Source organism: Prionailurus bengalensis, chromosome A2 (genome assembly GCF_016509475.1).
Source record: "Prionailurus bengalensis isolate Pbe53 chromosome A2, Fcat_Pben_1.1_paternal_pri, whole genome shotgun sequence".
In the NCBI taxonomy this organism is placed as follows: Eukaryota; Metazoa; Chordata; class Mammalia; order Carnivora; family Felidae; genus Prionailurus; species Prionailurus bengalensis.
Genome location: NC_057348.1, coordinates 68986362 through 69111691, shown reverse-complemented (window position 1 = coordinate 69111691; position 125330 = coordinate 68986362). Strand labels below are relative to the sequence as shown.

At 39.7% G+C, this 125330-nt stretch overlaps 2 protein-coding genes across 3 annotated transcripts; one reads left to right on the top strand and one right to left on the bottom strand.

Moving 5' to 3' along the window:
* Positions 1-29795: 29795 nt before the first annotated feature.
* LANCL2 (LanC like 2) lies at positions 29796-90285 on the bottom strand. Its single transcript, XM_043588478.1, has 9 exons — positions 90082-90285; positions 64575-64692; positions 50277-50484; positions 49080-49227; positions 47915-48061; positions 44199-44381; positions 36104-36280; positions 35753-35825; positions 29796-32416 (listed from the first exon to the last, which is right to left on the bottom strand). Exons 1-9 carry the CDS (start codon positions 90283-90285, stop codon positions 32310-32312), a joined length of 1365 nt encoding a protein of 454 aa, XP_043444413.1. The 3' UTR covers positions 29796-32309.
* Positions 90272-120053, top strand: LOC122487680 (translation initiation factor IF-2-like). Of its 2 annotated transcripts, XR_006298437.1 has the most exons (5): positions 90837-90948; positions 93956-94043; positions 94901-95103; positions 116243-116277; positions 119595-120053. XR_006298437.1 is itself a non-coding variant. In XM_043588479.1 (3 exons), the coding sequence occupies exon 1, from the start codon at positions 90272-90274 to the stop codon at positions 90923-90925; it is 654 nt and encodes a 217-aa protein (XP_043444414.1). In that variant the 3' UTR covers positions 90926-90948; positions 93956-94043; positions 94901-96968. The 2 variants fall into 2 exon arrangements, 1 of the variants encoding a protein (XP_043444414.1); XM_043588479.1 differs by lacking the exons at positions 116243-116277; positions 119595-120053 and having other exon boundaries at positions 90272-90948; positions 94901-96968.
* Positions 120054-125330: the final 5277 nt, after the last annotated feature.

The following is a 125330-nucleotide window of genomic DNA, read 5'->3' as shown; positions in this document are numbered from 1 at the left end:
CCATGAATACAGCTACGTAACTATTAAATCATCCTAAATACCCAGAAATTTGCCTGAAGACTTGGCAGAACAAACTCCACAACTAACGGTAGAGAAGAGGCCACATTGAAGAAGGTAGGAAGTGTGAAGATACTGTTGGAGAGAGAAACACATCATGGCCTCTTTAGTGGGGATGGAGCTGTGCTCATGGAGAAGAGCAAGAAACAGAAGAAGAAACTCACAGGGAAAATGAACCTCCCACAGCAATTAGCTTGGAAAGTGAGAGGGGTTGAATTTCATTAGTTCTTGCAACAAACAGTAGGGTTTAAAACCTGGAGTTTTAAAGTCAGCATGCTTGGTTCTGGGAGAGCTCAGGGGCATTGGGGCTGCTCTTGGACAAAAGGCAGACAAACAGCTGGGAACATACAGCATTGAGACAACCATCTAAAGAGTACCTGGGACACAGTGTGGTGGTTATTCATTCATCGCAGAGCATGTCTGAAAGAGACAGCATTCATAGAGATAACCCTCTTGGAACAAAGAAACTGGCAGGTGCCATTTCCCTCCTCAGCCCCTCAGCATAAATACAGAGCCACCTGCCAGCACCAGCACAGCACAGACACTCATTACCTAACTTATTACACCAAGACTGCCTCCCCCCTACTCCTGTGGAACTACCCTTCCCAGTCATACCTGCCCCAGAAGACCACCCAAACCTATGCTCACACTGTGTCTTTCCACTCACAAGTTTTGCAGAGCCTCAGTTCTGGTGCCAGTGGTGACAAGACTAGTTTCATAAACACACCAGAGCATCCCACATTCAGACCAGGGACCAAACACTGCCCACAACAGGCAAAAAGAACCTCTTCAGATGACTAACCAGAGGATAAAGTGGCCAGGACATAACAGCAGAGCACATGCAGCAGACATTGGAGACACTCCTGGAAGTGCCAGGCCCTAGGGAGCAGGGGGCACTACACGGCAGGGCCCTCTTCATAAGGACATTAACCTCAAGAAAAGGAGATGTAGTTGACTTTCCTAACACACAGAAACAGCATGGAGACTTAGACAAAATGAGAAGACAGAGAAATTTATCCAAAATGAAAGAATAAGACGAGGCCACAGAGATCTTTAGTGAAAGAGATGTAAGTAACATGCCTGATAAAGAATTTTAAGTAATGATCATAAGGATACTCACTGGACTTGAGAAAAGAGGGGAAGACATGAGTGAGAACCTTAACACAGAGATAGGAATAACATAGCAGAAATAAAGGGCAAAATAAACGAAATGAGAAACATGCTTGATGGAATGAGTAGCAGGCTGGAAGAAACAGAGGAATAAATTAATGACCTAGAAGACAGAGTAATGAAAGTAATTGAGTTGAATAAAAGAGAGGAAAAAAATATGCAAAATGAGAATAAGAGAACTCAGCGATTCCATCAAATATAATAACACTTGTATTTTAGGAATCCCAGAAGAAGAGAATGAAAAGGGAGCAGAAAATTTATATGAAGAAACAATCATTGAAAACTTCCTGAATCTGGGGGAGAAAACAGACATCCAGATTCAGGAGGCACAGAGAACTCCCGTCAAGATCAACAAAAGCAGACACAAACCAAGACTTATTGTATTTAAATTGGCAAAATATAGTGATAAAAAATTACAGCAGCACAACAAAAGAAGATAGTAATTACAAGGGAAAACCCAAAAGACCAGGGGGCTTTTCAACAGAAACTTTGCAAACTTGAAGGGAGTGGCATCTTACATTCAATGGGCTGAATGGGAAAAATCTTCAGCCAAGAATACTCTATCCGGCAAGCTATCATTCAGAATAGAAAGAGAGATAAACAGTTTCCCAGACAAACAAAAACCAAAGGGTTCATGATCACTAAACCAGCCCTTCAAGAAATATTAATTAAAAGGGACTCTGAGTGGAAAGGAAAGACCAAAAGTGACACTGTGGAGGCAGGAAATACAAAAGCAGTAAAAATAAATGTTTCTATAAAAAATCAGTCAAGGAACTCACAAAATAAAAGGCTATAAAATGTAATAGCATAGGGGTGCCTTGGTGACTCAGTAGGTTAAGTGTCCGACTCTTGATTTCGGCTCAGGTAATGACCTCACGGTTCATGAGTTTGAGCTCTGCATCAGCCTCCGTGCTAGCAGTGCAAAGCCTGGTTGGTATTCTCTGTCTCTCCTTCTCTCTCTGCCCCTCCCTCACTCATTCTCTCTCTCCCTATTTCTCTCTCAAAAATAAATAAACATTAAGAAATTGTAAAATATAAAAAATAAAGTGTAATAGCATAAACCTAAAACATGGGGAAGAGAAAAGAATGGGTTCAGACTTAGACCCTAATTCTACCAAACATTTAAAGTAAATTTCACACCTATTCTTTTCAATTATTCCAAAAAATAGAAAATGTAGGAAAATTTCCAAATTCATTCTATGAGGCCAGCATTATAGTGATACCAAAACCAGGTAAAGACTCCACTGAAAAATAGAACTACAGGTCAATATTCCTATTGAACATAAATGCAAAAGTTCTCAATAAAATACTAGCAAACCAAATCAAACAATACATTAAAAAACAATTCACCACACAATCAAGTGGAATTTATTCCTGGTTCAATATTTTCAAATCAACCAGTGTGATACATCTCATCAATAAGAGAAAGGATAAGAACCATATGATCATTTCAATAGACACAGGAAAAAGATCTGACAAAGGACAACACACATTCATAATAAATACCCTCGACAAAGGTGTTTTAGAGGGAACATAGATCAACATAATAAAAGCCGTCTATGGAAATCCCACAGGTAAAATCATCGTTAATGGGGAAATACTGAGAGCTTTTCCCTTAAGGTCAGCAACAAGGCAAGGGTGTCCACTCTCACCACTCTCATCACTTCAACAGAGTAGTGAAAAGTCCTAGTCGCAGCAATAAGACAACAAAAAGAAATAAAAGGCATCCTAATTGGTAAGGAAGAAGGAAACTTTCACTATTGGCAAATTAATAGTGTACACACAAAAATAATGTACAGAAATCAGTTGCATATATATACACCAACAATGAAGCAGAAGAAAGAGAAATTAAGAAAACAATCCCGTTAAAAATTGCACCCAAAATAATAAAATACCTATGAATAAACCTAACCAAAGAGGTAAAAGAACACTCTAAAGACTATACAACACTGATGAAAGAAATTGAAAATGACACAAAGAAATGTAAAGACATCCCATACTTATAGATCAGAACAACAAATATTGTTCACATGTCTATACTACCCAAAGCAATCTACACATTTAATGCAATCTCTATCAAAATACAGATATCTCTATGTGTATTTTTCACAGAGCTAGAACAGACACTCCTAAAATTTGCATGGAACCACAAAATACTCCAAATAGCCAAAGAAACCTTGAAAAAGCAAAACAAAGCTGGACGCATCACAATTACAGACCTCAAGTTATATTACAAAGTTATACTAATCTAAACAGTATGGCAATGACATAAAAACAGACACACAGATCAATTGAGCAGAAGCAAAAACTCAGAAATAAACCCTTAACTACATGGCCAATTAATCTTTGAAAATCAGGAAAGAACATGCAATTAAAAAAAAACAACTCTGTTCAACAAATGGTGTTGGGAAAATTGGACAGCAACATGGAAAAGAATGAAACTGGAACTTTTGTACACCATACGCAAAAAGATAAATTCAAAATGGATTAAGACGTAAATGTGAAAACAGAAACCATAAAAATCCTAGAGGAGTACACAGGCAATAATCTCTTTGGCCTTGGCCATAGAAACTTCTTTTTAGATATGCCTCCTGAGAGAAAGGAAGCAAAAGCAAAAAATAACTACTGAGATTACATCAAAATAAAAAGCTTCTGGGGGAGGAGTTAAGGTGGCAGAGACCCTGGGCTTTCTTTGTCAAGAGCAAAACATAGCTGTAGTGAGGTCAGATTACTTGGAACACTCAGGCAATAGATCTGCAGAGTGGCAGAAGGATCTCCACAGTTGGAGAGAGACAGCTTGGCAGATGAGAGGTGTGTGGATGTCACTTGGGGGAAAGAAAATGGTGGAGTCATGGAGAGGAAGAAACATTTACTGTTGAGAAACAAAAGTTGATAAAGAGAGTGGTTGAGAAAGTGCAGCATCAAGTTAGCACAAGAGGATAACCTCTTGGGACCGCAGACTGGGGAGTGACAAGTACCAAGTGTCCCAGTTCTTTTTTGCAAACAGCTTTTGCAAAACCCAGCTCAAAGTCTGAGGTTTTGGAAGTGCATGACATTCTCCAGAGTGGAGCCATGGCATGCACTCCTGGGGAGGAGGGAGCTAGCCCCAGAGTGTGAAGCATGGTATAAACATCTCTGGGGTGCACTTGGAGAGAATAGTCCCCCTCCTGGAGGGGACTGGAGTACTTTTGGAAGATGGTTTATTGCCTTCCCAAGGACAAATGACCCTGAAGGTGCCAGCCAAAGGCCTTTCATCAATAGGGTGGAGAGGATCTACTCCAGAGGAAAGGGTGGATCCTTGCCGTGTCCTTGAACTTTGGATTTGGAAACCCAGCCTTGCACCAAGGAGAAGGCACAGGACTGCCATGGCGCAGAGCAAGCTGACTGTCCTCACTACTCTGTGCGGGCTGCCTGTATATCAGGGGTTCACATCCCTGGTCTGGGGATGAAATATTGGGGTGGCACGATTTCCGCCTCCCCACCCCAAAACCAACATGGTGGGACTTCAGAGAGCAATACAGCAGCCCTCAGTGGACGCAGAATCTGCTTACATCAAGTCTTGCCCTTCTGTGCCTAGCAATTGCTTATTTACTAGGGCAAGACTGACTCTGAGCCAACGCAGCCAGCCTCTCCTGCAGACCGGCGCAGCCACCCCCCACCCTTTTTTCCTTTTGGAATCAGGCTCATAGATTCTGATTTGTTTTGTGTCATTTCCTTTTATCGTTTTATTATTTTTTTAATCAGGCTTTTTTAATTCTTTTATTTTCTCTTCTTTTCTCTTTTCTTCTGATTTTTTTCTTTCTTATTTCTTGGAATCAGCCTTATAGTTTTTTGATTCTCTGTTTGCTTTTGTTGTTGTTGTTGTTCCCTTTCCTTTTCTCTCTTTATGGAATTGGCACCACCCTCCCCCCCACCCTGCCCCAGTTGTTTCTCCAGAGTTACATCAGCAAACAAATCAAAGCACACCTAGTTAAAGGTCCAAACACTCCACCACTGCAAGTAGGGAGTTCTGCAGAGGACTGATCAGTGGGAAAGAGCAGCCAAAATGCAACAGCAGAGTACATACAGCATATACGAGAAACAGTTCCTGGAGTGCCAGCCCCTGAAGACTGTATGATTCCTTTTTAATATAATAGTGCTTTCAGGTGCAGGACACATACCAAGTTTTCAATGCATGAAAAAGACAGAAACTTAGCAAAAATCACAAGATGGAGGAATTCTCCCCAAAAGAAAGATCAAGATGAAATCATAGCCAGGAATTTGCTCAAAACAGATATAAATGATATAGCTGAACAAGAATTTAAAACAGCAGTCATAAGACTACTAGCTGGGCTTGAAAAAAAGCATTGAAGACACCAGAGAAACCCTTACTGCAAAGATCAAAGACCTGAGAACTATTCAGGATGAATTTTAAAATGCTATAACTGATATGCAAAATAAATTAGATACAGTGACAGCGAGGATTGAAGAAGCAGAGGAGAGAATAGGTGAAATAGAAGATAAAACTATGGAAAATAATAAAGCTGAAAAAAGGGAAAGGAAATTATTAAATCATGAGGGGAGACTTAGAGAATTAAGTGATTCCATGAAACAAAATAATATCCATATCAAAGGAGTCCCAGAGGAAGAAGAGTGAAAAAAGGTGGTGGAAGTTTTATCAGGACAAATTATATCTGAGAACTTCCTAATCAATTATATCTGAGAACTTTGGAACGAAACAGGCTTTCAAGTCCATGAGGCAGAGAGAATTCTCTTAAAGATAAAGAAAAACAGGTCAACATCATGACGTATCTTAGTGAAATTGCAAAATACAAGGATAAAGAGAGCATTCTAAAAGCAGTGAGAAACAAAAGGCCTTAACCTTCAAGGGTAGACACATAAGGTTAGTAGCAGACCTGTCCACTGAAATGTGGCAGGCTGGAAGGAAGTGGCAGAAAATAGTCAATATGCTGAATTGGAAAATATGCAGCCAAGAATCCTTTAACCTTGCTGGTCGTTCAGAACAAAAGGAGAGATAAAGAACTTCCCCCCAAAAAAACTAAAGAAGTTCGTGACCACTATACCAGCCCTGCAAGAAATTTTAAGGGGGACTCTGAGTGGAGGAGAAAAAAAAAAGACCAAATCAGCAAAGACTACAAAGGACCAGAGAATATCATCAGAAACATCAAATCTAAAAATAACACAATGGCACTAAATTCATACCTTTCAATAACCACTCTGAATGTAAATGGACTAAATGTTCCAATCAAAAGATATTGAGTATCAAAATGGATAAAAGAACAAGATCCATCTATCTATTGCCAACAAGAGACTCATTTGACACCTAAGAGCACCTGCAGATTGAGAGTGAGGGGATGGAGAACCATCTGTCATGCTAATAGAGGTAAAAAGAAAGCTGGAATATCCATACTTATATCAGACAAACTAGATGTTTAAAACATATGTAACAAGACATGAAGAAGGGTATTACATAACTAAAGGGTGTATCCATCAAGAAGATTTGACAATCATAAATATTTATGCCACCAACTTGGGATACCAAAATACAAATCAACTAAACAGAAACATAAAGAAACTCATTGATAATAATACCATAGTTGTAGGAGTCTTTAATATCCCACTTACAATGGACAGATTACCTAAGCAGAAAATCAACAAGGAAACAATGTCTTTGAATGACACACTGAACCAGATGGACTTAACAGATATATTCAGAACTTTTCACCCTAAAGCAGCAGAATACACATTCTTCTTGAGTGCACATGGAACATTCTTCAGAATAGATCATGTACTGTGTCACAAATCAGCCCTTAACAGGTACTAAAAGATGGAGATCATACCATGTATCTTTTCATATCACAACTCTATAAAACTTGAAGTCAACCACAAGAAAAAAATGTAGAAATCCCTCAAATACATTGAGGTTCAAGGACACCCTACTAAAGAATGAATGGGTTAACCAGGAAATTAAAAAATACATGGCAGTAAATGAAAATGAAAACATGACAGCCCAAACCCTTTGGATGTAGCAAAGGCAGTCCTAAGAGGAAAGTACACTGCAATTCAAGAAGCAAGAAAATCCTAAATACATAACCTAAACTTACACCTAAAGAAACTAGAAAAGGAACAGCAAAGAAAGCCCAAAGCCACCAGAAGAAGGAAAACAATAAAGATTAGAGCAAAAATAAACAATATGAAAACCAAAAAAAAAAAAGAAAAAATGAGTAGAACAGATCAATGAAACTAAAAACTCTTGTTTTTTTGAAGGAATAAACAAGAAAAGAGAAAGGACTCCCAAAAATAAAATCATGAATGAAAGAGGCGAGATCACAGCCAACACCACAGAAATACAATTACAAGAGAATACAATAAAAAATTATGTGCCAATAAAGAGGACAATCAGGAAGAAATAGACAAATTGCTAGACACTCAAACACTACAAAAACTCAATCAGAAATAGAAAATTTGAACAAGCCCATAAAGAGCAAAGGAGTTGAGTCAGTTATCAAATATTTCCCAACAAATGAGAGTCCTGGGCCATATGCCTCCCCAGGGGAATTTTATCAGACATTTAAAGAAGAGTTAATACCTATTGTTCTCAAACTGTTCCAAAAAAAATAGTAATGGAAGAAAAGCTTCCAAACTCCTTCTCTGAAGGCCAAAATTATCTTGATTCCAGAACCAAAGATCCCACCACAAAGGAGAATACAGGCCAATATCCCTGATGGCAAAGAAAAAGTCAAACTTTCACTATTTGCAGGTGACAGTATACTCTATGTAGAAAACCTGAAAGACTCCACCAAAAAACTGCTAGACCTGATATGTGAATTCAGAAAGTCAAAGGATATTAAAAAAATGTATAGAAATCAGTTGCATTTCTTTTTTTTATTTTTTTAAACTTTTTTTTTTACTTTTTTTTTTTAATGTTTACTTATTTTTGAGACAGAGAGAGACAGAGCATGAACGGGGGAGGGTCAGAGAGAGGGGGACACAGAATCTGAAACAGGCTCCAGGCTCTGAGCCATCTGCACAGAGCCCGACGTGGGGCTCGAACTCACGGTCCGCGAGATCATGACCTGAGCCGAAGTCGGCCGCTCCACCGACTGAGCCACCCAGGCGCCCCTCAGTTGCATTTCTATACATCAATAATGAAGCTGCAGAAAGAGAAATCAGGAATTGATCCCATTTACAACTGCACCAAAACCCATAAGATACTTTAGGAATAAACCCAACCAAAGAGGTAAAAGATGTATACGCTGGAAACTACAGAAAGCTAATGAAAGAAATTGAAGACACAAAGAAATGGAAAAAACACTCCATGCTCATGGATAAAAAAAACAATTATTGGTAAAATGTCGATACTACCCAAAAGCAATCTACACATTCGATGCAATCCTTATCAAAATAATACCAGTAATCTTCACAGAGCTAGAACAAAGAATTCTAAGATTTGCATGGAATCATAAAAGACCCCAGATGTCCAGAGAAATGTTGAAAAAGAAAAGCAGAGCTGGAGGCATCAGAATTCCTGGCTTTAAGATTTATTACAAAGGTATAATCATTAAGACAGTATGGTACTGACACAAAAACAGACACACAGATCAATGGAACAGGATAGAGAACCCAGAAATGGACCCACAAATGTATGGTCCACTAATCTTTGACAAAACAGAAAAGAGTATCTAATGGAAAAAGTCTCTTCAGCAAATAGTGCTGGGAAAACTGGACAGCAACATGCAGAAAAAGGAAACTGGATCACTTTCTATTTGATCATGTCAAAATAAAATTAAAGTGGATGAAAGACCTAAATTTGAGACAGGAAACCATCAAAATGCTAGAGGAGAAAACAGGCAACCTCTTCTACCTTGGCCTCAGCAACTTCTTTCTAGACATGTCTCAGATGGAAAGGGAAATAAAAGTAAAAATAAACTATTGGGACCTCATCAAGATAAAAAACTTCTGCACAGTGAAGGAAACAATCAACAAAACTAAAAAGCAACTGATGGAATGGGAGAACATTTTTGAAAATGACAGATAAAGGGTTAGTATCTAAAATCTATGGAGAATGTTTCAAATTCAACACCCAACAAATAATCCTGTGAAGAAATGGGCAGAAGACATGAATAGGCATTTTCCCACAGGAGACATCCAGATGGCCAACAGACACATGAAAAGATGCTCAACATCACTCATCATCTGGGAAATACAAATCAAAACCACAATGAGATACCACCTCACACCTGTCAGAATGGCTAAAATTAACAACTCAGCAAACAACAGATATTGGCGAGGATGCAGAGAAAGAACACTTTTGCACTGTTGGTTGGAATGCAAACTGGTGCAGCCACTCTGGAGAAGAGTATGGAGGTTCCTCAGAAAATTAAAAATAGAACTACCCTGGGGCACGTAGGTGGTTCCGTTGGTTAAATGTCAGACTTTTGATTTCATCTCAGGTCATGCACAGTTCATGAAATCTAGCCTCGCATTGGGCTCTATGCTCACAGTGTGGAGCCAGCTTGAGATTCTCTTTCTCCTTCTCTCTCTTCTCTTCCCCACATGCACTCTGTCTGTCTCTAAAAATAAATAAGTAAACATTTTCAATTAAAGAAAAAAATTTTTTTAAATAGGGCACCTGGGTGGCTCAGTCAGTTGGGTGTCCGAACTTAGCTCCGTTCATAACCTCACAGTTTGTGAGTTCAAGCTGACAGCTCAGAGCCTGGAGCCTGCTTCAGATTCTGTGTCTCTTTCTCTCTGTCTTTTCCCCGTTTGACTCTGTCTATTTCTCCCTCTCGAAAATAAACATTAAAAAATTTTTTAATTAAATAAATAGAACTACACTAAACCCCAGCAATTTTGCCACTAAATATTTATTCAAAGGATACAAAAATAATGATTTGAAGGGGCACATGCACCCCAATGTTTATAGCAGCACTATCAACAATAGCTAAATTATGGAAAGGGCCCAAATGTCCATCAACTGATGAATGGATAAAGAAGATGTGTGTGTGTGTGTGTGTGTGTGTGTATATATATATATATATATATATATATATGATGGAATACTACTCAGTGATTGAAAAGAATGAAATCTTGCCACTTGCAACAATGTTCATGAAACTAGAGTGTATTATGCTAAGTCTGTCAGAGAAAGACAAATATGATTTCACTCATGTGGATTTTAGAAACACAACAGATGACATAGGAGCAGGGAAGAAAAAAAAGATAAAGACAGAGAGGGAGGCAAACCCTAAGAGACTCTTAAATACAGAGAACAAACTGAGGATTGATGGATGGGTGTTGCATGGAGGGATGGGTAAATGGATAATAGGCATTAAGGAGGGCACTTGTTGGAATGAGCACTGGATTTTATATGTAAGTGATGAATCACTAAATTCTACTCCAGAAACCATGATTATACTATATGTTAACTAACGTGGATTTAAATAAATATTTTTAAAAATTAAAAAAAAAAGAAACACAACAGGTGAACATAGAGGAAGGAAAGAAAAAATAAGATAAAAACAGAAAGGGAGACAAAACACGAGGGACTCTTAAATACAGAGAACAAACTAGGGGTAGCTGTAGGGAGGAGATGTAAGGAGGGATGGGATAAATGGGTGATGGGCATTAAGGAAGGCACTTGTTGGGATGAGCACGGGGTGTTACATGTAAGTGATCAATCACTGGTTCCTACTCCTGAAGCCAATTCTACATTGTATGATAACTAACTTGAATTTAAATAAATAAATTTTTTAAAATAAAAATAAATACAAGAGTTTCTGCACAGTGAAGGATACATTCAACAAACCCTTATATAAGGAAACTTATATAATGCGAGAAGGTATTTGCAAATGACCTATCTGATAAAGGGTTAGTATCTTAAATACATCAAAAACTTATAAAACTCAACACCTCAAATTGAATAATCCAAATAAAAAAATGGGCAGAAGATATGAGTAGACATTTCTACAAAGAAGACATTCCTTTGGCTAACAGACACATGAAAAGATGCTCAACATCACTCACCATCAGGGAAATGCAAATCAAAACTACAATGAACTATCACCTCATACCTGTCAGAATGGCTGAAATCAAAAACATAAGAAACAAGTGTTGGTGAGGATGTGGATAAAAAGGAACCCTCTTGTACCTTGGTGGGAATGCAAACTGGTACATCCACTATGGAAAAAAGTATGGACTTTTCTTAAACGGTTAAAAATAGATCTATTCTATGATCCAGCAATTGCATTAACTGGGCATTTGTCCAAAGAATACAAGAACACGAATTCAAAGGGAGACATGCACCCCTATGTTTATATCAGCATTATTTACAATTGCAAAGACATAGAAGCAGCCTAAGTGTCCATAAATTGATGAATAAAGAAGATTTCATACGAAATCTTGCCATTTGAAATGACGTGGATGAATGGAGCTAGAGAGTATAATGTTAAATGAAATAAGTCAGTCAGAAAAAGACAAATACCACATGATCTCACTCATGTGGAATTTAAGAAACAAAACAAATGAGAAAAGGGGAAAAAAGAGAGACTGAGACATACTGAGAAATAGACTTGGGGTGCCTGGGTGGGTCAGCCAGTTAAGCATCTGACTTCGGCTCAGGTCATGATCTCACAGCTTGTGAGTTCAAGTGCTGAGGGCTTAGAGCCTGGAGCCTGCTTCGGATTCTGTGTCTCCCTCTCTCTCTGCCCCTCCCCTGCTCACACTCTGTGTCTATCTCCTTCCAAAATAAATAAACACTTAAAAAATTTTTTTTTAAATTAAGAAACAGACTTAACTATAGAGAGCAAACTGATGGTTACCAGAGAGGAAGGGGGATGGTGGAGGGGTTAAATAGTGACGAGGATTAAGGAGTGCACTTACCATGACGAGCCTAGGGTGATGTATGGAATTGTTGAATTACTATATTATACACCTGAACCTAGTATTACACTGTATGTTAACTAACCGGAATCAATAAAAACTTAAAGGAGTAGTCATGCCAAAAAATGTTTATGCTGGATATATAACTGAATCTAGTGCAGTGTTGTTCAATTGAACATTCTAGGACTATGGAAGTGTTCTATATTTGCACTGTGCAATACAGTAAGCACTAGCTACATGTGGCTACTGGATGCTTGAAATGAAGCCAGTGAGATGGAGGAACTGGATTTTTAAGTTAATCTTCAGAAGGTAATTTAAATTCACATATTTATATGTGGCTACTGGCTACTATATTGGAAATGTAGCTCTAGAGTCTACACCTAACCTCCAAGTTACTCAAAATGGGAGATGGGACAAGTTAAGTGACACCTAGGGGAAAGAATCAGACACATCAGTAAGACAATAATCCTGGAGTCATCAGAAAGTCAATGTCATTAAAAACAAAATTTAAAAAACAGGTGACAGTTGATGGGAGGATTATTCTCGGTGAGAAGAGATGAACAAAATGTAAAGCATTCACCTAGATTGGATCCTGACTGGAAAAAAAAAAAAAACAATACAAATTTAAAAGATAGATATAGTGTGGTATTATAACATTATTAGTTTTTCAGGTATGATGTTGGTATTGGAATTATGTGGCAGGTTATTATTTTTAGAAGATGCATAATGAAGTATTTATGAGTAAAGGGTCATAATATCTACAACAACTCGCTTTCAAATGATGTAAAAGATGTATGTGTGTGAAGAGAGAGAAAACTAAAGCGGACACAACAATTTTTTTTAATAGTCTCGTCATGCATGATATCTCTTCTAAGAGAGTAGACAATGTAACTACTGAATTGAGTGACTTACAGGATTTCCAGGCAGAATCTTAAGGAGGATGTCTGGCTTCTTCTTAGTCTTTAGAATACAGGCACACCTCCTTTTATTGTACCTTGCTTTATTGTGCTTTGCAGATATTGCAGTTTTTACAAATTGAAGGTCTGGGGGCGTCTGAGTGGTTCAGGTTCAGTCAGTTAAGTGTCCAACTCTTAACTCAGGTTACGAGTTAAGTTCAGCTCAGGTCATGATCTCATGGTTCGTGGGTTCGAGTCCCACATCAGGCTCTGTGCTGATGGCACAGAGCCTGCTTGGGATTCTTTCTTTTTTCTCTGTTCCTACCCCACTTTCACTTGCTCTCTCTCTCTCAAAGTAAATAAATAAACTTTAAAAGAAAAAGAAGAAAAACCAAATTGGAGATCTGTGGCAGTCTCACGTCAAGCAAGTCTATCAGCACAATTTTTTCCAGCAGTATTTGCTCAATTCATGTCTCTGTGTCGTATTTTGGTAATGCTCAGAATGTTTCAAACTTTCTCATTATTATTATATTTGTTATGGTGACTTTTGATCAGTGATTATGACTTAACGTAAGCTGACATGATGGTTAACATTTTTGGGGAGAAATGAAGTATTTTTAATTAAGATATGTACAATATCTTTTCTTATACATAAAGCTATTGCACACTTAATAGACTTCAGTATAGCGTAATCAATAATTTTTATATGCATGGGGATATCGAAACACTCATTTGACTCACTTTAGTGGGACATCTACTTTATTATAGGGGCCTGGAACTGAATCTGCACTATCTCCATGGTATGCCTGCAAAATGTATGCCTGCAAAATGTAGGAGATGAGAAAGAAGCTTAAAAGAGAATTATTGAACTTAAGAGTCAGGACTTGCTGGTTTTGAAAATTCTCAGACCTTCAGATGGCAAATAATATTAAACTTAAGAAATGGCTTCCAAGCAAAGATAAAACTCAGGATACTGTCACAAACATATGATATAGGGGCGCCTGGGTGGCTCAGCTGGTTAAATATCCAACTTCAGCTCAGGTCATGATCTCATGGTCCATGAGTTCAAGCCCCATGTCTGGCTCTGTGCTGACAGCTCAGAGCCTGGAGCCTGCTTCAGATTCTGTGTCTCCCTCTCTCCCTGCCCCTCCCCCACTCATGCTCTGTCTCTCAAAAAATGAATAAACATTAAAAAAATATGATATAAAATGGAAGGCAAGAGTGTAGCTGCAAAATCTTTTAAGATTTGTTTTAAAAGAAGCTTCTAGTGCCAAACTTCAGACAATTGTTCAGCTCAACAAAAGAGCTCCTAAGAACCTGAAGGTCATTGTGTTGAGCAACCAAACAGAAGCTGATGTAATGGGATGAGCATTTGGGAGGCCTGGGGAGAGGATGAGTGTATTTGTCAAGCGGAGAAATGTGTATCATGTGTCCAGCCTCCAAGATGGCCCTCAGTGATCCCAGTCTCCTGATATTTGTGCCCTAGTCTAATCCCTTCACTGAATACAACACAGTAGAGGTGATGGTCTGTGACTTCTGATGTGTGGCCATAAACGAATGGCATTGGCTCTTTTACGTAGAACCTTGTCTGAGAGATCCAATTGCCATTCATTTGGAGTCTCAAGCAGCTCTGTGAGGGCTGACATGGACAGTGCACTGTGTTAGATAGTGTCCCCCCCTTCCCCCACAAATTTATGTCCTTTCTAGACCCAGATGTGACCTTATTTGGAAATAGGATCATTGCAAATGTCATTAGTTAAGATAATGTCATACTGGAGCAGGACAGGCCCATGATCCAATATGACTGGTATCCTTATAGGAGTAAAACAGGGGAACAGACACACAGGGTAGAACACATGGAAGACAGAGGCAGAGATTGGAGTGATGTATCTGCCAGGCCAAGAGTGCAAAGGATGGCTGGGAAGAGCAGAAGCCAGGAGAAAGACAGCGACCAGATCCTCTAGACCCTTCGGAGGGAGGATGGCCCTACAGACATCCTGACTTCAGATTTCTAGCCTCAGAACTGTGAGAGAACAAATCTATTATTTCAAGCCACCTAGATTGTGGCATATCCAGGAAATGAATACAGACGTAACTGAGGCTGAGGCCGTCTGCCATCAACAGCACCAAATTGCCAGCCAAGTGGGTGAGCCATCTTGGAAATGTTCCTCCAGCTCCAGGCAACATCTAACTGCAACCTCATGAGAGGCCCTGAGCCAGAATTGCTCAGCTAAGTTGATCTTGAATTTCTGTCCCATGGATACAGATATGTTTATAGTTATTTTAACCCATAAACTTTGAGGTAACTAATTACACAGCAATAGATCAGTGATACTGCAAGGATCTTGGGGGAAGACCATTCCTTTGAATGGATAAATGAATAATTCACTTATACATTTGATAAATTATGTACTCTGGTCCAGAGCTTTGATGATGGTTTGGACACTTGTCCTGAGTAATCAACTGAAATTAGAGATTATCAGACTGAAACAGTGGTTTGGGAAAATGGCATAGCCTTAAGAGTGGTTTAAAGACAAGTGGTACCTGGGTGGCTCAGTTGGTTAAGCGTCCAAGTCCTGATTTTGGCTCAGGTGATGATCTCACAGTTCATGAGATGGAGCCCTACATTGGGCTCTGTGCTGGCAGTATGGAGCCTGCTTGGGATTTTCTCTCTTTCTCTCTCTCTCAAAATAAATAAACATTAAAAAAAAAAGAGTGGTTGAAAGACCATAATTCCATTCCACAGGGCAGTGAATCCTGTTCACTTCATACCTCTTCATTTTCCTCTGAACACTGCTTTTTCTTCCAGTTCTTTCCAAGAGACATGGCTCTTCCTTTCTTCCCTATCTTATCCCTTCTTGATCAACCACTAGTCTTCTGTCTCAGAGTCCTGGTTTCCCACCACCTTTTTCCAAATTATTGTATCCCCATTGTTCCAATCTCAATTAGACCCCAATTAGAGGAAGTTTTTAAAAATACATCAAAAGAAATATTAGGATAATGAACTTTTATGTACCCGTCATTAAGCATAAACAATTATAAGTTCATGACCATCTGTTTCATCCATCTATATTACTTGTGGCCCTTCCCTAGATTATTTTGAAGCAAATACCAGACATTTCATCTGTAATTGATTTAAGCATGTAGCATTATCACACTTAAAATCAACAATAATTCTTTAATATCTTTAAAGATCCAATCAATATTTACATTTTTCTTGACTGTCTTGCAAGTTTTACAAATAATTTATTTGTATCAAGATCCAAATAAAGTCATACCATGAATCTGATTTCTACATCTCTTTATATATATAGGTTTCCCTTCCCTCTCTTCTCTCTTTTTTATCTGTCTTTTCTTTTTGTAAAAGAAACCAGATTGTTTATCTTGCAGGTATATCCACAGTCTGGAATTTGTTCATTGCATTTCCATGTATTTGTATTTCTTAAACTGATAGTTAAATAGAGAAGCTTGATCAGATTCAGATTTTTGTTTTGTTGTAAAAATCTACTTGAGAGGTGGTGGTGTATATTTCTAGCAGAAGGTACACAACTTGTCTCCAGATAGCCACTGAGGATAATTGCCCAGACTTTAATTAATTAAGAAGCAAAGCAGTAACATTTACATTCTATTTTTCCTTCAAATGTCTAATAGGGTGAAGCAGTGAAAACCATGCTTGTTTGAAGAGAGTATAAAACAAGAATATGAAGCTCATGTGCCTGATTTTTTTTTTAACGTCTAATTTTGAGAGAGAACGAGGGAGGTAGGGGCAGTGAGAGAGGGAGGGCACAGTGAGAGAGGGAGGGCAGTGAGAGAGAAGTGGGCTCTGCGCTGACAGCAAAGAGCCCGATGCGGGGCTCAAACTCACGAACCGTGAGATCATGACTTGAGCCGAAGTCAGATGCTTAAACTGCTGAGCCACCCAGGTGCCTGTCATGCACCCAGGTGCTGATTTTAATGCTTATACTTTGAGCACATTTTTTGGCTGCCTCTGTCCACTAAGCTTTAGATGTTAAGCTGTCACTGTACCGCTCATACTAATGGTTTATCTTCCTTCACTATGCTCACTCCTTCAACAAGAATGGAAATTAGTTCCATTTTTATCCTTGACCTTGAAATGTCTGATGCTACCCCCATAAATTTGGGTCTGGTTGAATCTCTGCCCCACAACTCAGTAGCTGTATTATATTGGGCAGCTCTCCTGATCCTGAGTTGCCTCGAGCTAGTAAAGTGTGGCTGAGAAGCCTCTTCAGAGACTTTTGTAAGGCCTGAATGGGATAAGCGAATGCAATGATGCTTATCAAATGCTTCACACAGTGCCCGGCTCCATAAATGGTCAATATTATCACTGTGCATTAGAAATGAAATGCACTCAAGCGATTAAACCCATTAAATGTACGAGGGCCCAGAATAAAGAATCCCTATTGCTTTACCCTTGAGTGGGCCACTGGGAACATTACCAATGATTCAGAATGTGCTAGTTTTAAATTAAATACCACATCTCTGCAAGAGCTCGCCATATGTGGGGTGTGTGTGTGCTGAAGCTGCCGCATCTAAGTGGGAGGAGCAAGCAGCTCCCTGAAGGAAGGCCATGGAATAACCAGAAGAAGCAGAAGCAGCTGGAATGGGAAAAGGCTGATAAAAGCTGCCTTACCTGGCTTACCTCTGAGAGAGGGCCAGCTCAGAAGCCACAAAGTTCTATTAGTACAAAGTCCGTTCCCTAGAGAATCATCCCTAATTTAACTGTAAAGGTGACATTGATTTTGTGAACATTCGTACTGTGGTAGGTGCTTTGCTGAGATTGTTTTATTTAATCCCCCGCTAACAACCCCATAAGGAAGTACTGAATGTGGTAGAGCCCAGACTGGAACCCAGAGAGTCTGATGTCAGAGACCATTCTTGTCTCAGTGTCTATAAATGTTGATGAGCTACCATATAAAATGTACCTTCATCTCCCCAAAGCACTTTAATTTTACAACTCTCTGGATGTGGAATGCAGGGATTTCAGGTGTCAGCATATGCTGAATGCTTTTTGAGGCAGGGGAGGTTAAGTGGGACAGGAGAGTGGCTTGCTTTGCAGCTGCCCTGCAGGCCCACTGTGGCTCCCAATTCCCTTCCCTTTCCCCCTGCCCCAGCCAACAACAGAGAAACTATGGTGTTTTGCAAACTCTTGACATATTTCATTTACAAATTTTCCCATTTGACAAAAATAGCAGGGTTTCCATATGGGATAAAATCAGAAAATTAAGATGTTAGCAAGACAATTCAATGTAGGAAAACTTCAGAAAACCGGAGTGTTTTGGGGTGTTCAGTGTGGCAAACAGCGCCCACCCTTCACTAGTCCCTGTTTGAACACATACCAGTGATGATGACAATTGAGTAAAGGGATGTTTGAACTCTTTTCAGTCTGTGGTGATTATGGTGGCTGGTGGCTTAGTACAGTTTAGGAAGAGTCCCAGGAATATTGTGGAGATAAAAACCTTCATGGGCTCTAAAATATTGGGAGCCTCAGGAGAGTGAAACTGCAGGGTTGGGGAGCACACTCTCAAGGTCTGCTGGAGTGCAGCCTTGCCACCCCCCTCCCAGGTATATTCCCACAAAGAGCATGACCTCCAAAGGGTAGGAAATACACACACTTCTGGGGAAGCCAAAACACGGGTGTATAGGTGATTAAGGACTGAACAGAAGAAGGCAGCACCCCAGCAGGAGGAACGTAGAGCAAAGTGAGCCCAGAGTCCCCAGCAAGGAGAGCAAGAGCCACCCGGCCGGTTACTCAGACCCCACCCAAAATTGTGGGACTGACAGCTCCAGAGCCTCTGGGAGGCAGAAAGGAGCTTGAGTCTGTTTGATTTATATACCAGTCAGTTCTCCAGATGTCCCCTTACCTATCTAATAGCATCATGGCCATCTCCCCAACCCCAGCAAAACACTGGAAGCTTCTTTTCTGAAAAGAGTTCTAGTCTTTGGCCCAGAAGACACTAGATCTAATTGAAGGTTGAAGTGCCATCTGGTGAAGGTAGCCACCCAGCTCACTGCCCCCACTTCCTTCTGCCACCTGCAGGCAGAAGGCTGGGGGTCAGCCTAGTAGGGACTGAGGGGCCCCAGAAACTGACTCCACCAGTGCACCAACAGAGGGATCAAATGAGATCATACCACATGGACCAGAATTTCTATCAGCTTCAGTCCCTCAACATAATTCTGGGCAGTTCTTGAGTAGTAGTAGGGAGACCCTCTGCCTGCCTTGTCCCTTGAACACAGCTAGATAAGTTTCAAATCATTATGAACACCCAAGAAGTCAATCTGAATGCTGAGAGGACAAATTGCACAACTAGAGGGAGAAAAAAAAAGGCCACATTGTGGAAGGTAGGAGGTGCAGAGAAAAGATTTGGGGAGAAAAGAATCATGGATGTTGTGGAGGGGAGGGAGACCTCATTAGAGACAGAGGAGAGAGAGGAGAGACAGAGAGAGAGAGAGAGGAAAGGAGAGAGGGAGGGAGAGTGAAAGAGCAATGTGCAGGGGATTGTACAAGAAAAAGATTTCCTGAAAACCATTGGCTAGGAAGGAGAGGGGCTGATTATCATGAGTTTTTAATAACCAGTGGAGCTTGAAGACTAAAGTTTTAGAAGTGGAGCCAGAATGGAGCCCAGTGTGTGTAGCAGGGCTCCTATGGAGAAGGAGGGCAGAGGCCTGGGAGTAGAGAGGGTGGGCTGAGGAGCCCTTGGGTCATACTGCGAAAGACAGTTTCCATTCTTGGAGTGCATTGGGGAAAGGTAACGCTGCCTCTCCAGGGACAAAAGAGCTGGTGGACACAATTACATTCATTAACATAGGAACTGAGACACCTGCTGAGGGCAGTTAACCTGGACACTGGCTTTTTGCTGCACCTTAAATTCCAAGCCCCTGCACATCGGTGCAACTGCCCTTCTGAGACAAACTGGCACCAGCACCAGCATGGTGAGATCCTACCCAGAGGATCAGTGTGGGTTGGTACCATTCCAGGTCCCTAAAATTTGGAGTTTTGAAACTCAGCTGGTGTACCTGAGATAAAACACAGGTGAACTGTGCTGCCAGGCAGGCAGACACAGACATGGTGAAGGCAAGGCTCTGAGGGATGCCTGGGATACATGACGGGAGATTGTTTGCTCTTCTGTGAGGGCTTCCTGGAAAGTGGTGGACATGAACTCCCCTCTCCAGGGATGAGGGAGCTGAATGATGCCATAGTTACCTCTACCCACCAGCACAGACCAACTTTAGTGAGCAGCACAGCACCCACAGTGGAGGCTTGAGCCTCTTATAACAAGCCCTCCTCCCCTGCCCTGCACTCTGCAGGTGCTTCTTTACTAGGGAAAGTATGCCTGAAAACCAGAGCAGTGGGCCCCTTCCCAAGAAGACCAGCACAACCCCCAACCCCCACACAAGTCTACTGATCATAGAGTGCACTATGTTCTCATATGTGCTCATAGTTCTGCTCAAGTGGAAGTAGGATCTGGCCTCTTTTAATAAGCAGATCAAAGCACGACTAGTGAAAAATTCACCACACATGGGATAAGGCCCAAAAAATCCCCATTGCAGGCAAGAAGAAATTCTACAGAGGACTGACCTGTGGGAAAGAGCAGCCAAAATGCGACACCAAAGTGCACACAGTATATACCAGAACACTTCCTGAAGCAACAGGAAGTTGCTTGGTCATATACTGCCTTGGACAGTATATGACCTCTTCTTCATAAAGCCATTACTCTGAGAAGTAAGAAACACAACAGGCTTTCCTAACACATGGAAGAATACAGAAACCTAGACAAAATGCCAAGATGGAGGAATTCATCCCAAAAGAACAAGTAAAGGTCATAGCCAGGGATCTAATCAAAACAGATATAAGTAATATGCCTGATCCAGAATTTAAAACAACAATCATAAGGATACTATCTGGGCTTGAGAAAAGCACAGAAGATGCCAGAGTCCCTTACCACAGGGATAAAAGGACTAAAAACTAGTCGGGCCAAAATAAAAATAAATGGTCAACTGAGGCACAAACCTGATGGATGTAATGACCACAAGGAGGGAAGAAGCAGAGGAGCAAATAAGTGATATAGAAGATAAAATTATGGAAAACAGTGAACTTGAAAAGAAGAGGGAAAGAAAAATCTTGGGTCACGAATTCAGACTTGGGGAACTCAATGACTTCATAAAGTGTAATAACATTCATATCATAAGAGTGCCAGAAGAAGAAGAGAGGGGAAAAGGGGCAGAAGGCTTATTTGAGCAAATTATAGCTGAAAACTTCCCTAATCTGTGGAAGGAAATAGACATCCAAATCCAGGAGGTACAGAGAACTTCCATCAAAATAAACAAAAACAGGCCAACACCAAGACATGTTGTAGTAAAATTTGCAAAATATAGAGATAAGAGAAAAATCCTAAAAGCAGCAAGGGAAAAGAAATCGCTAATTTACAAGAAAAGACAACTAAGGTTAGCAGTAGAAATCTCCACAAAAACTTGGCAGGCCAGAAAGGAGTGGCATGATATATTCAATGTGCTGAATGAGAAAAATATGCAGCCAAGATTACTCTATCCAGCAAGGCTGTCATTCAGAATAGAAGGAGAGATAGAGTTTCCCAGGCAAACAAAAACTAAAGGAGTTTGTGAACACTAAAACAGCCCTACAAAAAATATTAAAGGGGGCTCTTTGAGTAGGAAAGATAGACCCAAAGTGACAAAGACTAGAAAGAAACAGAGAAAATCTCCAGCAACATGACTTTACAGGTAATACAATGACACTAAATTCATATCTATCAATAATCATTCTGAACATAAATGGACTAAATGCTAATCAAGAGATATAGAGTATCATAATGAATAAAAAAAACAATACCCGGGGTATCTGGGTGGCTTAGTTAGTTAAGCTTCAGACTTCAGCTCAGGTCATGATCTCATGGTTCATGATTTTGAGCCCCACAGTGGGCTCTGTGCTGACAGCTTGGAGCCTGGAGCTTGCTTTGGATACTGTGTCTCCCTCTCTCTCTGCCCCTCACCCACTCTCTCTCTCTCTTTCTCTCACTCTCTCTTTATCTCTCTCTCTCTCTCTCTGTCTCTCTCTCTCTCTCTCAAAAATAAACATTATAATTTTTTTAATGTTATAAAAACAATACCCATCTATATACTGCCTTCATGAGACTCATTTCAGACCTAAAGATACCTGAACCATTTATCATGCTAATGGACATCAAAAGACAGCTGGAGTAGCCACACTTAATATTAAACAAACTAGACTTTAAAACAGAGACTGTAACAAGAGTTGAAGAAGGGCACTGTGCCATAATAAGGGGTCTACTCAACAAGATCTAATAATTGTAAATATTTATGCCTCAACTTGGGAATAGCCAAATATATAAACTAATAACAAGCTTAAAGAAACTCATTGATGATAATACAATAATAATAGGGGACTTTAACACCCCACATACATGAATGGACAGATCACCTAAGCAGAAAATCAACAAGTAAACAATGGCTTTGAATGACACACTGGACTAGAATGAACTTAACAGATATATTCAGAACATTTCATCCTAAAGCAGCAGAATACACATTCTTGAGTGCACATTGAACATTCTCCAGAATAGATCACATACTGGGTCACAAATCAGGCCTCAGCAAAAAGACTGGGATCATACTATGCATATTTTAAGACCACAGTGCTATAATACAGGAAGTAAACCACAAGAAAAAATTTGGAAAGACCACAAATACATGGGAGTTAAAGAACATCCTACTAAAGAATGAATGGGTTAACCAGGAAAGTAAGGAAGAAATAAAAAAAAAAATACAAGGAAGGAAAGAAAAACAAAAACGTGACAGTCCAAACCCTTTGGGATGCAGAAAATGCAGTCATGAGAGAGAAGTATATTGCGATATAGGTCTACTTCAAGGGGCAAGAAAAATCTCAAAAATGGGACCTAACCATACACCTAAAGGAGCTAGAAAAAGAACAACAAATGAAGCCTAAAGCCAGAAGAAGGGAAATGATAAAAATTAAGGCAGAAGTAAATGATACAGAAACAAATAAACAAAACCCCAGTAGAACAAGTCAATGAAACTAGGAGTTGGTTCTTTGAAAGAATTAATAAAATTGATAAACCCTTGGTCAGACTTATAAAAAATAGAAAGGGCCCAAATAAATAAAATCATAATGAGAATGAATCAATCAATCATTCAACCAACACCAAAGAAATACAAACAGAATATTATGAAAAAATTCTACGGCAAAACATTGGGCAATCTGGAAGAAATGGATAAATTCCTTGAAACATATAAACCATCAAAACTGAAACAGGAAGAAATAGAAAATTTCAACAGACCGGTAACCAGCAAAGAAACTGAATCAGTAATCAAAAATCTCCCGACAACTGGGCAGTTTTTTTGCAGCACACACCAGGGAACCCTAAAATAGGAAAGGTAAAAACCAAAGCCAACAAATAGGAAAAAGCAATTCAGACAGACTAAACTAAAAAGCCAGCTGAACAGGGCTAGAGAAAAATTCCCAGCCCACTGAACGGACTCACCTATGTTCATGAGCCTGTGGACTGGTGATGCCATCAGGGCATATTTGCACATGGTGAGTCAGGACCTGAGGAACCAGCAGAAGGAGCCAGAGGATGTGTCTTGAAGTGTGGGGTCCCCAGGGCAGTAGCATCGGTGTTGCCCTGGGACTTGTCAGAAAACAAACTCTCAGGCCCCTCCCCAGACCTAGTGAATCAGACACTAGCCCAGCAGTCTGTGTCTGAACCGGTCCTCCAAGCGTTTTCTGAGCATGTCGAAGTTTGGGAACCACTTATTCCTTCTGCCACCCTCCGGGGAAATAATTCCTTTTCTTTTCTCTCCTCAAATCCCAACACTGCCGCCTCCTCCATATTCACTAAGCAGATGTTGCCTGGCTTCCTACTTCACCGAGAAAACTGAAGAAATCAGAAGAGAATTTGCACAGCTGCCACCACCCCCCATTCGCCCACCAGCGTCTGTGCTGTCTGTTGACCACAGCGCGGGGTCTGAGCCATTGTCCACAGCTGACCCACACTCAGGCACTGCCTCCCACCTCCTCTGCCTCTTAAGGACATCACTCTAGTGCTGCCTCTTGTCTGTTGTATGTCTCTTTTTAGTGTGTGTGTGTGTGTGTGTGTGTGTGTGTGTGTGTTTTACCTGTCCACAGGTTCACACCCATCAATTTACAAACATGCTATTATTTTTTTGAACTTAAAAAAAAAGTTTTAGGGACACCTCAGTGGCTCAGTTGGTTGAGCGTCTGACTCCTATTTTTGGCTCAGGTCATGATCTCAGGATCATGGGAGTGAGCCCTGCATCAGGTTCCATGCTGAGCATGGAGCCTGCTTAAGATTCTCTTTCTCTCCTTCCGCCCCACTCCCCTGCTTGTGTGGACTTTCTCTCAAAAACATAAAAAAATAAATAAAAAGTTTTTTCTTGATCTTCTCTCTCTCATCAACTATGGCTCCATTTCTTTCCTCTCTTTTGCAACAAAACTGCTTTAAAGGATTGCTTATATTCTTGACATATTCACCAATGACCTCTCAGCTACTGAATCTAATGGTCAATTCTTGGTCTTTCTCTTACTTATCAGAAGTATCTGGGTCAGCTATTCACATCCTTCTGCATACATATCTGTTCTCCCCAGCTTCCTGGAAAACATGCTCCCTACCCCAGTGACTGCTTCTTCTCACCCTCTTTGGTTGGTTCTTTCTCCTCTCCCAACTTCTTAGTGCTGGTGTGGCTCAAAGCTCTGTCTTTGGCTGCTTCTCTCTTCTCTTTATCCTCACTTCTTGGGTGAGCTCATCCAGCCCCATGGCTTTCAGTAACATTGATATGTCTCAAAGTGACAGTTCCACCCTAGATTTCTCTCTCAACTCCAGATGTTCCATGTTTGTCATCTCAAACTCAATAGGACTGAGCCCTCATCTTCCTGCCTGACATCCTCCACATTTCAGCTTCTAGCAACTCCCCCCTTCCGGTTGCTTGGGACAAACACTTTGGAGCTATCTTTGTCTAGTCTTTTCTACTCTTCACCTGATTATGGGAATTTTTTTTTTTTAATTTTTTTTCAACGTTTATTTATTTTTGGGACAGAGAGAGACAGAGCATGAACGGGGGAGGGGCAGAGAGAGAGGGAGACACAGAATCGGAAACAGGCTCCAGGCTCTGAGCCATCAGCCCAGAGCCTGACGCGGGGCTCGAACTCACGGACCGCGAGATCGTGACCTGGCTGAAGTCGGACGCTTAACCGACTGCGCCACCCAGGCGCCCCTGGGAATTTTTTTTAATGTTTATTTTTGAAAGAGGGAGAGAGAGTGTGAGTAGGAAAGGAGCACAGAAAGAGGGAGACAGAGGACCCAAAGTGGGCTCTGCACTGACAGCAGGGAGCCCAATGAGGGGCTCGAACTCATGAACCGTGAGATCCTGACCTGAGCTGAAGTCGGACGCTCAACCGACTGAGCCACCCAGGCGCTCCTGATGATAGGGAATTCTATTGACCCTTCAAGGTACATTTAGATTCTGACCACTTCTCACCAACCCCACTGCTCTTAACTGTACCAGGGTGAGCTACCTGGTACATCATTTCTTTCCTGGGCTAGTCTTCTGGTTTCCGTGCTATGCTGCATTCTCCCAGAATGATCCCTTTAAAACACAAACCAGATAATGTCCTTCTTTTGCTCAAAACTCTCCAATGGCTCTCTACATCAACCAGAATGAGAGCTGAACTCCTAAGAATGCCCTCCCAGGCCTAGCCTTCCTCTGTCCTCTCATTCACTCCATTCCAACCAGGCTTTTCTGCCTCTCCATGAATGTGAGTGGCATGCACCCATGTGAGGGCCTTTGCACCAGTAGGATTTCTGTCTGGGTGCTCTCCCACAGTTATCTGGCCAACTTCCTTACTTTCTTCATGTATTGGCTTAAATGTCACTGTCTCCAGTCTTACTCTGATCATCCTGTTTAAAACAGTAATCTGTCTTCTCTCAGCCACCGTCAGTCCCTCTTATTGTTTTCTTTTTTCTGTATTATTACCTTCATATGTGAGATGATTTGCCTATTTATGTTCATTGCTTATCTCTCTCTGCTGAACTGCAAACCCTAGAAGGTAAGCATCTTTGTTCACTGTTGGATTCCAGGTGCCTAGAATAGTGTGTGTGGTGTTGAAGAAGCTCTTAATGACTATTTGTGGAATAAATTAACATCCTCAGAGAGATAAGATATTGTGGCCAAGAAATAAGAAGACAATATATATATAAGATACCGTAAGAATGAGACAAACTCATGGACATAAAGAAATGAAAGACTCAATAGAAGAATTAGAAAACAGAGTTGAAATCTCTTGGGAAGTAAGACAATAATACAAAGGGGTATGAAATAGAAAAAAAGTTAGGGATCATCATCGGAGGTTTAATACCCAAATAACAGGTATTCAAGAAAAAGACAAGTACATGAGAGGGGGAAAAACATTAAGAAATAACTCAAGAAAAGTTCCTAGAATTGAAAGACATGAGTTTCCAGACTGGAAGGGCCCATCAAGAACCCAGGACTGGCTCATCATGCCAGAGAGGAAAAAAAAAACACAAAAAACAAAAAAACCTGTAACTTGAAAAATTATTACATACAAAACACAAAATTAAGTATAAAGGAACACGGATCACAATGGCTACAAAATTCTCAGACACAACACTGGAAGCTAGAAGACAGTGCAGCCATGCCTTGAAATTTCAGCAGGAAAGTGATTTTTAGTCCAGAATTCTATAAGAATCTGTAATTTTTTTTAACTTTTTAACGTTTATTTATTTTTGAGACAGAGAGACACAGAGCATGAATGGGGGAGGGTCAGAGAGAGAGGGAAACACAGAATCTGAAACAGGCTCCAGGCTCTGAGCTGTCAGCACAGAGCCGGATGCGGGGCTTGAACTCACAAACTGTGAGATCATGACCTGAGCCGAAGTCGGAAGCTTACCTGACTGAGCCACCCAGGGGCCCCGTAAGAATCTGTAATTTAAGTGTCAGTGCAGAACAAAGGCAACTTTCAGGCACGTGAGGTCCCAGAACATTTAGCCCAATTGCCAAGAGGGAATGTGGCCCTCCTTCCTGCTACTGGAGAGACTCAGGGCTCCTTGGGCCCTTATCCCCCTGTTAGTTCCCAATAGCTGATAGGGCATTGACAACTTCTCTTATGGCCTCTGTAAAGAAATGGTTTGCAAAGCTGGCCTCATCAGTTCTTGGAACTGTTGGGAGTATTTACATGATTATGGGAGGAAGTGTGATTATGTTACTTGGTACATGTTTTATTCCTGGGCAATACTTGAAAGAGTGGGGTGAGGTCCCTACTGACATGTGACTGGCACTGCTTCTGGTAGATGATCCTAGGAAGGCCACAAGAGTCTACCTAGTATAGATCCGGAAGATCTCTGTGGGTCACTAGGTCGCTAAATAAAGAATAGACCAGAGACATGGAGAACACAACCTCTCTAAACGTTCAGATTTTTCATAAGTCTGAAATTGTGGCTTCATTCCTTCTTGCTCCTATGGTTCTTCCTCCCCTTGATAGACCTTGGGCAGTGAGGTTTGTGCACGTGCGTGCACACACACACACACACACACACACGCACACACATACAGCTGGCTGGAAGCTCCAGATTGCCAGGCACAGCAGTGACACTGAGCTGTCATGAGGCATGGAATTTTGGAACTGGACAGATCTGGGTTTTCATTCTGTTACTTAGGAGGTGAGCCTATGTCCTCACATAAGAGCACTGCACCAATACCTTCACTTTCCCCAACAGAGCACATACATGAGCTAGACACTTTCTCCACTTGTTATTTCATTTTAATCCTCCCACCAACAAAATGAGGCTGTCCTGATTATTGTCCTGGATTTCTGGGAAAACAAAACAAAACAAACAAAAAACCCTTGAGCCTCAGGCAAGTTCTCGTTCAAGTTCACAAGTGGTTGAGCTCAGAGCTAAACACAGGCATTCAGATTCTTAATCTCCACTACATATGCCCCTTGATGGCAGAGATCAGCCTCATCTTCATGCCAGAGGGTGTCACATTGCAAGGCTGGGTTGCTCATCTACCTGTGGTCCCCTCCTGCTATTTCCTGGAAAATGCACACGGGATTCTTCAACCAGGCTTATTGCCCCCACCCCCCACTGCAGAGGAACTGTCTGACATCTGTTAAGGGAGGGCCTCCCGAGTCTGAGCTCAAGGCTACTCCCTCCCAATAGGTGTTCATCAAGCAGGACTGTGAACCTCATGAGGACAGGACCCATGACTGTTTGTCAGTTCACGCTCAGCACTTAGCACAATGCCTGGCACACTGTGGGTGTATAATAAACACGTGCTGAAAGAAGGACTCAAGCCTCCCGTCTCCCAAGTGGATAAGGAAATGGGTGTGGTAATATTTGTGAAGCAGACTGGCCCTCATTATAGCCCAAGCCATCTGGGATCACTGGTGCTTCTAGCGATCTAACTCTAGGAAGCCAGTCTTGGTAAAATGGGTCCTTGAAGGAGGCTGTAACTTCACGCTGATCAGGAGGCAATGATTCAACACAGCCTTCCAGGGCCATGGTCCAGTTCAACAGCAGGCTGACAGGCATCAGGAGGTGACAGCCATTTCGAAAATTGACATCCGGCTCTCCTTATGACATATGGAAAAATTGAGACTGGAGGTGGCATCACCCGCTGCGACAGGGGTCTTCCTAACTGGATGGGGTGGCTCCTGATTCCAGACACCCCTGCCACGCCAGTCTTCCACAGCATCCCTGCTCCCTACTTGAAGCCCAGCTTGCTAGCACGCATTCTTTAATCCAGAACCTGACACCATTACCTTTTGGGGTCAAAGACCACCTTGAAAGCCTGGTGAAAACTAGCAGCTGCCTCTCCAGATATTCATAGGCGTATGCACAGGAAATTCTGCACACAATTTAATGGGCCCTTAGATACCTCAAAACCACCACGGTCCCATCCCCACAACAAGCCTGGCCTCATGCCTGACTTGAGGCCCTTGGAAGGAAGGGCCTCTCCAAGCTGCAGCAAAGAGCCTGGGAGGGCCTAAGGACAGTCCGTAAAAATGTTTAGGGAACCTGGGCTTTAAACCTGGATCACTGCTTTTATGAATTCGGCAAATGAAGTAACAGACGTCAAAAGCAGTACGCAGGAGGCAGGGTCAGAGTCCCCCACGTGGCCCAGAAGGCGGTGAGGGAGGAGCAGATGATGAGGACGGAGGAGGCCTGGCTGCTCCATTTCCCAGTCACGTGATCCTGACCAAGGTCTCTCCCCCCAGGTGTCAATTTCCTCCTTTCTGCCTGGGGCACTTAGGGGAAGGGACGTTGAGTGCAAGTCAGAGTGTGACCACTGGTGACAACCATCTGCGCGTCCTCCATTCTGACTGTTACCCTGGGCAAGGCTGTCGGCTTTCTCACCTGTGAAACAGTCATAGTAATAGTGCCCCCCACCTGCAGTGTTGTCGCCATTAAGGACGTGAGTGCAAAGGCCTGTCACACTATGCCAGCCACATAGATGCTGCTCTTACCATCACTGCCCAGGTTTCAGAGGGCCTTGGGATAGGAAAAGAATGCATGTGTAGAGACCTTCAGCAATCATCCCAGTGAATTATTCAGCACATCGTAAGGTGGGCACCCGCCACATTTTTAAGTCAACAGTGAAATCTTCAGACTGGTGACCAATGCTCGTAACCGTCACCCTTAAATGCAGAGAAGAGGTGAAAACAAATGAAGATCCCACCAGTCATCATCACAAAACTGTCTTTACTAACAAAACCAAAGAACCCCACACACTTTTTCCAACATCAACTATTTTTTCTTCCAAATTTTAAAATGGTATTGTGCATACACATAGTTGTTTCAACTCAGACACATTTTGAAGGACACAAAGAAATCAAGAAATCATTGTGAGATGTTTTGAGATCTAAATTCAGACCTACATCTATTAAACTGACTTCTGTGAGTCCTCTGCTCCTTGGCGTGGATGCCATCACTCTTCCGCCTTCAGGGACCAAGAGCTGGAACTGTCCTCAGGCAGCAGCTACGTGCCAGATGCCAGGAAGCGGGCTGATGTGGAGTCACAGAGCTGCACATCTGTGAACATCTAGTGGGTAAGTAGGAAGGTGTCAACCCAGCTGGGTTAAAAAAGAAAAAACCGTAAATAAAATCTCCGTTTATTCCACAAGTATTTTATCTTTCCCTCAGTACATTAGTCAGAAAGAAGCCTCGTGCTTATTTTTCAGACCTGGTGGGATGCCCAGGTGAGTCACCCTTGCTGTTTCTGGTCTGGAGACACGTGGCCAGAACCAGGACTTCCATGCGCTCCCTCTGGCTGAGACAGGCACAGCCCCTGTGCGGTCCCGCTGGCTTCCCCTGACAGAGCTTACAGCTGAAGCCCTGAGTGCCGCCATGAACGAGGCAGGCCAGACCTCGTAAGCTCTGTGTGTGCGGTTTGGGTGAGGTGGGTGGGAGGGAGGGTTGTTTGGCTGGGCTGTGATACCTGGTGGTGAGCTCTCCTACCAGATAGTCCCCCTCAACTCATTCAGGACAGCATACTGTGCCTGAGAAGTTCCTGAGCAGGCCCAGGGAGTTGGTAAAAATAGAACCATGAGGGTTTATACTCATGGAAGCCATCCACCTAGTTTGAGAGAAAACAGTCATGGGTTAGAAACAAGTATCTGCAATGAAGGGACCCATGAGGCATCATCTAGAAACTGAAGGTCATGTTAGGGTGCCGGCCCCACAAACAAGGCTCAGCAACATTCCGAGAATTGCATATGCATGAAGGAGATTTGTCTTCTACGTGGATATTCATGCTCCTTTATGAAAGGAGTGGACATGAGGGCTGATAAATGATTACGGTCCCTTACAGACTGGGACCAGATGACCAGAGAAACCTGCTTTTAGTCTTTTACAATCCATGCCTCAGCTCACAAGACGAGAAGTATGTAGAAGTCCTAGGCTACTCGTATTGTGATGACAAAAGTCTTCTAAAAACTGAAATCCACATGACAGAATTATTTAGGGTACAGTAATCGAAATGAATGCCCTTTTTTTTTTTTTTTAGATAAAACATGTCAGACAAACACCGTCATTTTCTTGGTTAGAACACTATGTTTCCCATATGCATAAATGCAGACTAGGCCTTTTATGGTTAATATATTTCATCAAATGTGAGATTTCAATCACCCAAAAGTGTGCAAAAAATGACTACTCCTCCCAAATTTACACTGTGATAAGTTACCGAATTTTGAAATAAGTTTAATTGCAGGGACATGGGAACAGCTGAGTATCTTTCCACTTATCACCATCTGGAATTGTATCCACGGAACTTATAATAAGTTATAATGCTGATAAAATTGAGGTACAGTCTGTTTTAATATAAACCAAATCTAGAATTGCCAATGCTTAGTCATTGCTGTTTGATTTACAACATGGTCACGAAAAGGCTTCCCTTGAATGTTCTCTGATTATCATGAAGTCCACTCCCCAGGCATCCACTGCTTGGGATTGTAAGGAGCCTCTGGAACTTCACGTGGGAGCCGGAAACCCCTGCTGGGAATAGGGAGCCCCAGCTGGCCAGCAATGCATGCCCTCTGGCCTCTTAAAAGCACAAAGGGTGAACACAAAACACAAAGAGGGAGCGTTCAAGCACCTTGCGCAAAGGCTCAACCCCTGTCCCCAACCATTCCAGCAAAACCCCTTTTATTTGGTTGCTTTTCAATTTTTGGAGTGGTCTTTCCTTCATGCTTGTCTGAAAGGTTCTCATGGAAAATGCTGAAGAAGTAGCACTAGGATGTCACCTTAGAGATTCTTTCTGATAGATGAGAGACATACTACCTGACTATTCCCTGTCAGTACACAAGACACCTCACTTTAAATATTATATACAGAGAAGTGGCCGCTGCCGTACCCTCGTGTGCGGTCAGCTCCGGGCTCACGGAAAGAGAAGGGCTTTCTGTTTAGAACAACTTACATTTGCAGACAACAAACACCAGAAACATGCAAATGCTACACAAGGCTGGACGCGAAGAATTCATATTTGACACCAGTGAGGGGAACACTGTTACAAAACGCCAAAGGGATGGTTTCTGTCGTTCATGCTCTAACTTGAGGGTCTCTGCAACGAAGGGGGTGCCTGTGAAGGTGTTTGCTTCTCTTTTTTTTTGTTTTGCCTTCTTCAGGATTCACAGTTGGCTCTGTGTCAGGCACTAAGCAATCTGGCTTTTGGTCCAAACAGGTAGGTGTCTTAGCGGTCTCACTGCATCTTTTTATCCCTCTGCGAAGGGGCAAGTTCAAATGCTGGAAACCGTGATGTCTCTGGTACCAGGATGTCGGAGAGAAAGTGAATCGCCCCAGCCATGCCTGCAATGTAAAATGTAGATCCTTTTAGGAAAGGGCATGAGGGTAGAGTCTGAAAGAAAGTGGCCCTTAATCATTTCCTTTACCAGGGGCTGGAGGGATGTCGGAAAAGGCGCTGAGGATTTTACAGATGACTTCATAAAAAAACCAGAAAACAGTTTACCTCAAAAATCCTTATATCAGCACCCAGCAGGCAATGATACCAGTTTTCTTCCCTGCCTTACCTTTCCTAAAAATTGGGTTCTGGGTTTTAATCCTGTATCTTGAAACTTTACGATGAGCACACAGAACAAATCAAAAAAGTTATGGGTGCTGCCAGTGTGCTATTTTAACCATAAAACTCCCTCTCTCACAGCTTTATTCTTATTTCAAACAAAAGGCTGCATTTCATATCTTCTTTAAGTTTTAAGAATGTTAATTTTTTTAAGTTTTTAATTTTAATTCCAGTGTAGTTAACATAGTGTTATATTAGTTTTAGGTGTACAATACAGTGATTCAACAACTCTACACATTTCTGGGTTCATCAAAGTAAAGTGTATTCTTAACCCTTTCACCTACTTCACCCCCCTGCCACGGACTCAGCTCCGCTCTGGTAACCATCTGTTTATTCTCTATAGTTGAAGATTTGTTTCTTGGTTTCTCTCTTTTTCTTTTTGTTCTGTTTCTTAAATTCCACATATGAAATCATACAGTATTTGCCTTTCTCAGACTTATTTTGCTTAGCATAATACTCTCTAGCTCCATCCATGTCATTGAAAAGATTTCATTCTTTTTGATGGCTGAGTAATATCTGTGTGTGTGTGTGTGTGTGTGTGTGTGTACTACTTTAAAATGTATGCTACTTGAAAATGAACTTTATTTTCATCAAAATCCACACTCCAAATCATCACTGCAGTCTGCACCAGCACTGGGCTTTCAACTGACCTATGGAGGGTGGGTGAGGAAGCCTGCTAGCTGGCTCCAGTCTCCAGACCCCTCAAGTCCCTTTTCAACAGAAAAATTCCTCCCTTAATTGGATTATTGTTTGCTTATAGTTCTTCTTTTGATGTAAAATGTACATGCAACGAAACACACAAGTCTTCAGTGGACTCACTCTGAATTTTGACAAATGTGCATACACTCGTGTAAACTAAACTCCTATCAAGAGATGTGGAAATTTCCATTACCACCCTCAGAAGTGCCTGTCCCTGCCATCAACCCTGATGTGGACTGGTTTGGCCTGTTTCAGAACATCCTGTGAATGGAGTCACATAGTACATAGCCTGTTGTGTCTGGCTTCTTGCCTCAATGATTTTGCAATTCATTCATGCTTTGTGTGTGTCATTGGCTGTTTTCCTACATTTCGGTTGTTCCCAGACTTCCCTGTAAGTTTTTGTTTGAAGGAAGGGTTCTAGAGTGGCCAGGCTGAGATGACCTTTGTTCTCTTGTTTTGGTGAGGGGGAGCAGCAGATTCACCTAGATGGAGCACTTGGGACGGAGAAAGTTCCAGAAGGGGTCATGGATGTCAGCATCCCTTTCAGCCTAGTAGTCTCCACACACGTATTCACTGTTACTACTTACCACCCATCCAACAAGAATCTATGCAGAGCCTACAGCCAGGCACTTGTGAGACACAGGGGAACAGATGAATCGGAGACCTTCCCAGCCTTTACGGAATTGTACACTCAGACTTCGACCTCCTGGGGCTTTAGCTGCCATTAATAAACTTGAATGAACTCCATTTAGAGTTCAGGTATCAACTCTATTGTATCTGATGCAAATACACTGCCGTTTTATGATGTAAAAGACTAAAATTCTTTTCTGAGAATTATTTTTTTATTATGATTTCTTTGAATATTAAAAGGATATTATCCTGTGAAAGATAAGAGCAAATGCTCTACTTTCTGCTCATATTTCTAATATGTGATTAAAAAATACTACCAATAGCAGAAATAGAACAGGGCATTTCACTACAGACAATTCAGACGTAAGAGGATAATAAAGAAGTACTATCACAGCTTTACACACATAAACTTAATGTCCTAGGTAAAGTGGAGCACAAACTCAAAAGCACAAACTGCTGAAACTTACCAAATATGAAATTGATAACTTGAACAGCCCTATAAACTACTGAATAAACTGGACTTAGAGTTTAAAAACTCCCCAAACAAAAAAATCTTTACGCCATAATTTAAGTTAGAATTAACACCAATTCTTCCATGAATTAATACACTGTCTTTTCCAGAAAACAGAAAAGGATATTTCTCAAACCAGTTTATTAGGAATTAACTCTGATACCAAAACCAGACAAAGATGGTGCAAAAAAGGAAAAGTCTAAGCCAATATCTCTCACGAATATAGATGTGAAAATCCTCAACAAAATATTAGCAAATGCAATTCCGCAATATATAAAAAGACCAAGTGAGGTTTATCCCAGAGATGCAAAGCTAGCTTAATATTTAATAATCCATGATGTTAATAAGCTAAAGAAGGAAAAAAAAATCACATAATCGTATCAACTGATGCAGAAAAAGCATTTGACAAAATTCAACACCAATTATTTGATTTAAAAAAATATTCAATCATTTATACCTTCTGAAGTTTACTTTGGAATTAATATAAGATGTACCTTTTAGAGCAACAAGTTATTAAAAGTTATCATCAATTTATCCTTTGCCCTTTGATATCTGTGGCTTAAATGATAAATTATCCAATTCACTCACACACACACACACACACACACACACACACACACACAATAAATGTAAAAAATGTAGGAGTCCTCTTCGTAGGATTTCTATTTTGTTTTCCTGAATTATATTCTCTAGCTTGTAGCAGAATTATTGTATTTGATTTCCTGTCATTGCTCATTCTTCAGAACTTTCTTCTGTACGCTATTATTTTTACCAACTACAACTACTTCTAACTGCTAATACTGTCGAGTTACTAATATCAATTATTCATACTTATTTATATATCTAAAATAGTTAAATGTATTTAAATAACTAAACATGTTTCCTGTGAATAGATCAATATTATATGTACACAATATAACAGATGAAATGCAGAGGAGCAAACTTATTATTTCTTCTATTACTGACTAGCAAACATCCCATGTTCTGTCTGCATGTAGTCTTGACAAAAGATCAAGAAATACTTGAAGGACATTTGCAGGTACACAAAATAAGTAAGGCAAAGAGACTCATAATTTTCAGCAACAAACTACTTGGTTCAGGTTATTTTATGGTTGTGGAGGTATTATTCAAGTAAGAATAAATGGACTAGAACCAGTGCACAGGGACAGGGGGACCAAATTCACCCACCCACATATTTAAACCTAGCTTTTTTGCTCGCTCTTACCTTCAAAGAGAGAATAAGGTCTGTCAGGAATGCGGCACCCATGTGCTCCGTATTCTAGACACCACTCTGCAAACTAAGAGGAAGCATATTTAAGAGCGGAGATTTCACTTGGTGAAAAGGCAACAAACAAGACATTGCAATGAATTCACCAGGAATCTAATAAAGAAGATTCCCAGGCAACCAGAGAGGGGTCAACAGGGCACAGACAGGCTAGGGCATGGCTATGCCAGGAGAAGCAGGGGAGACCGTGGAGTTGGGAGAAACAGGTTAAGAAAGGAGAGGAACTGTATTTTTGGATTTTGCGTACGCTTTCCCGAGTGTTCAAATGTTGTTTACATAAAGGCTCCTTACTTTGCAAGCTCGGTAGAGATACTTTTTGTCCTGTGTGAGATGGTACAGGGACAGGAAAGAATAGCCGTTCCCAGCCGTCCCATGGCAGATACCATAGCCCTTGCGAAGCAAACCTCGCTGCCAAATCACATCACTACACTCCATGGCTTCTTTCAGGTATTTCTCCTCCTTAAAGACCTGGGCAATGAAAAGTAAAGCAGTGTTAAAAAAGATGTTTTGAGGGGCGCCTGGGTGGCTCAGTGGGTTAAGCGTTTGATTTTGGCTCAGGTCATGATCTCGCAGTCTGTGGGTTTGAGCCCCGTGTTGGGCTCTGTGCTGATAGCTCCAAGCCTGGAGCCTGCTCCGGATTCTGTGTCTCCCTCCCTCTCTGCCCCTCCCCCGCTTGTGTTCTCTTTCTCTCTCTCAAAAATAAACAAACATTAAAAAAATTTAAAAAAAAAGATGTTTTGAATGGTAAGTTAGTAAAATAGTTTCCTTTCTGGTTAGTAAATTACACAACATTAGGAAACCTGAAGTGGCTCCTGGGGTAAAATGAGCACCCCCAGCAACACCATGGTGCAGCACCTCACAATCTACCCATCTCTTCCCCTTGTCCTCCTAGTTCAGGCTTCTGCAAAAGTAATTCTAAAATTTAGTTTAAAATATCAGAATAAAAGATGTCAGAAAAAAAAATGGGGCACCTGGGTGTCTCAGTTGGTTAAGCGCCTGGCTCTTGATCTCAGCTCAGGTCACGGTCTTGTGGTTTGTGGGTTTGAGCCCCATATCGGGCTCTGTGCGGACCATGTGGAGTTTGCTTAGGATTCTCTCTCTCCCTCTCTCTGCCCCTTCCCCACTCTCTCTGTCTCTCTCTCAAAATAAATAAACTTAAAAAAAAAAAAAGCTACCAGAAACTCTTTGGTAAGATGTTTTGACGAATACTCAACATCCTGGGGCAGCCACATTATCAGTAAGACCCTGATGGCTTGGCACTATCTGGGAGGGCGAGATCTGTCATGATCCATCACAGGGAAACCCGCACACAGCTTCCTGCTGGAGCAGACATGCCTGGGTTGCAGAACTTAATGGCACTGATTCCACTTAGCGGTTTATATGGACAGACACAAACGAGCTCAGCAAAGACAAATGCCTGGTAGGAGGAAGCTGTTTTTTTTGCCTCCTCATATTCCCTTTTAAACTGTCTTCTCTTTCTCCTCACATTTCATTAATTTTGTTTCTATAGTCCTTCCCTCTGAATCTGCTGTCTGTAATCTCCACTTGCTTATCACCTCATTCCATTCTACTGCAAATGAGTTTTGGGCAATGAATTAGAGGCAAGGAGGTCATTAGAGCTGATCTTTTTAGGGGTAGCAAATAGGATTCATCTACTTGTCAGTGATTAGTAGTGACCTCAAAAAAAAAAAAAGGGTGAACTGTGTGAATCAGGGTCTGTAGAGGGTAGGAGGAGGGAAAAGAGAGGGTCATTTGCATGTTACTCACTATTCCTGATCAAGAGTCTGTTCACCAGAGTCAGATGCAAGACTAACCCATGAAAGCCATTTGAGATGTGGGCTCTGGGGTCAGACTGCCTGAGTTGGAATCTCAGCTCTGTGTGGCCTTGGACAAATCTCTGAACTTCTTAGGTCTGTTTTCTCAACTATAAAAGGATACGATTTCCTCACCTCAGTGGCTTCTTATACGTATTAATGACACCAAGTCAATCAGATGGGGGGGAAAAAGTCTTTTCAATAAACAGTGTAGAAAGAATCAGATTTCCTGATGCTTAACAAACAAAGAACCTCTCTTGGGCTGCCTGGGTGGGTCAGTCACTTAAGCATCTGCATTCGGCTCATTCGGCTCAGGTCATGATCTTGGGTTCGTGAGTTCAAGCCCTGCATCGGGGCTCTGTGCTGACAGTTCGGAGCCTGAAGCCTGCTTCAGACTCTGTGTCTCCCTCTCTCTCTGCCTTTCCCTCGCTCACACTGTCTCTGTCTCTCTCTCAAAAATAAACATTAAAAAAATTAAAAGCAAAAGCAAAGACCCACTCTTCTTACCTCATATGCACAATCCTAATATACAAAATATACATGTTAACATACAAAAGTTAACTGGAGACAGTTCATAGTTCTAAATGTAAAATATAAATCTGTGCAGTTTGTAGGAGAATATTCTCTGTATAATCTGGGGGTAAGTAAAATTTTGTGACAACTGATAAAGGGAAATCTCACTAAAGTGGAGTTGAGAGGTTAGAAGGGAAAAAGCCTCAGCACTAGAGTCCCTTCCAGGAAGGCTTGTCAATTCCAGACCCCAGCAGAAGAGGAAACAGAAAAGAATCATCAATTACAGGCCCCAACAGGGAATAAGGTTCATTACATCTTCTATAAGAAATCGACTACCCCTGCAACGCAGCCAATGAGAAACTGTCATCACTTTGAACTCTTGCTTTTTCCTAATGGACTTACATTCAAAACAAGTCCTCCCCCTTCCTCCTTCTCCATAACACGGTTCTCTCCTTTGTTGGACTTGCCTGTGGTTTTGCCATAGCCTGCACATGCCAGGATGTAATTCTCTGCTGTTCTTGAATAAGCCCATTTTGCTGGTAAAATAACTGGCTGTTTTATTTTTTAGCTTAACAATTTCTTAGACAAGACACAAAAAGAAATTACCATTAAAAACACTTGATAAAACACAGACTTTATCAGAATCGAAAACTCTCTTCATCAAGAGATACCATAAAGATGATGATTAGGTCAACTATAAAATTATTTCCAAACCATATAACCTGACAAAGACTTGTAACAGAAGATATGGAGAATTCTTACAGCCCAATAATAAAAAGATAAAAGAATAAAACAACATGGGAAAAAGAAATGAAGACATAATTTAACAAAGGAAGACATACAAATGACCCACGAACAGGCAAATCTGCTCATCATTAATCTTTAGGAAGATGCAAATTACAACTACAATGAAATAGCCACCAGAATAAAATCAAAATGACTTAGAATACCAACTGTTGCCAAAGATGAGGAGAACCCTCTTCCACTGCTGATGGGACTATAAAAGGTGCAACTATTACTCTGTGCAAAGCTTTGGCAGTTTCTTACAAAACTGCAGCTACTTTCTGATCAGCAATTCTACTCCCAGGTATTGGCCCCAAAGACCTGTACAAGTGTTCATCGCAGCTTATTCATTAAAATAAGTGAAACTGGAAAACAAATTAATAAACTGTGCTATGTTTATGGAAGTGACTTTTAAACTTAGGAAGGTATCATGATCTTGAGGAAGGAGGTAGAGTTTGAAAGAATCTCTCCAGGTCAGTCTGATATGCACCCCTAAGTATTCCATATTTCAAATAATCGACTTACAAAGGAGCCTCTGGAACACAGTTTATATGAAAACATTTTCTGATGCATGGTCAATAGCTGACCATCAGGGAGCATTTCTGCTAGAATTCTATTCTGGGGTTTTCGGTGCCAGCACGTAGGTGCAGGAGCAGGGAAGGCATAGTGGTTTCACACTTGAGCGTGAAATCGAAACATTACGTTGATACCACTTTGGTATGATTTACATGGTTTTTGTTGGCATCATATTTGTAAATACCTTTCCAAATACAATTTTCATCTGACCAATGTTGGCATTTGTTTATAGTGGCTGAATCCATACAAACTGCTAATACCAGAGGGTCCATATGTGTAGTTAGAAGAAGGTAGAATTTGTTATCATTACCTGTAATTTACTGTCAGATAATCAAGAACTGATTATAACTATTCAGCAAAATAGCTTCCACTATAGGGTCTACAAACATAATTTGTTAGAAAGTCATTTGCAATTAATAAAATTCCTAACACAGCATATTGTTAAGACCCTGACATTTTTTTCAAGGATCATCTAAACTACTATAGAATTTTAAATTAACAAATAATACATGTTCATACAAAGTGGAGTACACTCAACTACCCACTGCAACTTGATTAGCATCTATAGGAAGGGAAAACAATTAAGTGAGCCTCCACTCAATTTATAGTTTTTTTTAAGTTTATTTATTTATTTTGAGGGGTGGGTAGGGAGGGGGGGACAGAGAGAGAGAGAGAGAGAGAGAGAGAGAGAGAGAGAGAAGGTGAGCAGGGCAGGGACAGAGAGAGAGAGGGAAAGAGAGAGAATCTCACTGTCAGCGCTGACACTGATGCTGGGCTTGAACTCAGAAACTATGAGATCATGACCTGAACCGAAATCAAGAGTTGGACATAGAACCAACTGAGCCACCCAGGTGCTCCTATAGTTTCATGTGTGAAGGATATTAATAAATTTTCAAATACATGAAAGCCTTATGCTTTCATAAGCATTCTTGAAGAACTTATGAGTTGACATGCCAGCATGAGAAACTGTTGAAAACTTATTACACAAAATGTAAGCACTTCCTAATTCTGAGACCCCTTCAATGAATGCAGACCCTCTTGAGTTAACAAAAACCTGAGAGAAAATGGTGCCTAGAGCTGTGTTTCTCTAGCTTTGCACTTCCAACCCCGCTCCTGCTCACACCACCCTCTGCCTCGGCCAAACAAAAATCTCACCCTCTACTCTCTGACTCTGAAAATATATTTTTACCCCTAATTGTAAAACTATGTTCTAGAAGCCTTTTCAAATTGTCATTGATGCCCTCTTCCCCAAAAGATTCTGGTGTTTCTCGCCCTCCTCATGTTTGACTGGTGATGTAAATGGACAAAATTAAGTTTTAGTGATGAAGAATGGGATCTTAATGGGTTTTGCTCCACACTTTCTAGAAGACAGGAATTTCTGTGTTGGAATAAGCAGGGCAAGGACAGGCATTCAAATGATATTCTGAGTGAAAGCCGCACAGGCAGCAGGGGGTCTGTGCCACCTGTGGCACAACCAGGAGCAGAGCTCTGCTACGTGTGACCAGCACAGGTGCAAACGGATGGTAGTGACGGTCAGCAGGGCTAATAGACATGGACCTCCCCAGGATGACGGCCCCGCTGGAAGCCCTGACGCCTCATTACTGCTTCCCACTGGCTCGGGTGGGGGTGGGGGAGACCCTCAGAAGCCAAGACTATGGGCCACCAGGAGTGCCCCCCTCTACAGTTTATCCCCTTTAATGTGAAAGAGAAAAGGGAGTCTGGCAAACAAAAGCTTTCATATTTTAACAAAGTCCTACATCTGTTTTGAATATCAGAGTGTCCTTGTTTGTCAACAATATACTTAGATATTATGGTTGGATATTTATAATATTATAAACTTAGCTCTATGTCACTGAAGTTCCAATGATTGCTCTAGAGCTCCAATATAGGGAGGCAGTGACTTGAACAAAATTCTGTTTTAATTTAAAGGCTGAGGTATTAATAGTTAAGAAGACGAATCATTAAATTCGTCTGATTTCCAAAGTGTATTTCATTGTGCCTTGCTCTTAACCAAATATCCTTTCTATTTTCTTGAATGCTCATACCTGAATTTTATATTATTTGAATATTTTAGCTATTACTATTGTAGGGAGACTAAAAGATTCTGAAAAATTGCCTAAATTATGAGAGATACATAGTTAGTCACAAGGGGAAAATAAAACTGATTCAGAGACCAGTTCTCTTGTTATTTTCAGGTAGAAATGTGAATTCTGTTTCATTAATTCCATCTACTTCCTCAAAACTAAGGGACTTTGCCAAAACACTAATCAATCTTTGTGATTATTGTCATATACTTTGATATATGAGCAACAACCTCCAACATCAAATATTATAAATAAAAATGTATTTAAAAAATAAAATTATGAAAAAAGCATTGGTTACAATCCAATTAAAAAACGCACAGAGGGTGTAACTGGGTGGCTCAGTCAGTTATGATCTCATGGTTTGTAAGATTGAGTCCTGTGTTGGGCTCTGCTGCTGACAGTACAGAGTCTGCTTGGGATTCTTTCTCTCCCTCTGTCTCTGCCTCTTCCTTGCTTGTGCTCTCTCTCTCAAAATCAACAAATAAACTTATAAAAAAAAAAGGGCAGAGGATTTGAATAGACATTCTTCCAAAGAAGACATACAGATTGCCAACACACAAATGAAAAGATGCTCAACATCACAAATCATCAGGGAAACAGAAATCAAAACCACAACGAGATATCACCTCACACCAGTGAGAATGGCTAAAATCAAAAAGACAAGAAATAACAAATGTTGGAGAGGATGTAGAGAAGAAAAAACCTTGTACACTACTGATGGGAATGTAAATTGGTTTAGCCACTATGGAAAACAGTATGGTGGTTCCTCAAAAATTTTAAAATAGAGATACCATATGATCCAATAATTCTACTATTAAATATTTACCCAAAGAAAACAAAAACACTAATTCAAAAAGGTATGTGTACTCTATGTCTATTGCAGCGTTATTTATAATAGCTAAGAGGGTGTGCACGGAGCCTACTTCAAACAAACAAAATCAAACATGAATCTAAGACAAAAGATAAATCCATCTGAAACTTAAAGTTACACAGAAAAAAGAATTAAAAAAAAAAGTGATTAGGGGTGCCTGGTTAAGTCGGTTAAGCGTCCGACTCCGGCCCAGGTCATGATCTTGCGGTCCGTGAGTTCGAGCCTTGCATCGGGCTCTGTGCTGACAGCTCAGAGCCTGGAGCCTGTTTCAGATTCTGTGTGTGTATGTGTCTCTCTCTCTGCTCCTGCTCATGCTCTGTCTCTGTCTCAAAAATAAATAAAAACATTTAAAAAAATTTATAATAGCTAAGATATGGAAGCAACCTAAGTGCCCAGTGATACGCAAATGGATAAGAAAGATGTGGTATGTTTGTGTTTATATATATATATATATATATATATATATATATATATATATATAAAATATATATAATGGAATATTACTCAGCCATATAAAAGGATGAAATCATGCCATCTGGGACAACATGGATGGACCAACAAGGTATTGTGCTAAGTGAAATAAGTCAGACTGAGAAAGGCAAATACCATATGATTTCACTTGTATGTGGACTCCAAACAGAAAAATGAATAAAATAAAGAGCAGAATCAGACCTGCAAATACAGAGAACTGATGGTTGCCCAGGGGGGGGAGGTGGGGCGACGGGCAACATGGGTGAAAGTAGAAGATACGGGCTTCCAGCTGGGGGGTAAGTCACAGGAATAAAAGGCACAGCCTAAGGAATAGAGTCCAAGATACTATAAAAATGTTGTATGGTGACAGATGGTAGCCGCACTTGTGGTGAGCCTGGGAGAACATATAGACTTGTGGAATCACTATGTTGTACACCTGAAACGAATACAACATTGTGTGTTGACTATGTTCAAATAAAAAATTAAAAAAGTAATAAAATGTGTTAAGTCTTCTAAAAAACGTGCTTGGAAACATTTTTTCTCTGAGAATATCCATTATTTTTTCCAAGAAAGGACAAAACACTTAAGGGTTATAGAATATAGTAAGCTGTTTGTAATTTCAACTTCTATGTAATAAAATATTAAGAAAACACATTTAAAAAACACCGGAAAACAAGGAAGCAGCACTGTTTGCTTTCAACTTAGAAGATAATTCTTAGTCCAGGAGAGAAATCAAATGTATTCTTAATATTGTGCCCAAATGCATCTGGACAGTACCAGAAGAAATCAGTAAAGGTACTGCCTATTTTCAGATAATATTCCAAATGTGTAAAACTTTGAACATCACACCCATCCCTTATGAATAATTTTATAACAATTTTAAACTCAAATTTAAAAGCCCCTGAATAAGCATCATCATCCAGCAATAAAGGCTTATTCAAGCAAGAAAATAAAATGATGGGAAGTCAAACAAAAAAGCATTTGGTTATAATAGTGCCTATTGCCTTACTGGATATTCACACTCAGGATAAAAATCATTACTCTGCCGTTGGCTAGATTTTCTTTTACAAGTGAATATAATCGCTGTCAACACACACACACTTATAGCTCCGACCATAGAAGTGACCAAGTGAAACAGGGAGACTTCATTTTGTAAAAACATTAATTCTAAAAAGCTTTTAGTCTGCAATCAAATGTGCTGGCCAAAATGTAACCTGGTGGAAAAACCGAAGCTCTGAACAGTAAATGCTTGTGGTACACATGGGAGTACTGACCTTGTAAGCCTGCGTAAGCATGTGGATGACGCCCGGGGCACCGTGGCACCAGTGGACCAAGCGATCGGTCTCATTGCTTAACGACGAAGGGTAATTCCCAGATCGGAATCTCTTGTGGCGCACGTAATCAATACTAGGTTTCACCATTTCTGTCAAGGTCTCTTGGTCCACTTTTGCTGCTGGCTTTAAACAAATAAAAACAAAACATTTAATTTCTTTTTCCTTATGTGTTTTTTAAGCCTTTGTACTGTAGCTAGTATAATAAAGCATCGATTACCTGGAATACTGAGGAGCATCTAAAATTAAAATTAATTCAATTATCTGGTTATTTAAGACTTGGATAGACCTTTTGTTTCAAATTTTTTTGATGTTGAAGACAGTCCGAAGGCCGTCTGCTGGAGAATTCCCTCTCGCTCAGGGTAGGCCTTTACCTGACTGAATGAGGCCCACCCACACTGCGGAGGGCAAACTTCTTTACTAGAAGAAGTCCATGCATTCGTAAGAGTGCCAACAACACCGACTCCATCTTGTTCACGTTTGCTCAGGGACCTCTCTTGTGGCCGTGTATTCTGGGCCACTTGGAGATTAATATACATGCCTTAGAAATAACTGCTGCGGCAAGGATGGGGGAAGCCTGTTTTGGCCTCCCAGGAGTCTGTCAGAGATAACACAGTCTTTCCCCTTCCTGATGCACAGGTGTGGCCCTGAGATCTCACTAAAGGGTAGATGCACATTAGGTGTGTGCAAGCCTTTTGAGGCGTGTGCAAACCCTCTGATCTCACTGCAACACTCTTCTGCATGTCCCCTCCCTCCACAAAATCTACGGACTAAGGTCTGGACTTTGCAGAAAATAATTATGCAGGTGCCATGGATCATCCCCTACTAACACTCCCCCCCACCCACCCTGACCCTCGTCAGTAATGTACCCTGAAGAAAAGTCTGTGTAAACTCCATGGAGTGGCCTACTTTGTTTTCTGCCTTCTCAGTTGGGGGGTACTTTACCATCCCTCCCCTTACGTTCTAACACCATTCAATTTTTTTTTAATGTTTATTTTTGAGAGACAGAGAGAGAGAGAGAGTGAGTGAGTGAGTGAGTGGGAGAGGGGCAGAGAGAGGGTGAGACACAGAATTTGAGCCAGATGTGGGGCTCGAACTCATAAATGGTGAGATCATGACCCGAAACGAAGTCGATGCTTAACCAACTGAGCCACCCAGGCGCCCCTACACCATTTAAATGTAAATCTCACCCCAAATACCCTCATAGAAACATCCAGAAGAATGTCTGACCACATACCTGGACACTTTGGCCCAGCCAAACTGAAACACAGTATTAACCATCAGAGACAGTTAGCTAACATTTTTAGTGGGAACTTTGAAACACCTGTATCTGTAGACCTTTACCTGAGCGGTTTCTCCAAAAACAACCAAAACATCCCACTTCAACCCCCCTCATGAGGTGAAGGCAGTGATGCCAACGGGTAAGAGAGGCGGTAGTGCGTGATGCTGGCCGTGGGGACAGGGAGGTCTCCCCTCACACCCTGAAGACATCCAGCCAAGCCCCCTGTGTTCAGTTCTACGCTTCACTTCAACTGTCCTCTACACCGGCTTTCTTGAATTGAAAGATCTGGTTCGGTTTCTCCAGGCCATTTCCTTTTGTCTCCAGTAGGAGTTAGGGGAGGGCCAGTCACTGTGCAGGGTGATCTTATCGGCAGAAGTCCAACTGCTCTGTATAAAGTTTTCAAAGAAGCCCCCTCGCTGCCCAAACACCATGCCCCACACACATGCGTCTCTCGGTCTTTGGTAGTAACGGCACATTAAGTTCCTGAGTGCTGGGTTTTACAGGACAAACCAGCTTGCTTCTTGCTGGCATCCTCTTCTTCAGACACCTATGTGTGATCTTGCTCTGTCCTGCCTGGTCACCTGCCATTCTTTCATCTACTCTCAGTCTACACATTTGTAGTCTGGGGCTCCAGATGTGTCCTAGTCTCATCAAGGAAGTTAGGTTTCTGGTTTATTGTTGTCCTTGCTGTTTTGGGATGATTTTCAAGAGGAGAAATGTGTTTATTCTGCCATCTTGAAAGTGGAGTTTCAGTCATGTTTTAAAAGTTTTTGTGTGTACTGTTGTGACAGCCTTCCAAATGAAACTGCATGGGAGAACCTTCCACCGCCACACTGACCCATGGCTGCATGGTAGACTGACACTAAACGCAGGGGTGGTGGGGGAAGAGCCGCGTGTACCTGGCCTTTGTGAGCGAGCTTTGGCACACAGCTGCTTAGGAGATTGCTACAAGAAAACCGACGCTAATTTCCATACAGAATTCTGGGTAAATAATGGTGCCATGTTCTTCACTTTAAAAGCAGACAAGGGGACAATTTTGTGACCTGTGTTTCTCTCAAGGAAACCCTTATTATCTAACAAAATTAACCTAGACACCTCAATCTAAACTAAGTGATGTCTTATTGGTGTGGTTTTCATATGGTTATGATTCCCATAAGGGTGTCACTTAAGAAGAAAAGTTTCAAAAGCTAGTGTCAAAACATTTTTCTGGGGAAACAGAAAACACACACAAATCACCAACTTCCCAGAATAGCAGTGCTATTTTTAAATGAAATGCAATTTTAGTGACTTTGGAAACACGTGTCTGCACTATAAAGAAAATTCACGAATTGGAGTATATGTTTTATTTTTCTAGAATAAACAACGACAACTAGTTACCAGAAAATGGGGGTTTAGCCCTGTTTAAATATGAATTTCCTTTAGTGATAAAGTTTTTGAAAAAAAATTTTTTAATTTTTGAGAAAGAGAATAGTGTCAGCAGGGGAGGGGCAAAGGGAGAAGGAAACATAGAATCCGAAGCAGGGCTCCAGGTTCCAAGCTGTCAGCATAGAGCCCGACATGGGGCTCGAACTCACAAACTGTGTGATCATGACCTAAGCCAAAGTTGGATGCTTAACCGACTGAGCCACCAGGTGCCCCATGATGGAGTAGGCTTTCAAAAAGGATGTAAAGTAAAATTTTTAAAAAGAAGTATAAAGATTTTTAGTTAAAAAGATCTAAATTCTAATAATCCATGCTCCTTGACTTACCAGCTTCACGATTTTCAGCATTAATTAACTACTCTTTTATGGGTGTGGTAGATAAAGAAAGGTTTAATTAAAGAAAAAAAAGTAGGCTGTGTCTACAGTGGGGAAGGGAGGTCCAGGCCATGGGGCTGGAAGCAGGTTGAAGCAATATTTGGGGTGGGGTCTCTGCCTGCCTGATGGAAGTGAGTATTTAATTCAGCAGATGTCACGGATGATTGAGAGACCAGATCATTGTGACAACAGTAAACTAGTTGAAAATTTAGAACACAACTGACAGCAAGTTGGGGGTATCTGAACATGAGAAAGTCTCTGCCCAGTCTGGATGCTGGAGGCTCTTTCTGCTTCCCTCCATTCAAAGAGTTCCTACTACAATGAGCAGAAAGACATAGAAGAAAAATGCAGGCAGCAGGCACCTCACTAACCCAGTACAAAAGTGCATGCAGGACGCACACTCTTGGACTTCACTGCTTGGGGTTCATGAAGCAGAGCATAAATATCCATGATTCAGTGTAGGATCCTTATTTAATTTCAGTCTGCTGGATTTACACTAACATTTCAGGCCCCATTTCCCATCTGATCAAATATTTTATACTGTAGTCACTGTACTGGTATTCCAGAGTATTCCTATTTACCTGCATTAACATGTAGTAGATTCCAGCCATGCCGTGGGCTGCTCCAACATACTGCTTCCTGTGCCACTGATACAACAGTGGACAGCGCTCAGCCTTCCTTTCTTCTCTTGACAGGGTCTTACCTGATTCAATAATGGCACTGACTACCTATGGAGATTACGAAGACAGCGTTAAGTATCTTGTTTTTGTCTAATTAACAACATGTCTTTACGCAGATTACTTAATCCAAAAATCTGTAAGCAGTGAATAGCACCACTGTTATCTTTACTTTATAAATTAATAAATAGAGGCAGAGAGAAATCAGAAGACAATCTCAGAGTAGAAAAAGACATCAGGGAGTCAAACCAAGAAATTAAAAGTTCTTTGCGTGAACAGTTCACTGGAATCTAGAAAAACTTCCTAAAAGAACTTTCCCAGACTGCTTAGTTGCCTTGTAACTGCAATGTTTTCTCCAAAAGACCGGCCCTACATCTTCCAGGAAAGGCTGGAGGAACTGGCCTTATTTATGAACGGCTAATGAAATGCCCGCAGCATGCAGGGTTTTAGTTAAATCCAAAGAATACCATACCTGTAATGACTACATGGCAAAGACGCAAACTGTTTCCTCATATCCTCTCTCCCCTCATACTTTTGGTAACGGTGCTCCAAGTTTTCGCTGGGCACCTGGGCTCTGAGCTACAGACAGACACGGTCCTCTGAACAAGTTCTGGCAGTGAAGTGTGAGCAGGAGTGAAGCAGACAACCTCTAGATTGTGGCCTTAAAAAACAAGCTGCTTTGCTGCTCAAGTAGCTTGGGTCTTGCAGATAAGGGCCTGCCCCTAGGACATGGCAGAACAGGACAGAAGAACCTGGATCCTTAGCCATATTCCCAGGACTGCCTAACCAGTTCAGATACCTCATCACCAGAAAAAAACATCCTATCTTTTGAGAGATGCTGTTGTTTGGTTCTAGTAAAAACAGGTGAATTAATAGTGGCCTAAGAGGACAGATTTTTACAAAACGTACCTAGAAAGGAAAAAGAGGAACTATTCAGTGATTTTATGACACCCCTTAAGATATTACTGCTACCCAGAAGCAGAGTCCAGCCACTAATGCTGCTCTGTGCTGACAGGCTGGGATGGTAGACAGGAGCGCGCACCCACCGTTGCCGGCAACCCCACTGTACCTCTTTAATAGCTGACTCACACACGGTGCCCGGGCCGATCTCCGTGTTCAGGTAGAGTAAGGCGTACAGATAACCTGCCCGTCCATAGAGCAGCTCATCGGGAAGGTCCGAATCTCGGCACACAATCGTCTTCTGGAGCTGCAGAAGTCTACCCAACAAGAAAAATTCTGTTTTCCCGGATAGTGTCTGAGATACCTCTTCCTGAAACTGTCAATAATCCCATCACTTTAGGAATTACCTGTTACTTTAAATTTAAAACCGATTTTACAACATACTGAAAAAAAAAAAAACAAACCCACCCCACCCAAACAACCAAAACTTTTCCACTACACTAATTTCTCTCTCAGATATCAAATTAATAACAAAACACCCTTCGGTTCAAAATATCTACCTTTAGGGACGCCTGGGGGGGGCTCAGTCAGTTAAGCACCCGACTTTGGCCCAGGTCACGGTATCACAGTTCCTGAGTTCAAGCCCCGCATCAGGCTCTGTGCTAACCCTGCAGACCATGCTTGGGACTCTCTCTCCCCCTCTCTCTCTGCCCCTCTCCTGCTCTGTCTCAGAATAAATAAAATAAAAAAAAAGTCTACCTTTACATCTAGTCTAAATGATGTAAGGGATGATATTCAATTTTAAAATCCAGAATAATTTAAAACTTAAAAGAAAAGAGTACTAAAATGTAGTCAATGCTTGGGAACTAGCTTGAGTCATTCTGTCTTTCAGAAAACATCAACCAACTAGCATGTGCCACACACTCCACCAGACCACGGGCGTAGGCCCTGATTTCTCCCTCTTCAAAAGAGAATATAAACCAATTATTTTAGGTGCAATAAAAGTTTTACACTAATTGTTCCAAAACAATTGAACCTAAAAATAACTTAGTTATGATAGTGAACCTAAGGCATAGACGCTAATTTTCATGCAATGAAGGCAACCAAGATTACTTAAGAAAAGATTAAAGTAACATGAAGTAACATGTTTATTGCTCCCCAAATGAAGGCAGACACAGGCTTGGATAGAAAGGAGACATGTGATCTTATCGTTATGTTCCAATTAATATATAACCTCTTCACTTCTTGGAAAGGCCTGTTTGCAACAAGAGATGAATTAAAAAATAATTTCCTTTTTGAATATCTTTCTACAGCAACACCTTGAATTGAGAATTTAGAGAAAATACTTCCAGTTTTAAAAACTCACTTTGTGATGCATTCCTGGGACTCACAATCACTTTTGAGTTTATGATACACCACAGCTCCTACTGCAAGGGGTCCAGCATCTCCACACAGGAAAGTGACCCTGCGGCCATTTAGATTCCGAAGTGTTCTCTTTACATAATCCAGGGATCGGAGCAGGTAGGTCTGGTCACATGTGACCCGGTACAGCTGCAGGTATAAAAGGGCTATGCCTAGAATAATGCCCCACCCCCAAAGAAAAGCATTATTACCTTTCTTTTTCACCTTCAGGATATTATTTTATGATTACACGAAAAACTACATAAAACCTGTTTCTGAAGGAGCCTCGTCCAACAAATTACACGATACATCTTTTAAAAACAGAAAGATGGGGTGCTGGGTGGCTCAGTCAGTTGTGTGTCTGACGCAGGATTTCAGCTCAGGCCATCATCTCATGGTTCGTGGGATCGAGCCCCACATTGGGCTCTACGTTGACAGAGTGGAGCCTGCTTGGGAGTCTCTCTCTCTCTCTTTCTCTCTCTACCTGCCCCTCCTCCACTCGTGCTTTCTCTATTGTTCTGTCTCTCAAGTTAAAAAAAAAAAAAGGAAAATAAAAACAGGGTAGAAAAGGCTAAACCAAGTTTAAATCCATTATCCTACTAATTGCTCTGATAGTGATTCAATACCTCCTAGACAAGGTAAAATGTATGACTTCCCACGCATTCCCATTTTCTGTACATTCATTTTAAGATCTTATCCCTTCTCCTCTGTATTTTAAACTAACTTGGATTCTTTTTACTTCTCATATAATCGTTTCCTCCTATCTCATCCTAAATTAAATTATCACTTTCTAAATTTTACACCCTCTTCTTTCCAATTTTCCTATTTCTCACAATTTTTCAATTTCTTTAGTGACCAACATATCCAAATGACCAACCAACCAGTGATCAACTCACTGTTTACAGACTAGCTATCTGATGCAGAATAAGGTAATGAACACAGAAGACAGAGTTTATCACGTATATAACCTTCCTATTTAAAAAAATATTTTTTAATGTTTTTATTTTTGAGAGAGACAGAGGTGAGCGGGGGGAGGGGCAGAGAGAGAAGGGAACACAGAATCCAAAGAAGGCTCCAGGCTCTGCGCTGTCAGCACAGAGCCCCACGCGGGGCTTGAACCCATGAACCATGAGATCATGATTTGTGCTGAGGTCAGACGTTCAACCAACTGAGCCACCCAGGTGCCCCAACAACCTTCCTATTTTAGATTAAGTAACAAATCCAGGCACTCAAGTGAACCAGAGAGGAGCCTTTTTCTGGAAACCTATAGAGGATGACCTGTTCGGCTTCTGAAAGCCTGCTATTATTCCTGGACCCCAGTCACTATGACAGCTAAGTAAAAGAAATGAATCTGTATAAATATATACTTATTGAAATATATTACAGAAAAAGTATTGATGGAAATGATATGATGGTGAAAAGGACACACAAAATATTTATTCATGTTTCAACTGGGATTCTCTAATATTATGTTCTTTGTCTAATGTCCACTCTCATTTCTATTATTTTTTATTTTGCTTTAATTTTTTCACTTGAGTATAGCTGGCACACAATGTCACAGCAGTTTCACGTGCACGACACACCATGGTCATTCAACATCTCTGTATGGTACACTATGCATTTTGCTTTTTACATTTCTCTAAATAGGTAGTTTCTTTTTTCTTTAACTTTCCATTTCAGGGTATCCTACTTCCCTTTCAAATTCTTAACATCTCTCTCTCTACATATGTTTGAAAAGACCTTTTCTTATTACTCATTTCTTTAAAGCTTTTAAGTCGAACAGCTATAAAAGTACCATATTTGTAAGCCTAGAAAAAATAGCCTTCCATATGAATTGCTTATAAACTCCTAGAGTTAAGGTTTTTTTGTATTCAAAAAATTGACATTATAAACATAGAAAGCAAGTTAAAAGTTACAAATTTCAAACATAATCACTATAGAAGGTTTACAAATAAGTACTTCATGATTGACTGAGAAATCCGTAAAAATAGAAGGATGATGTGGTCAGCTTGTGACCCTAAAAACCTATAGTTATGTGTATTCAATGCTTAAATATTTTATTTATTTATTTAGTTAGTTAGTTATGAGCAAGAACAAGTAAGCAGGGGAACGTGGCAGATGGAGAGAGGGAGAGAGTGAGAGAGGGAGGGAGGGAGGGAGAAGGAGAGGGAGAATCTTAAGCAGGCCCCATGCTCAGCACAGAGCCCGACACAGGGCTCAATCTCACAACCCTGAGATCATGACCTGAGCCAAAATCAAGAGTTGGCCACTCAGTTGACTGAGACACCCAGGCACTCCACTGCTTAAACATTTTAAAGTAAATGACAGGCAAACTATTTTTTTTTTTAAAAGACATCCTAACTTTCTGCCCTTGAAAACTTCAGTATAAACATCTAAAATATATAAACCTATTTTATAAGCCAAAGTAGCATTATAACTATCAAATTAATAATTAGTAAGGGAGACTGAGCTGTGGTTATTTTTTTTGGTAAATATTTATGTCAGTTTTGGTACCAGTATTATCCTTGCTTCATAAAATAACAGGAAGTATTCCTTATTTTCCTATCTTTTGAAACATTTAAAAGGAGCAAAGGAAAAAAAAAGGAACACTGAGACTTCCTGTTCTTTTTTTTATTATTTTATTTTTAATTCCAGTACAGTTAAGGTACAGTGTTATATTAGTTTCAGGTGTACAATATAGTGATTCAACAATTCCATACATTATTCACTGCTCATCACAAATGCACTCCTTAATCTCCATTACCTATTTCACGCCCCTCCCCCCCACCTCCCCTCTGGTAACCATCTCCATCTCTGTAGTTAAGAGTCTGGTTCTTTTTCTTCTTCTTCTTTTTTTTTTTTTTTTTTTTTTTGGTTTGTCTTGATTTCCTTTGTTTAGTTTCTTAAATTGCACATATGAATGAAATCATATGGTATTTGTCTTTCTCTGATTTATTTCACTTAGCATTATACCTTCTAGATCTATCCATGTTGTTGCAAATGGCAAGATCTCATTCTGTTTTATGGCTAATATTCCATTGTACATATGTGTACATATATATATATATACACACATATATATATGTGTGTGTATATACACACATATATATACAAATATATATGTGTGTGTATATATACATATATACATATATATATATGTATATACCACATCTTCTTTATCCACTCATCTATTGATGGACACTTGGGCTGCTTCATAATTTGGCTATTGTAAATGGTGCTGCAATAAACATAGGCATGCATGTTATCTTTTGAAATTAGTGTTTTGTTTTCTTTGGATAAATACTCAAGTAGTGAAATTATTGCATCATATGGTAATTCTATTTTTAATTTTTTGAGGAAACTTCATACCATTTTCCAGAGTGGCTGCACCAGTTTGTACTATCAACAGTGCAAGAGGGTTCCTTTTTCTCCACATCTTTGCCAACACTAGTTTCTTGTGTTTTTGATTTTAGCCATTCTGACAGGTGTCAGGTGATGTCTCCTTGCTGTTAAGATTTGCATTTCCCTGATAATTAGTGATGTTGAGCATTTTTTCATGTGTCTGTTGATCATCTGACCATCTGGATGTCTTCTTTGGAGAAATGTCTGTTCATGTCTTCTGCCCATTTTTAATTGGATTATTTATTTGGTGTTGAGCTGTTTAAGTTCTTGATATACTTCTGATAGTAACCCTTTATCAGATATGTCATTTGCAAATATCTCCTCCCATACAATAGGCTGTCTTTTAGTTTTGTTGACTGTTTCCTTTGCTATGCAAAAGCTTTTTGTTTTGATGTAGTGCCACAAAAAAAGTAGCACTGGGATTTCCTGTTCTTTTAAGGAAATTGTCTTTTTTTGTTTGTTGTTTGTTTTCCCCTAGTTTTACTGAGATAAAACTGACAAAATTGTGTATATGTAAGTGTACAACAGAGTGATTTGATATACTTATGCATTGTGAAAATATTACCCCAGCCAGGTTAGCACATCTACCACCTTGCATACCATTTATTTAAAGTGTGTGATGAGAACACTTATGATCTACTCTTAGCAAATTACAATTATATAATACGGTATTATGAACTATAGTTACAATGCTGTACATTACATCTAAAGAACGGACATGTCTTATAACTGAAGGTTTGTAGTCTTTGACCACCACCTCTCCCATTTTCCCCACCCCAGCCCTGGTAATCACCACTGAACTCTGTCTCTATGAGCTCAATTCCTTTTTTTTTATAATTTACATATATGTGAGATCACTGAATTTTTTCCTTTCTGTCTCGTTTATTTCACTTCATATAATGTCCTCTAGGACCACCCATGTTGCCACAAATGACAGGATTTCGTTCTTTCTCATGACTTAATAATGTTCCATTATATCCATGCAGATGTAGGTATAGATGTAGATGTAGATTTAGATATCGGTAGGTATCACAACTTCTTTACCCATTTAACCATCGATATGTACTAAGGTTGTTTCCATCTCGTGGCTATTGTGAATAATGCTCCAATGACTATAGGGGTACATACATCTTTTTGAGTTAAGTTTTTCCTTTGGAAAATACCCAGAAGTGGAATTGCTGGATCATCTGGTAGTTCTATTTTTAATTTTTTGAGGAACCTCCATCCTGCGTTTTTCATAATGGTGGCACTGATTTACATTCTCACCAACAGTGTACTGGGGTTCCCCTTACACCATGTCCTTGGCAACATTTGTCATCTCTTCTATTTTTGATAAAAGCCATCTTAATAGGTGCGAGGTGATATCTTATTATGGTCTTGATTTGCATTTCCTGATAATTAGTGAAGTTGAATACTTTTTTGTGTATGTGTCAGCCAGTTGTATAAGCCTTCTTTGAGAAACTATCCACCCACGTCCTTGGCCCATTTTAATTAAATCATTACTATTATCATCATCATCACCATCATTATTATTGTTATTATTTATTACCATTATAATTTTTGCTATTAAGTTGTGTAAGTTTCTTATATATTCTGGATACTGACACCTTAGCATAAACATAGTTTGCAAATATTTTCTCCCTATCTGTGAGTTACGTTTTTGTTGATTGCTTCCCTTGCTGTGCAGAAGCCTTTTAGTTTGATGTAGTACCACCTGTTTATTTTTTCTTTTGTTGCCTATGCTTTTGGTGTCATATACAAATAATCATTGTTAAGGTCCATGTCAAGGAGCTTTTCCCCTACATATTTTTCTAGGAGTTTTCAGGCATTATATTTAAAGCCTTTAATCCATTGTGAGCTAATTTTTGAGAGTGGTGAAAGATAGGGGTCCAGTTTCATTCTGTTGCATGTGGCTCTCCAGTTTTCCCAATACAACTTATTGAAGAGATGATTTTCTTGTTGCCTTTGTCAAGGATTATTAGCCATTTATGCATAGGTTTATTTCTGTCTTCTCGATTCTGTCCCATTCAGCTATTGTGTCTGTTTTCATGCCAGTATTATATTGCTTTGATTACTATAACGTTGCAATATATTATGAAATCAGAATGATACCTCTGGCTTCATTCCTTGCTGCTAATTCCTTGCTGTAATGCATACACTGTTTCACCTGATGATATCCCATAATTCATAGAGGCTTTCTCACTCTTTTTTCATTCTTTTTACTTTTTTCTCCTCTGACTGGATAAGTATAAATGATCCTGCCTTTAAGTTCACAGATTCTTTTGTTCCACTTGCCTCATTCTGCTGTTGGTGCTTTCAACTGCATTTTTCCATTTCATTCATCGTATTCTTCAGCTCCCCAATTCCTCTTTGATTTTTTTTTTTTTATGGTTTCTATCTCTCTGTTAAACTTTTTATGTATTGTTTACCTGATTTCATTCTGTGTTTTCTGGTAGCTTATTGAGCACCTTCAAAACAATTAATTTGAATTCCTTATCAAGCAAGCAATGTGTCTCAAATTTTTGTTTGGAAGTTGTCTTTTTAGATGTTCTACCTCTTCTAGGCTGAGATTTAGTAGATTATATATTCACGAGAATTATCCATTTCACACATATTGTGAAATAAATTTATACACAGTGAAAAGAAACGTGGTTTCTAAAATTTCCTTGGTTTCAATTGTTTCCCCATTTCATTTATCATGTTTCTGTGTCTTCTTTCCCTATCTGCAACTTGTTTGAATCTTAAGTCTATGATTATAAGTAATCAACGTTACTATAAGCTTATGCCTGTGTTTCCTCAATATTTTAGCTAGTTCTCCACTATAGGATTGGGACCTATTTTTTTTTTTTTTTGTAAATGGCCAGATAGCAACTTTATGTTAGGCTTAGAGTTGCTTATTCAGTCTCTGATGCATATTCTTCTGTTTATTTCAAAATTCTTTTTTTTTCTTTTCTTTTTTTTTTTAATTTAAATTCAAATTAGTTAACATAAAGTGTAGTCTTGGCTTTAGGAGTAGAACCCGGCGATTCATCTCTTATACATGACACCCAGTGCTCATCCCAAAGAGTGCCCTCCTTAATGCCTATCACCTGTTTTACCCATTCCCCCACCAACCATCCCTCCAGCAACCCTCAGTTTGTTCTTTCTCTGACTGACTTATTTCGCTTAGCATAATACTTTCTAGTTCCACTCATGTTGTTGCAAATGGCAAGATTTCGTTCTTTTTCATCACCAAGTAGTATTCCATTGTATATATATATACACACATCTTCTTTATCCATTCATCAGTCGATGGACACTTGGGCTCTTTCCATAATTTGGCTATTGTTGATAGTGCTACTATAAACATTGGGGTGCATATGCCCCTTCAAATCAGCATTTTGTATCCTTTGGGTAAATACGTAGTAGTGTAATTGCTGGGTAATAGGGTAGTTCTATTTTTAATTTTCTGAGGAACCTCCATACTGTTTTCCAGGGTGGCCGCACCAGTTTGCATTCCCACCAAGCTGCAGCAACTTCTTACTTGGCATGTCTCCGGAGGCAAGAAAAATAAAAGCAAAAATGAACTATTGGGACCTCATCAAGGTAAAAAGCTTCTGCACACTGAAGGAAACAATCAACAAAACTAAAAGGCAACTGACAGAATGCGAGAAGATATGTGCAAACAACATATCAGATAAAGGGTTAGTATCCAAAATCTATGAAGAATTTATCAAACTCAACACTCAACAAACAAATAACCCAGTGAAGAAATGCGCAGAAGACATGAACAAACATTTTTCCAAAGAAGACATCCAGATGGCCAACAGACACATGAAGAGATGCTCAACATCACTCATCATCAGGGAAATACAAATCAAAACCACAATGAGATACCACCTCATACCTGTCAGAATGGCTATGATTAACAACTCAGGAAACAACAGATGTTGGTGAGGATGTGGAGAAAGGGGAACTAAATATATACTAGCAATAAGAGTTCTGTTCCACATTATGACCAGGAATTGGTATCGTCAGCGTTTTGGATTTTGACAATCACTTAATAACATAAGATGTGAAACATCTTTTCATATACTTATTTCCCATCTGTATTATCTTCTTTGGTGAGGTCCTTTCAGGTTTTTTGCACATTTTGTAATAGGGTTGTTTCTTTGTTTGTTTCTTATTGAGTAGTAAGAGCTCTTTGTACATATTCCATAAAAATCCAAAAATGTCTTTTGCAAATACTTTCTCCTTGTCTGTGGCTTGTCTTCCCATTCTCTTGACATTATCTTTCTCAGAGCAGTTTTTAATTCTAACAAAGGCCAGTTTATCATTTATTTCTTTCATGAATCATGCCTTTGGTGTCATATATAAAAAGGCCATCTAGGTGTTCATCTATGTTATCATGTAGCTTTATCATTTTCCATTTTCCATCTAGGCTTATGATCCATTTTGAGTGAATTCTGTTTTTTGAAAGGTGTCTAAGGTAATTTGTTGCATGTGCATGCCCAGTTGTGCCAGCATCACTGGTTAAAATGACTATCTTTGCTCCACTGTATTACTTTTACCTCTGTCAAAGACCAGTGGACTATATTTGCTAAACTACATTTAAGCAAGTCCATTTCTAGGCTCTCTATTCTACTCTATCCATCTATTTGTCTATTGTTCTTAAAAAAAAAAAAGTTTACTTTATGAAAGAGCATGAGCAGAGTACAGGGACAGAGGGAGAGAGAGAGAAAAAAATCCCAAGCAGGCTCCACACTCAGCATGGAGCCTGTTACATGTGGGGCTCAATTTCACGACCCTGAGGTCAAAATCGAGAGTCAGATGCTTAACTGACTGAGCCACCCAGACACCCCTGTTTGTCTGTTCTTGCACCAGTCCCACACTGTTTTGATCATTGTAGCTTTATAGCAAGTCCTACTTTCAGGTAGTAACACTCCTCCAACTTTGTTCTTTTAATACTGAGTTGGCTATTCTGGATATTTTGCCTTTCCATATAAACATTAGAATCAGCTTGTCAATATCCACAAAATAACTTGCTCCAATTTTAACTGCCATTGCATTGAATCTATATATCAAGGTGAAAAAAAAAAAAGACAATATTGAGTCTTCCTATCCATGAACATGGACTATCTTTCTATTTATTTAGTTCTCCTTTGATATCATTCATAGGACACTTGTAGTTTACCTCATGTAGGCTTTGTACATACTTTGTTAAATTTATACCTATTTCATTTGGGGGGGTGTTAATATATATGATATTGGGTTTGAATTTCAAATTCCACTTATTCATTGTTTTTATATAGTGAAGTGAACTCGTTTTTGTATATTAACCTCATATCCTGGAACTTTACAATAAGTACTTATTGATTTTTTATTTATTTTATTATTTTATTATTATTTTTTTAGAGAGAGCAAGAGAGTGAAAGCAGGTGAGGGAAAGACAGAGAGGGAGAGAGAGTAGCAACTCAAGCAGGCTCCATGCCCAGCACAGAGCCTGATGTGGGGCTTGATCTCATGACCCTGGGCCTGGGATCATAACATGAGCCAAAATCAAGAGTTGACCAACTGAGCCACCCAGGAGCCCCTGGGTTATTTCTGATTTTCTACATAGAATGATAATGCCATCTGCAGGGGCAGATTTATTTCTTCCTTCCCAATCTGTATACTTTTTTATTTCCTTTTATTGTTTCATTGCATTAGTTAGGACTTCTGGTAACAGGAATTTACATAAGAACTTAAAAAAAAAGAATTTCCATCTCTCTACTTACATTATTATTCTTGCATGTTTACTTTTTTCACTAAAATTCTTAACGTATTAATCATAGTATTTGAAAATTCCTGGTTTGATAATGCTAACATTCCTGCTATATCTGATTTTAGGTCTGATGTTTATTTACTCATTTCAAAATGTTTTATTTTATTTTTTTGCCTTTTAGTATTCCTGGTAATTTTTTTTAAGTTTATTCTTCTATTTTGATAGAGAGAGAGAGTGTACAAGTGGGGAAGGAGCAGTGAGGGGGGGGGAGAGAGAATCCCAAGCAGGTTCCACACTGTCAGCATGGAACCTGATGTTGGGCTTTAACTCACAAACCATGAGATCACGACCTGAGCCAAATTCAAGAGTCTGATGCTTAACCACTGAGCCACCCAAGTGCCCCATTCCTTGCATTTTTTATGCAAGGTAGATATAATGTACTGGGTAAAAGAAACTGCAGTATCTAGTCCTTTAGTGATGTGGTAGTAAGGAAGAGGGGAGTGGGAGCTTTCTATGGTTCTATGATTAGGTCTTAGTCTTTTTGTGAGTCTATGCCCCTGGACTATGAACTTCACTAGAGCTTCTCAGTGTTTTCCTCTCTGTAGGCTGGACAGGATAGTTATAAGGGGGGTGGAGTTGGGTATTTCCCTTCCCCCAGGGAAGTCTGGGTTCAATAAAACTCCAGTGGGTAAGGCTCTGGTAAAAACTTTTCTCCTGAGGGCTGGTCTTGTTATGAAAAAGATTGTTCTGGCATATTTCAGAATGGTTCCTTTTCCCTCCCCTTTCCAGAAGCACAAAGGGATTGTTCTCCAGTATCCACAGTGAGGACCTGAGAGATCTCCCGGAGTTGACCTCACAAAAAAGTGTGGAAGCCTCCTCATAACTGGGTCCACCTAGAGGCTTTTGTACTCTCGTATTCGTTCAGACTCAACCTCTAGAAATTCATCAGTTAAAGTTTAAATTTCTTTTCCCCACACAGCCTCCCATGGAGGTTTCTTCTTGTGGATCTGTTCTCTGGTAAACTGTGATTTTTCTATCTCTCCCTGTTTATCTCTTCTATTTTTGGTGTAGCCATTTGTTCTATGACCTCACCATACTGACGGCTGTAACAACTGCTTCTCTCAGTTTGTTCAGATTTTTACTTGTTAGGGTGCAGTGGCAACTTCTAAAGTCATTGCATCCCAGACCAGAAACTAGAACTCTCTCTTCATTTTATGGTTTTTTTCCCCCCATTTTTATGGTATTGCTGTGCTTTCTGTAGTATCACTATTCAGCCTCACATTATTTTATTGTCTTTCCATCTCTTTTTTGAGTTCCCTTGGTTCTGCTTTGTGACCCAATTGCTTAAGCAGGTTCCAAAATCACTGTTGAAAATGCTGCAAATTTTCTCCACATTGTAATGGTATCTTCCCGATGTTTTTTCTTCTATTAACAACATGTGATATTCCTGCTTTTTCTAATATTATGTATACAATTGAATTTTTTCCTTAAGTTTGAATTAGATGAATTTTTCTCAATCAACTATTATTAACAGGAAGATTCTCTAAAAGAGGGAAAGGATGAGGATATCTTTCCCAGCTAAAAAAGCTTTCATCTCAAGGGCATCCTCTTCTTATTAAGTGACAAACTTTATTCGTATATGGTGACTTGGGGTGACCAGATTTCCTTTGATTCGCATACCCATTCTGGTTTCATAAGGGCTCCTATCACTGATGTTTCCTTCCTTACCTACACAATTAGCAGTGCCACCAGGGATGCAGTTCCTGCCTTATACAACAATCCCTCTTTTTGGAATGGTTTTTAAAAAATTCTGTAACCTCGGGACACCTGGGTGACTCAGTTGGTTAAGTGTCCAACTTCAGCTCAGGTCACGATCTTGTGGTTCATGGGTTTGAGCCCTGCGTCGGGCTCTGTGCTGATAGCTCAGGGCCTGGAGCCTGCTTTAGATTCTGTGTCTCCTTCTCTCTCTGCCCCCCCCCCCCCCACAATCTGTCTCTCTCTTACAAATAAATAAACATTAAAAATTATTTTAAATTCTATAACCTCTGTTCCCTATATACTCTCCATACTTTTTTTTTTTTTTTTTTGCCTCTCTTCCTTGCCCACTTCATACTCAGATATGCCTGCAAAAACTCCCTCTCTGGGTGTCTCATCCTTCTGAGAATAATTATTTCTTGATTTGGGAGACGGGGAATTGCAGAATACACCTTGCCACCCATGGGTCCTTTGGCTTTCTTCACCCGGACACCATTGTGGTTTTCCACAGTCATTTTGGGTTCGATTTATTTTTCATCCATTATTATTTGGTGTATTCTCTATCTCACAATTTTGCCTAAAAATTAAATTGTGGGTACTTCATTCATTCTTCTTGATTATACAGTTTTAGGAGACAAGATAGGAGAAGCATGGGTGTAAATACATTCCATAGTGCTACCTGAATCCCAGAGTCCTAAATATTACTTTTAATCATTCACACCAAATACCTCTATCATAGCTCTATCAGTGATTCTAAAAGATGACAATAAATGAGGATTTTTAAGAAATATTGATTCTTGGACTCCTCCACCTAAGATCCTCATTTTGTCATTTTGGGATGAAGGCTCATAATATTTTGTTTATTATAAAGCCCTCTGAGTGTTTCTGATGCATAGCATTTAGGACCTAATAAAATTAGGACCTAAAATTGGATGTTAAAATTAGCACTTAGGACCTATAAAATTAAAACTCCTATTTCAACAAGAGGAAATATTTTAAGTAAAAGACTTATTACATATATGTGGAATTTAAGAAACAAAACAGATGAACATAGGGAAAAGAGAAAATTAAAAGGGAGAGGGAAACAAACCATAAGGGACTCTTAACTATAAAGAACAAACTGAGGGTTTGCTGGAGGGGAGGTGGGTGGGGAAATGGGTTAAATGGGTGATGGGTATTAAGGAAGGCATCTCATGTTGGGATGAGCACTGGGTGTTATATGTAAGTGATGAACCACTAAATTCTACTCTTAAAACCAATATTATACTATATGTTAACTAACTAGAATTTAACTAAAATTTTGAACTAAACAACAAAAACTACTTCAAAACATATGTTTAAAACAAAAAAAAAAAAGATGTGATACACACACACACACACACACACACACACACACACACACATATACACACACTATGGGACATTAGCCTAAAAAGAATGAAATCTTGACATTTGCAATGAGATGGATGGAGCTAGAATGTATTATGCTAAGCAAAATAAGTCAGTCAGAGAAAGATTAAATACTGTATGATTTCCCTCATATGTGGGATTTAAGAAATAATACAGATGAACATAGGGGAAAGGGAAAAAAAAGAGAGAGTGAAGGAAACCATGAGAGACTCTTAACTATAGAGAATAAACTGAGGGTTGATGGGCGGGGGAGTGGGGGGGGTGGGGGGGGTTAGGGTAAATTGGTGATGGGCATTAAGGAGAGCATTTGTGATAAGCACTGGGTGTTATATGTAAGTGATGAATCACTAAATTATACTTCTGAAACCATTATTACACTATATGTTAACTAAGTAAAATTTAAATAAAACTTTGAAATAAAAGAAAAGAAAAAAGAAAAAGGTGTTTTAGGGAAAATCTGTGCTAAGAGTAACTATGTTGTTTTTCCTTTCAAAATATCCTTCTTTGAATTTACTTCAAGTTAGCCAAAATTATCTAAATTTATTTATTTATTTATTTTTTTCAACATTTATTTATTTTTGGGACAGAGAGAGACAGAGCATGAATGGGGGAGGGGCAGAGAGAGAGGGAGACACAGAATCGGAAACAGGCTCCAGGCTCTCAGCCATCAGCCCAGAGCCCGACGCGGGGCTCGAACTCACAGACCGCGAGATCATGACCTGGTTGAAGTCGGACGCTTAACCGACTGCGCCACCCAGGTGCCCCAAAATTATCTAAATTTATATTAAGATAAATTTCTTTGGCTGTATAAGTTGAACTAACTCCATGTCTTCCTGGGTTTAAAAGTTTGAAAAATTTAATTGTAATGTCATTTATGTAAATGTTGTATTCATAATAGGCAAACATAAATAAAGCACCACAGAAATAAATATAAAAATAAACACAAATAAAAAAAGATTAGGAACTTGTTCGGTTGTGTATTGCAAAAGCAGGTATTGTATCGGTTCTCAGTATTCTAACATGTATACTTATGTCTATGCTGTTCATTGACTAAACTATAAAAGTTTAGCAAAGGCTATAAATCAATATGAAAATTATTATTGGCACTAATCATACTGTATAGTCTAATCCCTCAGAAGAAGGTCTTTATTTCCTTATACTCCCTAAGTAGTTATCATAATGTTCTGGCTACACAGTAAAATAAGAATATAAAGATTAGTTAAAGCAAGCTAATTTTGAAATTAAGTTTTTGGGGGCGCCTGGGTGGCGCAGTCGGTTAAGCGTCTGACTTCAGCCAGGTCACGATCTCGCGGTCTGTGAGTTCGAGCCCCGCGTCAGGCTCTGGGCTGATGGCTCAGAGCCTGGAGCCTGTTTCCGATTCTGTGTCTCCCTCTCTCTCTGCCCCTCCCCCGTTCATGCTCTGTCTCTCTGTCCCCAAAATAAATAAACGTTGAAAAAAAAAAAAAAAAGAAATTAAGTTTTTGGATGTAAAGTGTATTACTGGTTGCTTATTCAATTATTATCACTAAATTCAAAAGCAAAATCTTTATGTGTCCAAATGAATCAAATGGGTACAAGCAATAGGTTAAATAGTTTAGGTACAATGGAGAAATCACATACCACAACTTGTCACAAAGATCAACGTGTAAAGGCAAATAAAAAACTGAACCTACAGCAAGTTATCTCTTATTACACATTTTCATACATACCCATATATTAGTTCAAATAAATAATGCTATAAAAATGTGACATACTACATATCAAAGTTCAAATTTCAGGCAGAAAAGATTTCTTTAGAAATAAAATTATAAAGTATCTCATCACTGAAGAAGTTCAAGATTTTGTTTAAAGGGTATAAAACTTTACCACTTTAAAAGAAGCAAATTTTAAATTCAAATGTTACAATTGTAATCCCCAAACAGAACATCAATTAACTATACCCTATATTCTCACCTGTCCAACCAGTATAAGCAGAGCAATCATGTGGATCAGCTGTCTTGAGCCCCTCTTCCATTTGCTGTAGAAGATCTTTGATTTTGGTCTGGATTCGCCTTGTGAAATTATGAATGATCTGAGAACCAAAAAGAAGACATAAATTTAAATTGCATAAGAGTAGGGTAATATTGTAATAAATACTTTAGTAGTCTAACTTGTCAGAACATGAGACAGTAATCATATTACTTGGCCCATTTCAATGCTTCATTGGTTATAGGGTCTCTACTTTGATTTTATAAGGAAAATTGTTAAATGAGATAATGCCCTAGATGGACTATAAGTCATTGGTAAAATTATAAAAAACAAGTTGTAGAAACCAAAGGAAAAACTATTTCTTTTTTTTAAAAAATTTTTTTTTCAACGTTTATTTATTTTTTTTGGGACAGAGAGAGACAGAGCATGAACGGGGGAGGGGCAGAGAGAGAGGGAGACACAGAATCGGAAACAGGCTCCAGGCTCCGAGCCATCAGCCCAGAGCCTGATGCGGGGCTCGAACTCACGGACCGCGAGATCGTGACCTGGCTGAAGTCGGATGCTTAACCGACTGCGCCACCCAGGCGCCCCAGGAAAAACTATTTCTTAAAAAAAGATGGATTTGGGACATCTGGGGGACTCAGTTGGTTGAGCATTCAACTCTTGATTTTGGCTCAGGTCATGATCCCGGAGTCGTGGGATTAAGTCCCGCATCCAGTCCATACTGAACATGGAGCCTATTTAAGATTCTTTCTCTTTCTCTCTCTCTCTCTCTCTCTCTCTCTCTCCCCCTCTCCCCTGCTTGCGCTGTCTCTCTAAAATAAAAATTTTTAAAAAGATGGATTAGACTAAACAAAAAAAGATGGATTCAACTAAATGTTACCTTCTACAAGTTAAAAAAAATTTTTTTTTCAACATTTATTTATTTTTGGGACAGAGAGAGACAGAGCATGAACGGGGGAGGGGCAGAGAGAGAGGTAGACACAGAATCGGAAACAGGCTCCAGGCTCTGAGCCATCAGCCCAGAGCCCGACGCGGGGCTCGAACTCACGGACCGCGAGATCGTGACCTGGCTGAAGTCAGACGCTTAACCGACTGCGCCACCTAGGCGCCCCTACAAGTTAAAGAATATAAGAAAAAGATGATTCAAAAATTAATGACCAGGGGGAAATAACTGTAATAGAAAACAATATAACAAAAAAAGACTACAATAATACAGAAATAGATATAAAATTACTGATGCACTTTTTAAAAAGGAAAAATCAAAAATATTCAATCACTTAGAAATTATCGAAAAGAAAATAAATACAAGTACCATGGTTTGCCTTATCAGATTAACAAATAATAACATTGAAAAATATGAAGTCCCCATGCTGCTAGGAGCTACAGAAACAAGTATCCTTTTTCACTGCTGGTAGTCTTTCTCAAGAGAAACAGCAATATTCTTCTTTTTTTCAAATTTTTTTAACATTTATTTTTGAGAGAGCAAGCACGAGTGGGGGAGGAGAGAGAGAGAGAGGGAGACACAGAATCTGAAGCAGGCTGCAGGCTCCGAGCTGTTCACACAGAGCCCAACATGGGGCCTGAACCCACGGACTGAGAGATCATGACTGAGAGATCATGACCGGAGCCGAAGTCTGATGCCCAACGGGCTAAGCCACCCGGGAGTCCCAGCAATATTCTTAAATAGGTAGCTGATAGTGTTCAGATTTTTATGTCTCTGATGATTTTTGAAAAATCTACTGCTACACAAATTGCTGAGGTATATTAAGATACGTGATTATGGTCATCGGGTTTTCTATTTATTCTTTTAATTATTTATTGGTTTCATGCATTTTGTAGTTCTGTTGTTAGACATAGACAAATTTATGACTGCATGTCCTCCTGACAGAGTGACTTGTTATCCTAGTGAAATGTCCCTCTCTGGGACTATAGAGAAAATGTTTTTGTGTTATTGCACAGTTAGGGCTTTCAGGGCAAATTTTACTGAAATTTGGGGTTCTGAACTAAAAGTAAACTTTAGGAATTAAGTTACAATTGAATACGTTGTGAGGACTCCAGAGAGGTTTACTTAATCCCGGAGGTATGTGTTTACATTTCCGGGGGCTGTATGTATTTCTGAGTAGTAAAACTGAAGACCAATGGGCTTATCTTTTCATTGAGAGATTTATTTACACCCCCCCCCTCCCAAAGACTTAGATATTTGCAATGAAACTCTCTCAGAAGAAGGGAAGAAGTTTCCTCTATTCCATTTGTAAAAAGCAGAGAAAAAATATTTCTTTTTTTTATATTTGCCTACAATACATAGACTCTGTGTGTGGAGGACATCTGACCTGGCTTCATTGTGTTGTTCCATAGGCAAGACCTGAGACATGTGGAACCACTCACTGGCTATAGTCTGTCTGATAAATAATAAATCTCTAATCCAGAAACCTCTTATGTACATTGAGGAAAAAATTAATTGATAAATAGTAAAAATCTAAATGAGGGTGAGATTGGCATCACTGCAGCATTGGGCACACCTTATTTTTGTCCTGCAATGATAAAAATAAATCCACAAACATAAGCGCTTCTGTGTGAGTTGTGGAACCCAGCGCCTTGCACCACGGGACCCACGGTGGGTTTAGCTCACCGGTCTACCAGATATCAGTACTTGCTGTAGAACCTACATGAGACTGTGAATTGGTTCCCGCCCCTCTCAGATGTGATCTGGGAGTGCATGCAGAACAGTGAGTTAAGCAATCACTTTCAGATCATAAAGCCTTTGGGGGGAAGTCCTGATTTCCAGAGGAAAATTTCCAACATCCACTAGAGGAAAAAAAAACGAGTTTGTAGGCACTAGATTGGGTAAGACCTCGTCTTTATCAACATCACCGCTTCCCGAAGGTGGTATAGCACAGGGCTAAATAGATGGCCTGTATTTTCTCCCACAGGGAAAAGGGAGAGCCTGGGCATGAATGAATGCCCAGTTTTCAAATTTGTGCAGGACTCTGCTGAAGAGACTCATTTTTCTCTCACAGTATCCAGAGCATCACTTAGAGAGCTCCATGAATGGGGAGAAGAGGCAAATCAGGGCTGTAGTATATAAGCTTCTCAGAGGGCATAAAAGGGATATAGTTCCTGCTGATGTATGTGTTCCAGACTCCATCAGGTTCATGAAAAATCAAGGAAAGAGGACATACCCAAAAGATCACAATCATCTTCCAAAAACCAAACCGAAACAAAGACATGAAAATGTATGATTTACCCAATAAAGAATTCAAAAAAGCTGTTTTAAGGAAACTCAATGAGTACAAGAAAACACAGAAAGAAAATTTAAGGAAATCAGGAAAAGAACACATGACCAAAACGAGAAATTTAACAAAGAGATAGAAATCATAGAAAAGAATCAATGATAAACTCTGGAGTTGAAGAATTTAATGGAATAGAATCACAACAGAGGGAATCAAAAGCAGAGTAGACCAAACAGAAGATAGAATGAGTTAGAGGACAGGCACTTTGAAACACCCAGTCTGAAGACAAAAAAGAAAAACAAATTAGAGAGTGAAGAAAGCCTATGTGATCTATAGGACACTTATAAAACAAAACAAAACAAAAACAAATTTCTGAATCAGTTCCACAAAGAGAAGAGATGAGGGAACAGAAAGCTTAAAGAAATAATGCAGAGAACTTCCAGATTCTGGGAAAAGATTTAGACATAATAAATAGATCGCCCCATTATTTTCATTCAAAATGTCCTTGTCTAAGACACATCATAATAGAAACATCAAAAATCAAACTGTAGAGTGCTGACAACACTGACTCCATCTTTGGCCCTCCATCTTGTTCATGTTCACTTGATGACCTCTCTTGGGCTACATATCTAGACCCCTTGAAGATTAATATGCATACCATAGAAAAGACCACCAAGGCCAGGATGAGGAGAGGCTTGCTTTGGCCTCCCATGAATCTGTTAGAGAACATAGTCTTGCCCCTTCCTGGTGGCACAGGGGGTGCCATAATATCTAATTAAAGATTATCTGCAAATTAGATACATGCAAACCCCTTTGAGATGCATGTAAACCCTTTTATCTCACTACAATGCCCTCCTGTGTGTCCTATCATTCTATAAAATCTGTGGATTAATGTTTTGACTTTGCACAGAATAACTACAAAGCAACTGGATCATCTACTGCCTGATCCCCTCATCAGTAAGTTCCCCTGAATAAAACACTGTGTAAACCAAAAGAAGTTGCCTTCTTTGTTTCTCAGTCTCAGAGTGCCTTCTCCATTTGGAGGGTACTTTATTGTCCCTCTCCCACCTTCTAACACAACAACAAAAAAAAGAGAGAAACCTAAAGGTAGCAAGAGTAGAGATTATACATAACCTACAAAGGAACTTCAATGGGGGTATCAGTGAATTTCTCAGCAGAAATTGTACAGACTAAGACTAGGATGATATATTCAAAGTGCCAAAAGAAAAAATAACTGCAAACCAAAACCAACCAACCAACCAAACAAACAAACAAAAAACCCCAAAAACAACAACAACAAAAAACTTTCTGGCAAAATTATCCTTCAAGAATGAAGGAAAATAAAGACTTTCCCAAACAAACAAAAGCTGAGGGAATTCATCACCACTAGACCTGCCTAATGAGAAGGGCTGAAAGGAGTTCTTCCAGCTGGAATGAAGGGAAGCTAACTAGTAACATGAAAATATAGGGCTTCCTGGGTGGCTCAGTCGGTTAAGTGTCCAATTCTTGATTTTGGCTCAGGTCATGATCTCAGTTTGTGATTCGGGCACCACGTTAGACTCTGCACTGACCTCACAGAGCCTGCTTTGGATTCTCTGTCTCCCTCTCTCTCTGTTCCTCCCCCACTTGCTCTCTCTCAGAATTAAATATTTAAAAACCAAAAATAAAAAAAATACGAAAACATAAAACACACTGATAAAGGCAGACATGCAGTCAAATTCAGAAAACTCTAATACTATAATATGATAGTGTGTTACCCATTTTACTATAAAGGTCAGAACAAGAGTAGCAAAAATAAGTATTACTATTATAATTTGCTAATGAATATACAATATAAAAAGAGACAAATCATCACTAAAATGCATAAAAGGAGGAGAGTAAAAGGGTGGCGATTTCATGTGAGATTGAGGTTAAGCTGTTATCAGTGTAAAAGAGACTATTAGATCTATAAGATGTTTTAGGTAAGTCTCATAGTAACCACAAAACAAAAAATTATAGTGGATTCACAAAAGTTAAAGACATAGGAATCAGAGCATACAACAGTGACAAATCACAAACCGACAAAGGAATGCAGCAAGAGAGGCAAAAAGGAAAAAGGCAACTACAAAACAGGCAGAAAACTATTAAAAAGATGGTGCCGGTAAGTCCTTATGTGTCAATAATTACTGTACATGTAAGTGGACTGAACTTTTTAAACCAAAAGGCAAAGAGTATCTTGATGGGTAAAAAACAAAAAACAAAAAACAAGAAGACCAAACCTGAAAGAGACTCACTTCAGCATTAAGGACACACATAGGCTCAAAGTGAAGGGATGGAAAAAGATATTCCATGCAAGTGGAAACCAAAGGACAAGGGTGGCTATATCAGAAAAAAATAAGAAAGAACAGACTAAGTAAAAAACAGTAACATGAAACAAAGGTCATTGTATAAAGATAAAGGGACCAATTCTTCAAGGAGACATAATAATTGAAAATATATACACACTCAACATGAGAGCACCTAATACATTAAGCAAATATAATCAGATCCGCAGGGAGAAGTAAACAATACAAGAAAAAAGTGGAGTTTAATATACACTTTTTAAGAATGAATAGATCATCCCAACAGAAAATCAACAAGTAAACATTGGATTTAGACAATATGTTAAACCAAATGGACCTGACATATAGAAGACATTCCATTAGACAATAACCAAATACACATTCTTCTCAAGTGCACACATATCATTCTTCAAGGATAGATCATATCTTCATACAATCACAAACTAGTGTTACCAAATCTAGAAGACTGAAATCATACCAATTATCTTTACTGGCAAAGTTATAAAAGTGGAAATCAGTAAGAAGAAACTGGAAAATCTACATATATGTGAAAATTAAACAACGCACCCCTCAATAATCAAAGGGTCGAAGAAGAAATCGAAAGGACATTGAAAAAATATCTTGAAACAAATGAAAATGGAAACACACATACTTAAATTATGAGATGCTGCAAAAGCAATTCTAAAATGGAGGTTTATATGGATAATATTTATATAGATAATTTCTATATTAAGAAAAAAATGATTTTTTAGAAAGTTTATTTATGTTGAGAAAGAGCATGAGCAGGGTAGGGGAAGAGAGAGAGAGGATCCAAGTAGACTCCGTGATGTCAGTGTGGAGCCCAGTGGGGTGTTTGAACTCACCAACTGTGAGAGCCATGACCTGAGCCTAAATCAAGAGTCAAGTACTTTACTGACTGAGCCACCCAGGCATCCCAGGAAAAATTAAGATCTTAAATAAATAACCTAACTCTACATCTCAAGAACCAGAAAAAGAATAAACCAAGCCCAACATTAGCAGAAGGAGAAAAATAATAAATATCAAAGCAAAAGTACATGAAATAGAGACCAGAGGAAAAGTAGAAAAAAATTAACAAAACTAAGACCTCGTATTGCAGAAAGAAGAAAAAATTGACAAACCTTTAGCCAGTCTGGAAAAAAAAGGAAGACTCAAATAAATAAAAACAAAATGAGGGGCACCTGGGTGGTTCAGTCGGTTAAGCATCCAACTCTTGATTTTGGCTCAGGTCATGATCTCACAGTTCCTGGGTTCAAGCTATGCATTGGTATCTGTGCCGAGAGTGCAGAGCCTGCTTGGGATTCTCTCTCTCTCTCTGCCCCTCTCTCACACACGTGTGTGCTCCCTCTCTCTCTCTCTCTCTCAAAATAAGTAAACTTAAAAGAAATAAAATAAAAACAGGAATGAAAGATGAGACATTACAAGTGATACCAAAGAATGTAAAGAATCATGGGAGACTTCTATGAACAGTTATATGCCAACAGAATGGATAACCTAGAAGCAATGGGTAAATTCCTAGAAACATACAGGTAAGGCCAAATCAGAAAGATTTGGAAAATATGAACAGAGCAATACAGGGGCAAGGAGATTCAATGTGAAATCAAAAGCCTTCCCAAAAGCCTTCCCAAAAGAATCCCTCAAATGAGATGATGAATTCTACCAAACACTTCCAGCAAAATTAGCCATTCTTTTTTTTTCAAAATCTTCTAAAATTAAAGAGGAGGGAATACTCCAAATGCATTGTACAAGACCAACACTGCCAAAGCCAGATAAGGAACACTGTAAGAAAACTACACATCAATATCCCTGATGAACGTGGATGCAAAATTTTCAGTAAAATATTAGCAAACTGAATTCAAAAACACATTAAAAGGACACTATACCAGGATCAGGTGAGCTTTATTCCTGGGATGCAAGGATGATTCATCAATAAATGCGATACACCACATTAATAGAACAAAAGATAAAAAATTATATGATTCCCTCAACAGATTTAAAAAAATACAATTGACCCTTTCTTGATTTCATGATTAAACTCTCAACAAATTGGAAATAGAAGGAACACACCTTAACATAATAAAGGTGTATACAACAAGGCTATAGCTAACATCACACTTAAAGATGAAAGGTTGAAAGCTTTTCCTCTAAGATCAGGACCAAGACAAGGGTGCACACTCTAACCACTCTTAATCAGGATAGTACTGGAAGTCCTAGCTAGGGCAGTTAGGGCAAGATAAAGAATTAAAAGGCATCCAAATCAGAAAGGAGAAAGTAAAACTGTCTACATTTCCAGATGACATCATCTTATATACAGAAAATCCTAAAAACACAGCCAAAAAATTGAGGGAAGTAATCGACAAATTCGGTAAAGTTGCAGGATATAAAACCAACATACAGAAATCAACTGTGCTTATATATACTAACAAAATAGCTTAAAAGAAGCAAAGAAAACAATTCTATCACAATAGCACCAAATACAATAAAATACTTAGGAATAAATTTTGCCAAGGAGGTGGACTATAAGACTATGAGACTATATAACTCTGAAATCAAAGAAACTGAAGACAAACAAATGCAAAGAAATCTGTGTTCATGAACCAGAAGAATTAATATGTTACTGCTGTTAATGAATATGCCAACAACAATGGCTGATTCTCCATCTAACTGTCTGAAGACCTTTTGACTACAAGTTATTAGCTTGAACTTCCTGAGACTTGTGCTTTGGCTTTTACTGTGAATCAAAGGGATACAGAATAATTTGCATGACAAGAAAAAGACTGGAGAAGCACCAGTTTGATACCTGGTACGGCACTACCCATAAGATGGTACCCAGTCCATGTCTATTTCCCATACTCTTCTTCCCTACCATCAGAATTCTGATTATATTCAGGGCAGCAATGCATCCAGCCCCAGAAGAGCTACTTGCTTTTCTAGGCTGCCTTAGGACCAGGGGCAGACATATGACATAGTTCTGACCAATGAGGCATAAGCACAAGTCTTCTAGGACCTCTTAGAAGGTTCTTCTCTTTCCTGATGAAAGAGAAGGATACAGCTGGCACTCCCTTCTTTTTTTTCCCTTTTCCCTGCTATAAAATTAGACATGCAGTCTGGAGCTGTAGCAGCCATCTTCTACTAAACACAAAGAAGATGAGAGAAACACCAAAATGATCTCATAAATCCAGGCCCTGATCTTGTCGAAATAAGTCAACACCAATAGTTGTGTACTTCCAGACCTGCTATATGGGAAAAATAAGCTGATTAAGATACTTCCAAAATTGAGACTTCTGTTTATTGTAGCTGAATGCAGGCCGAACTCATATTTACATACAGTCTTGGCTCTGCTATAATAACCTTATCCCAAAGTATATGCTTTATTCCTCATAAATGCCACTGGAATGTAGCTCTAAGACTTATTATTATTTAATCCCTACTAATACTTGCCAAAATTTCACTGTAAAAATTTGTCTGCCTCTGCTTTGAGGTGGCTTTTCTAGTTCTTTATTTTCTCTCCCTAATAAAAGAAACTTCTAATTTGTTTATATGAGAACCACACTCTTATAAACAAAGAAGAAAATTTATTATGCCAGAATTCTGTTTGCATGTGATAAAGATTACCATACCAGGAGAATTTTTAACTGGCTCATCTCAGTTAATAGCAGTATTATATAAAGATAATTAACAATTACTGAGCACTTATAACATGACTGGCACTAAGTGCTTTACATGATATTTCAATTACTCTTCACATCACCAAATGCTTTTCTGTTTTTAGGTGAGAAAACTGAGGCTTACCCAAAGTCACAAGACTCTTGGGGCTCTGACTCTACGGTCTAATTTCAAAGTTCCTGGGCTTCCCCATGCTGTGTAATTATTGTGAAATCTTTGATTCTATATTTACAGTTTACCATTAGATTTTCAAAAGACTTAACAGCCTTCCCTCAAACACACCATATAAATACAATACATATCAGCCACATAATATAGAAAAAGCAGGAGTAATTAAAGAATTTTGGAGGTTTTACCTCTGATCAGAGACTGCTTTTAGTAATTACATTGCAATCAGAAGAAAATGTTCTTTTCCTACATAATAGGCAATGTTACCCAACAAGGATGCTCCAAAATGTTATAAAGCAAAACTATATTGGAAGAGGTATTAATCACTGGCTATAACAGAACTTGTCAGGTGTCACTGCACCTGTGTGCAATGCATGTTATAATGAGATTTATTTTTCTTCTTCACAATGTTTTTCATGGTAATAAATCTTGGAATTAGGATAAGACAGCTCTATTCAGAGAAAGAAAAGAATAAGACAGGTAAAACATAAAGACACTGTGTGGTATTTCAGCATGCAAATTACCCCAGATACAGGCTTGATAAAAGTTTAAGGAAATTAAACTCCTTTTTAGGCATGATATTTTCTACATTACCTCACAAGAATTAAGGGGAATAATTTCTGTTCTATTATGTCATTCCCTAAAACATGAACATATGCACATATTCTGCACCTGTCTCTACTCTAGATTTTACACAACCTGTGGGTTCAGTTCAGAAAGTTCATAAGCTATGTTCTGTGTTGCATTTGGGGAAAAAAAAAGTAGATATAAATTTTACAAATATTATAGGTGATTAGAATGGATTAACATTAAAAAAAAACAACCTCTTACTGAAGATAAAGGCCCAGATTTTCTTGAATCATGGTATAAAGCATAATTGATGTGTTAACTAAACATATGATAAAATACCCAACATTGTGTCTCTTTCTGTAACCGTCAGATACCTATAAAACATTTGAGGGAGCAGTTAAAATGGAGTAGTAAGGGTCCCTGGGTTTGTCTGGTCCCTTGAACACAGCTAGATCAATATCAAACCATTTTGAACACCTAGGAATTCAATCTGAGGATTAACAGACCAATCTGCATAATTTGAGGGAGAGCACATGGCAGGTACATGATGTGGAGAGGTAAACTGGGGGACAGAAGAGCCAAGATGCCACAGAAGGGAGGGAGCCGCTGTCATAAAGAAGAGAAAGACAGAGGGGGAGAGAGAGCAGCAAATTGGGTTGGTGCAAGAAAGCACACCCCCTGAAAGCAGCTAGAAAGAGTGAAAACACACGGGACTGCACAAGAAAACTGTTCCCCAAAACTATGGATAGGGGAAAAAGGAGAGAGTTTCAGTCCTGCCAGCATTTTATACACAGCGGAGAGCAGAGTCTGAAGTTTCTGAGGTCAGCCCCTGGTGGTGCTCCATTGAGGAATGAGGGCAGAGCCCCTGGGGCGAACAGCGTGGTCTAAGGATTCCCAGGGTCGCCAGGAAGAAGTGATTCACCTATTCGGAGTGCAGTTGGTACAGGTGACCCAGCCTTTCCATGGGCAAAAGACCTGGTGGGCACCATCAAGCCACCACACTCAACTCGATATGAATAGAGAGATGCCAGCTGAAGGCAACAAACACTGGCACCAATTGTGTGTTGTGATTTCCCATAAACTCTTGAGCTGCTGCCACTGCGTGGTGGCGCAACCCTTTCTTGAGAACAATCTGGCCCTGGCCAGGGCAAGATGCTCCCCCCAGAAGATCAGTGTGCATTACTACCTCGGGGGGTCTCTGAAGTGTGGGGTTTTGAAACACAGCTGTGCCTGATATAAAACTCTGGAGAGAGGCGCCACATGGTAGGCTGATAGCTCACAGAGAGGGAGAGGCAGGGAGCTGATGGAAGTAAGGGACACAGGGGAGTAATTGGTCACGTGCCTGTGACAGCAAGAACTTCCCACTCTGGAGACTACACAGTGGGTTGAAACCATTTTCACCATTGGCCCACCGACACTGATCAACCCCAGGGAGCTAAACAGCACCATCAAGTGGGGAATGGAACCATTCCACCAAGCCCTGCCCCCTGTGCCTTCAAAACACACCTCCACTAGGGCAAGTTGGTCTGAGAATCAGAGCAGCAGATTCTCCCAGAGAATCTCTCCTCTCCCAGAGATCAGCACAAATCCCTTCCATGTGCTTAGTCTACCGATAATAGACTGCTGCAAAGTTTCAGCTCTAGGAGAAACTGGACCTAGCTTCATTTGGATCTTTTCCTTTGTTCGTTTTATTTTGTGGTTGTTGCCTCTGTTTTTGTTTTTGTTGTTTTTCTTTTGTTTCTTGGATTCAGAAAGAGCAAGATTTTTCACTTAATTTTGTTTTTATATTATTTTATTGCTTTTTATTTTTATATCGTAATTGTTAAATTTTTCTCTCTATTTTCTATCAAGCTTCTCTTAATTAACAAGCAGACAAAAACACACCTAGGATCTAGCTTCCTTTATTTGATTTTTTTCAACATTTTAATTTTTATTTCATTCTATTATTAATACTATTATTCTTGTTTTTTCTTCTTCTAAAATGACAAGACAGAGGAATTTGCCTCGAAAGAACAGGAAGAAATGGTGGTGAGGGATTTCATAAATAAGACATCTGAACTAGAATTTAAAACAACAATTTTAAGGATACTAGCTGGGCATGAAAAAAAGCATAGAAGACACCAGGGAATCCCTTTCTGCACAGATAAAAGAACTAAAATCTAGTCAGGGCAGAATTAACAATGCTATAAATGAGATATAAACCCAAATGGAGTCCATAAAAATAAGAATGCACAAGGCAGAGGAGCAAATTAGCGACAGAGAAGATAAAATGATGGAAAGCAATGAAGCTGAAGAGAAGAGAGAAACAAAGGTCAGGAATCATGAAGACAGACTTAGGGAACTCGGCAATTATTAAAATGTATTAATATTCATATCATTAAAGCCCCAAAGTATGAAGAACGAGAAAAAAAGGGAAGAATGTTTATGTGAGCAAATTATAGCTGAAAATGGGGAAAGACACAGACATTAAAATCCCAGAAGCACAGAGAACTCCCATTAAATTATACAAAAATTGGCCATAACGAAGACATATCATAGTTAAATTCACAAAATTCAAAAATAATCATGAAAGCAGCAAAGGGAACCCAAAAGTTCCCCATTGCAAGAACCCATTGTTAACCCATAAGGGAAAACAATCAGGTTCCCAGCAGGTCTGTCCACAGAAACTTGGCAGGCCAGAAAGGAGTGGCAACATATATTCAAAGTGCTGAATGGGAAAAATATGCAGCAAAGAATACTCTATCCAGCAATGTTGTCATTCAAAACAGAAGGAGACGTAAAGAGTTCCCCCCGCCTCCCCCCACACACATACACAAAAACTAAAAAAGTTTCTGACCACTAAGCCAATGCTGCAAGAAATTTTAAGTGGGACTCTTAAGTAGAGGAAAAAACAAAAGCAAAAACAAAAAAACAAAACCAGAAGTAACAAAAGCGAGAAAGGACCAGAGAGCAACACCACCAGAGACACCAACTCTACAGGTAACAAAATACAATGGCACTAAACTTCTATCTTTCAATAATCACCCTGAAGGTAAATGGACTAAATGCTCCAATCAAAAGACATTGGGTATCAGAAAGGATAAAAAAAAAAAAAAAGATCCATCTATATATTGCCTACAAGAGACTCATTTTAGACCAAAATATACCTACAGATGGAAAATGAAGGGATGAAGACCATCTATCATGCTAATGGAAACCAAAAGAAAGCTGGGGTGGCAATACTTACATCAGACAAACTAGATTTTATTTTATTTTTAATTTTTTTTAACATTTATTCATTTTTGAGAGACAGACTGTGAGTGGGCGAGGGGCAGAGAGAGAGGCAGACACAGAATCCAAAGCAGGCTACAGGCAGGCTCTGAGCTGTCAGCACAGAGACCGACATGGGGCTTGAACCCACGAACCATGAGATTATGACCTGAGCCAAAGTTGGACGCTTAAGCTACTGAGCCACCCAGGCGCCCCCAGACAAACTAGATTTTAAAACAAACACTGAAATAAGAGATGAAGAAGGGCATTATATCATAATTAAGGGGTCTATTCAAAGGGAAGAACTAAAAATTGAAGCATTTATGACCCAACTTGGAAGCACCCAAATATATATATCAATTAATCCCAAACATAAAGAAATTCATTGATAACAATACCATAATAGTAGGACACTTCAATACCCCACTTACAGCGATGGAAAGGTCATCTGAGCAGAAGAACAACAAGGAAACAATGGCTTTAAATGACACAGTAGACCAGATGGACTTAACAGATATATTCAGAACATTTCATCTTAAAGCAGAATACACATCATCTTGACTGCACATGGAACATTCTCCACAACTGATCACATACTGGGTCACAAATCAGCCATCAACAAGTACAAAAAGATTCAGATCATAATATGCATACTTTCAGACCACAATGCTATGAAACTTGAAGTCAACCACAGGAAAAATTTTGGAAATCCTCAAATACATGGAGGTTAAAGTGCTACCTACTAAAGAATGAATGGGCTATGCAGGATATTAAAGAAGAAATTAAAAAATACATGAAGGAAAGGAAATGAAAACACGACAGTCCAAAACCTTTGGGATGCAGCAAAGGCAGTCTTAAGAGGAAAGTACATTGCAATTCGGGCCTATCTCAAGAAGAAAGATACATCCCAAATAAGCAACCTATCCTTAAAGCTAAAGGATCTAGAAAAGGAGCAGCAAATAAAGACTAAAGCCAGCAGAAGTGGGGAAATAATAAAGAATACAGAATTAAATGATAAAGAAACAACAACAACAAAATGCTAGAACAGACCATAGAATCTAGACCTGGTTCTTTGAAAGAATTAAAAAAATCTATAAACCCCCAGCCAGACTTATAAAAAAAAAAAAAAAGAGAGAGAGAGAGAGAGCGAGAGAAAGGACCCAAATAGATAAAATTACAAATGAAAGAAGAGAGATCACAACTAATACCAGAGAAATGCAAACACTTAGAGAATACTATGAAAAGTATATGTCAAAAAACTGGGAAATCTGGAAGAAATGGACAAATTCCTAGAAACTCCTTAACTCCCAAAACTCAAACAGGAAGAAAAACAAAATTTGAACAGACCCATAACCAGTATAGAAATTAAATGAATAACCAAAAATCTCCCAAAAAACAAGACTCTTGGGCCAGATGGCTTCCCAGGGGGGGATTCCACCAGGCATTTTATTTATTTATTTATTTATTTATTATTTTTTAAAAAGTCGCATAACACGAAATGAACCATTTTATTTATTTATTTTTATTTATTTATTTATTCTTTTTTTGGGGGACAGAGAGAGACAGAGCATGAACGGGGGAGGGGCAGAGAGAGAGGGAGACACAGAATCGGAAATAGGCTCCAGGCTCTGAGCCATCAGCCCAGAGCCTGACGCAGGGCTCAAACTCACGGACCGCGAGATCGTGACCTGGCTGAAGTCGGACGCTTAACCGACTGCGCCACCCAGGCGCCCCTCCACCAGGCATTTAAAGAAGAGTTAATGCCTATACTTCTCAAACTGTTCCAAAGAATAGAAATGGAAGGAAAACTTCTAAACTCATTCTACGAAGCCAGCATTATTACCTTGATTCCAAAACCAGACAAAGACCCCACTAAAATGGAGAAATACAGGCCAATATCCATGATCAACCTATATGCAAAAATTCTCAACAAGATACTAGAAAACAAAATTCAACAGTACTTTAAAGGAATTCTTCACCATAATCAAGTGAGATTTATTCCTGGGCTGCAGGGCTGGTTCAGTATTCACAAATCAATCAAGGTGATACAACACTTTAATAAAAGAAATGGTAAGAACCATATGAACCTCTCAATAGATGCAGATAAAGCATTTGACAAAATACAGCATCCTTTCTTGATTAAAAACCCTCAAGAAAGTAGGGACAGAAGTAACGTACCTCAACATCATAAAAGCCATATATGAAAGGCCCACAGCTAATGTCATCTTCAATGGGGAATAAGTGAGAGCTTTCCCCTAAGGTGAGGAACACAATAGAGATGTCCACTCTCAGCACTGTGATTCAACACACTACTGGAAATCCTAGCCTCAGCAATGAGACAATAAAAAAGAAATAAAAGGCATACAAATCAGCAAGGAAAAGTCAAACTGTCACCATTCACAGACGACATGGAAAACCCCAAAGACCCCACCAAGGACTTCAGCAAAGTCGCAGGATATAAAATCAACGTACAAAATTTGGTTGCATTTCTACACACCAATAATGAAGCAGCAGAAAGAGTAATCAAGGAATCAATCCCATTCACAATTGCACCAAAAACATAAGATACCTAGGAATAAAAGTAACCAAAGAGGTAAACGATCTACACACTGAAAACTACAGAAAGCTTATGAAGCAAACTGAAGAGGACACAAAGAAATGGAAAAACATTCCATGCTCATGGTTTAGAAGAACAAACATTGTTAAAATGTCTATACTACCCAAAGCAATCGACACACTCAATGCAATCACCATCAAAATAACACCAGCATCCTTCACGGTGCTACAAAAACAATCCTAAAATTTGTATGGAACCAGAAAACCCCAAATTGACAAAGTAATTTTGAAAAAGAAAACCAAAACTCAAAGCTTCACAATGCCAGACTTCAAGGTATATTACAAAGCTGTAATCATCAAGATATATGATACTGACACAAAAACAGACACATAGATCAATGGAACACAACAGAGTTCGATGAATGGACCCACAAATGTATGGCCAACTAATCTTCAACAAGTTCGATGCAGGAAAGAGCATCCAATGGAAAAAAGGCAGACTTCAACAATGGTGCTGTGAAAACTAGATGGCAATATGCAGAAGAATGAAACTGGACCACTTTCTTACACCACACCCAAAAATAAATTCAAAATGGATGAAAGACCTAAATGTGAGACAGGAAACCATCAAAGTCCTAGAGGAGAACACAGGCAGCAACCTCTTTGACTTTGGCCAGAGCAACTTCTTACTAGACACATCCCCAAAGGCAAGGGAAATCAAAGCAAACATGAACTATTGGGGCCTCATCAAGATAAAAACCTTCTGCACAGCAAAGGAAACAATCAATAAAACTAAAAGGCAACTGATGGAATTGGAGAAGATATTTGCAAATGACAATTCTGATAAAGGACAGTATCCAAAATCTATAAAGAACTTATCAAACTCAACACACAAAAACCAAATAACCTGGGTGCAGAAATGGGCAAAGGATATGAATAGACACTTTTCCAAAGAAGACATCCAGATGGCCAACAAGCACATGAAAAGATACTCAACATCACTCATCATCCAGGAAATACAAATCAAAACCATGATCAGATACCACCTCACACCTGTCAGAATGGCTAAAATAACAACTCAAGAAACAACAGATGTTGGTAAGGATGCAGAGAAAGAGGAACCTTTTTGCACTGTTGGTGGGAATGCAAACTGGTGTAGCCACTCTAGGAAACATTATAGAGGTTCCATAAGAAAATAGAAATCCCCCTACAATCCAGCAATTGCACTATTAGGTATTTACCAAAGGATACAAAAATACAGATTCAAAGAGGTAGATGCACCCTAATGTTCATAGCAGCATTATCAACAATAGCCAAACTATGGAGAGAGCCCTAATGTCCATCGACTGATGAACGGATAAGGAAGATGTGGTATATATACACAATGGAACATTACTCAGCCGTCAAAAAGAATGAAGTCTTGCCACTTGTAATGACATGGATGGAGCTGGAATATATTATGCTAAGTGAAGTAAGTCAACAAGAGAAAGATCAATACCATGATTTTACTCACATGTGGTATTTCAGAAACGAACCAGATGCACATATGGGAAGGGGGAACAAAAGAGAAGAGAGGGAAATAAACCACAAAAAACTCTTAACTATAGAGAACAAACTATGGGTTGACTGAGCGAGGTGGGTAGAAGATGGGGGGGTTGATGGGGGATGGGTACTCAGGAGGGCACTTGTGATGAGCACTGCGTGCGTGATGAGAATTCTACTCCTAAAACCAATATTGCAATGCCTGTTAACTAAAATTTAAATAAAAAGTAAAGTTGAGAAAAAGAAGCAGAAACACGATATGGATTATTAGCAAATGTTGAGCTTAGTATTATTCAGTTATTCATTTGAAAAATAAATAATCATTGTTTTCCGTGTGCCAGGCACTGTTACTGGGCCAAAAGGTGAATAAGACTGGGTTCCTACTCTCCAGAGCTCTTGGTCTAATGAGACAGACATAAAGATAATCATGATGCTACATAATAAATGTCTGTGTGTGTGTGTGTGTGTGTGTGTGTGTGTGTGTGTGTGGAGAGACAGAGACAAAGAGAGAGAGAGAGGAAGAGAGATTTCATACATGGTTACAGCCTGGAGCTTCTAGGAAAATGATACATCTTAGAAAACCATCTTCAACTCACCCTTCAGGAATTCACTATGGCTATTCTTAAATCCTTGCTTCTGAAGGTGGGCAAGTGTATAGCCAGAGTGTTCAGAAGGGTGAAGAGGAGATGGAAAGGCATTAACAACCCCTGTGAGACTGGAGGAGACCTTTCTTTGGTTAGGGGGTATCATCAGTGGGGCACTTTGTAGGGTAGAAGTCCATGAAAGCTTGTTCCTCCAATGGAAAACAAAAACAAAAACCACTGCTGAGCCTCCTTTGCATAGCTGTGTGCAGAAAGTTTCCTAAGCTCCATTAAAAGAATGTATGTCCTCTAAGTCCATTAGTACCCTTTCATCAGTCATTGTCACTGTCATCGACACAACCCTACAGGTAAGATATAATTATTACCCCTATTTTGCAGATGACAAATATGAGGCACAGGGAGAGAGGTAAAGTAATTTGCCAAAAGTGATACAAACAATAAGTGGTAGAATTGGAATCTGAACCCAGGTAGCCAGCTCTAGATTCCAAACTTTTAACCAATATGCTAAGGACTTTTATGATGGGCAGAACAGCCCCAAAGACATCTGTGCCCCAATCCCTGGAACCTGAAACAAGTCAAAGACTTTAGGGAGAGTATCCAGGTAGAGCCAGTCTAATCACACAAACCTCTATAAGCAAGAACTTTTGGGGTGACTGGGTGGCTCAGTCGGTTAAGCGGCCGACTTCAGCTCAGGTCATGATCTCGCGGTCTGTGAGTTCGAGCCCCGCGTCGGGCTCTGTGCTGACAGCTCAGAGCCTGGAGCCTGTTTCAGATTCTGTGTCTCCCTCTCTCTCTGACCCTCCCCCGTTCATGCTCTGTCTCTCTCTGTCTCAAAAATAAATAAACGTTTAAAAGCAAGAACTTTCTCTGTGTAGAGTCGGAAGGATGTGGGAGAAGGTGAAGAAGACAGGGGAGACCTGACATGTGAGAGGTGACAAGGGGCCACAAGGAGAGCATGAGAAAGAATCAGGCAGCATCAAGGAGCAAAGAGCAGCCCCTGGAAGGCAAGAGCAGGGAAATAGGGACCAGAGTGCTACCCCCACAAGTTCTTCAAGTTTGGGCTCACAGCCTGAAGGAGACCAGAAGCATTTCATCCCCAGTGCTGCCGGAAAGGGAGGCGGCCGTGCTGACACCTTGATTTTGGCCTTGTGAAACTCGAAGCAGGTAACCAGCTGAACCACACTGTTCCCAGTTCTGCCTCACAACTGTGAGCAAATAAATAGGTGGTGTTTTAAGCTGCTAAACTTGCAATAATTTATGGCAGCAATAGAGAAATAACACAACTTACTTAGTTAACCCTTTGAATGGTGTGGGTGTGGCCAAGTAACAAAGATTCCTATGACAAATGAAATAAAGCTTCACAGAGAAGGTAGAATCTACCATGAGTCTTCTAGAAGGATGAGTTTGCCATGTGAAAAGTACAGGGGAAGGCACTCTATGCTGCAGTACAAAGAGGAAACAAAAAAGATGTTTAGGTGAAAGACACGGTATTTTCCGAAAAAAACAAGTAGTCCTGTCTGAAAAGTAAGGAATATGTAATAATTTTCTTTCTAAAATATTTGTTTTTTCTATATTTTTAAAAGAAGTTTATCTATTTTGAGAGCGAGGAAGGGGCGGAGAGAAAGGGAGAGAGAGAGAATCCCAAGCAGTCTCCACGCTGTCAGCACAGAGCCCAATGTGGGGCTTGAACCCAGGAACCCCGAGATCATGACCTGAGCGGAAGTCAGACACTCAACTGCCTGAGCCACCCACGCGGCCCTTTTCTGTACTTTCTGATGAAAGTTGTGTTTGAGGAAATAACAGAAATCTGTAAAGAAATCATGATCTCTAAATAGAAAAGTGAAATGTAAATAGGTGTTTAAATGGGGCACTTGGGTGGCTCAGTTGGTAAAATGTCTTGATTTCACATCAGATCATGATCCCAGGGTCCTGGGATTGAGCTCCGGATTGAACTCTTGGAATCTGCTTGAGATTCTCTTCTCTCTCTGCCTCTCCCCGGCTCTGCATGCTCTCTCTCTCTAAAACAAACAAACAAACAAACAAACAAACAAACAAACAAACAAAAACCATGCACATATAAAGGAATCCTAAAAACATAAGGTAAGCTTTCAAGTTATGCATGAACCAAACTGCTGAATATGAATAAGGCTTTAAATACAGCAGGAGTGGGGTGCCTGGCAGTTGGCTAAGCATCCGACTTTTTTTATTAAATTTTTTTTTTAATGTTTGTTTATTTTTGAGAGAGAGAGAGAGCACAAGCGGGGGACGGGTAGAGAGAGAGGGTGGGACAGAGGATCCAAAGTGGGCTCTGTGCTGAGAGCAGGAACCATGAGATCATGACCTGAGCAGAAGTCAGATGCCTAACTGACTGAGCCACCCAGGTGCCCCAAGTTCATATTTTAAAAAATTCAACAAAACTGTAGAGCGGTGCTCCTCCCAAGCAAAAGGCATACTAATGCTCTAGCCTGGGGACCTGTTACATGCAGTTTCTGGATCACTGGATGGCAACCTGAATGATAGATATCAAGAGACTGACCTAGCCATCCAACTATATTATCTTCAGTTTGCTTCTTTATATCAGGGAGAAGATTTTCAACTAAGATGGAAATCAGAAGAGTCTTATGTTCTAGATTTAGAGCTGTGTCTTTGGAATGTTTAGTAAATTCTTCCACAGTGGCTCCAAAATATTTTTCCTTCCCTCTGGGTACATAGTTTCATTTTAGCTTAGGGGAGGTCTCAAAAAAAAAAAAAAAGTTTCAGGTTCTGAATATCAGCTTCCATTTGGCCAACTGCTGACCATAGAGCTACTTAAAAAAAAAAAAATCCTTTCAGATATCTTGTCAGGTTTCAGTCAGGATTCTGAAAGTAAATATTTCTGATTGTATTGAGAAACCCCTTGGATGCAAGAAGCATCCCAAATTGGGTGCAAAGGACACTAAACTTCCAAGATCTGGAGCCACTCCCAAAGATAGCCCAAGGAAGAACTCAGACAACTTCTCTGAAAGCCAGCAACACGTGGTGGGACCCCAGCCACAAATGGAGTTCAGCACACATTTCTGTGCAGCCGTATTTTTGGAGCACCCCACCTGACCGCTGAACTGCCTACACACACAAGGACATGTGTGCTGCAGGCAGGCAGATACCCAAGCCAAGTTCTCAGGACACAAAAAGAGAAAAATAAGAAGGCAATAGCTGTCCCTTGGAGAGAAAGGATCAATAAGCAGTGGGTACCTGAAAGCCAATTCATGACTCACATTCAGGGATATAATTTTGACAAATGTTTTTTCCTGCCAACTTGAATTTGGAAAGGAAGGGACAACATAAAATTGACCTTCCTCTCCGGACCCAGAACCACAGGTAGAGATCTGGGAGAGCTGACTAGTAAGAATCTCACGCTTTGCCAGCTTCTGATGGTTTTCTCAGGATCTGTAGGCTCTGGAGAGGATATCCTAGTGGGTCTCATCCTAGTCCTCAAACTTTGGAGGAGAAATAATTTTCCCTGTACCCTCTAAGGCATGTGCTTGGCTGACACCTTTTTTCTCTATGGCAACTTATAAATGGATAAGCTTATCTAGGATGGTTAAAAGTTCTCGATTGTAGCCACTGTAATTCAAGATTGTTTTTGATAAGGTTAAGGTTTTAAGCTTGAGCCTTAAAACAAAATTTTACTCATCTGAACTCTCACATGGGACCCATTTCAGTTTTTTTTTTTTTTTAATTTTTTTTTTTCAACGTTTATTTATTTTTGGGACAGAGAGAGACAGAGCATGAACGGGGGAGGGGCAGAGAGAGAGGGAGACACAGAATCAGAAACAGGCTCCAGGCTCTGAGCCATCAGCCCAGAGCCCGACGCGGGGCTCGAACTCACGGACCGCAAGATCGTGACCTGGCTGAAGTCGGACACCCAACCGACTGCGCCACCCAGGCGCCCCCCATTTCAGTTTTAAGTCAGACCCCACCCAACCCCAGACCCAGTCTGGTTGTTGAATTGGATTGAGTCTGGAAAAAGAAATGTTTAAGTAAAGTCAGAAGCTTCATAATGCAAAAGCTGCAGAGCTAGGATCCAAGGAGGGACTCAGCGGCGACCTCCAGAGGCAATGAGAAAGCAGCCACAGGGGCTCAACAGGTACTTTGCCTGGTTGGTCGTTCACTGCACCTGGGACCCATGGGTGGGGGGGAGGGACCTTTAGGTCCCTCTTCTGACACCAGAACTGATAAAAAGATAAACTGAGGCATATTAAAAATTTATTTAAGGACAAATCAGTTTGAATTGGACAGCACCAAACCAGAAGTGGTTAGGAGCTCTCTGCTGACAGGAGCCAGGGGAGAGACAGAAGCAAAGGACGGAAGTTATTCGACTGGCTGTAGCTTAAGCCTACTTTGCTATCTGTGATTGGTTATCCTTAGCGTTTTGATTTTGCAACCGTGGGGTATTTATTGACTTAGATCTTGGTTTGCTTATGTAGACCACCAGGGCATGAGAGCCACCCCAGTGTGTAATGGCCTCCTTGTTTAATTAATTTAACAGCACAGATTTGACAGATTAAGGAGAGAGCTGCATGCACAGGGACTTACAAGAAACTACGTTAAGAGACTGGCGAGGGGTAAAATATGACTAGAGAGGAGGGAGCCTGAATAACCCTGGGTGGTAATGAGGCTGAAGAGGTAGACTGGAGCCAATTCTGAAGGATTTGACAGATCCTAAGAATTTGAAAGCTTTCTCAGCAGAGAAAAAAAGAAGATAAAGAACACTCTTACATGGTATCTATAATTTGACATAATCTTGAGCTGTTGGAAATGCTTTATTTTATAATTCTTTATACAATTTTCTGGTTTTGTTTTAAAGTGTATGCTTTTTTACTTCCGAAATTTGTTTAACCTCATAGCGTATTAGGGAAAAATAAGGAAATCAGCACTTCTCAATTGTCCAGAGAAATATAATGCTTTTTTCTTGATTCTAAATGGACTAAAGTGGGGGTTAGGGAGGGAGTATACTCTAGAGCTTTTCTCCTCAAAGTGGGATCTGTGAACCCGAACATCTGCATTCCCTGGAAGCTTGTTAAAAATGCAGATTCTACCCTCTACCTAGTGAACCAGAAGAAGCAAACTGAAGATAATATAGCTGGATGGCTAGGTCAGCCTCTTGATATCATTCAGGTTGCAATCCAATTCTTTGAGGAATTAAAAACAACTGTACTTCTCTTACAAAATAAGGCTTTACAGAAAAGCAATGTAGCTCTCGAACCCATTCAAAGTCCATCTATCCTTTTAACCAATCCCAGAACTCACCTTATTCATCTCAAAAGTCTTGCAGATACAGTAAAAGATCTGGACTTAGGAAACATATGCCCTTTGCAGACATTTATATCCTTTCTCTGTGCCTTTGAGATGCAAATGTTCTACAAGATCTTTAGGAACCCCGAACCATAAGATCTGTTTTGCCTTTCTGTATTTTTATGTATGTCTATACATGTATGTTAACGATGGGGTGTTTTTTTTTTTTTAACCTACAAATGTTACAGCCAAAACTAATTTGAAAAGAGCTTTATTTAATTAGCGTAACGAAAAATAAGTGCTTACATAAATTAAGTATACTCTCAGAAACACAGAAACGAATCCAAATGGTTTTCAAATTCACATGATCTAGGATAGTCTTCGGTAAACAGAAGCCAGTTAAACTTTGTTGGTTTAATTAAAATAGGCATGTCTTAAGGGTTACTGAAACCAGTTAAAAGCATAAAGTTGAACAAAAATCAAAATGGCTGCATTCATGCTTCAGTAAAGCTCGATTTTAAAGTAACCTTTTTCATCTCTTCTGCAAAGCTCCCTCCCTCCATTCTTAAGGACTTTTGTTTCCGGAACCTGGTACCACCCTAAAGGCAAGAGGCAGGAGGCTGGCAGCACCCAATTCCAGTCAAAACCTGCTAGATCCTGTATTTTCCTATAAACCTCCCCCACCCCAGCCCTTTTCTGTGGGGGGCTTGCAGTTTTTAAAGGCCTTAGCCTGTTGCAGCCTCATTTGCCCAGCAATGTAACAAACTATTTTCCTTCTTTATTCTCCAACTCTGTCTTCACGTTACATATTACGGCTCCACAGCACAGAGGTCAGTTCTCGACATTCTCAGCATTAAATATAATGCAGACATAAAGCTTTTATTCTATCTGGGTGCACTAGTCATAAGATCATGTTATCTTTTATAAAATTTGTCAGCCAGAAAAACAACTTCATATGAAGGCTACCTGTTTAATGTCTCATGAAATTCTCATTAATAAGTCACACATAATTATTAACAACAGGTAAATTAAAATCTCTGATGTGGTTTGGAGTGTTGGGATTCGGAGCTGACAGCTAAGAAAGAATTCTTAGATGCCTTCAGTACAAAAAGGTGGTTTCACTGAAGCACGGGGACAGGACCCTTGGGCAGAAAGAGCTGCACTGTGCTTGTGAGGGGTGACTGATAATATGCTTGGGAGTTGGGGGAGGTAAAGCAAGTTTCCAAAAGGACTTTCACCTGCTAAAGAAGAATCACAGGATCCTGGAGGCCTAGCTATTGTCAAGCTAAAGTTGTTTTTCCCTCTACCTAGCATTCAGACAGGTGGGAGTTCCTGGAAGAATGTCAGACTCTGCCTTTCTCAAGTATCTGTCAATGGGCTGCAGGTTATCTGGAAATTTAATTTTATCTACAGTTCCTTTGCCTTTGTTTCCCACATCATGTCTAGATCATTTCCAAATAAGATAAAATTCTGAGGCACTGATTACTGAACATACGTTCAGCTACTTTTGGCTTCTTATTAAAAGAACTAAATCTATTTAAGTTCATTGGTAAACAGGTGTGCCACACTGAAAAATTTACTGTAAGGATGAATATACTTCTAGAAATCGTGAAATTCATAGAATAGCCAATTTACAGAATACCTGTGGAACAGGCAATCCGTAATTGTTTACTTCTTAGTTTTTACTAGAAATAAAGGTTTCCAAGGATTAAGAATTCTCTAGTCAATACATGTCCTTAAAACAAATAGAAATAACAAGGTTAAAAGGAAACAACAGTGTATTAAAAGTGGGCTAAGAAAAAACACAATGTATTTCTTTGGATAAGGAAAAATATGAAGAACATGTCTTTTGTTAAAGAAAAAAAAGTGCAACTGTGTCCTCAAGTAAAAGGACTGGTTGTTCCAGAATAAGAGATAAAAGCTGAGTGGACAGAAAGTTGTGAAAAAGGATTCTTGGTTTTCTGTGTGGGCAAGCTGGCTAAGGCTGGCAAGACTTTTCAGTTTTGAAGCATGAGTCTTAGTATCAAAAGTGGTGCCTATCAAAGGGAACGTGGCTAACAAAACAAAACCCACAGCCCTCCCTCCCGGAAGCAGCGCAGCTTCGTAACACAGAAAGCGCCCACGAGACAGTCGCCTCCGATCTCGGCGCCCTCCCAGGTTGGGACTCTCGCGCGGGCGCGGACCGGTGACGTCACACGGGGGCGGGGAGGGGCGGATGGACTCTACCATCGGCGGGATTCCCCCCCCTACCTGGCGCGGCCCAAGGCCCGGGCGAGGCCAGCTGCCGACTCACCTTTCCATCGTTGTGAAAAGGGAGGCCGAGCTCGTCGGCGGTGGGCTGGGGGCGAGCGCAGCCTGTGTCCTCGGCCGCTCCGGCGGCGAACACCGCCGAGGCCGCGGCCTCGTAGTCCGGGAACGGGTTGGTGAACGCCCGCTCCTCCATCTCCGCTTCCCCGCCCAGATGGAACTTCAGTCTCTTTGACATGGTCTCGCCCATCTCCGCCGCGCGCCCGGTGCCCCACCACTGGGGCCGCGCGGCACGGCGTGCGGGCGGGGACAAACCTTCTGCCGAGGCGCTTCGCTTTGAGCCACGCTCTGGGAGCCGGGAGTGCTCGCGCCGCCGCCTCTCCCCGGGACTTAGCGCGGCGGAAGGCGAGGGCTTTCTTTACGAAGGCCGCCAGCTGCGAGCACCGGCGGGGCTTCGGGGCGGGCCGGAGCCTCTCCGAGGGGCCTGCCTCGGAGCGGGTGGCTGGCACATCTGGCGGCAGCCGGTGTGCTCCACGTGGTGCCCCCGCCCCGCCTGGACGCCGACCGGGCCGCCCAGCCCCGGCGGCGCGGGCTCCGGTGAAAGTTGCCCGGCGGGGAGCACTAAAGCCGGGCCCTCCGCTGCTCCAGGCGGCCGAGTCCGCTCACGTCTGACCGCGCGGTCTCTTCGCCGCCGCCGTCCGCTCCCAGCCCGCGGCCCGCACAGCCGGTCCGAGGAGACGCTCGCGGCAGAGGCCGGAGCCCCCGGGCTCTCTGGAAGCGCTCCCGGGATCGCCGCTCCGGCTCCTCTTCTGCGGCCGAGCCCGTCTCACGATTTTCTAGAGAAAGCCGAACGGCCGCGCGGGGTACTTTCCCGCAGGAAAAACCTGTAGAGAATAATTCGCTGTCATTCAAGGTGTGTGCGGGTTGCAGAACAGGGAAGGCGCGTCCCTGGACGCGCCATCATCAATCTGCATTTTCACCAGCCGAGCGGTGCCTCTGGTGTCCTCGGCCCCTGGTGCGCCAGCCAGCCTCGCGAGCAGCAGCAGCTCTTTGATATTAAGGGGGAAAAAATTGTTCCAAAGAAAAGAATTTCAAAACAGCCTAAAACACTGCAAGGATAGTGTCTCCCAGGGGCAGGGGGGGAAACAGTCCCTCCTATTCATCACAGTTGGGAGGGGGGTGTCTGGAGGAGGAGCCACAGGCCTTTTTTTTTTTTTTTTTCCCTTTTCACGTTTTATTTCAGTCCCACTGGTTTGAATAAACATATCTTTGGTAACAAGAAGTAATGTGGAAGCATACTTAATCATCTAAATATTTAATTGGCCCTAAAGATTCCTCCAATATTAATTGCCCAGGAACAGAATATAATAAAAGGACACAAGCGAATATATGTTGCCTTTATATAATCCAAATATGATTAAAAACAGTCTGTTGGTTCTCATTGTTCTTGTTACTTTCATTATTTGGGACCATATAGATCTAATAATTTCTCCTTGAAGAAAATATCTTATTTCAGTCCTCCCCCTCCCGTCCCCGCCCCCCCCCCCCCCGCATTTAAACATTGATTGAATGCCAGATGATGCTAGGTGATGACAGATACTAAAAAGATACTTTATGCCCTTCCAGCTCCAAGTTAGTGGGTGAGAAAGGTAAGAATTTTTTTTTTTTTTCTTTTCTGGAACCAAGCAGTATGCTTATGCTTTAGTATAACGAACAGTGACATAGAGGAAAACACAGTACCCTACAGTAAAGGACCAGTCCTCCTGTCTCTGTGGCCTGGCTTCTCACTACTGACTGTACTATTGTCTCCCCCAACTGCACAGGATTGTACATGTGAAACACCCCCTACTGATAGGATGTCCATGGGCGATGACATGTAGGAGGAAATAATTTTAAAGGGATTAGTCAGCATAACTATCCTCAGAGTTCAAGGAAACAACTGGTATGAAAGTATGACTGTACAGCTGCATCCTTTGAGGGACTCTTCCCCTTTCTGCTTCGTCTCTGTCCTGGGGTCCCACCCTCAGCAGAAGAAATTTTCTTACTGCTCCCATACTTTCATGCCTTCCCTTGAAGGAAATTTAATCCCCTAACCACTGATGCTCATCCTTCTCCCACCTCAGAGGAGGCTTCACTAGACAAAATAGCATCTTCACTAGACAGATGTTCACCAAAGCTTGGGTTGTTTAGACTAGGACATCACAGGCAGGTGTTGCCCAAACAGCCACTGCAGGCTTTGCGCTGTTAATTAAATCTGGTGACCTTGCTGTCTCTCTCCCACCTGCTATGAGGTGAAGGTAGTTTTTCTCCTTCTTAAAAGCTGGTGGGAACCTGTGAACAATTGTTGCCAAGGACACAAACATATCTGAAGGACCACCAATATTTTGAAAGACTAAAAAATTTACACCCAGTTTAAGGAATTGGCATCTTTTTCTAAACGCTGTCTGACCTGCAACTTTGCTGTAAGTGGAAATTTCATTTACACTGTTTTGCAGAGAAGTAACAGTTCTTTGAGGCTTTTAAATGCAGAAGGTGTGAGTGTTCCTCCTGTGGAGATAGGTTGCCCTGAGACGGTGAGTGGGGCTACATGATGGAAACTTCTAGATAGCGTGCATGTTGGCCGGGGGGCTGGGGGAGCAGGTGAAGGAGCATCTACTGAATACATGTGAAGGCCTGAGGTTCTGTTTGTTCGTGTTTTGATTTATTAAATACTTATATTTTTATTTATTCTTCATGTGCATGTCATATGACAGGCTTTTAGACTTGTCCGTGTTCCTAAGCCCCTGAGTGAGTCCTCCAGTCCCTGCCAGAGCCACCCAGGCCTCCATGATGAAGGCCTTTCCTCTGGGTGGTACAAGAGGAAGTCCCAGTAAGCAGGCCACCAAATTCCCTTCTTCTACCCTGCAAATCCCTCTTGAGATTGCCCTCTACTCTGTCCATCCATCAGGGTCTGGGTTGTTGGCTTGTTGGGGAAGAAACAGTCTAGCCCAGGGGGTACAGAGGAGGGATTTGTTTGTTACCCCCGTTCTCAATACATAAGATGGTTCCTTCCAGCTGCAAGCCATATACAGACACTACATGTGCTTTATACCCCTAATTTAGGATAAATTTGATCCCTTAAGCCGGCAACTGGTTCTCAAAGTATGATCAGGAATCTTTTGGGGCGGCTGTGAGGCCAAAAATGTTCTTTTTTCTCTTTTTAAAATTTTGAGAGCAATTTAACATGTTAACTTCAACCTACAACTATCTTCTAATGTCATTATTTGAAATATAAAGAAACAGATCCTCACAGAACTAAAATAATTCACAAGCCATGAGGTTTTTTTCCTTTTAAAAAAAATTTAAACAACTTTGTACCATGATGTAGCAAATAAGGTAAATGTCATGAATAGGAAAGCTGCAGTTTGCAATATACCCCTGGGAGGGTATTAGACCAGGGCAGGTACATTGCACAGAACTGGTGGTGGTCCCTGTAGCATAAAGAACACAGTTGATAACATAATAACTTTGTATGGCCAGAGATGGTAACTATACTTATCATGGTGAGCACTGCATAACGTATACTATTGTCAAATCACTATGTTGTGCACCTGCAACCAATATAACGTGTGTCAGCTATACTTAAATAATAAAAGCTAAAAAAAAAAAAAAAAAAAACAACCCCAAAACCAATTAGGTAACATCATGAGAAATTGGTTTGCGGTCTCAAAACTATCCATTTAAATGTCTTATCTCTTCCTGATTAGAGGTCTCATATTGTCCCCAGTTTCTTCATTGTGTTTTGCGTGCAATACCTCACAGGATGGGAAATTCGTGGACCACCAACAATGGCAGTACCCATTGGGCTTGTCTTTCTGGATGTGAAGGTGTGCGGTGGCTTTGCTGCGATGATCTTGAACATAAAATCTTTTGTAAACTAGGTAAACCATGGCAGCTGTCTGAGCAGCAACGGGGACTGCTGAAACCCATCCAGCTAGTACTCTGCGAGTCAGACTCATCGCTTGCGAGGTGTGTGACCGGACACTGAGCGCCCTGAGCACTTAGGTAGACAGTGGAGTCCAGCAAGAAGAACTCTCTTCTATTATTCGCCTTTTTCACTACCATTTTCTCCTGAGTGTACAATGGGGTTTTCTAGAGGCAACGTGATATAAGACGTCATAGCAGATTTAATAGAGAAGCAAGTATGAGAGTTCAGTTAATCTCTCTCAGGTGTAAAGAAATTTGTAAAAATGTAAAATGAGGCCACTTCCCTCATGTATATTATTTTGGTTTTGAAAGTAGTTACCTTTCATAAAAATGTGTTGCCTACATTAACCTATAGTATGTCATTTATTATGTTGCCAAACTAATAAAGAATTAAAAATGTTCAGGATTAATTTCTAAATTGGTACCTATTAGTAGGTATTGTCCATACAAAAATTCTTTGGGATTCTCAATAAATTTTAAGAGTGTAAAGGGATTCTGAGACCAACAATTTTTTTTCAAATTTTTAAATGTTCATTATTTATTTTTGAGAGAGAAAGAGAGAGCATGAGCGAGAGAGGGAGACACAGAATCCAAAGCAGGTCCCAGGCTCTGAGCTGCCAGCACAGAGCCTGACATGGGGCTCGAACCCACGAACAGTGAGATCATGGCCCGAGCCAAAGTCAGACACTTAACCAACTGAGCCACCCAGGCACCCCCTGAGAACTACAGTGTAAGAGCTGCTACCTTCAGCAAGCTGTTCCATTAGGGATATTTCATTTCAGAGATACGGAAAGTTCATAGCAGTCCAACATGTAGATGAATGCTGCAAAGTGTGCCTGGCCGAGAGCACTTACATCACCCGCTAATGTTTCCTATTTCCTGTTGTCTTTTTTTACTAGGCCTCCCTGTGACAGCTCCCATATTTTGACATCATCCATATACTTTCTTGCTTTGTGGGACTCAATTTATGATTGAAAGGTGGTGATCAAAGAAAGGCTAGGCATCGCTTCAAACATGCCAAAGGAGAGTTAGAAGATGCCCGAATGTTGTGCCTAGTCATGGATATTTCAAGAGATTTAAGGCTTCTGCTGGAATTCAGAATGTAAGTGGGATGCTATGTTTACACTTTTTATGCTTATCGTTGTAGAATCCAAAAGCATTTTTGATTTTTACCAAGTTTGGGTTCTGTAGGCATTCCCGGGAAGAAAAGATGGCACATTGGAGAGCATCTTTTGCTGTTTTTGTCCCTGTGACAGCTGTCAGCGTGGGGTATCTGTGGCACGGCCCCTGGTGGCCAAGCACAGGGCCACTGTTCTCCTCAGACTTGGTGGGGACTGTTAAAAAGGTTCTTACCAGAGGAGGGCGTGGTCATCCTTGGAAATCTCTGAGTCAAAACAGACAGTTCCATACTCTTCCATACTCCTTTCCTCAGTAGGATCAAAATCTATCATGACTGTTCGAAATATCTAGTTTGGTTTCTAGGCTTAGGAATTAGTGAGGGCTTAACTTGTTCCAGACTAAGGGATAGACAGCAAGGCAAAAAGGAACCCAGAAATTGGTTAGATCACAGGGAAGGTTAGGAAGGAGCAAGAAGCATTGCTGAGGAATCACTGCAGGACTCAGTCTGGGCACCACACCTCACACAGGCTCCTGAGGAACATGAGGTCAAGACCTAAGGTGGAAGGAGGAGCTGAACTTAAAACACTGTGCTTATGGGGGCACCTGGGTGGCTCAGTCGGTTAAGCATCTGACTTCAGCTCAGGTCATGATCTCACTCACTTCCTGTGAGTTTGAGCCCCGCATCGGGCTCTGTGCTGGCAGCTCAGAGCTTGGAGCCTGCTTCAGATTCCGTGTCTCCCTCTCTCTCTGCCCCATCCCTGCTCACGCTCTGTCTCTGTCTCTCTCAAAAATAAATACACATTAAAAAAATTAAAACAACAACAGCAACACCAACACTGTGCTTATGAAAAGCTAGTAACTGGACTTCATATGGGAGATTTAGACCCAAGGTTGTGGTAACATTGCCGTCTCCACCCTAGTCTCTTGTTGAAATCATTCCTCAGCTCTGCTTCTGGAACCTGGCCTTAGGAGAAAGGCCACACTGAGAGCAGCATGCTCAGGGACAAGCTCATCTTGAGCACCCCAGAATATAAGAGACATAGGTATTTACTCAGGAAATTAAAGGGACAGCAGGGATCTCACTGCTGGGGTTCAGATATCTCTGAGAAGGTCTGGGGACTTGTGGGCAGCCCCCAAACCAGGCTATTTACAAGAGTTGGTCTTCTCTTTATGCCCTGGGAGCCTGATATAACCATCTGGCCCAGGAACAAAGCCTCAGTTGTGTGCAGGCATGGTGTGATTCTGAGAACAATGTGGGATTGGAGCTTGTCCTCAGCTCAACCTGCGATGGGTGGTAGGAAAAGAGAAAGGCACACGGAAGGAAAGATGGGTTTTGTGGAGCCTGTGCATTTCCCCCTTCTTACTACAGACCAGGCACAGCCTGTCAGACAGCAGAGATAGTGCAAAATAGAGGCAGCACCCAGGGAGAAGAATTATTCATGAACATAGGAGATGTACCATGAAGACTCCCATATGTTCCGGTGGGGATCAATTTGCAGGTAATGAGCCAGTGACCTATTCATGTGACCTTATTCATAAGCTAGGGGGATCTGCCCCACAGTACTCAGAGCAATTGCAGAGATAAGGTCTTTCTGGGAAAAAATAACGGTATTTTTTGGAAATGAGTAAACTATAAGATATCTTCTATACTCAGATGGCTGCTCTGCCTCCATCTAGTTGATTATTTCCTGAGCTCTTCTCCATGCAAGAAACAGGCCTCTCCTGATTGCAAGCTGAACTTCATTTAGGACAGTGTCCCCCCATCACCCCCCACCCCCCACTACCCTTCATTTATGAAGAAAGAGTTGACTGACTAGTTAACTCTCTGACTTCCTAAGCAAATAATGACATGGAAAGATTCCCCTCCTACCCTATGCATTGTACGATTCCATTTATTTGAACTGCCCAGAATAGACTAATCTATAAAGACAGAAAATAGACTAGTGGTTGTGTGGGGTTTAGGAGAATGGAGATTGGGAAGTGATGATTAGGATGTATGAGGTTTCTTTGTGTGGTGTTGAAAATGTTCTAAAGTTGGTTGTGGTGATAGTTGCAAAACTTTGTGGTATACTAAATCCCAGCAAATTGTAATTATATGATAAATGAATTGCATCTCAATAAAGCTGTTATACACAAAAAAACAATGGAGAGACTGATAGCCAAGTGCTGGAGAGCAGCTCTGATTCTACTCTCTAAAAATATAGGTGAAAGAAAGGACTGTTCTAACTTGCACTATGTGAGGTAGAGAGACTCAAGACACCTGGGCTCCATGTTGGGACACAGATTTACTATTGGTTGTTGTACAGAAAGCGGGCTCTGGGAGTGGGTATTGCATGGCATCATTCAAATGGGCTCTGATATGGCCCCCATGAGACCTGGCAAGGTGACCAGAGGAAGAGAGGGAAAAAGATAAAGAGATAAGACAGATAACATAATACCTCCCTAGGCCCTTCCTCAGAATTCTCTAAGTTCCTCTTTTATCCTAGGATTGGAGAAGTCTGGCAGTGCCATCAGGGTAGGGAGCCCCAAGCCCTGAAAAAACACACAAGGGCCTCTTCCCATGTCTTTCCTTCAGAGCACTTGCCCCGGCAGGGTACAAACCAGATACGCCAGGAGCTCCAGGAGTAGTATCTCTGGGGTTTTCCTAGGGTCTCCATGCCTGACCCAGATTCTAAGAGAGTGGCCTGGAGAGTGATCAGGCCACAAGAATGAGGCTGATATATTTGGGGTGATTTATGTAAATAGTGGCCCTGTCATCTTCCCAGGGCTAAGGTATGCCTTCTCCAACCTCAGAAATAAGGTTAGTAGAGGAGGAATGTCATGTGACTCTGTCACAGACAATACATCCAGTTAACTGATCTTCAACAGGGGTGCCAAGAATACACAAGAATACACAATTTCTCTTCCAGAAATGGTGGTGGAAAATGATATCTACGTGCAAAAGAACAAAATTAGATCCTTGTCTCCTACCACACACAAAAATCAACTCAAAATGATTAAGACTTAAACATAAGACCCCAGACTGTGAAACTCCTAAAACACGGAAAAACCTTCATGACATTGATCTTAGCAATGGTTTCACCAGTGTGACACCAAAAACCAAGGTAACGAAACCAAACATAAGCAACTAGGGCTATATCAAACTAAAACTTCTGTACAGCAAAGGAAACAATCAGCAGAGTAAAAAAGGCAGTTTATGGAATGGGAGAAAATATTTGCAAATCGTGTATCTGATAAGGGGTTAATCTCCAAAATATACAAGGAACTCCTACAACTCAGTAGGAAAAAACTAATAACCTGATTAAAAAATGGACTAAGAACTTGAATAAAATAGTTAAATTTGTAGAATCAAAAAGTGGAATGGTGGTTGCCAGGGACTGAGGGAAGAGAGAAGTGGGACTTACTAACCAACAGGCATAACGCTGTAGTCAAGCAAAATGAATAAGCTTTGGAGATCTGCTGTACCGCTTTGCACCTATAGTCAACAGTAATATATTGTGCACTTAAAATTTGGTCAAGAGGGTAGATCTTGTTAGGTGTTTTTTTCCACCATAAAGTAAAACAACAACAAACAAACAAAAGGTATACATCACCCTATAATTTGTGTTATTGTTAACATGTTTATATCATCTATATATGTTATAAACACAATACGGTGTTCATCTTTAACATATGTCTTAAAATATTAATAAATATAATTAGAAAAAAAATCAAACTCTTTCCCCTGCTGGGAACAGCAGCCAAAATCTCTATTATTTTCATTTTCAGCTGTTACTTTTTTGCTGGGTTCCCTGGAGTCTCCCCATGCACGTGTAGCGTAGCAAATCAGCCAAGAAATGGGCAGAATTTACAATCAGATTTGGGGGTTTATCCCCTCTATGTCTCCATCTTGTCTAGGATTTCTTCCTTAGCTTTCTATCTGCTGGCTCTGCCAGCCCCCCGAATTTTGTCATCTGACATTTTAAGCAAGTAAGGCTGAGGCTTTTGGCTGCCTTGAACTGCCTGCGGACTGAGGAGAACCTTCAGACCAGAAGCTGCATAACTGCAAATCTCTTGCTTAATGGGCTTTCTGATTTTTTTTTAAAAAAAAATTTTTTTTTCAACATTTATTTATTTTTGGGACAGAGAGAGACAGAGCATGAACGGGGGAGGGGCAGAGAGAGAGGGAGACACAGAATCTGAAACAGGCTCCAGGCTCTGAGCCATCAGCCCAGAGCCGGACGCGGGGCTCGAACTCACGGACCGCGAGATCGTGACCTGGCTGAAGTCGGACGTTTAACCGACTGCGCCACCCAGGCGCCCCCAGGGCTTTCTGATTTTCAAAGAATGATTGCACTCCAGTTTCTGCCTGCTTTGCGTCATACTCCAGAGCCTGTACACTTTTGTCTTTTTAAGTTTTTTTGTTCAGATTTTATAATAGTTAAAGAGTTACAGTCTGGCAAAATCATTCCATTGTAGCAGCCAGAATTCCTCTTAAATATGATTCTATAGCAAGATTTTATACAGAATTTATTTTACCAGTCCACTATTAGACATTTAGTTGTTTCTGTTTGCTTTTAAAGAAAAAAATAACAAGAAGATATTAATGTGGCTCAGTTGGTTAAGCGTCTGACTCTTGGTTTCAGCTCAAGTCATGATCTCACAGTTCGGGAGTTTGAGCCCTGCATTGGCAGTGCAGAGCCTGCCTGGGATTCTCTCTCTCTCTCTCTCTCTCTCTCTCTCTCTCTCTCTCTCTCTCTCTGTGTCTGTCTGTCTTTCCCCCTGCTCATACTTTCTCTCTCTCTCTCTCTCTCTCTCTCTCTGTCTGTCTGTCTCTCCCTCTCTCAAAATAAACTTAAAAATAAAAAAGAAGATATTAATGGCCACCAACACGATCATGTGACAGTAGCACTGCATTGTCCAACTTTGGGTGGGGCCATTCACACTGTTGTCTTTGAAACGTTCCCGGAGCAGAATTGAGGATGTGTTTAGCACCCTGAAGAGCTGTGCTGTGCTGTGGCCACGTCTAGGAGCCCCTGGGGTCCTGTCAGGGAAAAAGAGGGTATGAAGCACTTGAGGATGCCAGTAAAATTATGAGTTGAAGCCTTGGAACTAAATAACATCTTTGTTGTTAATCATGAAATTACTAGGCATGCCCTTATTGGGCTGTCTACATCTTGTGTTGCTGTGGAAAGCATGGATTGCATATGGTATTAAATTCACAGGATGTTTTCTTACACTCATACCTGCTTTGTGCTTAGGTTCTTTGGTCTATCTGAATCTCTTTCACCTTCTCTGACCCTTCAGCCTATTCCTTCTTTGTTGTCCCCAATAATCAGCTCCAGGAATTAGCATAGATCTGTGTAAGTGCAGAGAGTGGCACCTTGACCACAGGGCATGTTTGAAGACTTGCGTAACAAAGAAGAGATGAGAATGTTGTTGGTTTTTAAATTTTATTTCTATTTTATTATTTATTTATTTATTTGTTTATTTATTTGTTTATTTATTTTGAGAGAGAGCGTTCTCACGAAAGAAGGGGAGGGACAGAGACAGAGGGAGAGAGAGTATCCCAAGCAGGCCCTGTGCTCAGAACAGAGCCCAACGCGGGGGGTGGGGCGGGCTTGAACTCACAAACCTTAGATCATGACCTGAGCTTAACAGACTGAGTCACACAGGCACCCCAAAGAGAATGTTCTTTATTGCTGATTTACACTTAGGAACTCTCTTGCTGGATAGTTCTTGGCTTAAAAGAGAAAACATCTTCATGAAAAATGACATAATTATAGTTTCTTTGCTGAACTGGGTATTTTAAAGATTCTAATTTTGATTGAGAGAACTTTGGATATAATGAGAGTTTAAAAATTACATTTACTTTTCTTTTATTCCTTTCTAGAATAATATCTTGATTGACAATTTATATATAAGGCTATACAAGTAAGACAATAAAACATCTATTGCAAAGGAAGGAACAGAAGGGAGGGAGGAAGGGAGAGAGGGATGAGGGAGGGAGGAAGAGAAGGAAGAAGGGGTGGGAGAGTGAGGGAAAGAAGAAGAGAAAAAGACAAAAAAAAGATGAAAGGAAATGATGAGCACTGGGTGTTGTGTGTAGGTGATAAATCACTGAATTCTACACCTGAAACTGATATTACACTGTGTGTTAACTAACTGGAATTTAAATAAAAACTTGAAGAAGAAAAAAAAAGGACGGAGGGAAGGAATGGAAAGAAAGTACCTCGTGTGGGTGTCTCAAATGACTAAGCTCCTTCTGGATGAAGTCAGTTGGGGTCCCATAAGCCAAATCTTTTCAAATGAGTGTTAATATTATATTCCTACAAGTGACTAAATTTTAGAATGTTAATCTACAGACACAGTTTGGGATCTTTTATCTGTCCATCTGTCAGGAAAAGAATTGGCAAGGGTAGGGCTGACTCACATGATGGTAACTTCTTCTAGTCTTATATTATTTCCCTGGCAATATGAATATCATGGGCATTCTATCTGCTTGAGTAGAAAGTCTCCCTATGCTCTTTTTTTTATTATTATTTTTAGTAAACAGTGTATACCCAGAATTCGTATCAGGAAGTTTCAGTTCTTAAAAACGATTGAGTATTAACTAAGATTGGTTCCATCTATACTGTGTCCCATCAAATGTGGGATTCATCCATCTCCTAGTACCCGGTTAACAAAGATAGAGTGATAGCCCAATACACCACAGCCAGATTAATGAAAAAGGAAAATTGGAGATTGGCTATCATGGATCTCATTAATGTAAAGTTTGTCGTTACCACTACCAATACATGGCTACCTATGGCTTTCTTGGGTTCACAGATCCTTCAGATATTTTATTGGTGGATAGTGACATGATAACCTGGTGATATAATGAAAGCAGGCAGTGCAAAGCCCCAAGGCTGGCTGAAAGTTGTACATTCTGACAAGGGGTTATTTAAGTCTAAAAACTAGTTTCCATTAAGTCTTAAAAATATTTTCCCATCAACATAACAATCCACATGTACCTTTGTGGAAACATGATTAGGAAGACAGGAAAATTGAACCTACTAGTATGATCTTGACCTGATTTCTGAGATATTTATCTATAGAATCTTCAGCTCATACGCTTATAATATTTTTGTTATCTTTCAGCGTCTTTTAGTATGTAACACTGAGATGTATCCAGATGGATCTGGGGGCTCCTGACATATTTGCATCCTACACGTCCTCTTCAGGTTCAGCATCAGTATGTCAGTTAAATGCCTACAACATATAAATCCAATAGCTTAAATAGGCACCAGGTGAATCATTAAGAATGTAGGCTCCAGAGTCTCACTGAAACTCTGTTCCTTACTAGCAGTGAAAATAACTTTGGGCAAGATACTTAAACCTTCTGTGCCTTAGTGTTCTCATATTATTAATAATTACTATTAATGATAATAATAGTAAGGGTTAAATGAGATAAGGCTTTTGAAGCCTGGTAGGCTGCTTACTGTATACACAGTAAATGCTCAATAAATAGCAATTATTGGTATTATTAATATATTACTTGGTAGCCTATTTTTTCAAACTCTTTGATCACCTTCAGACGTTAAAGCAATCCAGATGTTAATGTAGTCCTATTATGTTGCTGTTTGGGCTCTGTTTAAGAAACTGTTGCTAACTCAAGGCCATGAGGCTATTTTCATGTTATCATCTGGCAGCTTTATTCTTAAACCTTTAATATTCATATATATAACCCATCTGGAATTATTTATGTGTATAGCATCAGTAGGGACAATTTTTAAGTTTTTCCCCATTGGATATCCAACTGACCCAGCATTATTGCCTTTACTCATTATTCTATCCTGCCAACTTTGTCAGAAGTCAAGTATGCATGCATGTGTGAGTCTGTTCTTGGTCTCTCTTGTTTCCTTTGGTCTATTTGTCTATCCTTTTCCCAATACTATTTTAACTATTGTTACTTTGTATTAAGTCTTAAAGTCAGGTAGGAAAGTTCTACCACTTGGTTCTTCTTCAAGATTGTCTTGGTATTCTAGGTGATTTGCAATTTCATACACCTTTCAGAATCTGCTTGTCAATAAAAAAAAATTAACTTCTGGAATTCTGACATTTTTGTAATTCTGAGTCTCAAATCCCTCACATACATCTATATGCTTATTTAGATCTTTTAAATTTTCTCTTAATACTACTCTATGGCTTTCTGTATAGAGATCTTACATATATTTCATTGGATTTGTTCCCAGGCTTTAAATTTTGACGATATGATTTTTATTTTTTTGAGGTATAATTGACATACAACATTATATTAGTTTCTGGTGTACAACATAATGATTCAATATTTATATATGTTGTGAAATGATCATTACAAGAAGTCTAGTTATCATCTGTTACTATACATATTACAAATTTTTTTCCTTGTGATGAAAACTTATAAGACATCACTAAGAGTGTAAGGTTAAGCCATAGGCTAGGAGAAGATATTTGTAGTACATTAAACTGACAACTTATATCTAGAATATATAAAGAAATTTTATTTTTTGAAAAAGACAATACAGTAGACCAGATACTCAAGCATCCCAAAGTGACACTTCACAAAAAAAGGATATTGAAGTGACTAATTAATAGGTGCTCAACATCACAAATGCAAATTAAAGTTGCATGATGAGATTCCATTGCACACCTAGCAGAAAGGTAAAATTAAAAAGAATTTCCATACTAAGTGTAGGCAAGAATGTGGAGTAACAAGGAACTCTCATGCAATATGGGTTGGATTTCATTGGAAAACTGTTTGGCAGTAACAGCTAGAGTTGAATTTGCACGCATCCTATGATCCACCATTCCACTAGTAGGCTTAGCCCACACAAATGCCGGCACGAACTGAAAGACATATATAGGAACGTTCCTATTAGCATTATTTGTAAAGCTCCAAACTGAAAACAACCAAAATAGCCATCAATTTTAGAATGGATAAATTGTGGTATAGTTGTATGTGATACAGCTGAAAAATGGCCTCCCAAAGATATTAGGTTTTAATCCCTGGAACCGTAAATGTTACCTTGTGATTAAGCTGAAGCTCGTGAGATGGGGAGACTATTCAGGGAGGCTGTAAATGCGACTAGTACCTTATAAGAGGTAAACAGAAAGAAATTTAATATACACAGTAAAGGAGAATGCAAAGTGACCCAGGAAGCAGAGACAGAGTGATGTGGTCACAAGCCAACAAATGCTTATAGCCACCAAATGTTGGGAGAGGCAAAGAATGGATTCTCCCTCAGTCTCAGAAAGAAATGCATCTCTGCTGACACCTTGGTTAAGGCTCAGTGATATTGACTTTGGATTCCTAGCCTCCAGAACTATAAGAGAATAAATTTCTGGCATTTTAAGCCACTTTTTTCTGGTAATTCGTTACAGCAGCAGAGGAAAGGAATACACCATAAAATGAAATACTATAAAGCAAGAGAAATAAATGAGCTTCTCTACACACACCAACATGGATGAATCTCAAAAACGTAATTCTGAAGGAAAGACAACATACTTATGATTCCACTTACATAAAGTTAGAAAGTAGTCAGTACTCATCTGTGATGTTAGAAGTCAGGATGGAGAATGCCTTTGTGGAGGGAACAGTAACTGGGAGGAGCAGGAGTGGGTTTCTGGGGTCTGGGAAATGTTCAGTCCTTTTATATGTAGGGGTGTATACACCCATTCAAACAAAAATTTATTAAGAAAAAAACCCCACCTAAATGAAATCTGATCCAGTTGAACCTGATATGAGCCTTCCCTGTCATCTCCTCAGGGACTGTGGCTCAAGGGCTCGGGGGGGTAGGGGGGGGCTGTGTGGCCGCATCTGTACCTTAACCTGCCCCTTCCCTTTGGACCTACCCTGCTTTGGATTGTTTCAATCTGACTCTGGTGGCTTCTCTGCTATGCTGTTCTCTATATAAATGGGATGTGTACTTTACTTGGGAGGGGCCAGCCTTCAACTTCACTCAGGACTACCATTTATCACAGAGTATTCCTTCAAAGGGGGGCTGCTGTTCTTCTGATAGTCACACCAACAAGTCCAGGTCTACAACATCTGTTCAGGGTGGCACTTGCCCTATTTGACCCTTTGCCTGGGTGACTCTAGGGCTCCTGCTGTCCTCTGGCATCCAATGGAATGCCTTAGCTTCCCTTTATGTCTCCAAGATCCTCAGAGATCCAGGATAGATGGAGAAGTAACTTTGTCCTGTTCTCAGGCACATTCCACAGTGGGCCCTTCTCACCTTGTTGTCCTGGATTACTTTGGCAAACTTCATACCAAAGAAAGCATCAACCAGGGAGAGAGAGACCAATATTTTTTCAGGTGATTATAATTCCCATAAATGATTTTTCTAATACTTCTCTCCTCTCTTGGCTTTGGACGGGAATAGATTGGCAAGAGAAGCACTTTCTTCTTTTCTGTAGAAGGAGAAAGGAGAAGTTCTCTCACTATTAATGCTGGAACTCAGGTAACTCACTAACCAATCCACCCCAACTCTTCCTCAGGCTACTCCTTCGGGTGAGGCTGGTGGAGAGATGCAGTTGAGAGACAGTCTCCTTTTTCAGTCTTGGGGGCAGGGTTCAATATCTGAGCTGGACTGTGGTGGGTATACTCAGCATCTTCCTATCCTTGGCATTTAACCTTAGTCATTAATTCTGGGACAAATAGAAAAGTCCCACTTGGTTTGTTATACCAAGGTCCACTCTACCAATCTTTGCAGATACGAAACTAGAGCCAAGCTCAAAAACTAGAGCCAAGCAAAGAATTCAGGCAATATTTTTTCCTCCTGAAGGATCTAAGGATACTTAGAAGATTGGCTCCAATCCTTGGTAACCTGTACTTTTATAAACTCGTATATTTTTGTCTGCTTGGACCCCAACTATAGTTGTAACTGGAGAAACAAGCTACATTTATATTCCTTGATCCTTGGAAGTTTACTTGTAACTGAGAGTAATAAACTTTCATTGTAGTATTTTTGATTCTAGCCTTTATGACTGTTATAAAGTGATATTTCATTGTAGTTTTAAAGTTGCATTTCCTTAATGATTGGAGATGTTGAGTATCTTTTCATGTGTCCCCGGGCCATCTGTATGTTGTCTTTGGGAAAATGTCTATTCAGGTCCTCTGTTCATTTTTAAATCATGTTATTTGGGTATTTTTTGATGTGGGTCGTATGAATTCTTTATATATTTTAGATATTAACCCCTTATCATATATATCATCTACAAATATCTTCTCCCACTCAGTATACTGCCTTTTCATCTTCTTGGTGGTTTTCTACACTGTACAAACACTTTTTAATTAGATGTAGTTCCAATTGTTTATTTTTGTTTTGCTTACCTCATCTCAGGAAATGTATCTTGGAAAATGTTGCTACAGCTGATGTCAAAGAAATTATTGCCAGGCACCTAGGTGGCTCAGTTAGTTGAGCGTCTCCCTCTTGGTTTCAGCTCAGGTCATGATCTCACAGTTCGTGAGTTCAAACCCTGCGTTGGGCTCCATGCTGAGAGTGTGGAGCCTGTTTAGGGTTCTTTCTCTCCCTCTCTCTCTCTCTGCTCCTCCCCTCCTCATGCTTTCTCTTTCTCTCTCTCTCAAAAGAAATAAATTCATTAAAATAATTATTGCCTATGCTTTCGTCTAAGAATTTTATGGATTCAGGTTTGACATTTAGGTCTTTCTTCCATTTTAAGTTTATTTTTGTGTATAGTGTTAAGAAAGTGGTCCAGTTTTTATTTTTTTGCAGGTAGCTGTCTAGTTTTCCCAGTATCATTTATTGAAGAATGTTTTTACCTCATTGTATACTTTTGCCTCCTTTATCATAAATTAACTGACCATATATGCATGGGTTTATATCTGGGCTATCAGTTCTGTTTTACTAATCTCTGTGTTTGTTTTTGTGCAGGTACCATGATGTTTTGATTGTTATACCATTGTAGTATATCTTGAAATCTGGGAATGTGATACTTCCAGCTTTGTCCTTTTTTGTTAGGATTGTTTTGGCTCTTTGGGATCTTTTGTAGTTTCATATAAATTTTAGGATTATTTGTTCTAGTTCTATGAAAAATGCTGTTGGTAACATGATAGGGATTTCACTGAGTATGTAGAATGCTTTGGGCAGTATAAACATGTTAACAATATTGGTTCTTCCAATCCATAAGCATTGTATACCATTCCTTTTCTTTGGATGTTTAATTTCTTTTAACAATGCCTTAGTTCTCACAGTACAAGTCTTTACCCCTTTGGTTGAAACCATTCCTACGCCCAAATGTCCATCAACTGATGAATGGATAAAGAAGATATGGGGTGTGTGTGTGTGTGTGTGTGTGTGTGTGTGTGTGTGTGTACTTGGCAATCAAAAAGAATACATGGATGGAACTAGAGTGTATTTATGCTAAGTGAAATAAATCAGTCAGAGAAAGAAAAATATCATATGATTTCACTCATGTGGAATTTAAGAAACAAAACAGATGAACATATGGGAAGGAAAGGAAAAATAAGATAAAACAGAGAGGGAGGCAAACCATAAGACACTCTTAAATAGAACAAACTGAGGGTTTCTGGAAGGGAGGTGGAAGGGGTGATGGGCATTAAGAAGGGAACTTTTTGGGATGAGCATTGGGTGTTATATGTAAGTGATGAATCACTGGGTTCTACTCCTGAAACAAATACTTCACTGTATGTTTACTAACTTGAATTTAAATAAGTTAGAAATAAATAACAAAAAATTATTCATAAGCATTATATTCTCTTTGATGCTATTGTAAATAGGATTGTTTTCTTTACTTCCCTTTCTGCTTTTTTGTTATTAGTGTATAGAAATGCAACAGATTTCTGTATATTGATTTTGTATCCTGCAATTTTACTGAATTCATCTATTAAATATAATAGTTTTTTTGGTGGAGACTTTAGGGTTTTCTATATATAGTATGTTCATCTGCAAATAGTGACTTTTACTTCTTCCTTACTAACTTGGATTCTCTTTATTTCTTTTTCTTGTCTGTTTGCTATGGCTAGGACTTCCAGTACTATGTTAAACAAAAGTAGTGAGAGTGGACATCCTTGTCTTATTCCTGATATTAGAGGAAAAGCTCTCAATTTTTCACCATTGATGATGATGTTAGCTGTGAGTTTGTCATATATGGCATTTATTGGTAAGGGTGTAGAGAAAAGAAACTCTGATTCTCTATTGGTGGGAATATAAGTTGGTACAGCCACTATAGAAAATAGTAGGGAGGTTCCTCAAAAAATTAAAACTAGAAATACCATATGTTCTTGTAATTCTACTTCTGGGTTTTTACCCAAAGAAAATGAAAACACTAACTCAAAAAGATATATGCACCCCTATGTTCATTGCAGCATTATTTTCTATAGCCAAAATATGGAAGCAACCCCAGTGCCCATTGATAGATGAATGGATAAAGAAGATATGGTACACACACACACACACACACACACACACACACACACACACGCACACTGCAATATTAGTCAGCCATGTGAAAGGATGAGGTCATGCCATTTGCGACAACATGGATGGACCTAGAGGATATTCTGCTAAATGAAATAAGTCAGACTAAGAATAACAAATGCCATATGATTTCACTTACATGTGGAATTAAGAAAAACAAAATGAATAAATAAATAAACAAAAATCAGAATCAGACCTGTAAATACAGCGAAAAAAGTGGTGGTTGCGAGAGAAGAGGGATGAGAGGGATGGGCAAAATAGGTGAAGAGAAGTAGGAGATCCAGGCTTCCAGTTATGGAATAATTAAGTCATGGGAATAAAAGGCACAGCATAGGGAATATAGTCAATGATACTGTAACAGTGTTGTATGGTGACACATGGTAGCTACACTTGTAGTAAGCATATCATAACGTATAAAGTTGTTAAATCACTATGTTGTATACCTTAAACTAATGTAATATTGTGTGCCAACTATAGTCAAAGGGGAAAAAAAGATGTGTATATATACATAATGTAACATTACTAAACCATAAGAAGCAGGAAATCTTGTCATTTAAAATATGGATGGACCTAGAAAGTATTTTGCTATGTGAAATAAACCAGACAGAAAAAGATAAATTACCATATGATTTAATCTATACTTGGAATCTAGAAAATAAAAGAAAGAAACAAACAACAACAACAAAAAAGGAGAAATAGACTCATAGAGAAAAAACTGATGGTTGCCAAAGTGGAGTGGGTTGGGGATGGTGGACAAAATGAGTGAAGGGGGTTAAAAGATACAACCTTTCAGTTATAAAATAAATAAGTCACTGGGATAAGTATAGCATAGGGAATATAGTAAATCATATTGTGATACACTTATTGTGGCGAACATTTTGTAATGTATGTAACTTTTGAATCACTGTGTTGTACACCTGAAACTAAATTTAATATTAAATGTCAACTACAAATGAAAATTAAAAAAAAAATTAAAACCCTGGTTTGGTCTGCCTTCATCTATATTCTTACACTAAGAAGATAAAACCTTTATTTTTTTGATTAATGGATTTTTAGCAGTTTTAAGTTGCAGAAAAAATTAAATGAAAAGTACCCAGGATACTTGTATAATCCCTTAACTCATCAGCCCTACAATTTCCCGTATTTCTAGCATCTCACACTAATGTGGTACATTTGTTGCAGTTGATGAACCAATGTTGTACATTATTATTAACCGAAATCCATAATTTACTTTAGGATTACTCTTGGTGTTGCACATTCTATGGTTTTTGAAAAAGTGTAATAACGTGTATTCATCATAAGGTATCATACAGAATAATAGTTTCACTGCCCTAAAATCCTCTTTATGCCATGTCTTCATCTCTCTTCTGCTCTCTCCTTCCGAACCCTGGCAACCACTGATCTAGTTAGTGTCTCCATGGTCATGCCTTTTTCAGAATGTTATAGAGTTGGAATCATACAGTATGTAGCCTTTTCAGATTGGCTTTTTTATTTAGCAATATACATTTAAGATGCCTCCATGACTTTTCATGGCTTGATAGCTAATTTTTCTTTACTACTGATATTTCATTGTCTAGATGGACCACAGTTTATTTAACCATTAATCTACTGAATCTACTTCAGTAGATTCCAAAGTTTGACCATTATGAAAAAAGCTGCTATAAACATCTGTGTGCAGGTTTTGTGTGGAGATAGTTTTCAAGTTCTTTGGGTAAATGCCAAGCAATGTGACTGCTGAATCATATGGTAGGAGTATATTTAGTTTTTTAAGAAATTGCCCAAAGTAGCTGCACATTTTACATTCCCACCAGGGGGTGTGTAATTGTAACTGGTTGTTTTAATTTGCATTTCCTGAATGACATATAATGTGGAGCATCTTTTCATATGCTTATGTACCATCTGCATTTCTTTTTTTATTCGAGTATAATTAACATAGAACGTTGTATTAGTTTCATGTATACAATATAATGATTCAACAATTCTATACATTTCTCAGTGCTCCTCAAGATAAGTGTACCCTTAATCTGCTTTATCTATTTCCCCTATCTTCCTACCTATCTCCTTTCTGGCAACCACCAGTTTGTTCTCTATGTTTAAGAGTGTGGTCTTTTGTTTGTCTTTTTTTTTTTTTTTTTTTAGTTTTGTTCATTTATTTTGTCTCTTAAATTTCACACCTGAGTGAAATCATTATCTATTTGTCTTTCTGTGGCTGACTTATTTCACTTAGCTTTATACCTTCTAGGTCCATCCATGTTGTTGCAAATGGCAAGATTTCATTCTTTTTTATTACTGGGTAACATCCATACTATACATACACCATATCTTCTTTGTTTATTCATCTATCATTGAGCACTTGAGTTGCTTCAATATTTTGGTTATTGTAAATCATGCTATAATAAACATAGCGATGCATTTATCTTTTTGTATTAGTGTTTTCATTTTCTTTGGGTAAATACCCAGTTGTGGAATTACTGGATCATATGGTAATTCTACCTTTAATATTTTAAGAACCTCCATATTGTTTTCTGCAGTCACTATACCTATTCATATTCCCACTAATAGTACATGAAGTTTTCTTTATCTCCACATCCTCACCAATCTTTTTTATTTCTTGTATTTTTGATATTAGCCATTCTGACAGGTATAAGATGATATCTCATTGTAAATTTACTTTTTATATTCCTGATGGTTAGTGATCCTAAGCATCTTTTCATGTGTTTGCTGGCCATTTATATCTCTTTGAAAAATGTCTATTTAAGTCCTCTGCCCATTTTTAAAGTGTTATTATTATTATTATTATTATTATTATTATTATCATCATTATTATGTGTATGTGTGCATTGCATGAGTTCTTTATATATTTTGGATATTAATCCCTCATTTGTCTATCATCTACAAATATCATCTCCCACTCAGTGTACTACTTTTTCGTGCGCTGTGCACTGTGCAAACACTTTTTAATTAGATGGAGTTCCAATTGTTTATTTTTGCTTTTGATTACCTTGCTTCAGGAGATGTATCCAGGAAAATGTTGCTACAGCTGATGTCAAAGGAATTACTGCCTATGTTTTATTCTAGGAGTTTTATGGTTTCAGGTTTCACATTTAGGTCTTTATTTTGAGTTTATTTTTGAGGATGGTGTAAGAAAATGGTCCAATTTCATTCTTTCACATGTAGCTGTCCAGTTTTCCCAACACCTTTTGTTAAAGAGACTGCCTTTTTCTCATTGCACATTCTTGCCTCCTTTGGCATAGACTAACTGACCATATTATCCTGGTTTTATTTCTGGACTTTCAGTTCTGTTCCACTAATCTATGTGTCTATTTTTGTGCCAGTGCCACACTTCTTTGATCACTTCAGCTTTGTACTATATCGTGAAATCTGGAATAATGATACCTCTAGCTTTTTTCTTATTTCTCAAGATTTCTTTTGCTATTCACAGTATTTCATGGCTTCATGAAATGTTAGTATTATTTGTTCTAGGTCTGTAAAAATTGTTGTTGGTATTTGGATAAGGATTGCATTAAATTTGAAAATTGCTTGGTTCTTCTAATTCATGAACATGAAATATCTTTCCATTTGTTTTCGTCATCTTCATTTTTTTCCCACTAATAGCGCAACAATTTCTTTTGTTAATGTTTTACCGTTTTTAGGCTACAGGTCTTTGGTTAATCTTATTCCTGGATATTTTATTATTTGGGTGCAATTATAAATGGGGTTGCTTTCTTAATCTCTCTCTCTGCTACTTCATTATCAATGTATAGAAAATGCAACAGATTTCTGTATATTGATTTTGTATCCTGGAACTTTACAGAATTTATCAGTTCTATTAATTTTTTGGTAGTCTTTAAGGTTTTCTACATATAGTATTATGCCATCTGCAAATCATGAAAGTTTTTCTTCTTGTTTACCAGTTTGGATGCCTCATTTCTTTTTCATGTCTGATTACTTTGGCTAGGACTTCTAGTACTATGTTGAATAAAAATGGTGAGCATGGACATCATTTTCTTGTTCTTGATCTTATGAGAAAAGTTCTCAGCTTTTCACCACCTGAATATGATGCTCACTGTTGGTTTTTCATATATGGCCTTTATTAAGGTATATTCCCTATAAACCTACTTTGTTGAGAATTTTTTATTGCAAATGGATGTTGTACTTTGTCCATTGCTTTTTATGCATCTATTGAGATGATCATATGGTTTCTATCCTTTCTCTTATTGATGCAATGCATCATGTTGATTAAGTTGTGAATATTGAACCACCTTTGCATCCCTGGAATAAATCTCACTTGATTGTGGTGAATGATTTTTTAATATATTGTTAGATTCTGTTTGCTGATATTTTGTTGAGGATTTTTGCATCTATGTTCATAAAATACATTGGCCTGTAGTTTTCTTTTTGGAGTGTCTTTATTTGGTTTTGACATCAAGATGATGCTTACCTGGTAGAATAAATTTGGAAGTTTTCTTCCCTCTTCTATTTTCTGGAATTGTTTGAGGAGAATGGGTTGTAACTCATCTTTAAATGTTTCATAAAATTTACCCATGAAGCCATTTTTTCCTGGATCTCTGTTTTTTAGAAGTTTGATTACTCGCTCAGTATCATTGCTAATAATCAGTCTCTTCAAGTTTTCTATTTATTTCCGACTCATTTTTTTTTGTTTTTTGTTTTCTGTTTTTTGTTGTTTATTTTTTAAAATATTTATTTATTTTTGAGGGACAGAGACAGACAGAGTGCAAGCAGGGAGGGGCAGAGAGAGAGGGGGACACAGAATCCAAATTGGGCTCCAAGGTGTCAGCACAGAACCCAATGCAGGGCTTGAATTAATGAGCTGTGAGATCATGAACTGAGCCAAAGTCAGAAGTTTAACCAACTGAACCACTCAGGAAGCCCTCTGACTCATTCTTGGAAGGTGATGTTTATAGGAATTTATCCATTTCTTCTTGGTTGTCCAACTTTTGGGCATACAATTTTTTATAATATTCTCATTATCCTTTGTATTTCTGTGGTGTAAGTTGTTATATCTCCTCCTTCATTTCTGATTTTATTTAAGTCCTCTCTCTTCTTTTTTGATGAGTTTGACTAAATATTTATCCATTTTGTTGATCTTTTCAAAAAAACCAGCTTCTGGTTTCATCGATCTGTTCTATTATTATTTTAGTCTTTGGTTTCATTTATTTCTACTATATATTATTTTCTTCCTTCTACTGGCTTTGGGCTTTGTTTATTCTTCTTTTTCTAGCTCCTTTAGCAGTAAAGTTAGGTTGTTTATTTAAGATCTTTTTCTGCTTCTTGAGTAGACCTATATTGCTATAATCTTTTTTCTCAGAATAGTTTTTGCTGCATCCCAAGTATTTTGAGTTGTTGTTTTAATTTTCATTTGTCTCTCTCTATTTTTTAATTTCCTCTTTGATTTATTAGTTGACTCATTCATTGTTTAGTAGCATATTATTTGGCCTCCACAGATTTTTGTTTTTCCAGATTTTTTCTTGTGATTGATTTTTAGTTTCATACCATTGTGGTTATAAAAGATGCATGACATGATTTCACTCCTTTTGCATTTATTGAGACTTGTTTTGCAGCCTAACATGATATGTTTTTGAGAATGTTTCACATACACTTAAAAAGAATTTATGTTCTGCTCTTTTTTGGATGGAGTGTTCTGAATATATGTGTTCGGTTCATTTGGTCCAATGTGTCATACAAAGCCATGGTTTCCTTGTTGATTTTCTATTTGGATGATCTAGCCATTGATATAAGTGGGTTGTTAAGGTCCCCTACTATTATTATACTATTATCCCCTACTGTCAGCTTCTTTCTTAATGTCTGTTAATAGTTGCTTTATGTATTTAGATCCTACAATGTTGGGTGCATAAATATTTAAATTGTTATATCTTCTTGTTCAATTATTCCCTTTATGATTATGTAATGTCCTTCTTTGTCTCTGTTACAGTCTTGTTTTAAAGTCTATTTTGTCCTATTTAAGTATTGATATCCCAGTTTTCTTTTTGCTTCCATTTCATAGTAAATGTTTCTCCATCCCTTTGCTTTTAACCTGCAGTGAGTCTCCTGTATGCAACATGTAGATGGGTGTTGTTGTTGTCATTGTTATTTTTATACATTTATTCATTCTATGTCTTTTGAATGGACCATTTAGTCTACTTACATTTGAAGTAATTGTTGTTGGTGTGTACTTATTGACATTTTGTTACTTCATCTATGGTGCTTTTGTAGGCCTTTGTTTCTTTCTTCTCTTGTTCACTTCTTTTATGGTTTTATGGCTTGCCTAAGTAATATGCTTGAATTTCTTTCTCTGTATTTATTGCATATCTGTTAGAAGTTTTTGATTTGTAGTTACCATTAGGCTCGTATATAACATCTTATGCACATAGCAGTCTATGTTAAATTGATGGTCATATAAGTTTGAACCCATTCTAAAAGCACTAAATCTTAATCCCTTTTTTGTGTGTGTGCATATAATGTCACACTTTAAATCCTTTTATTTTGTGAATCCCTTGGCTGATTTATAGATAAAATTGATTTTACTCTTTCTGTGCTTTAACCTCCATACTAGTTTTAAGTGAATAATCGACTACTTTTGTTATATTCATATTTACCTGTGAAATTTTTTTCTTTCCTAATTATCTTACTCCTGATTATGGGCCCTCCTTTCCACTCAGTGAATTTCCTTTAGCATTTCTTGTAAGGCTGGTTTAGGAGAGATGAATTCTTTTAACTTTTGTTTGCCTAGGAATGCTTTTCTCTCTTTCTATTCTTAATGATAACTTTGCTGGATAGAGTATTCTTGGTTGCCGGTTTTTGTCTTTCAGCTTTGAATATGTCATGCCACTCCCCTCTGGCTTGCAAAGTTTCTGTTGAAATATCAGCAGATAGCTTTATGGTTTTTTCCCTTGTATGGAACTGTTTTCTTTTCTCTAGCTGCTTAAAAATTTTACTCTTTATCACTATCTTTTGCCATTTTAATTATTATGTGTGTTGGTGTGGACCTCCTTAGGTTGATTTTGTTGGACGCTCTCTGTGCCTCTTGGATCTAGAAGTCTGTTTTCTTGTCCAAATTAAGGAAGTTTGCAGCTATTATTTCTTCAAATAATTTTTCTCTCTCCCTTTACTCCTCCTTCTCCTTCTGGGATTCCTATGATGTGAATGTTATTACGCTTGATGATGTTGCTGAGTTTCCTTAACCTATCCTCAATTATTTTTATTCTTTTTTTGTTTTTGCTGTTCTTTTTTTTTGGGGGGGGGGAGGTCTTGGTTGTTTCCCATTACTCAGTCTTCCAGTTTTCTGATCCATTCTTTTGCCTTCTCTAGTCTATTAATGATTCCTTCTAGTATATTTTTTTAAGTTTTTTTTTAACATTTTATTTTTATTTTTGAGAGAGAGAGACAGAGCATGAGGGGGAGAGGGACTGAGAAAGAGGGAGACACAGAATTTGAAGCAGGCTCCAGGCTCTGAGCTGTCAGCACAGAGCCCAATGCGGGGCTTGAACTCACGAACCGTGAGATCATGACCTGACCTGAGGTCGGATACTTAACCGACTGAACCACCCAGGCGCCACCCTTCTAGTGTATTTTTAATTTCAGATGTTGAGTTCTTCATCTCTGATTGGTTCTTTTAAAATATTTTCTATCTGTCTTTTCAAGGTCTTACTGGGATTCTCCATTTTTTCTCAAGTTCAGTAAGTACGGATCTGTACTATAAGGCACAGATAGATTTATGATCTATAAGGCATATTGCTTTTCTCCATTTCATTTAGCCCATTTGCTGGGGCCTTGTCCTTTTCTTTCATTTGAGACTTACTCCTCTGTCTCCTTATTTTGTCTAACTCTTTGTGTTTGTTGTTACATATTCAGAAAGTCACTTATGTTTCCTAATCTTGAAAGTAGCGACCTTATGAAGAGGCTTGTTCCCTGTAGCACAGTGTCCCCTGTTCTCCAGAACTAGACATTTCAGGGGTGTCTCCTATGTAGGTTACATAATGTTGTGGCTGGGCCTCATTTGTTTTTAGTTCAGTCAGCTACAATGACCCATTTTGCCTGTTGTAGGAAAGTTTTGCTTCCTATGCTGTGAAGGGGCCAGTCTGGAGCCATCATGGGCTTGTAGTTGAGCATTTTCAGCAGTCAGACCAGATTCCTGTCCTCAGTCCCTTTGCTGAGGTCACTCTCCCTGTGTGGTCCCCTGAGAAGCTTTAGTTGGTGGTTAAAGTCTGCACACAAACCAGATAATTGCCTCCAATCCATCTGCCCAGACTGCAGTGACCCTGAACTTCAGAGTTCCCTCCCTGTGCTACCCCTGAGAGGTTTTTGTTGATGGGCAAGGCTGACAGTCAGATCAGATACCTGCCCCTACAGTCTGCTGCTGCAGACATACTGATCAGTAGGGCACTCTCTGTACTGCCAGTTGTAAGGTTTTCCTGAAGGGATGCAATCAAATTAGTGTGTGTAGTTATCTTTCTCTCTCCCCAGAGAAGAAGTCACTTTGGAGTGGTGCTGGTCCCTACTATTACTACTTGTGGGATGAGAAGGGAAGGAGCTGCTCTGGAGGTACTCCAGAGCTGGGGGGGCTGGTTGGATAGGGTGGATCCACAGGACAAAGCAGTACTGGGCCATATGTGTTAACAAGACAGGTGCAGAGTGTTTGCACTGGTCCCCACAGGTGTCCTGTTGTCTAGGATGGGGACAGGAGGAGGGAAGTGGTGCCCACTAGATATTTTATTCTTGAAGTCTCCTAAAGATCCTTGTATCTCCAACCCCTATTCTGAGATTAATAAATATATCTCCTTCAAGTATACTCCACGCGCTTTTCAAACTGCTGCGTGTATGCTGTATCTCAGCGGGTTGTTTGTTATGTTTTCTCTTTAAAGGGTGGGGACTCAAGTCCCCATCTTCCAGAGCCAAGCCTCCTGATTTTTAAAGTACTTGCAGATAAGCCGTGCTGGTTATAAAAACACACAAAGTTAAACCCCTCTGGTTTTCAAAGCCTAATGTTATGGGGATTCATCTTCCCAGTGCAGAACACCTGTGCCTGGGATGTCTGGTGTGAGGTCTGCTTCTCCCTTTCTTTGTGCTCGTGATGTCACTCCCGTTTGTGGTTTGTCTCATTGGCAGTTTGATTCAAGATCACATCTCCACCACTCTTGCCATTTTTGATGGGACCTCCTTTCTATAATTGCCTGCTAGTCTTTGGGTCATTTTTCAGGTTGGGTGCACTGATGTGGCTATTATCTAGATGTGTCCCTAACATGAGGTGAACTTAGGATCCTCCTGCTCTGCCATTTTTCCAGTGACTTTTTTCATGCCAAAACTTCCTTCTCTCTAATCAAGTATATGATGCCCCATCATTATCCACTAATTCTATGGTTTGCTGGAATTCACTCAACTCAGCATGCTGCTTAACAATGTTATTTATCCTAAGATATAGAAAATCATTGCAGAAGATACTTGGATTAATTTTCTCAACCTCTGTTGGATCTTCCTTCTATTTGAAATAATTGCAAAGCTAAAATTACATTTTTCAATCTCTTCTGGATAAGAATTGAATTATGCCAATGTGATACAGTAGCATGAGATTTGGATGGAAGGAAATTTGGTGGAGACCCCCCCCACCCTTTTTCAGGTCTTGGCCATTGCTACTGGCAAACAAGATTGGAAATGTGAGGTTTCTGGGCAGCCACATCCCTGTTTTCCTCCTTGAGCTTTTGAGAAAACTAAAGGTGGTCACTGAACCGGCACTTTTTCTTTTTTCCCCAAACTTTTATGGTTGTAAAATACATATAACAACATTTACTATCTTAACTATTCTTAAGTGTACAGTTCAGAGGTATTAAGTACATTGATATCGATGTGCAGCCATCAATCACCACCACCCATCACCAGAACTCTTTATCTTACAAAACTGAAACTCATTAAACAATAAATCCTCCCTTTCTCCATCCCCCCTCCCTATCTGCTGGAAACTACAATTCTGCTTTCTGTCTCTATACTTTTGACTATTCTAGGCATTTCCTGGTGGTTCCTATTCTACCATCTTCCTAGAATCCTTTCAAAATGCCCTATTTTTGAGAACATTATTTTCATTATTCTTCAGTTGAGAAGAACACATTATGTTATGGGGAAGTTCTATTACCTCTAGATGAAAAAGGGAGGTGGTGTGTGTGCTGGTTTCTAAAGAATGCACAAGAGGGTGGCAATTTAGAACGAGTTGTCTTGTATTTACAGTTCCCACAGATACCCAGAGCCTCCTTCAATTTTGAATAAAAAAAAAAGCAGGTACATGACAGCCAAGCATATAGAAAATGATTATGATTTGAAGAATTTGTTCTCTCCCCTGAGCAAGTGACCTTGACTTCCTTTCTAATATGGTAGTGGTGCCAACAGTCCTGATTAGTCCACTTGGGTTTGGTATCCTCTTATGCTTTTGAGATAGAACCCATATGGAGTTTATGGCAATAGTTCACAGTTGTCTGGAATGTTTGAAGAGACTTTTAAATGGAGGAAACATTTATAGAGATTAAGCAGGATTAAGGGACACATACTGTGTGCTGAGGTACCCAGAGACTAATACTAATGGGAAACTATCAGGCCAACATCCAAAGTGGCAATGGGAATGGTGTTATGAGAGCCTGCATGAAAACTAGAGTTTTGGAAGAAAATCTATTCATAGAATGATGCATTCCCTGCCAGGAACATGCCAAAGCAAGGAGAAAGAAAATGTGTCTTTGGCCTCTCTCTCTCCTCCCTTTCTGAACTTTAGTCAGCGCCTCTCATTGGCCAAACCATTCAGAAAGCCAGAGGGTAAGCACAAAGCAGAATAGAAGAAGGTGTAGAATTAAGGGGTTACGGCCAGAGAAGAACAGAATATAACCAGCACAGATGTTGTCTCTTCTACAAGAATAGCACAAAGGATCCAGATCACTGAAGAAAAGCCCATCATTTTGTAGATCACACTAGTCAATGTCAATTTGCCCTTTGTTCAAGGTCTTTTGGTTCCTTGCAGGTGGGGCTTTCCTCTGCTTCATTCTGTGCTATGGGGTTCTCGTATAGGTTCTTGACCACCTCAACAGTGACGCCCATTCCATTCTCCCCATGTTCACCCTATGACTGCTTCTTTCTGAGCTCCTGCTGACTTTCCAGGAAGACTAGTCCTGCTATTTGAGGGTCTAAAAATTAAATGAAACTATCTATCCTTCTCAGTTAGTCTGGGAATAAACTTTCGATAAAATTGATCATGGAAAATTTATTTACTGCACTTTTAAAGCAATTGATTTCTCGTGACAAAAATCTAGAAATTCAGAGTTTATTTTTTTGTTGTTAATTCTACCAAGTCAAGAGTTCTAGATTTTAACATGATTCTTTTATCTAATAAACATTTTTCTGTGTGCAGTATATTGTTGCCAGTATTTTGTATTGATTGTTTCTGCTGGTGATATTAATTATAATTTGGATGAAAGACTGAGACTTTGCATTTATTTGATAATCTGTAAGAAAGTATGTACAATTTTGTCCAAGAATTTCAGAACTGCAGGGGCACCTGGGTGGCTCAGTTGGTTGAGCGTCCAACCTTGGCTCAGGTCATGATCTCAAGGTTTGTGACTTTGAGCCCCACATCAGACTTGCTGCTCTCAGCATGGAGCCCATTTCAGATCCTCTGTCCCCCTTCTCTGCCGCTCCCCCACTTGTGAGCGGGCACTTGAGCTGTCTCTCTCTCTCTCTCAAAAATAAACATTAAAAAAAAGAATTTCAGTACTGCAATATTTTTGATGATTAGTCTAATATTTTACTAATTCAGTTTTTACATGTTCTCATCCCTCCCCTTTTCTGGTAATATTCTAATTATCCATCCAAAAACATGTCAGGGGCCTAAATGCTTAACTGTTTCATCAAATATATCTTTTGTTCCATCAACAAATGTTTAGCAATTATGTGAAAGCTTTCACCATCATTTATCTGCTGTTATCTTTTTTTTTTTTTTAATTTTTTTTCAACGTTTATTTATTTTTGGGACAGAGAGAGACAGAGCATGAACGGGGGAGGGGCAGAGAGAGAGGTAGACACAGAATCGGAAACAGGCTCCAGGCTCTGAGCCATCAGCCCAGAGCCCGATGCGGGGCTCGAACTCCCGGACCGCGAGATCGTGACCTGGCTGAAGTCGGACGCTTAACCGACTGCGCCACCCAGGCGCCCCTGTTATCTTTTTTTTTAATGTTTACTTTTGAGAGAGAGAGAGAGAGAGAGAGAGAGAGAGAGAGAGAGCGCAAATGGGGGAGGGGCAGAGAAAGAGGGAGACACAGAATGTGAAGCAGGCTCCAGGCTCCGAGCTGTCAGCACAGAGCCCCATGCAGGGCTCGAACCCACAAACTGTGAGATCATGACCCTCGAAGTCATTAAGTGTGAGATCATGACCTGAGCTGAAGTCCGATGCTTAACTGACTGAGCCATATAAATATATAAATATATAAATATATTTATATACTTTTCAAATAAATATATAGCTACATATAGATATATATCCTGACTTTTACCATAAACATTTTGTCATTAGCATTTTCCCAAGCTATGCTGCAGTTTGCCAAAATGTAATCTTAGTGGTTGTGAATGTTTCATCTAATGAAAATATCCTGACTTTTTTTAAAGTCTATTCATTTATTTTGAGAAAGAAAGAGTAGGGAGGAGCAGAGAGAGAGGGAGAGAGAGAGAGAGAGAGAGAGAGAGAGAGAATCCTAAGCAGGCTCTGCACTGTTAGCATGGATCCTGATGCAGGGTTTGACCCACCAACCATAAATTCATGACCTGAGCCAAAATCAAGAGTCAGAGGCTAACGTGACTAAGTTAACCAGGTGCCCCAAACACCCTAACTTTTTAAGTAGTCCCCTATTTTTGGACTCTAATGTATATTCAGTTTCTCTATGTTATTACTAACACTTGAGAAATACTTTTATTTTTATCTCTTCATATATTGAATTATTTCACCATAACTATTCGTGGAAGTACAATCAGTGGATCAAATGAAATTTTAAGAAATTTAAAAACTCTTGAATTATTTTCCCAAAACATTTTTTTCCAAGAAATGGTTTGGATTGTGGTTTTGTTCAAACACAGAGAAAAGAAGTAAAAAACATTGAATCTGGTACATCATAGAATAGTAGGTAATACAATATTTGTACCCTGAAAAATGTTTACAGCTGGTACAAGGAAAGGCTCAATTGAACCATTAAAATAAAAACCAATGTAAACATTACATCAAACAGAGCCATTCTCCATAAAATGGCTTTATTTTAGAGTCCTTCTACACCTTTAAACTACTTTCTTGACCAAGTTTTCCTTCGTCCTCCACTGAACCCTGAACCTCGTGGTTTCTCTGCTCATTTATATATAATTAAGAGCCTCAAGGTCACTGCAAAACACAGCTTCAAGGGCATCCATTTTTAGTAAAATCATAAGCTAGATACCCACATGAACCAATTTGCTTGAAAACCACGAAAACTCCTGTATAAATTTGTGTTTACCCTCTTTAAAAACTTTTTTGAGATGATGGAGAGGTAGGCATTGTCAGGCCAGTTTCTAGATTAAGGACAGGCATCACTGTACCCTGTTTACGTAGCAAGAGTATTTGCCAAACCTGGAGAACTTGAGGTTTGTTTTTCATCCACACACCATACAACTTCAGTCACATCATAGAAAGGAAAAAAGAAAGCCCAGAGCCTGATCCTTTCCCACAGTGTTGGACTTCCAATACCTCCACTCTTAGTGTAAAGTATATATATATAAAGTTTGTGTGTGTGTGTGTGTGTGTGCGTGTGTGTGTGATTTCAAACAATTGGAATAAAACAGATTTCATTATCTGACCACAATGTGGTCAAAAACAGTCAATAAATTAATAACAAAAAGATAACTCCAAAATCTCGTAGGTCTAAAATCATAATGAAAATTAGACGATAGTTTGACCTGAATGGTAATAAAAATACCACATATAAAAACTTGTGAAACGCAGCTAAAGCAATGTTTAGAGGAAAATTATACACATTTAAATAGAAGAAAATCTCAAACTTAATGAGCTTGGCACTTAAATGGGCAAGAAAACAATTGTATAGAATCATTTTAGTGTGAATTAAATGTAAAAAAATATGATTTTCATCAAAGAAAATTATATGATCTATCAGGAGACCATTGATTTATATCTTGAATTTCTCAGTAAAATAGAAGTGTAGGTCCTTTAATAGAATTTGAAACAGGGTGACTTAGTCCATAACCAATTCCTGTTCACAGAATCAAAGCCCCAAGATGTATCAAAAAACCCTTAAGATAACTTTATTCCTAAAGATTTTCCTGAAGAAATGATCAAAGATTAAGACACTTTCAACAGTGAAGTGAGTAGCTATGCCAAAAGTCTGCCTTGTTGTAGTATATTGGTGAACAACTGGCCTATGTTCTAGATGAACAAATGAATGTATCTGTGATGCAAAATGATCATCCCTCTTCAAAATGGCCGTGGTTATGTAATCCTTTCAGATTCTCACGCCATACCTTGTTCACCCCACTCCTTCAGCACAGGTACCTACTTCTCTCCAGTATGGTTGGGAGAGAGGGTTAGTTCTGAGTCTGTTCCTGAGTTGTCCTCTCAGCTGTCATGGCCTCTCCATGCAACATGCTCCTCTCACTACTTCCTGCCATTCTGCTGGTTTCCTCCAAACTCAACACTACCTCTGCCCTCTTTCCAGCCTCATCTGGAGGGTGGCCATGGGGAAGACTGTGCTCACCTTCATGCTCTACTCTTCCATTTGTTCTCATTCTTTTAAAATTGTTATCCTTGCCCTCTCTTTCTGATTTTATTTTTTTCTCTAATGCCATGTCACCATTTAAAAATACTATATATTCCCTTTTTAAGGTATATACAATGAAATGGCCTAGAAGCAGTGAGCACATGTAGGACCCTGATCTTAGTTCCTAAATCCCATTTCTCCCAAAAGGGAAGCAAGACTCCTTGAAAAAATGTCTGACAGTGGGTCTAGGGAGTCTGATCTGAAGCCTAGATATCATCTTGTTTTATCAGAAATCAAGCAAATTTTCAAAGATGGATGGATCAGGCCAAAAGGACACAGGATTTACTTTTCTGTTTTTATTGTATTTCTCAATAACATTTACAATAATTAAAAAAAAAATGGTTGGGGGGGTGCCTGGGTGGCTCCATCGGTTGAGCGTCCAACTTCGGCTCAGGTCATGATCTCGCGGTTTGTGAGTTTTGAGCCTCGCGTTGGGCTGTGCTGACAGCTCAGAGCCTGGAGCCTGCTTTGGATTCTGTGTCTCCCCGTCTCTCGGCCCCTCCCCTGCTCATGCTCTGTCTCTATCCGTCTCTCAATAATAAATAAATGTTAAACATTTTTTTTTAAATAAATAAAAAAAAATTGGTCGGGGCGCCTGGGTGGCTCAGTCGGTTAAGCGTCCTACTTTGGCTCAGGTCATGATCTCACATTTTGTGAGTTCAAGTCCTGTGTCAGGCTCTGTGCTGATGGCTCAGAGCCTGGAGCCTGCTTTGGATTCTGTGTCTTCCACTCACTCTGCCCCTTCTCTGCTCAGGCTCTGTCTCTATCTCTCAAAAATAAATAAACATTAAAAAATTTTTTAAATGGTCTGGAAGAGGCTCCCACTGTCCAAAAATTGGTCAGTTTGTCAAAAAGAATAATGACAATAATGAGTTATAACAAAGTACAATATTACATGAATACATATAATATTCAAATAGAGAAAGAAGGAGAAAAAGTAGAAGAGGGAAAACTCTTATTAACAAATACCAGCAAAAGAATGATAGAATTTTAAGCAACACTGCAAAGTGGTAATTGAGTTAAACAATAATTATTAGCTAGACGATAAAACTATAAGAAAAAATGTTGTGGGGACGGGATATTATACACAAAAAATCATCCCACAGATATATAAATTAATTACTAATTATAACAGGGAAAATGTAATTTCAGAATTGAGGAATTGGTTGGTTCCTTACCCAAATGATCCAATTTAATACCACCAATAGTGGGAAAATCTAACTTTGAGGAATTCATGATGTGATGTAATAAAAAATATATAATATCTTCTGGGTAGTTCTGTCCTCCAAAGTATTTAGCTTGAACCTTATAAGGAAACTGTCAGACAAATTTACTTGACAGCTGACCTGAATTCTTTGAAAACAGTCAATTATCATTAAAAAAAAGAAGAAGAAGAATCATGGGGAAAGTTCTAGACTAGCAGAAACTAACATTTTTTTAAAAAAAATTATTTATTTTGAGAGAGAAAGTGAGCAAGAGTGGGGGAGGGACAGAGGGAAAGGGAAAGAGAGAGAATCTTAAGCTCAAGAGAATCCCCACATGTCGTGGCGTTTGAACTCACAAACTGAGATCATGACCTGAGCTGAAATCAAGAGTTGGAGGCTTGACCTACTGAGCCACCCAGGCACCCCAGAAACTAACATTTAATAAGTTACAATGTGTGAATTTAATTGGATCCAGGAAAACAAAAGCTTTAAATGACATTTTTGAGACAATTGGGTAATTTGAATATAGTTTCTCTCTTAGATGATATTCTTGAATTATCTTTGTAGCTATGGGAACGGTTTTGTAGGAGAATGTCATTCTTAAGAGAAGCATGCTGAGTGAAATGACATAATGTCTATAGCTTACTTTTAAGTCATTCATCTGTTTTATATCTCTATATATTTTATTATATAAATTATAAAAATTAT

Coding starts and splice junctions, on each gene's coding strand:
- LOC122487680 (XM_043588479.1), top strand. CDS start 90,272: ATGGTCTCGCCCATCTCCGCCGCGCGCCCGGTGCCCCACCACTGGGGC.
- LANCL2 (XM_043588478.1), bottom strand. CDS start 90,285: ATGGGCGAGACCATGTCAAAGAGACTGAAGTTCCATCTGGGCGGGGAA. Junction 49,228..50,276: donor TCCCAGGAATGCATCACAAA/GTGAGTTTTTAA, acceptor CTTGTTGGGTAG/ACTTCTGCAGCTCCAGAAGA. Junction 32,417..35,752: donor ACCTTATTCTCTCTTTGAAG/GTAAGAGCGAGC, acceptor TTTACATTGCAG/GCATGGCTGGGGCGATTCAC.